Source organism: Hippoglossus stenolepis, chromosome 7, assembly GCF_022539355.2.
Source record: "Hippoglossus stenolepis isolate QCI-W04-F060 chromosome 7, HSTE1.2, whole genome shotgun sequence".
In the NCBI taxonomy this organism is placed as follows: Eukaryota; Metazoa; Chordata; class Actinopteri; order Pleuronectiformes; family Pleuronectidae; genus Hippoglossus; species Hippoglossus stenolepis.
This window is the reverse complement of record NC_061489.1, coordinates 11339133-11445628: the sequence shown is the minus strand read 5'-3', so window position 1 is coordinate 11445628 and position 106496 is coordinate 11339133. Positions and strand designations below refer to the sequence as shown.

The following is a 106496-nucleotide window of genomic DNA, read 5'->3' as shown; positions in this document are numbered from 1 at the left end:
TCCCTGTTTGCATAGGTTGGCGCCATCATACTTCTGATGGGGGCGAGAAATACCTTTTTTAACATTTTTTAACATATATATTATTATGATCATAGAAAATATATAAAAGATATAAATATTAGAGAATTGTATACACCCATACATATAATATATATATATATATATATATATATATAGTCAAATTTTGCAATATGATGTTTCCAACATGCTATGGAGCATAAGTGAGACTGAAAAAGCATTTTATATATGTATATTATATATATGCTAATATATCATCTGAATAATATGTATAATTTAAAGAATAAATTTGTATAGTTTAAGTGTCTCATAATGATAATATATTGTGTAAATAATACATATAATGTAAAGAATAACGTTTTATTATTTAAATGCCTCAATGATAGTATATTGACTAACTGTTGCAGTTTAAATGTATATGTTGCATCACACTTTGCAATTTGATGTTCACAACATGATATAGAGCAGAATTTAGCATTTTATGAACGCGATAAACAACGTGGGGCCTAGTTAAAGTTCCCTGTTTCATTATCTAAATATTTTTATAAGAAAGTTGGGGAGAAGACATCCAGGTCTAAAGACATCATGACGTGCTGCTGCCTTCATGCATGACAACAGACATTGTCAGAATCAATCATATTATTAATAATTAAAACACTTTAAACTGTAATCATTATTTCTATGTTGATTCTTTTTGTTAGATGGATTGCTAGCTCCTGCATAAACAATGATTGCTGTGCCTGTGGAGTAACATGGCTTCTGGAACAGATGTGTTGTTAGACATCAGCACACGCCCTGGTTGACCCATAACCCAACACTGCATGATTACAGTCACTGATTACCCCCCCACCCTTTGCACCCGAGGGGCAGTCTGCCAGGCCCTTGGCTGTCAATAATATGCATGAGCCAATTATACAGTGGCCAACATCAATCACATCTCTCTGCATCCCACCTATAACTTACAAGATATTAAACCGGCCTATAAACGGAGGTTTATATCAAAACCTTTATTTATAGGATACAATGGGGATGGGGGGGGGGGTTGGTGACATCTTCTGTGTTTAAGACCTTTAATAAGCATATTATACATTTTAAGATTATAAAAGAAAGTATAGGTCACACAGTTCAGCTTCAATGATGAAGGAATTTATAATGCTCATAAAGAGATGCAGAATTTCAGTTTATTTCTTTTGTACAAATAACTTGATATGGAGTTTATTTTTCATATTTTGTGAGTGTTTAAATCCCTCCTGGAAGAACCCAGAAGATACACACATCCAAACTTGACAAACACTTGGTGCTGAACAGAAGTGACAAAAATCGGAAGACATCCACGCGCCAGTTGATGCTCCCAGAAAATTATATATTTCATCTCCTGGCTAGGAAACATTTTGAGCACAGGCCGTTCTTCAGACCGTTGTTTGTTATTATCATGATTATTATTCTCGTCCTCTGATTTTCAGATGCCTCCAAATAGCTTGGCAGGTCATCTTTATAAAATCTGAAATTCTTCTGAATCCACCACAGGAAAATGGCAGTGTCATCACCACATGAAGCAAACAAACCGCACTGAGAGAACAGAGACACGGCCTCTGGAGGGAAATAAGAAGAATATTACCTTCGGTCAAATATATCTAGTCTGTAACTCCTCTGACACCATTAATGTCAGTGTAATCTGACCTGTTCAGGTCAAATGCTCGTTATTAATTTGAGGTAGAATGGTCCTTTTCTTATTAAGAACACAAATTCTTCTCCACATTCAACAAGCTGACCAGAGGGGCCTTGGGGAGTCGCTCTGTAACAGCTTGTCTTTATGCTTGCAAAGGGTCAGATGGAACAATGACTCAGAGCAACAGCTTAACTGTGCAGAGTTCCTCCAGCCTTGTACAAGTCCCATTCACCACCCTCCCCCCCGTGCCCATGTCCATCCTCCTCAGGGAGTCTTCAGAGTGTGAACGAAAATCATGTACTAAGAGCACAGTGTGCCAACGGTGAGGTGCTGTCGACCCTGTTTTATTTTACAGAGACAGATTTTGGAAATTGAAAACTCATGTACCATATACACTGGGAAATGAAAAGTCAAAAGAGGGTACGAGGTGAGGGCACTTGGGTGATCACTCTTTCTCTCTCCCATACACAGATGTGCACACACACACACAGACACACACACACGCATTTCAAGGCAAGATTTCTTATTTACTTGCTCCAAATCATATCTGTAAATGCAACCACTCCTGCAAACACACACACACACACACACACACACACACACACACACACACACACACACACACACACGCACACATCCACAGAAATCAGACATGTTTGGGGGACCTATATTTATGATTGTGTACAATTTGGTGCTGATTCAAATAAGTATCCGGATCTAGTGAATTTAAATGTGGTTTCATAAGTGGACTGTTATGCCTTGGCTGAGGTAAGTGCTCCACTGAGTGCCATTTAGGACTTTGCATTGACTTCCAGTCATTGTGTACAGCCAGACCAAAACATTATCCCTAACTGTAACCATGACTAATTCATACCTAACCCTAACTTTAACCGGGATCTAAGAAATTACATTCTGCCAATGAAGACTAGGGTTTGGTCTCTATGAGGATTACTGGTCGTGACAAGTCAGTGTTTACACACACACACACACACACACACACACACACACACACACACAGATGTTGGTGGCAGGCGTGTGTGTCATTCATTAAGAGTATTTTCTATCTACAAATCCAGTCCAGTCCAGTCAGATGTGTGGTGGAGCCGCTTAAGAACCAGTTTGCCCATTCTAGCCAGTGCAATCAATTCCAGACAGCTTTGCTTTCCAACACCAGCAAAGCACTGTAAAATCAATAGAACGCTGTATCTGGAAATCTATTACAATAATAACAACACTGGCTGACTCCAGACTCTCTGCTGACTGTTCCTTCACTGTGCTGAAAACCCGCCCCCCCATCAAGCAGCTGTCGATAAGACGACTGAGAAACAAATATTTTTCTTGTTGTTATTCTCTGGGATTTCTGAGCAATGGAGGCGCTAACATCAGCAGTGTGGGGAATAACGGGGGTCAAAGGAGCATTTTGTGTTTTTGTGTGGGAATGCGTGTCCCTTCAGATCTCTTACAGCAATGCACCTCTGTGACCTTAAAACACAATGCTGTGATTGAATGGTTGTAATTAAAATGTTCCCCTGGTCCGAGCCCCGCAGTGCCCTCGGCTTCAGAGGAAAATAAACACACAAAATCGTGCTGACAGTGTAACAAAGCTCTGTCCAGAGAGTAACCAAATCTCATTATGAATGTAAAAACCAATAAGGTCATAAACGCAATAAAAACACTTGAGTGTCCAGTATAATAATAATCTGCACACATAAGCATTCAGACAACATAACAAACAATAACCTGTCATGCAGGACAGCATGATGGCCCCTGCCGAGCCAGATGAAAAGGGTTGAGTTTATAATCTTGCTGGCTCCTGAGAGACAGCTGAGGATTCAAGGACCCGTCCTTGAAGTGCCAGCACTCTGTCCGGCCCATCCTCAGGTCAGGAAACACATTACAGATCCACGGGCACTATCGTAGGAAGGATGTGGTGCACGCATGCAGCCCGCTGTTCACTGCCTAAGTTCACACCCATGGGCCCGTGCACGGCGAAGCCCTCTGCCGAGCTGCTTGAAGTGGCTGTCATTGCTCAAGTGGGTCTTTTTTCTGCTTTGTTTTGATTGTTGGCCAAAATTTCTCTTCAGTTGTAGGTCATGTTCGCTTTCAATTATGAAGGTCTCCTTGGTCAGAGGAAGGAGCAGCACAGCAGCATGTCTGCATGTAAATTGTTTACCAACTAATCCCCCATGAAGCTAATGCATTAAGTGGTAGGGGGCTGGTCAGTGAACCCTTGCAGAGTTCTTTCATTTTTTAATCTAATACTAACTTTACTCTTCACAAAACAAGTAGTAAACATAGCACTGACATATCGTCACTTTATAAAGTTGAAATAGCGAACATTAGAAATGTTATGGTCATGGGATGAACCCCTTTAGATGAATCATCTCGTTTTCAAGGAGATCCCATAACGTGTTGGCAAACAGTGTATTTACACTTTGAGCACATGCAGAGATATTTTAGCATTCATCACCTCAGTCAAGGAGGTTGTGTTTACCCGTCTGTGGGTTTGTTTGTTTGTTGGATCAGATTTCCGTGTAACTTGACGGAAGAATGGGACATGGACCAAAGAAGAACCCATTGAATTTTGTCAAAGATCCAAACCAAGGGGTGGATCCAGAATTTATTTTTTTCACTAACTTTGAAAGATAAGAGCTTTATTTTGACATTTTCACTAATTTCCAGGCAATCCTTCATGCATCATGATGGGGGAGGGGGCGGATTTGGCATATTTACTGAACTAATATCTATAAGTTTGTACATTTTGTGCAGTTTGTCTGGATTTAAGGGGACTGTTGGGCCTGGGCAGTGGTTTGCACGCTACACAGTTCAAAATTGACTCCTGGACACTGAGGGTGTTTTTGAACACATTATAGTTGGGTTAAGCAGAGAGGATTATGTATTTGGACACAATTGTTTTAATACCAAACCTCTATTCCATTCAGGAGCTTGAGTTAGTTCCGGTCCCGACCAGTGGCAGCAGTGTGTGATATGTGAGCTGTCGGTGCATCCATACCCATATGGGGGTATATAGCCGCTGGGCAGGAAAAGCATGGGTCCCCTCTGGTGCAGTTCATTGTGCCACTTTTCCAGTCAGCAGAGGAGGCAACAGCGTCCGGCTGCGGCGTGCCCCCGAGGCCCATCCCGGCAGTCCAGAGGAGTCGCCACTGTCACTCTGTTTATCTGACCTTTCACCTGACAGCAGGAAACAGGACGTCAGTGCTCTCGTGTGTTTGTGAAGATAACCCGAGAGCCCGCCTATTCTCGCTGTTTGGAGTGTCAGAGATTGCCTGTGTGTTCAAACGCTCCAGTCCAGGTGCAGGGGAGTCAACAACCCTCCGCCTGTCGCTCTTGCCGAATGGCTTTGGATTCCCATCAAGTGCCGCGTTCTCGGTGGCGGGCTCTGCTTTGATGATGCTTAATAACATCCTTGATTATTTCAAGTGAGGTCATGACAGTGTGCAGTGTAACAGCTGCAGAAAAAGAATCCAAGACAGCGTTTATTTAAGAAAGAAGTGATCTGGTTTATTATTTGTATCAGCACATTTTTTTTTTACAATAACCGTTTTGTGTGTTTGATCTTGTACAGGATGAAGCATCTAACCGACATGTCAACAATGCAAAATGTACTGCATGGACTGAATCCCAGTCGTTCTCTCAGCCACCACTAATAAACAATCAAGTGCATGATACCACGTGTTCTAGGCACATGTAAAGTGTATAAATGAACGTGCAATGACAAATCAACAGAAGCTAAATCAGCATAAGAACTCATAAAGTGCTATAATTTAACATCAAGAAACATCTCAAATAAAAACATACCAACGTTTCATTTCAGACTAATGTATAAATCAGGTAAATCTATGTTATTAAACAGAATCTCAAAGTAAAATTCAATATGATTCCGTCATGATGATTTAACTCAAGGTAGATTAAAAAAAACAACAGTTTAGAAGTGAGTCGACAGACAGAGATAATCATTAGATAGATCATCTATGCATGTAGAGCGTATCATTGGTTGAACAGTGTGGAGCCTGAGATTAGATGCATCTCGGCTTCACTACGTTCAACCCGAAATGATGGTGTGCTTTTATGCATTTGTGCTGATCGCGCCAACAGCCTGGGTGAGCCTCTTCAGAATGACTACAGTAGAATGGAATTTTTTTTAAGTGGAGATTTTCATAGCAAGTCATAACAGCAACTAGAACCTTCTTGTGATATGGCACCGTAATGCAAACTATGGCAATAATGTCCTCAAATTGCTGTGAGTGAGAACAGGCTTTGGTCAATAAGTGAATTGACAGCTCTTACCAACTAAAAAGCTTTTAAAAAATGATTGCGGCCATGTTAGCCAGACAGCGCAACAGGCGGGTAGTGGAGGAGTTTGATAGGCTGAGGTTCCAGACTGTTGCCACTGATGCACGGGCTGAAGAAGGGGAACACCTTGCCCCTCGGCCCATTGGCGAACGAGTAGAGCAGGCTCATATCGTCTGCATTGTAGAAGGACACTCTCCTCTCCTCGCAGTCCAAGAAAACGCCGAGCCTCTGAGGGGAGGACCCGAGCTGCAGCCTGGTCCAGGGCTGGGTGCCGGCGGAGTACTGGTTCCTGTTACGCAGCCGCAGAGTCCAGTAGCCGCTTTCTGGACCCAGCTTGATCCGCGAGTGTCTGTCCACGGCCTCCGAGGCCACGCCCAGGTCCCATTTGGGTTTGGAGCCCACTTCTACCTCCCAGTAGTGGCGCCCTGTGTGGAAGCCCTGGGCAGCCAGAATGTTAACGCACTGGAGGAAGCGCTTGCTGTTGTCCGAGTGCCATGTCATGCCGTCGCATTCGACCGCCAAGGTTTTATCCCTGGAGACTCTGACACTCGGGTGCGCTGTGTCAACATCAAACGTCAGCGGGGACGGACCTTAGGGAGAAAATAATTAATTAAACGATAATACTGATGATTTACTCAGTAAAAGAATTCAACAGATTGCAAATTAAATAAATATCCCATCACTGGAACAATGGTGTCATTACTGTGATTGCGTTAGCACTTCAACATCTTAATTACTCCCCTTCATGAGGCAGAACTGGTTCTTGGCTGAAATCTTTTCCCTGTGAAGCACATTAGAGGGGAAATTACCTGGCTTCAAAGACTTGAATATCTTTCTCCATGTGATGTACTGTAAGGGGGCCATGTATTTGTTGCTGAAAGTGTTTATATCGAACTCTGGGGCAGCATCCACCTGTGCATATGGTCTGTGGGGGGAAAAAGGCAAACATACTTTGAGCTCGAACCATTTATTCTCTGCACAAATGCAGTTAGAAATCTAATAAGCACATGACAGGTACAAAGTGCCAAAGGCAATCAGTAGTAACACTAAAATGAACACTTACCTTAGCTGTGGGAGCTACAGCAGGAAATGAAAGAAAAATCGTGTTAAAAAAGACTATAGTTTCAAACAAATCAAATTAGATGCTATTTAGATAAGATGAATTTATGGCTCGACAGCTACTTTGAGAACACAAACGTTAATACACATTTAGACTTTTTGTCCGAACTAAGGCCCTCACCTCGGTCAGTACGATGTTTTCAGTGGAGGCACTAGCCTGCTGCAGCACTCTCATGTTCTCCTCCAGCTCCCTCACGGCCAGTTTGACAGCCTCCAGGTGGCGCTGGACCTTTTCCAGCTCATCCTCCTGCTCCCTCCTCAGCTGCTCCAGCATACACGACTCCTCATCGTCCAGTATCTGATGGAGAGCTCTGAATTCCGCTTTGACACGGACCTGCAGATCTGCTCCAAATCTCTGAAGGGAGGATTCAGTGATGTTAAAGCAAGAATTCATTTTGGCAGCGCTGTAATTTTTCCTCAACCACTTAAGGAGTTAGATAAGATGCCAAGTGGCTTTTTTTTAACAAATCACACCGCGCATTCTCTCGCTATCCACTTCCTATCTGTTTGCTTGTTCGTAAGGAGGGTTCCCAATCATAACAGCAGGAACTGACAATAAATTATACTCTCCAACAGCGAGTCTGCATTAATGCTGATTTACTGACCATGTGCGATGCCTGTGTTATGTTCCTCATGAAACAGGCTCTGTACAAATGTTAGTTCCCTGTGACTACTCGTAAAAACATTTACTCATAACCTGCTCAAACTAAGATGGACATTTAATATTGTCGTACAGACATTAAACAACATTAAGAAGACGTCAAATAAACCCATACTCAAAGGTGGACGATTCAATTTGATTGTATTTAAGCATATATTAACAGAGACTTTTGCAAAAACTGAGTATCTTGTATACATCAGCATTAAAAACAAAAGGCAGCATGGGGATATAATTTATTATTAATATTAAGATTTTAATATTGTTTTTCATTTCATTTCAGAATAACCATGATTATGAAAAGTTACGATTGTGAACGGGAACTGTCGACCTGAGGCTTGCCGCTGCATTTATTTCCTTCACTTTAAAGCAGGAGGCTTCATTCAGGCGCTAGAGCAACTATGAATAAGATTGATGCTCCATCACGGAGGGTTCGGTCTTAGAAACACCCAATTACTCCCACTCGAGTACACTTTTCTAAAGAGGAACAAAAAAGAGACAGTGAAGCAACACATTTCAGCAAAGACATCAAAGTGTCTCACAACGATAGGAAGGATTTCCTGTTCATCATCTCATCACAGCGTGCACGGATAAACTCAAGCTCTTTACCATCCATCTGCCTTAAATACATTAGCTATGGTTTCCTTTCTGTCCCCCGTCCTTGTGCAATTTCATGTACGCAAGTCTCGTCCATTTTTTAAGTAACTTAAAGCAAAAGTAAAGGTACTTGGTTTAATGCAACAGGTTTTTTCTCCCAATGCAAAATTGACGGAAACATTATCATGCAAGGATTCCCTCTGCACAACTGACACTGAAACGAGTCAAATGTGAAGTGTCAATTCCCACATCTGCAAACACAACTAAACATGCAGGACGAGGTATTGCAAACAGCCATTAGACAGGAACATGTGTGTTCTTATCTGTTAAGTGCTGCCATCCCTCCAGCCTCCCCTCCCGGAGGAGTGTTGTACCTTTATTGTTTCCATCTTGTCTTTCTCTCTGTGAATGCTGTTGATGTAGTCCTCCCTCCGCAGGCGGTGGCTCTCCAACGTCTCTCTCAGCTGTTTCTGCACAAGAATTATGTAAAAACAAATCAGAGTGTGGACAGAAACCATGGCAGATTAAATAAATAAATAATAAATATCAGTCAATAACTATAAAACGATGTAGTGTACATAACTATATATCTACACTACCGTTCAAAAGTTTGGGGTCACTTAGAAATTTCCTTGTTTTTCAAAGAAAAGCACTGTTTTTTTCAATGAAGATAACATTAAATTAATCAGAAATACACTCTATACATTGTTAATGTGGTAAATGACTATTCTAGGTGGAAACGTCTGTTTTTTAATGAAATATCTACATAGGTGTATAGAGGCCCATTTCCAGCAACTATCACTCCAGTGTTCTAATGGCACATTGTGTTTGCTAATCGCCTTAGAAGACTAATGGATGATTAGAAAATCCTTGAAAACCCTTGTGCAATTATGTTAGCACAGCTGAAAACTGGTTTGCTGGTGAGAGAAGCTATAGAACTGGCCTTCCTTTGAGCTAGTTGAGTATCTGGAGCATCACATTTGTGGGTTCGATTATACTCTCAAAATGGCCAGAAAAAGAGAACTTTCATGTGAAACTCGCCAGTCTATTCTTGTTCTTAGAAATGAAGGCTATTCCAATGCGAGAAATTGCGAAGAAACTGAAAATTTCCTACAACGGTGTGTACTACTCCCTTCAGAGAACAGCACAAACGGGCTCTAACCAGAGTAGAAAGAGAAGTGGGAGGCCCCGGTGCACAACTCAGCAAGAAGACAAGTATATTAGAGTCTCTAGTTTGAGAAATAGACGCCTCACAGGTCCTCAACTGGCAGCTTCTTTAAATGGTACCAGCAAAACGCCAGTGTCAACGTCTACAGTGAAGAGGCGACTCCGGGATGCTGGCCTTCTAGGCAGAGTGGCAAAGAAAAAGCCATATCTGAGACTGGCCAATAAAGAAAAAAATTGATATGGGCAAAAGAACACAGACATTGGACAGAGGAAGATTGGAAAAAGTGTATGGACAGACGAATCAAAGTTTGAGGTGTTTGGATCACACAGAAGAACATTTGTGAGACGCAGAACAGGTGAAAAGATGCTGGAAGAGTGCCTGACGCCATCTGTCAAGCATGGTGGAGGTAATGTGATGGTCTGGGGCTGCTTTGGTGCTGGTAAAGTGGGAGATTTGTACAAGGTAAAAGGGATTTTAAATAAGGAAGGCTATCACTCCATTTTGCAACGCCATGCCATACCCTGTGGACAGCGCTTGATTGGAGCCAATTTCCTCCTACAACAGGACAATGACCCAAAGCACACCTCCAAATTATGCAAGAACTATTTAGGGAAGAAGCAGGCAGCTGGTATGCTGTCTGTAATGGAGTGGCCAGCGCAGTCACCAGATCTCAACCCCATTGAGCTGTTGTGGGAGCAGCTTGACAGTATGGTACGCAAGAAGTGCCCATCAAGCCAATCCAACTTGTGGGAGGTGCTTCAGGAAGCGTGGGGTGAAATTTCTACAGATTACCTCAACAAATTAACAGCTAGAATGCCAAAGGTCTGCAATGCTGTAATTGCTGCAAATGGAGCATTCTTTGACGAAAGCAAAGTTTGAAGAACAAAATTAATATTTCAAATAAAAATCATTATTTCTAACCTTGTCAATGTCTTGACTATATTTTCTATTCATTTTGCAACTCATTTGATAAATAAAAGTGAGAGTTTTCATGGAAAACACGAAATTGTCTGGGTGACCCCAAACTTTTGAACGGTAGTTTATATAAAACTATAATAATACCTTAACAGAGACATGTATATATTGTATATTATTGTTATGTTGGGTCAGCAGATTCTGAAAAGCAGAGGGGGGAGAGAGAGCGAGATAATGAGAGCGAGAGACTCAGAGGGGCTGAGTGAATCTATGCTTGCAACAGCACATTTTAATTTGGTTCATTATGATTATTATATTGTTAAAGGACTAAATAGATTATCGCAGGACAATCTAGGCAATTGAGGGAAACACTGCACTGCATCGCCGACTATGCTGCTACTGAACAACCAGCAGCTCCAACTTTTGAGGGCCAGTGTGTCAGTGCAGGACCCCAAACATTGAGTTTATTACTAATTAAAATTGTATTTGTGGGTAATTGGTTTTTTTTGTCGGATCAACCTGCACATAACAAGCTATTTCATCAATCAACTCTAGTGGTAAGTTTACAAGCTTGCTGATGAGTTTTTTGCATCTGGAGTTGTCAGTCGCTTTCTGCCGCAGGCTGTGAGAGATGACCAATCAGAGCAGACTAGACTCTGTGGAGGGGAATCTTAAACCCACTAACATGAGGCTTTTGTCTGCAATAGGAATGGATACAATCAGCCTTTACTGCCGGGTCAAATGATTCTGCAGTAGAAACCGTTTTTGATCGGCTCCAGCTACGATTTGGTAGAGATGGAGAGGTGACACCCGGGTAAATATACTTATTTGCATATGTCACGCTGATCGTGATACACCAGGGGAAATAAAACAAAAAAGGCTAACTGCTTTACTAGCTACTAGCTACTGGACAAACATTAGCTCCTTTCCATAGAAGAGTCTCCAGTCCTGTCCTGCAAGTGACACGCTCACAGTTCTCTGTGTTTACTATGTTCAGTGAGTCAGAGAGGTGGAGCAGTCTGTAACCAGATGGGGGTTTGCACGCAAAACAAAAAACTGTGTACAGACAAGCAGTACAATCCTGAACTTTTCTAAATATTACCTGGAGGAGCTGTATGTGTGAAGGAAAATGTCTAAATAAGTTGAACCGCACATTCAACGCACTGTAACCAGCCCCCCCCTCTTAAAAAGTCAGTGTAATGAGCTGAAGTGCAAACAGAAAAAGGGCTATACGATGCAATTACGCCATTAATATGTTACTTATTGTGTTACTGTACCATAACATATACTATATGGTCCAGCCATGTGCTAGGTTTTGACCTGGTCTTGTTTGCCAGAGCCTGTCCAAACATCTGATCATAACCAAAAACCAAACAGGGAACAATAGCTAATCAGGGGTAGGGGCTAATTTAGAGAGATATGGCGAAATCTACAAGGAGTAGACCGAACTTTAAAACAAATAAAAACCCACTGAGGAAAAGGAGGACGAAGCACCTGCCAAAAGAAAGTTCTGTGTGAGATGGAGATTAGGCGATAGCAGAGGTTGTCCACAGTGATGCGGAGGCCGTAGTGAAGAGTATGGCAAAGGCAAAAAAAGACACAACTCATCTGTCATCGGAAATAAAACCATCAAACTGGCAAACATTCATGAAATGGTACAGATCCTGGCCAGATGTCAATAATTTAACATTTTAATTGTATTTTGTTTATCCACATATCCTGTCATACAAAGTAATATAAAGTGAGTATCGAGTGAACTTTGTCCTGAGCAATTCAAGCGAGATAAGTTTTAAGATAAGGGAAATAAACACAGATGTTGACTTGAATAGAAAACTAGAACACCGTATTCAAATCGTAGAACTCAAAGGTTACAGAACACTTATTGATAATTCATTTATTAACCCTGGAAGTTATTTGTTTAAGATTACCACTCCCCAGATGACCAAGAATAAAATGGTGGAAGGAAGCCATGGTTACTTTATGTCGACTTAGAGGGGCGGACTCACCTCCAGGTTCTGGATGTACGTGTCCGAGGTGGTGGCCCTGACCTTCTCCACCATTGCAGTGACCAGGTAGTTGGTCTGAAACTGCCTGCAGGTGAACACCTTGCGGCACTGCGGGCAGGTCACGGGCCCCTGGGTTCCCCTCCAGTACCTGGAGATGCAGGGTCTGCAGAAGTGGTGCATGCAGTCCAACATGACGGGGTCGCGGAACAAGTCGCAGCATATGGCGCAGGTCAGATCCTCTCTCAGGCTGTTTTTAGAGGATGGAGGAGCAGCAGGAGACGCAGCAGCAGTGGCCATGATGAGGGCTCCTTCCCTTTGCAGTGAGTCCACACTGAGGAAATGAAAGTAAAAGCATGGACGAGAAGGAAGAGGAGAGAAACCCACAGTTAAAGGGGAAGCTTATCCAACTACTTTGGATAAGCTGAAATTCAATGAAATCAATACAAAGTTCACATTTGACGTGAACAACTTCTGCTGTTTGTCACATGAGCTGAAGCACTGTGTGAGTCTGGATCCTACAGAGCAGACCTCACCTCTGAAATACGACACACACAAAACATTAACAACAAAAACAACAACAACAGCTCTCCACCTAAACACAAGTCAAGTGTATCCCACAGTTAAGAAGCAGGTGATCCCTCACGGGACTGGGTAAGATCGCTCTGTTTGGACAGGAGGTGGTTTGTTTGGTTTGACGCCTTTTGCGTTTAGCGACGTACAACAGCCTGTAAACAACCTTTTCAAAAACAGTAAACAATCCAAAGTACAATATGAACACTGTGACGAGATTCAGCGCTAAGTTAACGCTTTAATAAACTCACGTTTCGTCAGTAGTTCGGAGAAACGTCTCTTTGAGCTGGACTCTGCTCCTCTGGACTGCTGGGAAGGAACAAGACGTACACACGCACTGCGCATGCGTCCACTGCCGCCCGCTCCTCTGATTGGTCAATGCGTCTCACAGCAAACAGCCGGATGTGCGATGGTTTTATTTGTATTGTTGTTATTATTATTTAGCATTTTCAAACATTATGAAACTTAAATCAGATACTGTATAATAAATAATAAAACATAATAATTTGAACAATAATAAGAATAATAAAACGGGTGCATCTTTACACATAGATAAGCAACAGAAAAGACGGATATGAAACTAAAAGATTGTGAAACATAAGAAAGAAAGAAAACAAGAAAGAAAGAAGAAAATCATAAATAAATAAAATAAATCATAATAAAGTTATTAGGGCTTTTTTTCTGAACCATGTTCTGCTATTAAGTCCATTGCATTTTTCTTTTTCAGGATGATGAAAACATTTCTTCTTCTTCTTCTTCTTCTTCTTCTTCTTCTTCTTCTTCTTCTTCTTCTTCTTCTTCTTCTTCTTCTTCTTCTTATTATTATTATTATTATTATACAATATGGCACTTAAATCAGATACTGTATAATAGATATATTAAATGTGTATAAATAATACAAAATAACAGGTGCATCTATATACACCAATGATAAGCAAGAGAAAAGACAGATATGAAACTATAAATAAATAAAATAAATCATTATAAAGTTAAATTAAAACGACTACAGCTTTCTTTCTCAACCATATTCTGCTATAAAGTTGAGTTATGTCCATCGCATTTTTCTTCTTCCTGAAATCTTTCATGATGAAACACAGTAAATCCAGGTTTCACTCTCATGTGATTATAGGTTTGTGAACATAAGGTTTCCGAAGTATCAGAATGATATTAACCAGAACGTCATCTTTGCAATTATCCACGACAAGTCCATTAATAACGTCCTTATGGGAGAATGATGCAGAAACTTTATCTTCGACAAATTACTCATCTTCTGTTTCATTTTGGGAAGGTGCTGCATTGAAACACATAAACTGCATCTCATCACAATATTACAATTCTGCAGAGCAACATCAATGGCCTCGTGATTGAGCATTTTTCAATTCACTTAATTACGTCTTAACACAAGCAGCCCAGCAGCCAGGATTTTGGGACTGCCAGTACTCCACTTCAATACAGTTGGTTAATATTTAACAGATAACTTTAAGTCTCAGACCCTGAAAAGACTGGAAACAACATTTCCCCTCATGCTGCTGAGATATTGTCTTTCATTAGATCTCCAGGTGCCCATCTTACAAACACATACCTTTAATTGTAACTCACAATTTCTGCAACAAGCTGAGAGAGAAAAATATTATTTATTTATTTAATAATTTATTCTATTTTATTCTATTCTCTGTGACAAGTACATTTTTAAAAAGTTGATAAAGGGACCCTGTACTTCAATGAAGAATTGAGTATTTAAAGTATCTAACTTTAAAGTTGTTATAACCCCCCATTTTAGCACTCTTAATCACCGCAGGAAAGCTATTTAACATTCAGTTCATTCAATTGGACTCCTGTTTATATTTACATATAAATGGACATCAGAGACTTGATGAGAGGCGGAGGATCAGGCCCTAGATCAATTTTTACTTTCCCAGATACCTTGACCTGCATAGAATAAAAGAAAATCACAGCAGGAGGTATAATTGGAGCATCGCAAGCAACAGAATCCAATTTGCAGACTTCACAGACTCTCCTTCCTTTCAACTCAATGTTTTTAATGGTTAAAGGCTTGTCTTTGAATAGGCAGCAGTCTCTACCTGGCAAGTTTGGCCTCATCTGAGGAACACTGAGATCAAAAGGAAAATGGCGGAGTTGTCATTGGGATGTGTGAGTTTGTGCGTCCTCCTCTCCCACGATCAATAATTCCCACAGCCCACGAGAGACAGGCACAACAACCCCAGTGTACACACACCGTCTCTGATCACGTATAGGATCAGTGGCACCAGGGCTCTCAGAGGAGCTGGACTGAGGCAGTGAACAGATTGAGAACAGTGGACTGTGCAGACACGATCTCCAGCCATATGGAGGGGAGTCAGAGCTCACTGTATATAGGTGCATGCAGATATGAGCCCAGGTCTACTGATACTGTGCTCTCGGGACCTGTTGCAGATTTGCAAGTTTGTGGCCATGAGAGAAATCCTTTATCGGTAATGCAAGCGAACTGACAACCTTGACTGCAGAGTGACCCATGCGGGGGGATGATTGAAAGAATAAATTGAGGCGGAGGGGCAGCCTGCCCTGATCAATAAGTGCAATCCCTGCTGTTGAGTCAATCACAGATCATGCATTATAAAACAGAATACCACAAAGAGAATTGGAGGATCTCGTACAGTGTTGCTCCTTCAACAATAAATCTCAGCTGGGACGATGAGAGCCGACTCTCAACAGCTCCAGGGAAATATAGAAACAAGGCTCATGGGAAAAACCTCTTGTGATCAAAACCACAAAACATCCTCGTGGAAGGTAGGAATGGTTTTCAACTCGGCTAACGCTCCTTTGTTTATGTCTACTTTCAAGTGGCATATGTTTCAGGTCCTTTCCTAAATTCTTTATTGGCATTCCTACTTTGTCTCTGGGCCACAGGTCTGATAAGGTGAACTCATTTCAAACAGAGTCATGGGAGCTGCAAGTGTGTGAATCTGTTAGATCCAATTTTATTCAAGGTAAACTTTTTCAAGGTGGGTTGAGTTTTATATTAATTTCTAGCATAGAAAATGTCCTTCACTGTAAAGGCTAGACACTGCAGACGTACATATACACAGCTTTATCAACATACGAAAACAGCTGGGAGACGTATCCTGAAGACTCCAGTTGCTCCAAGCATTTCCATATTATGAGAAGAAAAATGGCTCAAGCCAGTCAAGTATGAATATAAAAATAGAATAATAAATAATCTGTGAATCGGAAGATAGTCTGTATATTGCACTACATTTGTACATTTATATAGTATAAGCTTTGCCTTTATATAGCCCCATATTTTCTACTCAAACGCATTTTTATGTTCATGTAAAAGTGATTTTTATGCTGCCACCCCAAAATTATCACAGGTTCCTCCTGGCCACCCCACTGAAAATTGTCTGGCTCCCCCACTGGTCACCAGTAAATCCTCTTATGTTTAAAGAATAAGAAATATAATCATTTGGGTAAAAGACACTCTCTGAATACTAAAGATGTTTACTGAAATCCATACAATTCAACAACAATTCTTCTTTCCTCATCTTGGCACTAAAAACTGCTTTTGCATGTGTCTATTGCTTCAACTAAAAATAACAATATGCATTCAGCAGGAACTTTAATCTCTTTTAGGAAGTCATGGGAGCTCACAAAAATGAGCTTGTGAGGGATTTATGTGCCCATTGTCTTGGAGGCATATCAGCTAAATCTGACAGCAGGTTTTGTGCGTTAACCAACAATTGCTTGTTGCACAACAATGTGAAATCGTGTCACATGCAGCACAGTGTTGTGCCAGCCCACTCTTTATCTGATTGCAGAAATTAGATTAGTAGAGACAGTGACATGATGGAGTAAAGGAATAAAGCAATCTGATGATGGGTTATTTTACAACCCATGATTGCTCCAAAGTACAGTTGTTCTCATAAAGAAAAAGGGAGAAATAGCAGGGAAGCCTTACAGGAAATACAGTGTACGATAAACACATTTTAAATTATAAAATGTAATAAACTTAATGACGTGTTGAGCACCTGAAATTGCTTCTCATGTGTTTCTTTGCTGAGTAATGGAGTGGAATTGAAATAACCCACATGCATACAAAATGTGGATCCATAGAGCGCATCCATTGCGCACATCTCCCAGCGACAGTCCCTGCCTGGCGCTGGGAGATGTGGACGCTCACAGACTCGCACTGAGTCGTGCAGACCTGCAGCCTCAGGAACGCACGGTCGAGCCACAAGATGCACAGTGTGTGCTGCCACAGCTTGGGAGGAGCTTCGGGATTTTCCCCCCTCAATGTCTCACGCCAGTCTCGAGTGAAGACGCGCATGCAAGAGGAGAAATAGTGGGGAAAAGGTGAGTCCATTAATATGTAGATTCAGACTTTAAGTGCTTATTGCGAGACTAGTTTGGTGACAGAAATGCTAAAAGGTATTCATGGCTCTGTTCCTCTGTGACAGTGTAACCTGTAGTTACTGAAACTACATGTGCGTAATTTGGATACGAGGTAAAAACCATTTGAAAAGGAGCATGGAGCACATTATTTGCCACAGCAGTGTTGGCGTTGGTTTGCGCACCTGTCTACTTGCTTGAATAAGCTTTGAGGGCTCAAGTGGAGATATTTGAATACGCACTTTTCAGTGAGTTAAACAAATGGCGACAAATTACGCACGAACGAAGCATCAATGCGCGTTTGATTGGGAATGAGGCGCCTTATTATAATCTGACGACGGTGCATGGAGCTGATTAGAATCCGGTTTCAGCTTCTTTCGGCTCCAGCAGGTGGATTCCTCATGTGACACAAGCCCGCCTCAAGTGTAGGATTACCATCTCTGATCAGAGGAACCGGGCGCTTTGACAAATTACTGATGCTTTGTAAAGTGCCCATGTCGCCTGCAGTCTGCTGATAAATCCATGCAGCGAGTCCGTGCGTGGCTGCGCGTGCTCTGGAGACAGGAGGGTTACAGGCACTTAAACAAATACATGTTTTTTTTTACTTTATTGACAGTGCAATAATAGTTTGTATGACCTCGTTTTTCAGGGGTCCTGACTTATACTGTAAGTCATTTCAAAGCTCCTGGTGTGTGTGTTTGTTGGTGTGTGTGTGTGTGTGTGTGTGTGTGTGTGTGTGTGTGTGTGTGTGTAAATCTTAAGGAACCCAAAGCCTGAATTAATGTTTTTAATTTCTGAAGAAACGCATCTAAAGAGACACATTATACATATAAACAACACACACACACACACAATTACATATATGCACATATACACTACACACACACAATTACATTTAAGCATATATACACTACACACATAAATATATACACCACACATACACAATGTATACACCACATATACACATACACCACACATTCAAATTATACACCACATACACACCACACACCCATATACTCCACAAATACACACAAATGTGCCATATATACACACATACACGTATACAATACACATACACATATACTACACACATATACACATACACATATACACCACACACATACACACTGGTAGCCTCGACTGTTTGTTGCCTGAATCCACTTACTGGTGCATACAAGACAATAAAGCAACACAGCCATGCCACAAAATAGCATTTACTCCACACTAAATTGAAAACTTCAATATTTTTTTCCATTCTCTTTCATTATAACACATTTTTGAAAAAGCAATTGCAGCAGTAAATGGCAGTCTGCTCGGTGATCTGCAGAGAAACTGTCTACAGGAGCAGACCCAGGGCCACAAAGTGTGTCTGTCACCAAAGCAATGACCTCTCATTAAATTTTCTCCTGATTGTGTCAAAACAGTAGGACATGAGTGTTAGCCAAAAAATGTCCAAATTGGATTTAGGGCCATAGGCACACAAAGAAACTACGACAGTGTCCTGTTTGACATTCCTCTAACTCGTCAACCTTTAACATCAGATGCAGATCATTAGAATCTGCATTTGTTAAAAAGCCATTTGCTGAGTCTAATGTCAATTAATGTAATTAGCATTCATCTGCTCCATTAGAATCTTAACAGTTATTCAAGGGTCAACTTTGACATTAAGTTTTTGTATGCATGACAAGACGCTCTCTCTGTATTCAGCAGGAGCTCTCAGCCTCGCACAGGTAAATTGACAGGAGAGACAAGAAAATGAATAACAGAAACTATACATGGAAAAAAATTACTTTTTAAAAATAGACATTGTTGTGTAACATGGGCCGGCGCGGGTCTCTCTCTCTCTCTCTCTCTCTCTCTGTGTCAGAAATTAGGCTCACGTCACAATATTCCATTTATGAAACGCAGTCTGCAGCTCTAATGATGACGCTTTGAACTGACTCACTCCCCCCAAACACACTTCTTCCTCCATCATTTCCCTTTCGCCTTTGTAATGGCACAGGTGTTCATATTTCTTGGGAACGCTGCTCGCGGTCGCCAAATGAATGCATGTACCTCAGCCCCCGGCGGTGCTCTTTTTAATATGAATAGCTCAGAAAGAAATATGTTCGGTCCTATCAGGATGGTCTGGAACAAGTGTATAGAGCAAAAGCTGGTTTTCTATTGATCATCATCTAACTGAGATGGGTATTTCATTTTCTTCATTGCTTCCTTAATGCCATTTCGTGCTATTGTTGTAATAGGTTTCAACAGGGAACTCTCTTATCTTCCTAACAGCACTGTGTCATTGCTCTCAAGTTAATTACTACATGACTTTAATAACAGTGTGTCCTTTACAATGCAAGCTGCTCTTTCCAGAGGATATGAGGAGAATAATGAAATAGTTGTGTATCACATCTCTTTAGTCCGGTTTCATTAGAAGTCAGATTTAGTCCAAGCTCTTGCAGTTCATCTAGTGCTTGTCAGGGGAAAAAGACCCTGAAAAAACCCCAATATGGTTTTAGGTACTATTCTAATATTGTCTAGTTAGTTTTGAGTGATGGAGGGTATTGTAGGAGAAGGAAGTGCATTCAATAATAACCCTGAGCAGAGGTCAACCACCAGAGAGCCCCAGTGTTTAGTAAAGTATTTGTGCAAACACAGTTGTTAATCTTTGGCAATGGGAAGCCAGTGAGAGATCGTGTCCCTCATGACATGAACTGCACTCATAACTCTGACTGGTTGCCTTTGATACATATTTAAATGTGGGCTGATCATGAAGCACGTGTATTACCCTTCTGGTGAAGACAAGCGACAGATGGCGGTGACATGACAATGCAGATCAGGGGTGTTGGAAATTCGAGAGAGTAGGTGAAAATAAGGGTTCAGTTTGGCCGAGATCCTTCTGTGTGAAGTTTGCCATGTTCTCCATATGTCTGTATGGGATTTCTCCTGGTACTCAGGCTTCCTTTCTCACTCCAAAGCAGATTGGTATTAGGGAGAACCTAAATTGACTGTAGGTGTGAATGTGTGTGTGAATGGTTGTTTATCACTGTATGTTGGCCTTTGCGATCCACTGGTGACCTGTCCAGGATGTACCCTGCTTCTCGCCCGATGTCAGCTGAGATTGGCTCCAGCTCCCCCCACTTGTCCCTCAAAAAGGACAAGTGGTATAGATAAATAATAATAATTAATAAACAGCTTCAAACTTTAATTATTTTTCAAGAATTACTACCTTTTTCTTGTATGAACAAAATTCTTCTTGGCCTGTCTCCAACCGTGATTTTATTTCATGTGCTTTTTCTCTTCAGGAGCCAGCACGGCCTCGATCCAGCATCTTCCACCAAAATGAGCCCCCGAGACTCATCCAACAACACAGAGGACGAAGGGGAAGCTGGTGAGAGCGATGCCTTGATTCTGTTTAACGACAGCATGGGTTTGCACCAACCTGGTTTCCAAACTGACATCACCAAGCACCTTGGGGTTCAGATCCCGTTGATAATGGCGTACTCCCTCATCATTCTGCTGGGGCTGATGGGCAACGCTCTCGTCATCTACATGATCATTCGCTACAGAACCATGCGAACTGTGACCAACTTCTTCATCGCCAACCTGGCCCTGGCCGACCTGTTGGTGGACACTCTGTGCTTGCCCTTCACTCTGGTCTACACTCTGTTAGATGACTGGACGTTTGGGGCCGTGCTGTGCCACATGGTGCCCTTTGCCCAGGCCCTGAGCGTGCACGTGTCCATCCTTACGATGACCGTCATCGCTCTGGAGCGTTACCGCTGTATCGTTTTCCATCTTGGTCGACGCCTCACCTGGCACTCCAGCTTCCTCATCATGGGGATCACCTGGACTACGTCTGCCATCCTGGCAGCGCCCTTGGCCATCTTCAGAGAGTACCGCAAGGAAGAGATACCTTCCATCAACCTGCACATCACTGTCTGCTCGGAGAAGTGGCCCCACGGGACCAGCAGGGGTGGAGTCATTTACAGCCTCTCAATGCTGCTCCTGCAGTACATTATTCCTTTAGCCATCATTAGCTACGCATACATCTGCATCTGGGTCAAGCTGAAGAATCACATCAGCCCATCCAGCCGCAACGACAGCATCAACCGCCGCAAAAAGACCACCAAGATGTTGGCACTTGTAGTGGTGGTGTTTGCTTTCTGCTGGCTGCCGTTCCATGTGTTCCAGCTGGCCAGCGACCTGGACCTGGCACTGCGGTTTGAGGAGTACAAATTGATATACACGGTGTTCCATATCGGGGCAATGTGTTCGACTTTTACCAACCCTGTCCTGTACGGGTGGATGAATAAAAACTACCGGAACGGCTTCCTCATGGTCTTCCGCTGCGAGGATAAACCAGATTCTTTCCACACCGAGGGCTCATTAAGGACCCGCTCCATGCGACGCCTGACTCTGAATGGTCGTAATGGCGGGCACCCTCCCACCGCTGTATGAGATTAACATAACTTTTTTAAAAAGCCTGAAGGATAAGATTGAACACACTGAACACACCTCTGCTTTGTGGCGCATGTGGTTCAGAAGTAGCTTTTTGACTTGAATTAATCAATTTGTTTGTCACTGGAGAGGGCTCAAAGCTTTGTATGTAAATGGCGTTATGTAAGCTCTTGTTTACTTTGTGAATGGTACTTGTGAAAATACATTTGTTGAACCTGTTCAAATATATGTGGAAGATGTTTGCTAAGGTGTTAAGTAACTTGGTACAATGTATAATGTGTTCTGTCGGTTTCCCGTGTCCAATTTATTATGCTGCTTTGCCTTACCTGAGGCTATTGATGTGTTCACACTCACTGAAGGGAAGATGACGACTATGAGAACAAGTTTCATTTTTCACACTTTCCTTTTTTTTTGTCGGCTGCTCAAAACATTTATATGACTGTTTTTCTAATTAATGAATGAATGAAATGAAACTGCTGCATTTTGGATTAACTTCCGTGTAATATTTAATCCTCATCCAAGTTACCAGTGGCTGCTACTGCTGATTTTTCTCGCCAACCAGGAAGTTAATTGTGTTCACATCCAGCTGCTCCTGATCAGACGGAGCAGCAGGAGTCTGTGTCCAGATGAATGGGATTAGAAGCCGCTGAACCGAGAGCAACAAGTTCTTGATGTCTTTATTAGTGAGTGAGGCGGCTGCTTCGAGGATATGTAAAAAAAAAAGAGAGGGGACTTGGAAGAAGTGAAACCTGTTGTTTAGATTTATTTCACTGATAAAGTGTCCTTTGTTGGTGGTCTTTGAATGAGGAAAACGTGACCATTCATTTGACGTTCAGGTGAAGCTCTGTTCCGTGCCTCCATGTGAAATAAACAGACATTGGCTTCAAATGAAGTCCGATTGTGGCATTATGGCATGTGCCAAAATGTGTGAACCACTTTCAGCCTGATACTTACACTACTCAAAACTAATGGGGTAGATAGTTCATGTGCTGCAGTGGGTGTAGCCTGCACACTGAAGGTAATATACACTAAAAAAGGTAATTATGCAGAAAACAGTGACTTTATGTATTTCAATCACATATTAAATTTCCATGTAACTTTATAGGTTCAATCTAAAGGGTCGTATTTACTGAAGTGTTTTCTCTCATGTTAAGTTAGTGTGAAAAGAGTGATTTAATTAAATCAAGTTAAACTCAAATATATACATTAAACCCACAACTTTCACCTTTCACTCTCAAGTGATTTGATTTATTTACACTAACTCAACATGATAGAAAAAACTTCATTAAATGTGACCCTTTACATTGAAATGATGTAATAAAGGTACATGGAAATTGTATATTTAAATAAAACACCTAAAGTCACCATTTTAGGCAGAATTATTTTTGTTGAGTGAAAAATAATGTGACAGCTGGAAAATCCTATAGATTGTCTAAATAGAAGCAATCATAGCATTTTTCGACACAAAGGGGAAGTTAAACTAATTCCTGCACATAAACTTCCACCCAACATCCAATAAAGCATTTAATAAAGCAGACAAATGTTGCCTGCATGCGCGGTGTGATTCATTTTTAAGCAGAGAAAAATAAATAGAAAAATATTACATTGCTGGTTTCTTCTCGACACCCACATTATTGATTTCACGGCTTAGCCTATATTCCCCTGTTTGCTGTGGATTATAATAGAAGCTGCAAGCCTTTTATCGGGACCATACCAGCAGACCACAACATTAAGTTTGGACCCATTAGGCGTTACGGCTGATGTGTGAAGATTGTCGCTGCAGACAAGAGATAGTTTCCGGGCTGATTCTAGCTGTGCAGAATAAATGATCCATCTGTTCTCTCAGCAGTGTGCTTAAGGGGTGCATGCCCAAAAATAGCAAGGCGAGGGCAGATGATTATGCTAATGTGTTAAAGGGAAATATTAGGTTTCCTAGTTGATGTTGTTTTTAATGGAGCCTTACAGATAGAGTCATTATATTGATCTACATTAAAGGACATTTGATCCAAAGTGTATGAAGTGTCCTCTTTGGATAACAGCCGCTCTGATGGACACTGTGTGGCATTTATACAGTCGTGTGGCGCCCCCTAGTGTTGGGACTGAACAGCTGCACCACATACCGGAAGTGTCGTGGAGCGTGACCTTCCCTCTAGATCCAGCCTCGGTGTGACAGGACTTGTGGCCGGGGCAGCGCGGCGAGGTTCGTCCCGACAGCAGCGAGACATGCTGACCCGTATCTCCTGAATGTCGATGTCCCCACACAGGTAAAACCATCTCAGCCGTCCGAGGTTTGACGCCGTTGAATGCCGAGGCGAAGGGAACTTCCGGGTCCTGGCTTTTCATCCATATCTCATGCTAGGCTAGCTCATGCTAACGAGGGGGGGGCTCAGCGGTGCGGACGTGACAGATGGGACAGTGTCGTTATAGCTGACGTAACCTCTTTATATGTGAGTTTTTAGAGTGGTCGTAATGTCGGAACACAGGCTGATCCGAGCCGAGCCAGTAAAACTCAGCGTGGTGTTTTTAATGCGTTCTGCTGTCGAGCAGCGGTTCGCTGGAAAGTTCCAGAAAGTGTCTGTCGATGGCTTTCGCTCATTCTACATGTGTCTGCACATTCATTCAGTCATTGGCACCTTTCTGTGTTGTCACATTTTGTCTACTCAAACTATACGCGGGCTGAAGTAACGTAGTAAACTGATGACCTGTTGTGTTTGCTCTGTATTGACCCAGGCTGCTGCTGCTGCTGCTGCTGCCAGAATAAACAGTGGGAACAATGGTGAAATACTTCAGCTGCGCCGGTTTACTCAAAAGTAGCTGGGACCAAGTGTGTATCGCTTTCTGGCAGCGGTACCCCAACCCCTACAGGTGTGTGTGTGTGTTCTATGTGTTGGGATTTGGACTCAAAATGGTGCACTCACTTATTTCAACTCTATGCTATACATTAGCAAGTACCACTATGGTTCACATGTAAATATTATTACATTTGATTGTCAATAGCTTTTTTTTGTAGTTTACCATTTCACACACTTAAAGGTTCCATGTGTACAATTTGGGAGAAAGGGATCTATTGGCAGATATTGGCAGATATATATATTAATAAGAAAATAATCCTAGTGATGTTTTCTCTTATGTGTGATCATGTAAATTGTACGAATTGTTGTTTTCTATTCCATAGAATTGGCCCTTTATATTTTTGAGCATGGCTAGAAGGTAGCCTGTGACCCAAGCATTTCAAACGACTACTGTATACTTGTTGTGCACATGATGAGTTTTGAATCTTGAATCTTATATTCAAATACTTTATATTTAAATCTGCAGCGAGTCTTCTCTACAGAGGCTGCCTTGTTTTTGTTTTTTTACAGTAGCCCAAACTGGACAAACTTTAAACCTTTTGAGTTTTTATGACAACTGAAGGTACCACAGGTTATCTTTCTTGTTTGGAAAGGAAGTGTGAGGTGAGGGGTGTTCAGCTGTAACACGCAACTTCACCACTAGATGTTAACTGATTATGTGGCACTGTTACAGAGAAAAGTGTCCATCAATGATGGAGTTGAAGGTACATTGGATAGAATGTAGTCACACCTAGTGGTGAAGTTGCATGTTGCAGCTTAATACCCCTCACCTCACCCTCCCCTACCAAACATGAAAGATAACCTGTGGTACCTTCAGTTGTCATAAAAACTCAAAAGGTTTAAAGTTTGAGTCAACATCGGATTTGGGAAATGTGATGTTTTCTTACATTTTCTTGACCAAACTGTTGAGTTGATTAATCAAGTAAATAATCTGCAGAGTAATCAATGAAAATAAATGTTAGTTGCAGCTCTATTGTCTAGTTAGTCAACATCATTTCAGTTTCTTAATGAGAGGGGTCTTTGTTTGTTTATTGGTAATTTGAAATTAAATATCTCCGTTTTTAAGGCTTTTTTCTGACAGTGAAAACTGAACAATGAACCATTTAATTTAGTAATCGACAAAAGAATATAGAATAAAAATAATCGTTAGTTGCAGCCCTACATAGAGTATTGCCTTAATCCATACCATTTCCTTCTCTCCCACAGCAACCATGTTTTGACTGAAGACATAATATTCAGGGAGGTTACTCCATCCAACTGCCTGATTTCCAGACGTCTGTTGACCAAAGTCAGTCGAGCGCCTCGCTGGATGGAGCGGTACCTTCCAAAGCACATGGCCAGCCACGCCTACATCATCGAGGACTCCGTCTTGGACCCTCAAAAAAGGACCATGACCACACTCACATGGAACATCACCCACGCTCGCTTCATGGTAACCTGGTGCTTGAATCTATATGTGCATAGCGTCGCTTAGAGTCGTAACACAGCCTTTACAACGTTTCCCTTGTTTTTTGCCCTCGCCCCAGTCTGTGGAAGAGCGCTGCGAGTATCGAATTAACCCTGACAACAGCAGCTGGACAGAGTTGAAGAGAGAAGCTTGGATCTCCTCCAATGTCTATGGGCTCTCAAGAGCTATTCAGGTCAGTAGAGTAAAGTGGAGCTCAGCACTACGTAACGACACAGATCAGTGGACTCTGACATGAACACTCACCCAGCGATCTGTCATTTATAATCTGTTATATTCTGTGTTAAGATGCAACAGCTCAGTAATCTCTGTGATTTATTTATTGTTGTCCATAAGTAAACATGGGATATGAGTTACAGGTTGCTGACACATTATTCTCTAAGAGCTATTTTCTGTCTTGATTGACTGTTTGTCTTCTCTTTCCAGGAATTTGGCCTCGCAAGGTTCAAGACCAGTGTTACAAAGACCATGAAGGGGTTTGAATATGTACTGGCCAGAATGCAAGGTAACTTCTCATTCAGTTACTAGCTTATTCATCTCTATTGACATTTACATGTATATCTGATGAATTGTGAGTGTGGTGTAACTAGTAACAATAATAATTTGTGCATTGCACTTATTGCTGGAATTTGCTATGAAAGGGAAACAAGGGCTCTGATGGTAGATAAGCTGTAAACATTCAGGAAGCACAAGATGAACTGATGGTTGACATGTTACACATCAGTCAAATCTTAAGTATGAAGAAGTCTATGTTGCTCTCGAGTTCACTCTGTTTAACACAAGAGCTCTTTGTCCTGTGTGTGTGGAAAACTTGGGCAGCAGCTTCTAAACAAGGGTGTGGCAGAAAAAGGAAACTACTGCCGAGATTATGATTTTAAGTTTTGTTTATTTCAGCTTTATCTTTACATTTCCATGTAGTTTTCCAGTATTTGTAGCTAAGCTGCTGAATTCATTCTTGAAAAATTTGCATTTTTAAGCTTAACTAGTGTTCATAATGATAACAATAATCGTAATAATATAATATGAAATTCTCTCATAATAATATAATTATTATGAGAGAATTTAATGTCAAAATATGTCAAATGTGAAACAAACAGCCCCTCTAGAAATTTTGTCCAGGGGTTTTGTACATGTCTGAAAGCAGACTTACACAGACAGCTGAAGAATATCAGGGTATAGCACCTGTATTCCTGAACAACATAAATACATCGATCAGCCAAATTAAGGTCAACATTATATTTCCTCTGTAGGTGAAACTCCATCCAGAACCTTGACAGAAACGGCCACGGAGCGAGCGAGAGAGACAGCACTGGCAGCTAAGGAGAAAGCCAAAGACTTCGCCTCACAGGCCCAGAAGAAACAATATGTGTGAAGATCTACTTGAATCACGGGTCGTGTAGATACTGACACTGGGACAGATTCATCTTTACCCCCCCTCTCATTGTTCAGACAAGCATCAGGGTAAGGCAGACTGATCCCAGTCATGGGTACGATACCTCTATGAGGAAGCATCCAAATGAAAATGGTGGGTGGACCATAAAAGGCCTGAGCTGGGTTCAAGAGCCTGTTGCAGCCTCCCCGTGCGTGCCATGCTGAATCATGCTCTTCCTTTATGATACCAGATCATCTCAGTATTTACCAGAGATAAAGAGCGTAGAAAGGGAGGGCCCAACATGGCAGGAGCTGCCATAAAAAGATAATAGCACTTTGCCAACCCTGACACAGTTCCTCAGACCTTTGTTCAACCTCGGTGCCCATTAACGTTTTACTCTTCCTTTAAAAGTACGTCATGTTGTTTTGTAATAGTTTCACATTATTACCAGCCTCTTGTCTAAGAAGAACACGCCACTGAATATCTGATTCATGCAAATGTTTGTGATTTACTTAAGTTGTTATTGTCTTTTTATTTTAGTTCCGTTCAGCCACCCATCTTAATCATTTTACCAGGTTGAAGTTAATTGACTGAAGAAATGTCCTGTTGTTGGCAACCATAGCTTTATACGAAGAACATAGCACTGATGATATCGTCGTACGATCTGGTTGCCATGGAGAGCAGTGTTTTCAATTCATAATGTGTATACAAAAGGAAACAATGACACCTTGTACACCCAACTGATCTGATGATACAACCCATATAAAAGTATGCTCTTACTGTATCAACTCAATATCGACTTGTCAATAAAAGGACAGTTTATTTGTTATCAGCGTGTTGGAATGACTTTGTACACTTATCTATGTGTAATAACATTCACACTGTAGTTTTTCTTTTTATCATTCTATCATTTTCGGGCTTTGGTCACCAACAACTCCCACATACCTCTACTACCGATTTCAAACATCTAAATGTTCAACTCGTTCATTTTTCCTTTTCCAACTCCTTATACTTTCTAAAATATTCAGCTTTTCCTGTAAATTTTAGGCGTTGGTCACGAACTCCTCCCACATAGTTAATCCAGTTTTAACCACTGAAACGTTCAGCTCGTTCACGACATACAGGCCCTCATTTTTCTTTTTCCAACTCTTCATACTTTAAATATCCAGCTTTTTCTGAAATTTGGGGTTTTTGTCCAAAGTATATGGTCTTACTCTCCAGGGCCACCTCACTTTAAATATATATCTTGTGGAGAACCTTGTGTCCATCTCCAGTACTCTTTAACAGGGCAATCCCCAAAAAGCATAATGGTGGTTTGCATTTTGGTTTCCAGTTTCTCTAGGAAACAGGGATTATTACCATAATAGAAAACCCAACTTTTCCAAGCAAACTGGTACACTTCCATTGATACCTCCATGTAGTTGTTCATTCCTCCTCTGATATTCTTATGCCTCCCTTCTTCCTCCATTTGGTTTCAACAATCAGTTGAACAAGTTTCAAGATTTGACAGACCCTTATACAAACATGAAATAATTTCGCCATCAGTGTCTGAAGTATAAAAACATTCAGTTCATTCAGGACGTGCATGCTTTTTGAAATATTCCACTTGTATGCGCTTTTATTAAAGGTGTCTATGAGAGGCTTTTAGAGTGGTGACATCATGCAAGGACCTTTACAACTCTTGTAAAAAATAACCATAAACAACATAAATATAGAAAATATTTATTCATAAAAATAAAAAGATTACACCAGTACAAAATGCTACATATTATTACTGGGCGGAGAGACTGATGAATTCATACATACTATTAAAAGCTAATAAGGCATCTTGCATATACACAAGTGAAGGGAAGAAAAAGCACCTTCAATTATTAAATATATAGCAATGAATAGAATAGATACTTGTAATCATTACAAGTGGAAACTACCTGCCTGAGTGGTGTACTTGTTGCATGCATAGTCAACATTCTAAATGACAAAATGCACAAGCAGCGAAGTGTACAGTCGTGAAAACAGAAACATCAGTTATTATTAGCAGTGAATCAAACAGTGACTGTCATTAGATGTGTGCAAAGAGCCACCTTAATGCTCACAGTGTCTCTTTCACACAGGGAGTTCTCGCACTTCAACACAGAGTCGTGTAGTAAAAAAATACACCAAATTAAAATTCTGCATGGTTGAGTTAACTGCCGGATATCATTGTGCAAATATGACCAGTCAATGTCTCCCCACTGTTTTCCTGTTGGATATAACCACAATCTTTCTGAGATAAAAACAAGTGCAACGTGTGAACGTTTTGTGCAACAGAAGAAAGAAAAAAACAATACAATGACTGAACGTAACATAGTCGGACAATAATACAAAACATAGCCCAGATTAATGTTTAAGTGCATGCTACCCATGTCTTTACTGAAATATAAACTTAGTGCTAAAGAGAAGCTGTATAGAATACTAGACCAAATCTGATTTAAGGCAGAATTCTGGACAGACATAGTGGAGTTAAGAATAAGTTAAGAGTTTTGAATAAAAAGCCCTTAGCTGGGTTTGGAAAAGCCCTTAAAAAGATGAATAAACTGTTTGAATCCTTGTGGGTAACAAACACCTCATGGCTTTGAAAATCAAAATCAAATGCCATCAGTGGTTGATGCCAAAAAATATACTGTATATGCTCAATGTTACATCCAGCCCAGTGATTTATACTGCTATTCAGTGCAAATGGACATAGCTCATTCATAACCGACATTATTGTTTAGCTTGTAGTCTGACATCATTTGAGGGGGAAAGTTGCTCCTCCTGTTTAAAAAGAAAACAAAAGTGTTCAGCTGTACAGTAACGTCTCTTCCCATCATCCCTCGTCCTCCATTTGCTTGATTTTTGGAATGTTTTCATGTCTTCTCCTCTTCGATCTGGTGACAGCAAGTTAAGCGACAGAAGGTTAACTGCCGTCATAGCCAGGCTTTGTCCATGCTGGAGTAACAGTGGTCTGCGTCAGCCTGTGTAATGCTCAGTCCGTCAGGGTCCACACAGTCAAACACAATGCTCTCCACGTCAACCTCCACGTCCTCTGTAACGGAACAAAACATCGAATCATCAGCGGAAGGAAATATGAAGAAAACCTCCTGTTGTGTGGTACGTAAAACCAGGGCTGGGTCACATGATCAACATCACTAGCTTTCATTTACAACAATATTTTTTTTATATTGATGTCTATCACAACTAGAGCCCAACTGATTTAGTGGTCAGCCAATAAATGACTCAAATAAATGTCTTTGCCATTTTTGGGGTATATATCAGCTGACATCCGTGTCAGTAATTTTTTACTTCCTATCTGTATCAGCCCCAAAAAATCCATATCAGTCGGGCCCTTATCACAATATGGGAAAAGCTGAATAAAACAATCACTTAAATTTATTATGTTCTATTACTACACACAAGTCTTTAGGAGTGTAGAATAAAACATTGAAGCTGTTGATTACATTTTGCTAATGGATTATATATTTCGACAAAAGAAGCTTAGCTTAATACAAATAATATTTTTTGCACAGAATGAGATCTGTGGATTTTCCCCCATCACTGCCATTTGGAGCACATTTTTACGAATGATTACAGTAATCCAAATCTGCCTTAGGGCCACTTGACAATTGTACTCACACAGTCTTAAATCATGGTAAACTATCCTTTAAACTCTCTCTGCTATGACTTGGCATTGTTCGGACCACTTAGCTGAGAGGAGACCCACCTCTGTCGGAGTCCGACCTCTCGGACGACATGGTCGACCCCTGGCTGTTGTTCCTGATCCTCTCCGTGCCCCTCTGCAGCTGCTCCAGCCGCACCCGCAGCTCCCTCTGCTCCCAGCGCAGGCGACCCTTCATCTGCTCCGCACGCTCGTCCTGGTCCTGCAGCTTCTGAAAGGAGGAGGCGGAGAGGAGAGAGAAAGGAGTGAGCTGTGGACCAAACCTTGAGACAAAGCGAAGATGGAACCGGGAGGCCACGAGAACACGGTCACTAAAAGTTATGTTAACATCCTAACCACCTAAAACTGCATATGCGGACAGTGCAGGGCTTCTGTGTGCACCTTTATGTGGAGCTGGGCTCGTCTCAGCAGGTTGAGGGTGGTGTTCCTCACGGAGTCGGACGAGAGGGGGACTTGTTCCTTGAGCTGGTCCAGGCAGTGCTTCAGCTGAGCTCGTCTGCAGAGCACAGCAACAACAAGCAGCGACTCATGAGGTTTGTCCGTGCCAGCAGGGTGTTTCAAGATAAGTGTGACCTTGAAGGTAGGTTATCACAAAAAAAAACAAAAAAAAACATGAGTTACCTGTTTTTTTCCAGCTCATTGTGAACCGACCTGCAGGGACAGACAAGAGGAGACAAGGTGGTTAAGTTGAGAAATATACAGTGTGCAACTCAGCAGTGACAGTCATAGTGTTGGTGTTTGAAAGGGGGCGTTTTTATCAAAGCAGACAGTCAGGCTTTCACAGCCACACCCTCCTGTCAGTTGTGTTATGTCATGTATTCATGTATTCACCTATTGCCACCAGCAGATATCTTCCTGCTCTTCTGTTTGCTCTTCCTATCGGAGTGACCTGGGCTGAGAGGCAGGACTGAGGCATATCCATGTTCTGCTTCTGTGCAGGAAAACACATCCCGTCACAGCTGTGTTAGGAAATAAACACTTCTCAGAAGGTGTGGTCTCTGTTTTTAGCCCACGACGACAGACTACAAGTGTCTGTCTGGGACAAAGTGTTGGTTGGAACATGGGAATAATACCCCCCTTGTTTTCTTTTTTATAATTATATTCTTATTTATAAAATTTTGTTCACAGGTAAACATAACAACAATAATAACACTGCACGTCTCAAAACAAAGTTGCACAGTGCTTCACAAATAACAAAAAACACAAGTAAAAACAAACGTAGAAAGTAAACATAAAAAATGTAATTAAAAAAGGAATAAAAACACTAGACGTGTGACAAAGAATTTAGGCACGACCACCCATAACAATAATAAAAAGTCGAATTAATATTGCACGTTTACTTATTATTACTTTTACTGGTGTTTTCTGACCTGACTGTTTGCTGCTGTAGCACTGCTAATTCCCCCATTGTGGAACTAACCAAGGTTTATTTTGTTATCTTGTGCTAAATATAAACGACATTCAATGATTCGTATGAATGAGCTGCCGTGTTGTGACTGGTGATTTATTATTATTATGTTATAATGATCCTCGTCCTCAGGCTTGAAGTGACTGAAGTGAGATGAGGACAAAGACTTTGTGCCGCTGTCATCAGCATCTTCTGCCGGGCGGTTTGTTTTTGGATTTGGCGCCATCACGCACTGATCCTTCACTTTGATTAAAACACACGGTTCGGTCCATGGAAGAAGCTGAGACGGTGTCTGCGGGACGAGGCGGGTGAACGAAACTGGTCGATCGGTGCATTTGCTGCCTCCCTTTCATTCACGGCTCCGAGCGCTCGGGTTCCTTTTCAAACCGGGAGCAGATTGGCGCCTTCGAGTACAATGATGCCTCGGATATGTAGGTCACTGAGTCAAACTGAGAAGATCGCTTCTAATAAAGTCCCTGCAAAAAAAAAAATAAACAATCTCCCTCCAATCTCGATCCTCTGCTGTGTGTCGTGTCCCCGCGGTGTGTTCTGGTCGCATAGTTTGTGTGTCTCCGTTGTGCATTTTGTTGTTCAACAACAAGCAACTTCCTCCCCCCTTGCAGACTGACAGTTGTCGGTTAAAAACCTACCTCTCTCCCTCCTCTCCAGGAACTCGGCGGCCCGGAGCAGCACCTGGATGTTGCACATGTGTCCTTCCATTGTTGTTGTTGTTGTTTTCGAGGTAAATAAGCAGTAAACCGGGTTAAACAACGTTCCTGCGGCTCTGAAGTCTGCAGCCTGGAGCAGATGAAGCTGTGTCTGTGCTACGTCCACAACCCACACAGCCCAAACACTGATGCTGCGTTCATGTACCCCATCCTAACCTCGGATATTAGACTATCTTCCTCATATTGCCCTTACACGCGAGTATTTGCTCCTAGAAAAAGTGACACACTCTGGTCCGCGTGGGTTTATATGGCAGTAGCCTACTTTTTGTATAAAACGGCAAGTATACAAAAATAACCAATCATCAATCAAGGTGGGCAAAGACCCATTTCTATGTAGCACAACGTCATAAACACTGTCAAAGTAAACGTGTTTCTCAATAACTCCTGACCATGAAGTAGCAGTTGAACATTAGCCAGCTGTCAAATTTACATAAATGTTGATTAGTGTGTGTTGTTCTTATAAATCAATAAATTAAACTAAATTATTAGATTTCCCGTATCTAGTGAATGCACCGAGAAAAGACGTAATACGTCATTGTCAAGCCCCCAGCCCCTCCCCTCCACAGCACCTTTATTTTTCAGACATTTAGTGACACGAGCTTATGTAATTGCCCCCATTAAATCAAAACCTGAAACATATAAGTTAAACCCATTTATGCTCTAACTGACCCTTTTATTCACCCCTGAAAACTCTGGGTTTGTTCAACCTGAGACGACAGAAACTTATTGTGTGAAGTTGACAAGGTTTTTCTTCACTTTGTCTCTTTCTCTTCCTGTTGAGCCAGATGTTTGGTTTCATGTCAGTAATCCAAGCACATTAAAATGCAGAAGTGTACGTTGAAAATTACTTTGTTACCCGTCTTTACATATGCGAGGCCTCTGTCTTTTATTTTTATCAACGTGAGGACAGAAACTGAGATTTCAGAGATCTCTTGCATTCAAGTAGTACACAAAATGGCTCCACCTTTAGAATAACATCTTGGATACACATATTGCACAGTCTTTATTTATGACACACATTCTTACATTACCAGTTCCCCTGCACAGAAACATTTCCCCTGCACGAATATTGTAAATTAAATAAAAACATCTGTGTGCAGACACTGATCTATGAATAATTATTTGTCATGGTGTGGCTGGCGGCACTAATGGGACATTCCTGTCATAGTTATCATAATGTCAGTATCATCCGTTTCATTTAACTGTGCAACACTCATTTGTCTGTTCAATTTCAATATTTTCTGTTTACACTGGAAATATTCTGTTTAGATTGTATATATTATTGCTTTTTTACATATTTCCTTATGTTTGTATTGCTCTCATCTTTATATTTCCTTATGTTTATAGTGCATGTTTACTTCTTTATTATTCTTAATGGATGTTTCTTTTCTTTACTATCCATTTGCAGCTGTCACATGGCAAATTTGACCTGTAGTGGCACTTAATAAAGGTTTGTTTTATATTATCATTTCATAATCATATTGTACATTATATGATATTTCTCAGCAAGGATGATTGTAGTGCGACCTCTAAAAAGTAGGCTAATATGGCTGCATATAGTCTCAACTTGTTTTAAAAGCATTTCAGTGACTGTATTTATATTTACTAAATGTTGAAATACAGTTATTCAATGTAACTATGTATCTGAATGTCCACACTCAGTTTTAACCAACTGCAAATTCCAAAAATTTATGGTAGGCCATTACTGGGATTACCTATCATTGACTATTTTCTACAACTCAAACTTTTAGATTTTTGCTTTTTTATTTAGGATAAATTTCTATTGCAGCTGATTAATCTTTCTCGATCCACTAGATTAAAACACTGGAGTAAAATGAATGTTCTCATGGTGAATCTCTGCATATGAGCTCCACCGATGATGGGTTTGATTGAAATGACTCATATTATCTGATGTCAAACCCAAAACATAAGAATTTCCCACCTCAGGGTTTATAATTGAGAGTTCAAGGGTAAGGTCCATAGGTCGGTAAACCTGCAGTTAAAACAGGACACAGATGTGTAAAAAAAAAAAAAAGATACATCTATAACTCAACTCCAGCCTTCATCTTTCTCATTACCTCTGCCAAGGAGGTTATGTTTTCACCCCTGTCTATTTGTTTGTTGGCTGTTTTGAATGTGTGTTTGTGAACAAGGTTATGCAAAAACTACTGGACAGATTACTGCGAGACCTGGTGAAAGGATGTGGTATTGGTCAGGGAAGGACCCAATCGATTTTGGTGCAGATCTGGATCAGGGCACAGATTCCGTTTTTTCTTTTTTAACATTGTGAGATCGGGTGTTTTTTGTTCGACATTTTCCATTGTTTTTTGAAGGAATAATTGATTGATCTTGATTAAAAAATAAAATTGGCAGATTTAGGGGATTAATATATATGAGTGTGTGTGAAATTTGGTGCAGTTTAAGGAGACTACTGGGCCTTGGCAGAGTCAAGGGCTCTGAGTGCCATTCTAGTTTTATCTATAATATTATTTTTTACATTACAGAATGTATAGAAAGTATTCTTACAGATAAATAATAATATATTTTTTAAATTGTATGTTCAGTACATACTGTAACACGCAGAAAAGGGGGTTTGAATAACTGAGCTGTTATTCTCAGCTGTAAGTTTTCCGACTGAGGCTGTATTCAGAGGAAAGTGGGAGGAGAGGCTTGACCTCACTAAATATGGCGGCATCCGGCTTCACTGTCTGCGCACGGCTTCAGTGGGATTCCCCGGATAGGAGTGAAGCCTCTTTGCCAGCAGTATCTTTAACCTATGAACTCCCGAGTGTGCCAGTACTCCGCCATATTGACTGTTGTCTTGACTGGAGGAGATATAGAACATTTTGAGGTCCGAGAAGAAACGAAAGTGTGCCCCCGAAACCACCGAAACTGGTGCAAACTTGGCCAAAGCGCACCATAAACATCGCGGCAATGGCGAGGAAGAAAAGCAAGCAGCCAGGGGTCGCCCAGAAGGAGCTGGCGCCCGGAGAGCAGACCGCACCGAAGAGCCCCGTCTCTCCCGGCGATGCAGCTGGCGGTGGCGGTGGAGATGCTGGGCTGGATCGGCTGGCCACCACCAGGGCGAACCAGGTAGCTAGCAGCAAGTCAATCGCTGCCTCTGTTTGAAAATAGGCTAGCTAGCCTCTGCGCTAGCAACACTCTGCTAACTCAAGCATCCTCCATTGTGCTTTTATTCCGTGTAGCTAGCTCCTGCAGAGGTGAAGGTACACACACACACACACACACGCTGCTTGGTGGGAGGCTATTTTAGTCCTAACGTAGTAGTGGTGCTGGATGTGGGGGGTGTACGTCGTTCGATATGTAAATAAATAAATAACATGCTCAACTTGGCTAGCAGAATCGCCCACCCAGCCTGCCGGCATTCGGAGGGCAAGTGTGGCTAGCGCTGCAGCCCACCTCCCTTTGCCCGGACAGGTGACATTGTGCCTCGGACAGGTCGTCTGGTTTCCAGCGTTCACAACTCCTCATCCGCCCCAGCTAACGTTAGCCAGCAGGCTAGCCGGGCTACAGCTAGCGTGCTGCAAACGTGCTACACTCGAGCCCATCCGCAGGAACCAGCCAGACGGCGGTGGCTAACAGCTACTAGCCAAACAGCTAAAGGAGATTGCGGGTTCATAACGAGGGTGGCTCACCCCCAGACGTCGTCTGTGTTGTTTATTCTGCTCTGTGAGCTAACCTGCTGTCGCAGTGCTGACAGCAGCTAATGTCAGAAGTTTCAGTGCACGGTAGAATGTAGTTTCTGTGATGCTAGTGATGCTCGGCGGTGGCTGCATCCGAGTGGGTAACATTGGAGAAGTTGAGATGAGGGACTGTTGCAGCCTGGAGCTCAGCTAACCTTACACGTGACCTCTGACCCCTGTAGGGACTCTGCTACTACAGCTTATACCACATGTGTAACATGTCATAACAGCACATGTAACGTTTTCTGAAGAAATGTGTAACTTAGGAAAAACCTGCTGATCCTTATGTGCAATGTATTTATTGCTATATTATAAGTTTGTTTACTGATCCCCACTGGAAAACATCTATCAGTATATTAACAGTTTATTTGGTACATCCAGGTAAAACTAATGGCAGCTAATTTTCCTTTAAATAGTTATACAGAGTTGATAGACCCCATTTTATATTTGCATCACTCTTTGCAGTCTTCTTGCTCGTACATCTAATCTATTACTCACTGTCCATGCACACACACACACATAATCAGGGTCATGGATTTATTGCCAAGTAGGTTTATACAAAGAAGGAATCTTGAGATGCTTGTGCATGAACCCGAATATATAAATAGAAATAGGGGACAGTATAATATGCCAAACACTAGAAAAAGATATATACATTATGAATGTTAGATATTTGCAAATTGAATGTTTTACAGTATGACCATTATTGGCCTCAGAGAGTTCAACCACTGTCACAGTCGAGGATATTTAGGCAGTGCAATGTTGGGGTCCTGGGACGTGTCGATAAGGCCGCTGCATCTGTGACAAAACTGTTCTTGGGGTGTGACGTTTTGGTCCTATTGGTCCGCAGGCTCCTGCCAGAGGGAAGTAACTCAAAGAGTTTGAATATGATAATGATTACACACATAAAAAAATCCCTGTTTTATATTAGAAATGATTCTGAGAGACATCAGGCCTAACAGACCCATACTTTTTCCCTCTAGTGTTAATTAACCTACAAAATTCTGTGTCACACATCTCAGTTTGAGTGGTAATCAGAGTATTTAACCACCTCCTTTTCTCCTCCTAGCCTATGCACACCTGCTGCCTCCTGTGCCACCGTGAATTCAAGGACTGGGGAGCAAGCTCCACGAACGGACTCCCTGGGGGCCACGGGACCAAGTTGGCTGACGCTGTGCCTGCGCTCTCCCAGGCCTTATTGCGGGAGGCGCCAGGGCGTAAGCTTGCAGACGCGGTGCCCTCGCTGTCTCAGTCCCTGCTGGGAGAGGTGCCTCTGTGGATCTGTCAGAGCTGCTGCAAGAGTGTGGAAGAAGAGGAGAGGCGGAGCAGCCAAGAGCATCCGACGCCGGTAAATAAAAGGGGACTGATTTGGGTCACGTCGGGGTCCTTTGCACCACTTCTTTTTTTTACTGCATTTTAGTTCATCTCTGTTTGTGTCTGTCGACTGGCATAATCTCATCTTTATTCATCGTACAGAGCAATGTATTTGCATGTTCTTACTACAAATCTGTCAGTCTGAATGTCACCTTGGATTCAATTAGTTTCAGAACAGCTTGTAGGGCAACAAGAGTTGCCCAAACTTGTTTTCTCTCCCTTGTTTTGCTACCATGATTAGTTCAATTCAATCTAAATTGTATAGCGCCCAAATCATACACATCATACATTATCGCAAGGCACTTTTTTTTTTTTACATAGTAAGGTGTAGACCTTAAAAATTATAAAGGAATTCCACAGTTCCTACAAGTAGGAAACACTTTGGTGACCGTGGAGAGGAGAAGCTCTCATTAACTGTAAGAAACCTCTAGCAGAACCTGACTCAATGTGGGCGACCATCTGCCTCGACTGGTTGGGGCGAGAGGAGAAAGAGAGGAGAGTTGAGTAGAAACGAGGGGAGAGAAGAGATAGGGGGAGAGAGGGGAGACAGACCAGGAGCAGTTGTGTAACCATCATATTAGAAGCTGCTGCTCCTACGTGTGCCAAAATGTAAGTTTGTGTTGATCTCCTGATGATTAACTAATTCAGTGTTTTTTTGTCTTTCAGGTACCATTGTCACACTCTTCCTCCTGTAAGTCCCAGAGCTGTGGGAATGGTTACCCAGAGCAAAGTACTGTAGACTGGGACCCGAGTTCCTTCCTGTCAGCCCACAAACTGTCAGGTCTCTGGAACTCTGCCCACACCAATGGAGGGGAACACTGCAACCACAATACTTCTTCACACTCACAACAAGGTCTGTGATCACAGGGACGACTCCACACAACCTTTAATGACAGGGACAGTTATTCATTTCAGGCTTGTGTTGTGAGTTTCAGTTTAGTGAAATGGACACAAATGTTGTTTAGAACCAGAGCTCCAGGAGTGCTTTGTTAGGGTACTTGCTCAGCAATAAATGTGTGATACATTTCTGGCTTCTTTGTTCATGTGCTGGTCTACGGTGTCTTAGAGGAACAAAGAGGCATCTTGTAAAAGCTTATGATGCTTTGTGTCCTGAGGCGCTTCGAGCTCAGCAATATGAAACGTGCAAAGTTATTTTAAGGTTGTTGTTACAACTTTTGAAGTGCACTCGAATATAAAATGGAGTCGATCTAACTAAATCAGATAGTATGGCTTTGATCAGCAGTTAGGAAATATCCATAACTGATTCTGATAACCTGATCATTTATTTAATTCCATCTTATTATTAAATTCCAACAAAACCAGGAGTCACAGAAACTACCATACTTAACATTTCTTAGATACTTTGAGTTGCAGCTTTTCAATTTAATGACAACTTTACCCTCAAAAACAATCATCTCTCACATACATTTGGTCATTGTGATTTTTTTTCTTACAATATTAAGCATTCATGTAGAAACCAACATCAGTGTAATTGAGTGTTTTATTATGCGTTTTTTAAAAACTAATATACTTGTACACTACAAAGGAGTAACTATAGTGTTAAAAATAGAAAATAGAAAAAAATAGAAACACGGCGCAAACATTTTAATGGTGTGAAATGTTAATTATAGCCAACAATAACAAGTTCACCATTTGATATGTTTTTCTAAAGCACAGACAAGGAAACTGCACCTAGAGGAGAACAGAGAAGATCTTAAAACTAACTTCCTGTTGCTCTCATTCATTTAAAAGCTACAGTTTGGACATTGGTTCAACAATGGTTCTCATGTGCTGAGAAATCATACCTAAGCTGCTCTATAGTTCAGAAATGAAAATGGGAGCTAATCCATTTCCGTGAGTTATATAAGTGATTATCCAGTTAGGATTGTTGTCATACCGACATAATTACTTTGAAAACCACTAATTGAGATGCATTAAGCGTCAAGAATTGTTTTGTGATCGAATCATTGCAAGTTAGATTTAAATTTGATCATGGATTATATTAGCCCGGTTTTCTGAGTACATGGTCATGACATTACATTCTTTTCAAATAACTTATTTCTCTGTCCTTCAACTAGAAGTTTCTAGGAGTCCTAGAAAATGTGTCTAGCTAGAAAATATCTGAAAGATGTATCTCGAGCAGCGAGTTGAATGTGAAAGTGAAACGTGTCTTTCATAGACCAGGGAAATACAGCGTTGCTTTGATTTCTTCCGGATCTTATTCAACCACTTTGGAAACCTACCTGGTGCACAAACTGCACATGTGTGGTTGGATTTTCAGTTTAGCAACTGCACAAATGGGTAATTTTGCTGAATTGTATTTAAACCTTTAGCGATGGCACGTGCACACCTGTGCACATGCACAAACAACTTTAATTAATTTCATTTCAAAGACTTATTTAGGTGGGGACTCAAACAATGGATGTTTAGCTGTGAGTTGTGCTTGTGGAAAACTTTTTTTTAAATTGTCTTGAGTTCGATCTGAACTTAGGAACTTTATGTACTTCATTATATATCATGGTAAATGTTAAAGTGGACATTAATGTAACTTATAGCTGTGTCTACTGATAATGATGGTTGATTTACATGTTAATATCCTTCAGGGTTTCAAATAACCTGCCTCGGAAGAGCGAGGAATTATTTTTACATAATATAAACTACAGTCTACAAAGTCTGCATGCGTTACTCAAGTCTCAGCACCTGGAAAGTTGGATTCATTGGAAACCATTGAAATAGTAAAACTTTCCCAAACATGGGGATTTTTGTGGCATGGCCAGAAAAAAACTATTGTATTGCTCCTCTAAAGCTTAACACAGTTTTATAACACAATTTATTAACAAATTCATTTGCTAGATGAAAATGATGTCTGTAATACAAAAGGAGTATTTTCCTTTTCAGTAATCATAATCATATTGTCTTCATCAGTGCCCTAATACATCCATTGAATCTTCTCCATCTCCAGGTTTAACACTGGGATCAGCCTTTCATGAGAAAAGAGGACTTCATGAAGCGCCTGGGAAATCTGCGAAAACATCAGGGACCAAAGTCTGTCCCTACAGTCACCCGTCATCCCAGAATACCAGTGGATCCTCTGCTGGGAACCCCCTGTCTACCTCAGCAGACCTTTGTAAAACCACTCCTAAGCACTTCAAGACCATGTGCCGGCGTCCAACGCCACCAGGTAATTTCCCCCTGACTCTTAGTGTTCAATTGGGTGATCCTGTGCCAAATCAGCCCACTTCTCAGGCTATTAGTTATTATCATATGCAACCACAACGTAGTTTTGATGCTGGCGAACTGAAGTGAGTGTGGCCCAAAGGTGTGATGATTTAACAAAATAACCCAAAAGGAATTTATTATAACTGGAACCCTGTAGAATCTGCTCAAATTGTTCAACGTAAATACTCATGAATTTACTCTTTAATTTCGATTTTATATGTATATATTTTTTATTGAGTAATTGGTTACCATTACTGTAGTGGAAAGCATAATTTAAAAAAAATATTGGTCACTCAGGTTTTACTAGACTTTGTTGTCGTTGTTTGTTTATCAATAGAAAAGTGGACCAATTTAGTACTACTCATGTCGAGTAGTCTATATAGACTTGTGCAAATAAGAAATCAAATTAGATGAACTGTGTAGAACAAACAATTTGTGAATAGATCATTTTTGAACAAGTCATTTTATTCATATTTTCCATTGTCCAGGTGAAGCCTTCCACCCCAGTGACCACCATCAACACACAGACTTGTCGGTGCCCCCCAACAGTCCCACCGGCCTGTCGTCCCAGCATTCCTCCCTCCTGCCCCCAAAGCCAAACTCTGGGCAGCACGGTCACGTTACCTCGTCGTCTGGCCCCAGTGTAGCCGCCCATGCAGCGCACGCTCCCTTCTCCCCGCTGGTACCGAATCTCCACGGCCCTACAGCCAAACTTAATTCTCCCTGTCCGGACAGCCCAACACCTGTCCACAAGCCCAGCCCGTGCAAAAACTCCCACATTCCCGCTGTGAACACGCAACACAACAAACTGGGCACGTCTTTAATAGGCTGTAACCACCCCTGTAATGGACACAGTCAGGGAACGGTGGCCACTTCCAATGTAGGTCATCTGTCAGCTGGAGCCTGCAGGTGAGGACTGATATCTGGACATTTCTTTTTGGAGGATGTAAAAGACAGCAAGTGGCTTTGTGTTGATTCAGAATACAAAGAACATCTGGGTGTTGATAACATAATGTCAATTCTTTCTTATTTGTAGGGACCAAGCATGTAAGGGGCACAAAATGACTAATGGGACGCTGTGTCATCCTCCGTCTGAGCTGGAGGAAGGGGAAGATGAAGACAGCAGCTCTGAGAGGAGCTCCTGCGCCTCCTCTTCCACCAACCAGAAGGACGGGAAGTACTGCGACTGCTGCTACTGCGAGTTCTTCGGACACAATGCGGTACTTAGAAACCTTTTCTTGTAACGTAGTTTGGAGTGGTAAACAGTTCCCTTTATAAATTCTAATATCAATATTTTAATATATTATTCTGTCACAGCCTCCAGCTGCACCAACGAGCCGAAACTATGCTGAGATCCGAGAGAAACTCCGCTCACGTCTGACCCGACGTAAGGAGGAGGTGCCTCAGCGTCCAGATTCAGACCTGACGGTGCCTGGTGTCATCGACAACAGAGACGTGGACGAGCTGCTAGACTTCATAAACAGTTCCGAGCCCAAACCTGTGAACAGTGCCAAGGCTGCCAAACGGGCTCGACATAAACAAAAGAAGAAGGTATGAAACTCTAGAAACAACTTATGGTAAGATTTAACCAAAGACGGCAACATTCTGCAGTGGTAAGCGTTGCCTAAACACAAGCATCTCTATTCAAACTGGGCCTCAGCTCTGGTTTCACATTAAGAAAGTGAACAGTAAACAGCTACACAGGATCACATGCATGCATTGTCTCCTGTAAATCCCTCATGTGTCTGTAGACAATCTGAATCCTGTTGTCCAAGTGTAAAGGCTTTTAATTCCATAATGTAAATTAATTGAAGCACAACTGCTAAAAATGTCTCCCATGTTTCAATTTAACATTAAGATTACTCTGACTATGTCAACCCTTTGATACACAAGCTATGCAAACCCCTTCTAGTGCACAACTTGGGTCAAACATGACCCGTATTCATTTCCTGTGTTATTTCATGCATGCATGGCAGGGTGTTTCTTTGCTATATTCTTTTATAGCTTATTCTTCCTTCCTAATTTAGAAGAGTCTTCTTTGTTTCGCAAATGAATAGCATTAATGAAGAAGGCTCCTTCAATGAGTCATCAAAGGAGCCTTCTTCATTAAGGAGAGCTGGATTCCAAGTCACACCCACAACTCCAGCTTGATCCTGTGGAACATAGCTGAGGACCAGTCTACTATTCTACTAGGTCCTCAGCATCAGATATTTCAGACTCAGAATCAAGACTAAGAATTGCCTCCTCATTTTCCTCATCCTGTTCCTCATGCCTCTTTATGACCATTTCAACCATAAGTCTGAAATGAGCCATACTAACACTCTGGATAAAGAAAATCAAAAGCATATTTTCAAATGCATATCAATCAGTCTATTAAGTATATACAGTTATATTTCAACTTTTATTTGATTGATCTAGCTATGGTTAGCTAGCCAGAAAAGAAGCTAGCTAGCTAATAGCTAGTTAGTATTGTACATATTTCTCTTTCTCACTAGTAATGGATTGTAAAATAAGACTTGCATGCATCAGATGTGCAAAAGTAGCTGTGTGAGATGAATGGTAGGTGTTCCGTAGTGAATACATACTGTATGGGTCATTTTTTTACCCATGTGTGTAAAAGTGATGACGAAATACGAAATTTCCGTTTGTTTATAAAGTAAGAAAGGAAAATTATGATTTGTGGTAATCGAGAACAAAATATTTAATGAATTCTTAGAATATTAAAGGATAAAATACTTTTATTTCAAACATATAGCAAAGAAACACTCATGCATGAAATAACACAGGAAATAAATACGTGTCATTTTTGACCTATGTTGTGCATAAGAAGGGTAGTGATACAAAAATGATTTCTATTCAAAAAGTAACAAAGGAAAAATTCTGTTTTTGTGATTATCATAAACAAGTTAATTGGGGAATACCTGAAATACTGAATGATGAAATTCATTCACTGCAAAGATATAGAAAATAAAAACTCGCCCAGTCCGTGTCCGCCCTCCCCCGCGGCCGCATAAGGTCCCGAGTTCGCAAGTGCTCGGGCCCGCACTGTGCTGCTTCGAAGCCCTAGTTATGTATTGTCCTGGTAACGTTATATTTTATGTGTGTCTCATGTCTGTACATCATCTGTTTCAGGAAAAAGCTCAGCAGGGCAACATGGGTGCTGCAGGCAGTGACCCTCATTCCGATCCATCTGAGTCTGTTGACGAGCCAATTCCTGATGGTTCTGAAGCCAGCCGGTTGCTGGACTGGCCTCAGCTGGAGCTTGAGCGTGTCAACAGTTTTCTCACCAGTCGGCTGGAAGAGATTAAGAACACCATCAAAGACTCAATCCGGGCCTCGTTTAGCATGTATGACCTCAATCTGGATGTCAATGACTTCCCAAAAAAGGCAGCCACGTTGGAGGGCAACCATTTACTGTCCCATCTCAATGGTTCCTCGGACCTGCAGCAGATAGACCTCGACCTTGCCCCTCTTTCACTGGGATCGTTTAAAAGCCACCTTGATTTGGTTAATGGATGGGAGGACACAAGTGCTGTATCATCTCCTAACAACACCACCACTACAGCGTCGGGAGTCATTGTTGGGTCAAAGGACATCCAGCGGTTGCCCACAACCCCCAGTCTCTCAAAACTCATAAGGGTTCGCTCTCCAGAAAGATGCACGTCTACTGGATCTGACAATTTGCCACAGATGCCAGCCCTAGCAACGGCGAAATCGAAGGAGGACAAGCCTGATCCCAAGAACGCAGCTGTTGGGAACGGTGGTGCGAAGTCGAAGAAGAATAAAAAGCAGCAGCAAAGACAGGAGCAATCTCTGTCTGAGCAAAATTCCAGCAAACCAATAAAAGCGGCCGCCGGGACTGAAACACAGAAACCTAGCGAGTCTAAAGAAATGGCTTTGAATGTCTCAAAAGTCCAGAGCAAACAACTGCAGCACACTGCAGACAACCACAGGAACGGACTTAAGAAGGTCGAGGAGGGCAGATCATCCAAACAGGGAGCAAATGGAGCAAACGGTGGCCTCTCGAATGCACAAAGGGGGAAAGGTGACGCAGAGACTCGGGGAGGTCGAGCTGAGCCGGATGCAGAAAGCAAAGCTCACCCCACGGTTACAGCAAATGGGCAACAGCAGCTGCAGCAGCAATCCAAGGGGAAAAATAAGAAGAACAAGAACAAGGGTGAAAAATCCAGTGCTGTTGGTACGGGAAGATGTTTGTATTTACAATCACAACAATGTGTGTATTGTTGTCGTTTCAAATTTTTTTTAATCTGTCCATTTAATATTTAATCTCTTCTTTTTTTCTTCTTTAGATGATGTATTTCTCCCTAAAGATGTGGATCCAACACAAATGGATGAGATTGATAGGGAAGTGGAATACTTCAAAAGGTAAACTATACAACAGCAATACAACAGTGGGTCAGGAAAAGAATAAGAGCTTAGCTGTTATGTTGATAAATATTAGAAGCATCACTAAATCTGTGTATTCTTTTTTCCTCTTCTTGTTTGTCTGTCTTTGTTCCCTGTAGGTTTTGCCTTGATTCTGCAAAACAAACTCGCCAGAAGGTAGCAGTGAATTGGTCCAACTTCAGCCTCAAAAAGGTTCCTTCCAATGCAGCTCAATAACTTGGATGAGTGCCAGAGATAAAAAAAAAAAAAATTCTCACCACACAGTCTTTCAGTAGAGCGTTATTTGGCCTGAGGCGTTCTCTCATTCCCCGTTTTCTTCTCTTTCTTACTAAGCCAAGGGGCCCAGGTTCAAAATCAAACTCCATTCATTCAGGAGACTGAAACATAACTTGTGGCTAAGAAGCCAGGGATCTGTCTCAAGGCAGTCTCGACCCTCTGCTCTTATTGCAATGTTCACTAAATGAGAGATGCAAAAATGGATAAAAGTCTGACTCCACTGCATCCATGTGCTCACGTATGTAGTATGTAAACAATTATCTTACATGAAAATAAATGTTTTTATTACAAAATCTGAGACATTTTAACGTTGTTAAACTTCTGAAAACCAATCGGTTCGATTTGGTGCTTGGCATTTTGACCTATTACACAAGGCTCTGTAGACACTACAGACTATTTGTCTAATACTGTACAACTGACAAGAAGGAGCACAAAACAACACTTTGACCTTTTTAGGGGGAAAAAAAACACTTCTCTTCTGCAGAGAGCAACCACTGCATTGGTTTTACTCACAGGCGTTAGTGGTTGTTCATGAATTTCAATTGGATTTCTTTGAATTTGATCAAATTGTTGTGGAATCAGTGACAGAAAATTTTACAGACGAGCACTTGATGACCTTCCCTCTACACTGTTCCCTTTTGTACAAACTCCAGAAATGTGGAAAAAACATGAAATGTTTGACAGTTTTCAGTTCACAAACACTAATATAACCTTGTTGAAAAAAATTGCTGTGTAAAACACTTGGCTCACGGGATGCATCTATAAAAAAAAGTATTTAACTCCAATTAGATACCCATGCATGAAGTGTAGAAGAGAAAAATCTAAATCCTGTCCCCTAGTCCTGTAATCGGGCGAAGTTCAATGTGTCGCTGTTGCGTGTTGCTTCAATATCAATCCTCCCTTGGTGTTAATCTTGAGCAAATATCTTTTAGTGATAACCAATATACACTCTGCCATCTGTAGGAGAAAAGTCCTTTACCACGGTTTCCTCACTCTCAACCCCCTATATCCCAGCAGTGACAGGTACACCAGAGTGCAATGTTCATTTTAACGTTGGAACCATCACTCCTTGTTTGACACAGTTAATTTCAATGCTTGTACATACTGAGTGATTATTTTGGGCCCTTTTGAGCCTTTGTCATATGTTTCCTGAGGTTGTGTGTCTACGATATGTTTTCAACCATACTACTCTTTTTTTTTTGTTATTTTCTGTACTGTGACCCTGTTGGCACCCTCCACCTCAGCTAGCCGATCTCAAGTCCACCTCTTGATGATCTTTGAATGACAAATACCCCAGAAGACTTGATGCCTTTGGGAACAAGGGCCTGGGGATTGACACCAGTAACCACGTTTTAGCTGATGGCTTTCACTGAGAGGGATGATTTCTTTCCTGAATCTGTGTTCTGAGATTTTGTTTTCATATAACATCTCTGATGCTTTTCAGGTTATACTCAATTAGAGAAGATTATCTTAATGTTTCGAATGTAGATTTATACTATTCCAATAATAGCCAAGTGTATGTTGGCTTGTTTCTTTTTTTTAAAGTTCACTTTTGATACTGTGAAGAATCTTTCGTTCAGAAAGATTAAAAACAATACAGTTTTGACAAAAAAATTAAGTGTGGTGTTTGTTTTCTAAGTTCATTCTGACTTCAGTGTTGGTTTCCATGACGCTTCATTGCTCCTCCCGTTCCTGCAGCACCAGACTTAATCGCGCTTCGGACGCAGCTTCACGATGAGGTTTGACCCTTCAAGCGCTCCGTACAGCATCAGAGCGGCTTCCGGTGCTGTGTAAACATGTGCATTAGCTTTATTTATTAGACTGCGTTGAGAGTATTCGGTAAATAACTCCCGTGTCTCAGGTAATCAGAGAGTTTAACTGTATTCTGAAAGAAGATGGAAACCGAAAATCGACTCAAAAGGGTGAGTTACGCATGTTCATTCACCTTATTAAGAAGCTACACTAGCTAGCGCTGGCTAAAGCTAGCTAGCTACGCGTTATAGCATTTTGATCTTTTGTACACACAAGATATGTTTTCTATTGTATAATTAATTCAACAAAACATAACTTAAATGACGTTAAACTGACGTGTCTGAGAAATGGGGGAGTTTTAGCTTGGAGCTGTAATTAATGTGTAAAGCTCCGTGATGAGCTCGCCACAGCTACAGGAGAGCATGGAAAACTAGACAACGTTTACCATTAAAATATAACCATTTGTTATATAGGACTCTACGTAAATGTTCTGTTCATAATGTGAATTTACAATTTAAAGGCCGAGCACCTGAAAACAGTGTGATTTACTTTCAATTGTTTCTCATCTGAATCCCAAGTGTTTTGAATCAGAGTTGTATTGATAATCTAAACTCATTGTATAAAGGTTTGTGACCCAAGCCAAGAAAGCTGTTCACATACGAAAACTTACTCTTGTTAGCCTGTGTTGACAAGTGGGGACAGGAAGTCTTCTCTACCATCAGTGACTATTAATTTTAAACAATAAATAATAGATATAAATTTCATCAAAACACTTCTCACTTCCAGTCTAGCCCTTTTAGTTCAAAGTATATCAATGTGGCTTTTTACAATTGCCCTCATCCGTTTGGCTTAAACAATCATCTACACATGGCAACTCACCAGCCTAAATTCAAAAGTCTTGTTATTTTCTAACACATAAAAGTGAAGAGATTTATTTTTCCCATTGACGATCCTTTTACTAAAACGAGCCTAAAATTACGGTCAGCCACAGTTGCACACTAGAGATGGTGGGATGCAGTCCTTCCTGCTGATCAAAAAGTTTACAGGTAGATGATATCAATAATAATCACAATATTTTCATCAATAGCAATATAACAAAAGGTAAATAAAGATCAATTTACTGCTTTTGCGTGGTTCTACCTCAGTTTTGTGAAATGTTTAGCTGTTCATCAAGTGTTTGTCATTCTCTGACCATAAAGAAGAGTTTAAAACCACAATCTTCCCCCAAAAGCGAAAATCAGTCTTAAACATAAAATAAATAACAATTATTGATATTGACTGATTTGAATATCCTTACCTTGATATCATTTTTTGCCATGTTGCCCACTCTTCCAGCAGTTTATATAAAATAAAGCCACTGTGTTTCACATGTCTGCACACCAGCGTATGACTCTGGGTTCCACAGATCAGTCCCATTTAATCAATGTCACCGTATGTTCCTCTTTACCAGCTGGTGCCTGCTCCATGTTTATTGCATGACCAAGTTTTATTTAAAGCACTTTTTGTGCTAAAGAAACCAAAGACTCACCCCCGAGGGGGTGCAACTGATAACGGTGATGTGTTTGTGCAGAGATCCCATGGGGAGGGTGAAAGGTCTGGCTCCGAAGGATCAGAAGATGGTGATTATGTTCCCTACGTTCCAGTCAAAATTAGAAAACATCAAATGGTAAGTTGTTCGGAACTCTCTTATTTGAAACTTCATGAATTAGTTGGGAATGATTTAATCTGTTGTTTGATTGTCGGGACCAAAACTGACTTGTTTTTTATGTGTTTGTCCCACAGCAACAGAAAATGTTACGACTGCGAGGGAAGGCGACGGACGACGACCAAAAGGACAGCGGGGAGGATCAGAGGGATGAGGAGGAGGGTCTTGGTCCTCGCTCTAATGTCAGTCTCCTTGATCAGCATCAGCACCTCAAGGAAAAAGCAGAAGGTATCTAGATCAAACAAGGCACACTCTTTATTTTTAAAGTTGTCTGTTTTGATTTCTTTTCATTTTGTTTACCATGACTGCATTGGTTTTGTGATGTGTATCTACAGCCCGAAAGGAGTCTGCCAAGGAGAAGCAGCTGAAAGAGGAAGAGAAGATTCTTGAGAGCGTTGCAGAGGGCAGAGGTAAACTTATAAGACTGTCATAGTTCCTATGAATCGAATGAACTTTGACAAAACTGTTAATTCAAAATTATTTTAAATCACAAAACTAATTCTGGGGACTTTCAACCCTCCTCCCTCAGCTCTGATGTCTGTGAAGGAAATGGCCAAAGGTATCATATATGATGATCCAATAAAAACAAGGTGAGGTTTTCATTAGGGAATTCAATTAAGTAATATAATATGTTAATGTAAATATGTGTTTTGTGGGGTTTTCTTTATCTTATCATTTTACCTGGTTATTATTTTTTTAGTTGGAAGGCACCGCGCTACATCCTGAATATGCCAGACACCCGACATGAGCGCGTCAGGAAGAAGTTTCACATCCTGGTTGATGGAGACGGAATCCCTGCTCCAATCAAAAGCTTCAGAGAGATGAAGTTACCACCAGGTTACAGCACACTCCTTCTCTCACACATGGAAAGCATGTTTTGTCTTTCTGTATGAGGCCTTTAATGGTGGAACACGACTAACAACTGGTAACAAATCTTTATTTTGTTTGCAGCCGTTCTAAAGGGTTTGAAAAAGAAGGGCATTGTGCATCCCACGCCGATTCAAATCCAAGGAATCCCCACAGTGTAAGTGGATTATATTAAACACTGGAAAACAAACACTGTAAACTTACTATTTGTATGATAAGGTAAAGTACGTGTAACATGTACATGAACTGATCTTGTTTGTCCACAGTCTGTCAGGCCGGGACATGATTGGCATTGCTTTCACTGGATCAGGAAAGACTTTGGTTTTCACTCTGCCCATCATGATGTTTGCACTGGAGCAAGAAAAAAGACTCCCTTTCTTTAAAAGAGAGGGACCTTATGGACTCATCATCTGTCCTTCAGTAAGACAAACCTGTTTCACTGATAACACAGATTCAAATTCATTGTGGAGTCTTGTGTGTGGTCACATAAAAAATCTGTTCAGTTGTGTACACACGTGTAATTTTGAGCCAAGCTTTTGTGGTTTAATAGTGCATGTAAATTTGTATTAATTCACACACGCCTCAGGTTAAAAGAGTGACTTAAGCAGGGCTCTAAGCAGACGGCCATTACTGTGAGCAGCCTTGACTTCTTTTTGCGCCAATGCATATCTGATTTAAACATGTCTCCCGTTTTTCCAGCGAGAGTTGGCGAGGCAGACGCACGGCATCATCGAGTATTACTGTAAACTGCTGGAGGAGGAGGGAGCTCCTCAGCTGCGCACTGCCCTCTGCATCGGAGGAATGTCTGTCAAGGACCAGATGGAGGTCGTAAAACAGTAAGTAAGAGGAGAAGTCTGTGAAATATTTAGTGCTTGTGTTTTATTCAGAATCTGCAGTTAAAAGTAGAGTCAAACAAAAAGAATGATTCATCTGCATTCAAATATTCAGCAAGGGACATTATTAATGAAAGATTCACACTGTCAGTCCTGATGTGTAAGAGATTGTACACAAAACATTTAGCATGGTCACTTTAAGACTCAGGCATTTTTAATACTGTATTTTCCACAGTGTTAGTAGTAATTAGAGCCTTGGGTTGATTGTCCTTCTGAATCTGTGTCTCCTCTTTATTACAGTGGTGTCCACATGATGGTCGCCACCCCCGGCAGACTCATGGACTTGCTGCAGAAGAAGATGGTGAGTCTGGACATCTGCCGCTACTTGGCTCTGGACGAGGCTGACAGGATGATTGACATGGGCTTTGAGGAAGACATCAGGACAATCTTCTCCTATTTCAAGGTGAGGTCCTCCTTTTATGACATTTACTCCCGATGGCAGCATCTAGTTACATCAATGCAGTCGATTTATAAAACCTCACAAAACCAGCCCTGCAGTGCCCAACAGGATAATAATGGTCGTGGAGATCAATTCAAGAAGACTTTTCTGTAGGTAATTGAAAAAAGATCAGCTAGATTTAGACATGGACATAAATTTCTTCTTAGCTGGTTTAAAAAAACCTTGTTTTCATTTTTACTTGATTCTGATGCTTTGAGAGACAGCAAATCACCATCTATACATTTTCATGGTTGACCACCACGTCTGTATTACAGCTGCTGCTGCGTTGTGTCCAGTGATGTTGAAGGTTTTTTTCCAGACGAAAGATTGGTTGAACTTTGAGAGATGTATTCCTAGATCTGTGAGTTAATGAGGCGGAAATAGAACTAAAATGTCTTGTTTTTCTTTTTCAAGGGACAAAGACAGACCCTGCTGTTCAGTGCTACTATGCCCAAAAAGATCCAGAATTTTGCCAAGAGTGCACTCGTCAAACCCATCACCATTAATGTGGGTCGGGCCGGTGCTGCCAGCTTGGATGTTATCCAGGTATGTTCATCTTTCTCTCGAACACTATAGTGCTTTCTCAGTTGGGGGCATTTATTGTATTTAATTTAGAATTAAAACCGATGAGAAAAACTGAATGAACTGGACTTTGTGTTGTGTTTTTTGTGTGTGTGCAGGAAGTGGAATACGTCAAAGAGGAAGCCAAGATGGTGTACCTGCTGGAGTGCCTGCAGAAAACACCCCCTCCTGTAAGTTTTGTTACATGGATACATACCTGAAATATACAAAACTTGTCAAAAGACACTAAAAATGTTGTCTTCGTATGACAGGTGCTGATATTCGCTGAGAAGAAGGCTGATGTAGATGCCATCCATGAGTATCTGCTGCTAAAAGGTGTTGAGGCGGTGGCCATCCATGGAGGAAAAGGTACACAGAACTTTATTCTAATCATTAATATACACAGCTCTCAGAACATCGTAATAGGAGGATTACAGTATCTGTAAGTCGGTCCAACCAAGTGTTACCTCCAGCTTTGATGTAGTTGCTCATCATGACCAAAAGATGGCATCCTGCTTCCAAATGTCTCAATTCTGCCTTATACAGAATAAAAAGAGCTGCAGACACTTCTCTCACATTTTCCATTTATCTTTGTGTGCGGCGATTGTTTTTTCTTTCAGATCAAGAGGAACGAACGAAAGCCATCGAAGCGTTTAAAGAAGGAAAGAAAGACGTCCTAGTTGCCACGGACGTCGCTTCCAAAGGTCTGGATTTCCCAGCTATTCAGCACGTAGTGAACTATGACATGCCTGAAGAGATAGAGAACTATGGTAAGAGGATACATCTATGGCCTGGACTCTTTAAAATCAGTAGAAATGAGCCTTTCATTAAATAGTTTGAGCTGGTTTGATGAAATTCTCTCATTTCAGTCCACAGAATTGGAAGAACTGGACGATCAGGCAAGACGGGTATCGCCACTACATTCATCAATAAAGGCTGTGGTGAGAAAAACTACCAACTAGGACGAAAATCTGAATTATTTCTGTATAGGCGTAGTAATTATCAGAATATTTGCCATGTATTAAAGGCAAATTATATGATGAAAGTGACGTTATTAGTAAGTGTGTTTTTCTATTCCCCATAGATGAGTCTGTGTTGATGGACCTGAAAGCCCTGCTGCTTGAAGCTAAGCAGAAGGTTCCACCTGTTCTCCAGGTTCTCCAGACGGGAGACGAGACCATGCTGGACATCGGAGGTGAGTCTGTCGCACCAAATCCAGTTCTCTTTTTTTTTTTCTCAGGGTCCACAGTGCTCTTCACTATTGGCAAATTATACAGATGTACGATTAGAATGCACAGAAGCAAGCGTGGAGTGTTTTCAGACCATTTCTAATGTACCTGATTTTTGTGTTTTCACAGGAGAGAGGGGTTGTACGTTCTGCGGTGGTCTTGGTCATCGTATCACAGACTGTCCGAAGCTGGAGGCCATGCAGACCAAGCAGGTCACCAACATCGGGCGCAAAGACTACCTGGCTCATAGCTCGATGGACTTCTAAGAGTTCATTTCTCAGAGAGGATACACTGAAAGTGAAATATGTTGTCAGTGAATATAGGAAGGAAGTGGAATTTTATCATCAGCTACCATCGTCTGTTTGATCAAATGATTGGTTCCTTGCAGGTTTTTTTCTCATTTTGTTCTTGTTGTGTAAGTGTAGCCTTTGTACGATACATTTTTGATACTGATAATTGTAAATAAAACCTCTATATAATGTACGTGGTGTTGATCTTTTCTGTTGTCATCTGGAAAAACAGAAAGGTGCACTGCTGGTTTTGTACGGTGAGGAAGTTGCTACAACGAGCAAAACAACGCAAAGGGAAGTGTGACTCAAGAAAACAGCACCCAACCACCTGTGTGTCCTTTCTTTGGCAACACTGAAATTTCAGATGAGTTGACTTTTAGCTGTGGTAGATGTTCTCGAGCAGATAAAAATGAAAGCTGCCTGTGACGTAAAGGAAACTTTCAAGTGGCATAGGAAATTTGAACCTGTTAACCACAGAGCAACGAGTGTTGTGCTGCAGTGTAATATTTGAAGCCTACAAGCATGGATGTCATCTTCAAGGAGGGACTGTTGTACCTACAGGGAGTCAAGTTTGGAAAAGTAAGTTTTAAGGATTTCTTTACTTAGCATATTTGTGAGAAAGAAGATTGTGGTTCATGTTTATTGGTTATTTTTAATTAAGTGTCAACTGAACAACTTGCTTTGTTAAGGTAAAATAAGCAAAGGCTCAGTTGGTGATACGAATATTAGTCAGATGATCAAAGTCTTGATGTGAAGAATCTCTTGTGGAGTGATTGTGCAAAGACAGATGAGTAACTCGGCTCATTAGGCTTTAGTGAATCATGCAGTGCAGTTTAAGAGAGCATTTAGAAGAAGAAAAAACGCAAACGCTCTTTATCCAGTGATATACAATGTTTTATATATATATTTACTTTTTTAAACTGCTTTGTTTTGTTACAAGTTGGTTCTACAAGATGTTTCTACCTGGGTCTTCACTCTAAATGTCAAGTTGAACCATTTGGTAGATTTTTAAGAATGACTGTCTTTGTACCTTCTCTCTTTTTAAATGTTCCATAAGATGCAAGTCAACAATCATGTTCCCTCTATTAAATTGAGATAGGACAACGTCAGTGCCCATTTAGTTACTATTAACCTGTATGAAAATCATAACTGCACATTAACAACCGCTTCTGTGGGACTGAAACAATAATTTGGAACAAATCTAAAATCTAAACTCGACATGATCCCACTGTGACTGTAAATCCACACAGAATCATATACCGTAACAACGTTGCTATTGTAGAACCATACATGCATATGGCTCAACGCTGTGTTTATATTGTCTGTATTATTTCATAAAATAATTGAGATTAGCAGGTAGTTTATTCCAATGTTTCTCATGGACTTTTAATTGATAGTAACTATAGAAGATGTCCTATTTATATATTTTATTTATTGATTGATCAACTTTTCATTTAAACTGAGTTTCAAGCAAGCATTTAGTTTGCATCAGTCACTTATCGATAATGAAATTACATTTGACCTGTGCTCTCTTTACAACAGAGAACATGGCGTAAAATATGGATGGTGCTGTACAAACCCAGTTCCACAGGGGTCGGCCGCTTGGAGCTTTTTACTGTATGGGACAAAAACAATGTGGCTGACCAGAAGAGGGCCAGTCGGCAGAAGACACCAGAGAGAAAAGTGGTGCGTCTGTGTGACTGCCTCAGTGTCACCCCTGCTCCAGACAAGTCTTGCCCCCAAGGGTGCACGGCCTTCTACTTGAAGACCACACAGTGCACCTACACCCTGGCCTCTACGACAAGCCAGGACTGGCTGAGTGCCGTCTGTCTTCTGGCCTTCCAGGTATCATACGTGTCTCCTCTCTACCTGTACAACTTTCCCCCTTATCAGGGTTCGTGTTTTCATTTGGGAAAGGTGGGGATAAACCTTATCCACGGTCAGAGATAGAGAGCACAATGAGGAAGTTGATGTGGTATCTGCAACTTCTGCCACTTCACTTCTCCAATTCTTGTGCTTGCACAAGCTATGCTCCTTCTTGCATCTTACCACTTTGAAGTCATAAAACGGTGATAAGAGGGTGATTTACACTTTGTTCAATATTTACCATGTCCCTGTGTTTACAGAAGGATCCAGAAGAATCAGACAAAAGGGGATTGGAGGGAGGAAATGGCCCCACCATGGAGAACAATGACCTTTACTCATCATGGAAAACCAGTAAGACGGACAGCTGATCGATCAACAAACGATCAAATATAACAGTGAAAAATGTGCTAATGTGATGCTTTAGCTGATTGGAGTTTTTTCTTTTTAATTATTAATATTGGTGCACATTAGAAAATACTAAGATTCAAATTAAAGAACATGATTGAACGTCAGTTAGTCCATCAATTCATTTCTGCAGTTGAGTGATGAGCCAAGAAAAGACAAAATGAATACACATGCTGACCATTATATACAGGATTTTAAAAAGTGCAATAAATATAAGACATGAAAGTTATTAATAAAAACTAATAATATTAACAGATAAAATAACATGGAATATCATTTTAAAAGTAGATGCATTAATTTAAAGTCTATAAACCACAGTTGGAGGACAAATAGGTAGGTTAAAGATGTATACACTTCAGGGTCACTTCACTGACTGTTCCTGCAGCTTTAAGCACATCTTTGTTCATACACTGCATAATGTGACATGTGGTGTAAGACGGAAATAATCATAGAATCAATACAGAAAGTGACGACCAATGCAACGACTTTTTTGTGACTATTTTCACAGGCATGGTTTAAAATAAAACATGCATAACTCTTTTGGCTTTGTACAGAAAAAATAAGGTTTTACCTCCCTCACCACCCACATAGTTTTTGTACAGTCCCTAAAAATAAGTCCCATGGAGCAAGAAACAGACCTGACTATCAGACAGTTTAAAAATGTATTTCCTATTCATATTTTCTATTTCCTATCAGCAAGCCTTGGTTTATACACATGTACAGTCATTCTTTTGGTTTCCTAATAGATTGCACTTGCCCAAGCCGTCCCATTGAGCGATTAGAAGAATACCAGCAACTTTTAACCTGCTGTTCTCTCTCTCTCTCTCTCTCTCTCTCTCTCTCTCTCTCTCTATATATATATATATATATATATATATATATATATATATACTCTATATGTATTGCTGCTCAGAGCTGCTCGTAGGGATCAGTCTGTGCTGCTGTGATGTTTAAGAAATATTTTAATATCATCTCCTCATGTTTAGATCCGACCCTTCCACCGAACCATTACCGAGTGACTGTCCAGAGCACAGAAGCATCCTGGAGGTGCAGACTGGCTGGAGAGTATCTGCTCTCCACAGAAGAAGAAGGTGTGACTCTGCTCGCCTACAACACCGGTCACGTCATCTACCACTGGCCGTACACACTCTTACGCAGATTTGGTCAAGTCGAGGTAAAGGGCAGTTTGAATCCCCCAATAATCAAAACCCACCTTTACAACCCTGTTATACAACATGATAATGTGGTTACTTTACTTGTTTACTTTTTTCACACCAATTTTATTGTTGCTGTCTTGGCTACTAGCTAGTTGGTCTTAGTATTCATTAGTAAGAAAATAATCATTTAGAAATGGTTGTTAAAGCATTTGACCTACACCTGCACAATATTCCACCCAAAGTTACGCTCTTGAGTCAAACAATTATACACTGTTCACAAACACATCTGGTTTATTCAAATACCATCACTATGAGGGACCTGATATTTTACTGAAATTATTGAAATATCTTGAAAGCAACACTTTGACATTTTGGAAAATATGTATTTAGCTTTTTTCCCCTTCTATTTCTCAAACCCCTTCTTTTAAGATGTGTATTAATAGCTGTGTTTACAGGGCGGATTCAGCTTTGATGCCAGCCACCGCTGTCAGTCAGGAAATGGCCTGTTCATCTTCCTGTCCCCTCATGGTCCTGAGATCTTCCAGATCATATTGGAGCGTTGCTCTGTGGAGAGGAGCTCCTCCGCTCAGGCGTTCAACATCAGCAGAAGATGGTCATGTGACCAGTCTCCTTCTACCTATACCTTCCCACCTGCAGCCGCTGGTCCTCCTGTCTACAACCCTGCAGATGTCCCCGTTGACGCAGAGGACGACTCTACCGTCCACTACTCTACCATTAATTACAATGGGCTAAATCTGGTCAAACTCTCTAAAAGCCAGGAGGCTGTTGGAGATGTAGGTGAGGATGAGCTGTGCTACTCCCTGGGCTCCGTAAGCCTAGATGGTGACACGGAGGACAACATTTACTACAACTGGAGGAGATCCACTCCTCCTCTGATCAGAGGGGATCCTGAGACAGATGAGGAGGAGTGCATCTACTCGGACGTGAAAAACGATGACTCTCCCTCAAACTCCCGGCTGCAGCCTTTCTCCTCACCCCTCTGCCAACCTGTTCTCCAGCCTCCTCCCTGCCCCCTTCCCCTGCCTGTTCTCTCCGCCCTCAACCTCAAGCCCAGATACCAGCATCAGCCCACTGTGAGTAATGTCAACCAGGCAGGGTTCAATACTCAGGCACATGAGGTGGACGGCATGAATGAGATGGAGGAGGCCATCAGCTCCTCCGCCCACGCCATCGCCCCCAGTGAGACCCCTGGCAGTTTTAAATACAAACTGGCAGAACTCTTTTCTAAGGACCTGGCAAAGATCCAGCCACCCCTTCCCTCCGGAGTGGGCGGCCCCACATTTTCTCACTAGGCTATTATTTACCAGGCAGATGAGGAGGAGCAATTTCAACCATGATGAATAGTCATGAGGCATATTTTTCTTCAAACATCTTTCAAAATCTCCATCCTGAAACATCATGTGACAATTTTTTGGGCTTGCAGACTTTCATTATGTTTATCTGCAGACTCTGTTGTTTTATTCTGGGGCTTGTTTAGTTTTTTTTGGAAAAACAGGATTTAATTAGTGTTGTTCGTCACTGCTGGAATGTTGGAGACGCTGCGGGTCCCTGTGACATTGCCATTAGTTGATAAGCTGAAAGAACGTCTGATTATTGGACGGTTTAATTATGGGGGGGGGAAAGTGTTTCCTTGTGACTGTCAGTGAGTCACACATCATCTTTTGGGACTTGCTTCCTCTAGATTGTGTTTGTTCTTCTATTTCCTTTTTCTCAAGTGCTGCATATAAATCAAGAGTGTTGCCGCAATATGGAAAGAATAATTGTGTGGAAATTGCTTTTTTGCATTTAGACATTTCACTCTGCTTCTCATGGTAGAGATTTTGAAAAGTAATTTACTCAATGTACAACAATGGGTTGAACATGAAAAACACAAAAACAACTTAAAAGGCACACTGCTTTCGTAACTATATCTTTATTGTAGCAAAAACAATCCTTATTATAAAATACCCCATAGCTAAACATAAATATCAAAATAATTGTTTTTAATTTATACAAATGTCACCAATGACACTGGAAATGTCACCGGCGATGTTCAGAGCATATAAAGTGCATTAAAAGGCCTTTGGAAGTTCATGATGGCCTCAGGAAGTAAAAAATTAAAGATCTTAGAAATGTTTTTGACTGTTACCAGAACTTTTCTTTCATTTGGCTGTGCAACATCTAAGCTATAAATCATGACAGGAGAATATAGTTCTATCATATGATCAACATTTCTACAAGCTGTGATATTTGGTTCCCCTACAGACACTGAGTGTAAGCCGTCGGTGGTTAATGTCTGTCACTGTCTCCCACTCTGACTCTCCTCCATGTCACTGAGGTGTGAGGATTCTCCATCACTGGAAGAGGTTGTGGATTTGTTTGACCCCCGCTCGGAGGGCGCTCCGAGTATGATGAGGTGACCCAGGGAGGCGGTGTGACTCCTCATGGAGGTCTTGTCCGCTGAGCCTTGACACGGACTCATGCACTCCGTCTGAACCACGCCGACCAGGAGATCCGACAGCTCCGTGATGTAGATCTGCGCCAGTTGCAGGGTGTCATACTTGGACAGCTTCCTCTCGTTCTCCAGTGAAGGGATGACGCTCCTCAGCTCGTCGAACGCTTTGTTCAGGCCGTGCATCCTCCTCCTCTCCCTGGCGTTGGCTGCGACGCGCCGGTGCTTCATGGGGCCGCAGTGGGTCATCTGGCCTCCCTCTGCTGCCATCTCACAGTCCGTCTCTGCAGAGGACACGCACTCAGGCTCCTCACTCGATATTGGCCCGAGTCTGTCCAGTGAGATGCCTGCGTCTGGAGCTCCGTGCACGTCCCTCCGCGAGTACGCGCGGACTGCGCTTGAAGCTATCCAACTTTTGGAGTTGATGTGGGCCAGGCTGAAATCCTCGGGGTACTCCGGCCAGCTGGAGCTCTCCGCGTGTGCAGTCATCGCTGTGAAGGGCCCGTGGTCGTGCGCGACAGGGGAAGGTCACACAGGAGAAGACTGGCTGGTGTCCTCGTCTCTGGGGTGGGTGGCACCGCAGCAGCATTTTATACGGCCTCCCCTCAGCCACCTTGGTGTCACTCCCATGCAGCCCGCAGACAGCCTGACAGCCTTGCAGCCTCAGGAGGCAGCAGCCAATCGCACAGTCCCCTCTGACCCTGTCAAAGAACAATTAGACAATGCTCGACTTTTCTTCTCCCATTGTGCTTTGTAACTCAATCACGACCTTGTTATTATCCCCACACAGCGGGGGGCCGCCAGTATTAATCATTTAAGAGCTCGGTTTATAGTTTTCTAAAGCATAAAGATGATCTGAAGAACTTATTCAGTAAAAAAGACTGGGCCGCGTCTTTTGGCTTAACCAGTGCATTTTCCCGAAATAGCCACAATAAAGGTAACAAGTGCGCACGCCAAAAAATGCTTTTACACTTATTAGTACATTTAACAACTTTTAAGAATAGGCTCAAACATGTTGTTCTTATCTATTTTCTTTTTCCACAAAACAATTTTTACGCACACTATCATTCAAGGTTTGAACATCATCATCATCATCATCATCATCGGCATCATGGACCTCCGCCCTGCTCTCATTCCATGGAAAAAGGACATGGCCATGTTTCTCATGAGCTAAGGAGCTGACTTCTTCTTTGGGTCTCACCCTTGAAGGAGTTGGCATGGGCTGGGGTTTGTTCTCAAACAAACAGTAAAAGGTGGAGGATATTCCTCGGATTATTTGCTGAAGAATAATAAAAGGAACAGGTGGGAGACCAGGCTGGAGACACACCTGTCTCTGGCAGAGACACCATAACTGATAACTGTTGTCTGAAGGCAGTTTATGAATCATTTAGAGAGAAGCGAGCTTCAAAACATACACGAGCCACATTGGAAGACGTTCAACTATCCATATCATTACAGTACTATTTAATATATAATTATTTTATTTCTGTGTCGTTTGGCCCATTACTTTTTAGAATTATGACTTCCCTCATGCATCTTCTTCCGGTATGAGGCAGAATATACAAAATGGTATCCAGTTTTACAGAGTACACAATCGGAATATTCCACGTTACATGAATAATATGAATATTAAATCGTTATTATAATATATATGAATTTAATAATAACATTTATTTCTGTTTCATGCCAATGCATTTGGCTAATCCCTTCGTGGGATTATAAAAGAACCCTGATACAAACGCATACATCTCTCAGTATTACAATTACTATAAAATGTGAATATTCATATATACATGAATAATAGAGGTTTTTATTATAATTATGATGATGGTTAGTATTATAAGAAGTAGTAATAGTAACAGTATATGATCATGTGAATCTTTCATTATGATTAGGGTTATTATTAGTAGTAGCGTTGTTGTTGTTAGAGATTAAGCTTTCTTCTCCTTCAAAGTACCGAAATGAACAAAGATAAATGAGACTACAGTTATTAATGGTCACGTGGGCCCCTGGCCTGTGCCTATCAGCTGGTGTCCCCTGGCACCCCACCCAAACTGCGCACCTCTGTCACAAGCAGTGTCAGCCGTGCACGTCTACCATATGCCGCGGCGCACACACACACAAGTGTGCACCGCGGCCGCAGCCCTGACGCCCAGTGACGCTCTGACGCTAATCACTCATTAGATCATCAATTACAGGAGCGGGTCTCCTCAGCACCAGTGGACCTGGCTGAGATCTGATGCTGTTGTGGTAATGGAGACTCGGACAAGTTCTTACATTGCGCACCGTCACCCCCTCCTCCTCCTCTGGTCCAGTCTCCATGTTGTTGCGTGTGTGACAGTCTGATAAAGAAAATCACCGTGACCCGCCCCTCCGCCAGCAGTTTAATGAGGCCTGCTCTTCACTTGAATAAATCGGCACACGCTCTCCGTCCCGGGGTGTCCATTCATTTTCTTTTTCTCTTTTGGGTGGGGGGGCGACATGAATATTTCATTCCTCCAGCACCAGTGCCAGCGCAACAGCCTGCAACCCTGCGTCCACACTTCCCATCTGGTGCGGGGCGTGAGCGGGGGGCGTGGTGAGGAGGTGTGAGGGAACATGTGAGGTCAACCTCCACTGACCTCCTGCAAGAGAGGGAGAGACTGGTGTGTGCACGGTTGTGTCTGCCTGTCACACACACACACACACACAGACAAACTGTCAACTGGCAAGTTATGGCAACTTTCGTTCCTAGTATCCTTGAGGGCCATGAAATCCATTTGTAATGGTGGCCTCCATTACAAATCAAAGAGTTGAGTTAAGTGAATGTAATTATTGCTGGGCAGTGGTGGATGATTTAGTCTGCAGCACGCAATCCTAAAATGCAACAGCTTGCAAGTACAAAAATCTCCATTTCAGCTAAATGTATTGAAGGTATGAAAAGTAAAAATCATTGCACCCCCTGAGCGTTATGGTCCTCGGGTGGATCCTGATGCCTTAATGTGTACAGAGCATTTTAATGTCAGTGCCAATATATTTAACTGCCTTGAAAATTGTTAAATCCTTAAGTTTTGCAAGCTGCACCATTCTATTTACAGCGCTGTTAAATGTGCAATGTAACTTGTAACTACTGACTCACACATAAATAAATCTAGTGGAAAACAAAGTGCAGTATTTCCATCTTAAATGGAGTCGAGGTGCAAGTTGCATGAAATGGAAATGCTCCAGTAAAGGACAAATATGACAGAAATAAATGCTTAAGTGTACTTAAAGTTACCATCCATCACTGTGGAGAACTGATAGAATGTTGCAACAAACAAGAGACGTACTGAACAAGAGGTAACTGCAAAACATCTGAGGAATTTCTGATGGTTTAAGTCTGTGAAGCTTCTAACGCTTCCATATCATGGTATTAATGCTAGCACTTAGAAATATACTGGTATAACTAATTTAACTGGGAACTTTGCAATGTGAAAATATAAACAACAACAATAAGCTTTGCTTGAGTCGATAAGAGAAATTAAATACCTGTCAAGTTACTGCAAATAACAAACATCCACAGGTGGATGCAGGTGTTTTATTAATCTGCAACCAAGCCTCTCAAATAACGTCCCTGTTTTGATTTCTCCAAAACTACAGGCACGGATTTCACCAGCTGCAGATACACCACCACCTCCGTTAGTGACGACAAATCAGCCTCATTGATTTTGCTCAGGCCTAGACAGGAAACCTTCACATGTTTGTGTAGCCAGCAGAATATTTGCTTTGGCCCCTGAGGTATAGGTTTATGCAATTATCTGGAAAATATTTCTGAATAAAACCCAGAACCCAGTCAGAAACTGAGCAAGAGCTGATTTATGGGTTTTGGAACAAGCTCCTGGACTCAGTTTTGGACGACTCTGTATGCGTAATGACCAGAATGTCCTGTGTATTGTCAAATTAAACAAATTTCGTAGGATATATTACTAATATAAACTTCGGTGTGCCCAAAATGCCACTACAATTTTCCTAACTCATTTTATAGCAGATGGTTTCATTACATGTAACATTTACTTGGCAACTGTTTATCTTGACCTACAACTATTCAAAACTTGAACACACAACCAGCAAACCACAGCGCTGACTCCTACTGTACGCGCTGCTGTCACTGCTATTCAACTGTGAATAACCATTTTCATTTGACACCACACACTGTTAGTGGTTTCGATGCCACTTGGTGTCAAATTAATATGGTTCGATGCCTCTAAACCAATCATACTTTTTGTTTGCAGCTGGTCGCCGTAAGAAACACTCATTTTGGCAACGTTTCCCGTTCCATTTTTCCTCATTACGAACAGGCTGATAAAAGAGAGAGAGAGAGAGTCCTTACAATAATAATACATTGTGTCATTGTTCTAATTTCTAGTAAATGAAGCAGACCTAATAGTGAAATTAAACCGTTGCTCCTGCCACTGGGGACGCCTTAAAACCTCCTCACTTTATATCCCTGGGGAGCCACAGTCGGGGAAACCAGGGCCTCGAGCAATCTATAATTAATTCAACGCTATTTTCTGAAGCCTCACTTTGAAGTATTGTGTCTCTGTTTCATTGTCCACCTGTTCAAGACATTGTGACACCTTTCTACGACTATTATACATCCATGCACGCTACATATGGCTGCGACATTAATGCGACATTCATTTATGGGTCTGTATTTTTCATTGGAGGGAGATAAGTAGGCACTAATGGAAAATTAGTAGACTGACAGTGCAGTGACTATAGATAACTTTGGTAATTGGAATCGATTACTTGGAAACTGAACATTGTCCATATTTATATACTGGGACTGTTGATATTATTTAGAATTAGTAGAATAAAGTTCTCTTCAGGAAACTTTCCAGGGAACTAAAGAATATTATGGACACAAATCACAAAGACAATAGAATAACATATATTGCCGTATGTTTTACAGTGCAATGTAATTTTAAATATTAAAATATATATTTTGAACGTATTCCCTGGGTGTCCACCTCCTGAATCATATCTGTCCCACTCTTTTAGACGTTTTGATCCCATATAAAATTGTCTATATAACAAATAAACAGGTACACATGATTTTAACCCTATGACTCTTTGGGTGTCTTCTCCTTCTCCACTGATGCACTGTAGGCCTCAGTGGATCATCTAGTGATCCACTTGTGTTGTAATTAAAGGCTCAGTCATTTCCTAACAAAAGACTGTTTCCTTTCTTTGTCACACCACCGTGCACCAGCAACAGTGAACCCCTTGATGTTGGTAGCAGTCTACTCTGTAATTATCCCCACACACCCCGAGCAATGGAGGTGGTTCTGGAGAGCAAAGAGAGAAATCTTAAAGCCGGGGATTCAGACGCAAATTAGGACAATTAGCGGCCTCATTAAATTGGGAAAAGGGAAGTAATATTCTAGTTAAAGTAATGGTTCATTAAGTCAATGTTATCTGTGCTAACAGGCTAATTGATGAACTCCTAGGGAGGGACAATGAGTGGAGATGACTTCTCTCTTACAGTAGAGCGGCACTGAGCTGGACCCGTTGCTGCGTTTGCAAAGACATAATATATATCTTCAGTCTTGATTGTGTTCATTTAAAACGTTTTTTACTGTGAACATATAATGCCTTTCTATAAGGAAATAGCTGCACAGCACTGTGCTAAAGTGAAGGGAAGTGTCACCAAGCTTGAAATCAAGTGTCAGCCGGGGGCCGTTTTTAAACACATGATGTAAAGGGAAGAGAAGGGGCCCCTGAAGGGTCCACACAGCTGGAAGGGGACAGTCAAGCAGGTCTTTACTCAGTCTGTAGTAAAACCTGCACCACTGATCACAAGTTACTCTAAACTTACCATCTCTAAGAACAAGTCTTACAAAGAGTAGGAAAACATATAATATCCTATGATCAGATGTATGGCTGGAGTCATATCAATGATTACGTACTTAAATCATTATCAAAAGTGAATTGGCCTCTGTAGAAATATATTTTCATTTAGTTAATCAACGTTTTTGGTTTAATTCATATTTTTCAATTAAATTTATACTTTTACTAGAGTAGAGTCAATTAGGCCTTTTCTAATCATACATCAATAATATTTAATACATTTAATGTGTTCTTTTCCCACTCTAGTCTTTAGAGTGGTGGCAAGTATACAAATGTATACAATTTATACCATAATAGCCAATAACAATGTGAATGCATCTCTGTGTGACCTTCCTTTAATACTATATGCTGATAGCTTGTACGTTTTCATTTTAAATACAGGACTGTTATTAACAGAGTAAATGTAAAGTGAGGTATACGTAACTGAAGGATCTGAATACTTCTTCCAGCACACCATGTGGTCTATAGTGTCCCTCTGCACAAACACATTTTCTCCTTTTGTAAAATGAATTTACTGCTCATCAGTGGTGTGGCCTTCACTTAAACCTTCAGAGTGCTTGATCAAGCCTGAAAGAGAAGCGGTTAGTTCTAATGGTCCGTCCTCCTTCATTCATGACGCTCTTTTCGTGTACCAGCGCACCATATGGCAGATATGAAGTGGGCTGTATGGAGCCAGTCCATCAAAGGGAGAGAAAAGGCTTCCATCAGGGCCTCAGAGAACTGTCAGATGAACACTTAGGATTTGTAATGGTTGCTCAAGTAATTGTGTTTCTGATAACATCTTTACATGACGCACAGAAAATCACATCATGTGAACTAAACATGTCTTCATTGCAATTCATTTTTACCACAAAGGAACACATAGTTACTCAGACTTATGGCTGCCTGGTCTTTACTCAACACATAAAAAAATTATATTAAGTTAAAATCATATACAAACCAAATCATCATATACGGATATAAATCTATCAATATTGAATGTGCAATGTAATTTGACAGTCCTGTATTAAATACAACTTTTCTATTTAACTAAGCTATTAGACTTGTGATTAAAGTTGTGTAAATTTTCTTATCTATTGAATCAGCTTATGTTTGCTAGCTTAGCTTAGCTTAGCTTAGCTTAGTTTAGCTTAGTTACTTTACATGGATACAGAAGCAAGAACCCCCTTTGAACAGATAAAACCTAACATTCAAATGTGAATCAAGCAAATAAGCAGAGACAATGCAAATGCAATTAGATAATGTCAGATAGCGACAACATATAGATATTATCAGGCATGTATTGTATTGAATTAACAGTGAAACCAATTAGAAAGCACAGCTTATATTTTACATGTTATAAAAGCTTAAATTTTCAATCAAGAATTACTTCCTCAATACGGATTCACCAATAGTCTAAAAGGACACTATAAATGCAATGTTGATCTCAATATTTAACAGTTAAGCAGTGAGTGGAATCCAATATCCTGGGGGGCTTGGCTCTGCCCCACGTTCACTGTAATATATAATAATAGTGCTTTATGTAAAATACACGCGACGCACATCATTCAAAAATGTTTTTTCCCAAATGTCATTTGATTTATAATAGTTTGGTGTGAAAGTTCTCACATTGAGACAATATTGAAAAGAGAAACGATAAAATGATTTCAAATGCAAAAACTGGACCATTATAATCAATGTTGATCCATTCTTGTGACTGCTGTTAAAATATACATATTTCACTTTCAAACCTATAGCGACTTTTCTTACATTTTATTTAAATTAATAAAACAAGATTCATAACAAACATTGAAAATGTCAAAGGACAAAAGACTTTAGTTTGAGGAAAGTTTGTAAATCATTCCATTTAGAAGGTGCATAGTAACTGAATCCAGTTCTGCCAATATTGGTGTGTACATGAGGGATTTCTAAAGTTAAGTTAAGTTAAGTTAAGAGAGAAGAGAGCTTAGGTAATATGGAAGCTTTAACAAAAGAGCTTTATGTTTGAATAACATGGGATGACTTTCTCCTTTCATTTGTAATGAAGTCCATCCAACAGTGATACAGGGAGAAATTAATGTTTGCAGAATGAACATGTTGAATGAACAACTTTACTGGGATAACAGGGATTTGCAATGTAAAGACTGGATGGTATTCACCCAAAAAAAGAGTCCAGGGTTCAAATATAAACAACACACTTTAATGATAAATAAATTACTTAAATGATAAGAAATAAACAAGAAAAACTCAATTTAAACCATTGAGTGTCTCAGACATGTGCAGAGTAAATGGTAAAAAGCAGCAAAAGTTTGGACAGAATCTAATTAACATACTGATACAAATTAACTTTTGATGGTCCAACGAAAGCAACAGATTACTGGAGGATTTAGCTTCAGGGTGAGTTTAATAGGTTCAATAGGGAAAACACTTTTTCTCTCCGCTGCTTGTTTTATTTATTTCGTGGGATTTGAGAGATACTCATGCTGATTTTGATTTGCTGTAGTTGTGGATGTAAACATGACAATTTAAAAGTCTGTAAACCTTAGGTGGCCGATTGAGTAGTAACAAATACGATATATAAAGGAATGACTATGAACAAATTCTAACTGACCAAACTGACATAAAAAGGCCACATAAATAAACGAAAACCATGTAATATCACCAGATACCACCAGATGGAGACAACACTACATACTTGCTAGTCGTGAGTTACTTGAATATTGAGGGAGGTTTTATTCCTCAAGTAGAAAACTGAGACAAACTAAATATGTCAGACGCCACAAGTAAAATTTTCCTTTAAGAGCTGACAGGTTTATTTATCAGTTATCTACCAGACACAGCTACACAGTTGTCTGAGGTGGGGGAGGGGTAATGTCTGGAGGCTCCACTGATGGTCAACATTCAGAAAGCCATTTACTGTGAGCATGATGTGTATCTTATAATAATAAGATCCTGCTCAGTTCACTGGGGATTACATCCCTCATGATATGGACAATGACAACATGTGATTGTATCCTCGATGCAGCAGCTGCAACTCGGAACCTTCTGCGTTGATACCAGTGTGACACACGGGGACGAATCATGGTCTCACTGGTCATTTCCTGTCATTTCCATTATCAGTGATAAAGTAAACCCGGATAAGAGAGCGTCCTCTCAGCCGGGCCAGTGTCAGGCAGCTGTCAGTAGAGAGCAGTAGCGCTCTGCGTTGGGGAGACGGGCTGCATGAGGAGCAGCATGTGGCCTGTTTAGTCAGATAAGATGAGCAGCACTTTGTCCACTGACCTCTTTGACCTTGCGGGCTGAATTAAACGTGCTGCACAAAGTGAGAGCTGTTAGAATAGATGTTACGAAGCTGTTATCAATGAGCGATCCGCAGGAAACGAATGACCTTCAGCGTCTTCAGTGTCCGTGGAGTCAGTGAACTGCCTTGGAAATCATGGCCTGACTGCTCCTCACATCTTCCTCTTGTCAGCCTCTTTGACTCAGTCTCTCACCCTGTCTATTGTCTGCAAAAAGCTTTTTGAAACTAAGTGAGTTTCCCACGTTTAACTGACAATTGCCATACGGATAAGAGAGTGGGAAGATCCAGGGGATAAAGTACAATATTTAGCCGGGAAAAAAAGGAGACGGATAATTATGTCTGTCATGATCACGGTCAGAGGGTTAGTTCAACAAAATTATTTCATTAGGCGGATAGTGACAGCCACAACCAGCTTCAATTATAATGGTGCCATCCCTGTAATTTGGCAGTAAAGATTGTTCATCAAGCTTCAGTATGGATTTTCTATGGTTGATTAATGTAATTGGATTGAGAACCACTGATGTCTCAGTCTGAACTGACGTCTGAGCTCATGTCAGATTCTGCAGCAAAAGGCTCCAACTTTATACTTGTTTTTTTCAATTATGGCTGTCTGAGTGCCTGTGGTGTGTGTGTGTGTGTGTGTGTGTGTGTGTGGGGACCGGGTATTACTCGTTTTGTGGGGACCTCAATCTGTTTACACAGTTACATTATGGGGACATAATTCACCTTACATTTTAAAGTGAAGACATGTTCTAAGGTTAGTGTTAAAGTTTGGTTTAGGCTTAAGATTAGGTTAAGGTTAGGTTTAGCTAAGTGGCTATGGCTAAGGCTGGAGAAAGTCTCCAGGAAATCAATGAAGTCAATGTAATGACCTCTGAATTCATGGAGACACGTCTGTGTGTGTGCGTACGTGTGTGTGTGTGTGTGCATGGATATGTGTATATGTGTGTGTTTGTGTGTGTGTAACAAAGGCAGAGAGTGAGCGTAAAGGAGCTTTCAGTGTTTACCAGGTGACAATGAGGCAGCGTGTCCAGCGCAGTGAGGGGTCATGTATAAATAACCTTCATTATGAAAAGAGCAATTTTCTGCACCTGCCTGCTAATTGTTCCCATGCCGACACTCTGGATTGGTGTTATCGCTCCTTTTAAATCACTCCCTTTAGTTAGAGAGAGAGGCGTGAGGGTGGGGGATGATGTAAGGGAGGTGGAGGTAGAGAGAGAGAGAGAGAGAGAGGTGAGAGTGGTGAAGCTGAGCTGCATCTTAAAATCGCTGTTACAGTCGTCCAGTGATTTCCGTCCCTAATTTGAGCTGGCGTTGGGGTGCCAAAGGATTAGTAAAGGTGGTTATGGTCCCTGCATGGTACTCCCTGTCCATCCTCGCGGCCCCCTTCTTTGTCGTGCTGCACGTAGATGAAGATAAAATGTTAATGTCATAAATCTTAGGGTTTATCCGGGACGTACATCCCTGGGCCCCGGGGCTAAACTGAATGGAAATCATTAGCACCTCGTCCTTCACTATGATCCGCGGCCTGCGAAGTGCAAGTGAGGGTGTCAGGGGAGGGTGCCATGGGTGAGCGTCTTGGCTCTGGGAAGTAGTGAACAGAGATGGATGAGGCCAGAGAGGCAAAGGTGAGGGGTGAGGAAAAAAGAAAGAAAGTGGAGGAGAGTGATAGAAGCTGAAGTGTGTACTCGAGAGCTGTTGTATAGGATGAGAGGTGTAGAGGAGACATTAAACAAGCATGAACAACCCTCCCTACAGTTTTGAATCGGAGCCAGAATCACATCCAAGCTTGAACAAGATCATTTTCCAGCGCAGTGCGTTGGTCTTTTTCCGCAAACTTGTTGTTTTTATGTTATTTATTCATCATCAAAAGGGAATTTCAGAGTGTCAGGGTCCTGCTGCATTCAAATTTGTGGTACTTAACAAGTCAAATTATGTTTGCATGATTTATTCAGTCGTAGATGGAAGATAAACTGACAGACAGGTAACACTGGTGTGAAGTGCTGACTAACATGCCTGTAAGTGGGATGAACTTGCTGATAGAAATCAAACTGGATTCCCTGGAAATGTAGCTTTTTCTCTCTGTTGCCAAGAGGAGATGAGAAGCTCAGTAAAACTTGTCTTTCTGTTGTGCAGCAAGTTTCTGTCCAAAGGTAAAACTGTTGTTCTACTGTCATACTTTCGTATGGATTTAATCTCTCTAAACAGATCCTGCATGTGAAGATGCCGACTGTCTGGAAGAAAAACACATACAAAAAATATTGCTGTTTGTGTTTTGTGAGGAGAAATGTTTGACTGATGCCATAAAAGAGACTCGTCGGTCTGTAAACAGTGTATGACAAATAGAAGATGGAGTCTTGGCGCGGATATCTGTGGGATGAGATTTATAAGGATTTAACAAATTAAATATAACATGTTACTTGAGATAAATGGTCTTAATTACATTAGGACAGAGTGAGACATTTTGAAAATCCAACATTGGAAATAAGGCAAAACAGTGGTTAGCACTATTAAAAAGGTTCCTGGTTCTAATCCCGATTTGAACCTTTCAGTGTGGAGTTTACATGCTCTCCCCTTGTCTGTGTGGGTTTTCTCCAAGTTCTCCAGCTTCCCCTGAAAGATGTGAAGACTGAGCTTAGGTTGATTGGAGACTACAGACTGACCGTAGGTGTTAATTTGAGAGTTAATTGTCTCTGTACCTAACTGTACATGCACATGCTGCTCGGAAAGTCTCATCTTAGTTGTTCTGACTTTGGTGTGCTCATGTGCTTTGAAGTCGGAAAGTGGAAAACACACGTAAACAACGCTGTGAACAACCTGTGTTGTATTTAAGTGTTTGGAGCGATTAAACAATATCTTGACTCTGTGTCACAATATTTGCATAATAACCAGGAGAAAAGACAAAGGGTCATGGGTGAGTGAAAAATAAATAATGTAAAACGTGCAGATACATTAGAAAAATATCTGAATTGGCTAAAAAGTGTTAGGTACTTGTGAGAGATGGACATAAAGTTTAATATGTGATAAAAGTGTAAAATTTGACAAGTTGTCATTAAAAGCTACTATTTAGAGTGTGAAGGTCAGTTGGTCGGACTTGAGATAGATTCTCATTTTCCCAGTCAGTAACCCATTTTTCCAATTATTCTGACACCTAATGAACGTGCAATTGGCCCTGCGATGCGCTGGCGACCTGTCCAGAATAAACCCCACCCCAATGTCAGCTGGGATTGGCTCAGGCCCCTGCTACCCTGAAAGGATAAGCTGTACAGTCGATGGATGGATATTGAAAATAAAAAAAACTGTGTAACTGTAGCAGTGTATTTGGCACCACAAAGGCTTTCACAGTCCCAATTTTTCATTTTCTTTTTGAGTCTACAATGCGGACTGTTTTATTACTTTCATCCCAAACACATCTATGGCTTTTTATTGTCCCCACAGTGGAAAATTTAGTTTGGATTCTGTTATTAAGTGTGCACCACAAAGAAATAACCAGACCAAGCCTTTCATGAATGATCACAGACCAAACAGAAACCCAAACAGAGCAGGACATGTCACACAAGCTACAATACTTTAGATACAATAAGTGGCCGAGGACATCTGCAGGGCATCAGTAAACCAGAAAGGTGGAAAAGCACAGAGCAGAATCGTGGCTCTTTTGTTTCCTCGCTTGGGGCGAGACTTGTTTTCTCTTACACTCACTCGCTCACTCATTCTCACACGCACAACAAAGCATCCACGATCAAAACCATATATGGATTCTGTTCGATGCTGCATTCTCAGTTCTACTTTGACAACTGTGCAGGGTGAGTGGCATCCCTGCTAAGAATAAAGGATGATAGAATAAAGATCCAGGGAGGTGTTGCTGAAAGGACGCGGGGTGCCCAACACGCCGGGCATCCCAAGGTCAGGAGCAGTGCCCTCTGGCAGGAGGCGCTGTGAGGAATGACAATGTCAGACAGAGACCTCCCTCACCTCCCCGGACCTGTCAATTTGGCTGCGATAATTTATCTCTCTCTCGTTAAATATAAATATTGTAAATCACAGCGTGCTCCTGCACCATTAGGAGGGCTTCATCTGTCAGCCACAGACCCTGGCTAATGGCCCTTTGTAGGCAGAGCACTGGTGGAGGCAGCACATCAGCCCACATACTGGTCGGCCTCATCATTTGTTGTTCACTGAGATGTCCCGCCTCCAACCTGGAGGACCACCACCTCTCCTCTCCCTCAGCTGTAGGCTTACACTGTACAAGACCATCCTTGTAGTTCTCTGCAACAATAAGGTAAACTCCTTCAAATGATACTTGCACTAGTCAAATTCTGTGCCTGCGCAGTTTTACTCCAGCTCTCTCTCGGTTCTGTGGGTGGTGGTGCACAGCCCCGTGCGGTCGATGTCCAACTTCTCAGAGGGATGAGTGGAAGCAAGTTAGGTTAACAAATCTTGACTCAATCTCTTAGCAAATTTGTCAAATAATCATAAACCTTGGTAGATATCTTCAGGCCTTGGTTGGAATTGGCCTACCAAAGCATTTTCATCCTGACCTACAGGGGGCAAAAGAAATACCAAAAATATGTAGCTCAGAACCCAACCGTCCATTTGCCATTGAGGGTCGTGGGGGGTGTGGAGCCAATTCCAGCTGACATTGGGTGAGAAGCAGAGTACATCCTGGACAGGTTATCACCGTATCACAATTAAAGACAAACAACTATTCACACCGAGAGTCAATTTAGAGTCTCCCATTAACCTGAGCTCCACTTTGCATGTCTTTGGTCTGTGGGAGGAAGAAACCCACTCAGGCTTGGCTTCAGATTTTACCGTCTTGCTGTGTGGCTTCAGTATTAACCACTGCACCCACATGCCGCACTAGTGGCCTAATGGTCAAAACCCAATGGGCGGTGCCAACCCAATGAACTACCATATTTATTGGTGCAAGTGGGTGGGGCCTACCACAGCGTCGCTCATCCTGAACAAGCACATTTAGTTTCCTTCACACCAGATGAAGTGGAGACAAATGAATGGATGAAATGCTACGTACATTGTCACCATGAAACAAATGTGTGATCTGTCTTTAAAAACAAGTGAACCTGCTGAAGTTGTTCAGCTTCCACCTGAAACCTCCTCGTGTGTTCTCACCGCCTTTATTCATGCCGATTGAGATTGTGTTGAGTCTAACAAGGTTAGAACCCATGGATCACTACTTGCAGCTATAGTTAGACATGTTGCTCTACATCATTGATATTAATAGCGACATCACACACATACCCATGTGTAATGGGTAATAATATAATAATATATTATGCTCATACAATGTATAATTCTTTATTTATCACCGTCAAGCTATACTCATTTCATTAGTTTGTCAATCAATAGCATTAACCTTTGTTTAAAAGGTAAAACTTTAATACTTTTTAACAATGTAGCACATAGATCAGAATATTTCAGACTGCCTACAGTGCAGGTGTAGCATCTCTCTCGGCACATTTCTATTTAAATATGCATCCCATCTGTACTCATGTTAGTATGTCATTAATTACAGGTTTATTGGACTCTCACTTTATATTAGGTTTGCAGTTCTGTATATTGTAGAGTTGTTATCTGACAAACTCTGGTCCAGGTGTGCTGCAGCTCTTGTCTTGAGGGTTAAGTTGTTAAACCATCTAAAGTGCAACTAAATTACTTTTTACAACCTGGCAACCTAAAGGTTTACCATAAACATGGCTTCTTACAATGTTTTGAACATTAATAAAGTCACATATTATAAACTCTTTATTAAGTGAGGCTGACATGTAACGCTGAGTAAACTGTTTCTCAAAGCTCACATCACCTCTTGCTGCCCCCATTACTCTTACACTAAAAGCTGTGTGTAAACCATTTTTATACATTCATATTCTATACTGCAACATCTTTTCTTTTGTTTTTCTTTTACTTTCACATGTTCTCTTGTCCACCTTGCTTTTGACTATCTGATCCCATCTGCTCCTGCAAGAGGATTTCCCTGGCGTGGGATCAAACCCACACAGACGCGGAGAGAACATGCCGACTTCACACAGAAATGCCCCAGCCGAAGCTGGACTTAAACCAAGAACCTTATTGCCAGTGTGGTGCTAACTAATCCACTGCAACCTCGCTGTATGTTATGAATAAATAATAAATTCAGGATAAATAATGATCAAATTTAACTATGCAACAGTTTATCTGTCCCACCTAAACAAGTATAATCTAGCACATCATGCAATCAGGAGCCTGATGGGAGGAGTTTGGTCGTCATGAGATCCACCTCAGCTGCAGGTGAGTATATAAGCTCTCCCTCTCCCCCATGGCTTCCACAGCATTTGGTTTCTGTTGTCATCGGATTTCTACATTACTGTCCATTTCCTCAACTAAACTAATTTTTAGTTTAAATGTGTGTGAGGCCTTTCCTACTTTGTCCAGCCTTGAGCTGGGCTGTGAGACCTGAGATCTGTTCTGGCATTAAATAGAGTATTTCAAGCCGTTGCGCAGGCAATTCATGGTCAGCATTGACTGAGTAGAGAATGTATTCAATGAGCGCTGCAGTATGTGTGTGTGTGAGTGTGAGTAATGTGTGTGTGTGTGTGTGTCCTTCACTTTTGCAGTAAGCATAGTTTTGTCTCACTGAAATTTCCTTCATGAAAGTCCTTGCTATACTTCAACTATGCAAGCATACAGTTGAGCCTTTAATTACTTATACACAGCTCCATGACCCAGCTCACTGTGATTATTATATCACTGAGCTACTGCTTTCGGCAGAGCACCTCTTTTTTAAAAAAAAAAACAACAACTCCCCTCACTCACCCTTGGACTCAGCATTACATCAACAATACTAAAGTTGTTTGTTTACGCGCTGGTGGGGGGTAAACTCCGCGATAGTCTTTGAATGAGCTGTTAGCGCTGTGCACTGTTGTGCTTGTTAAATGCTTTGTTGGAAGTTTGACACTTCTCAGGCTGCACTCACCGCCGCCAACGGTATCCTTAAGTCATGAGGCTGTTTCATGCTGGGCCCCCTTGGGTGAGGGAGGGATGACAGGATAGCAGAAGAGGCAAACAACTACTGCGGGCATACACACACTCATATGTACAGACACACACACACACACACACACACACACACACACACACACACACACACACACACACACACACACACACACACACACACACACACACACACACACACACACACACATGCACGCACAGAGTCACCTTTAAAGTGTATGAGAGCTCCCTGATGCCAGGGCTGCCATACTGCATGACTAATGCAGCCCGCGAGTCACTGTTTCTCCTCGCCGTGTCCCAAAGAGCTGAATTAATTGGCTGTCATCATGGTAGCTCTCACTCACTCTCTCTACCTCTCTCTCCTACACACACACACACACACACACACACACACACACACTCAAACTGATCAAGATATAAATAAACTGAGTCAACATGACATTTAAGTGACAGGAAACCATAAACACTTTTTGCCCAACATTCAACGAGGCCCCCTGAACATATGGGAAGAATGAAAGTCAGACGTTTTTTTGGAAATCTTCCCATTTACGTCTTGTGTGAGTGTTAGACGAGAGACAATCCACTATCTCCAACATGTGTTCTGCCCGTAGGTTTGCTGCAATACATTTTGCAAGAACTGTAATTGCTGGCAGGATTATGTTCAGTGGTGATGTTTAGTCGAGTGCCGAAAGGGTGTCATTTCTGCACAGCATGCAAGTCGCAACAGTGAATTCATTTTGCAGATCTGAAACCAACCACTGGTTTAATTACAAGCAGAGACAACAGTTTTCTTTGAATCAAAGAAGTGATACAGCAGTCACTAAAGTCTTCAGACATGCACTGTAGTCCGGATATTTTCCAAAGGGGTGAAGAATGCAAATGTCCGAGTTAGATGCTCAGGATTTTTTGCGGAACATTTCCTGCCAGCCCCAGTTCTTGTGAACACTTGCAGGACACATGTCTTGCGTCCTGCATGCTCTACCCAAGCACCACTACTCACCTGAATGTTCCTGTTGATGTGAACCAACACATCTGATCTGGACAATCTCCTGCAGCATTCTTCATATATGAAGGGAAAATGTCTGCACCTAATTTTCTCGACATTTTCTGGAGTTCATGTCTTAAAGCAGCCTAAGAGGTGGATGGCAGCTGTACAAACATCTGATCTGGCAAGATCATGGTTTTTGTTAAGTGCAAGTAAACAGAAGTCAATGAGGAACTTTTTTCTTCATCAAACCAGACCACGATCTCTGTACAACCTTAGCCACACATAACCATGTAAACTGTAATATACTGGACTGTCTGTGAATATTTCACTTTCACATTCAGTATGAACATATTTGCAACTCATTAAGCATGTAAACTAATATATTCTCATTGAATGAATGAATATAAAAGATAATCCAGTTATAAGAACTACAGTAATCACCCCCCAGGTCCCTTTAAACACCCCTGCCCCCACTAAAGCCCTAAAGTTACACCAATAACTCCCCTTAAGTATCTACTTATATTGCGTTTTGTCTTCACTACTCCAAATTACTGTTCCTTTAACCAGTATGTGTGTGTGTGTGTGTATGTATGTATGTATGCAGTAATATTAGACATCATAATCACATAAACTTTATACATTTTACTCACAGAGGATATGCACTCTAATTAGATACAGTGGACGAGATAAACACTTTCTGTATAGCCTCTTTGTGAACGGACCCAATGAAGAGATAACATTTTAAAGACTCTCTCATTTGAACAGCTTTGAATTGTAATGCACTTAAAAGACAAAGAGCTTGGTCTGCGTTTCTATTTGCCTGCGCTGTGAACCATAAACAACATTTGTGTTTCTCAACAGTTTGCTCAGACTGGGAGAATAATGGAGTGTCATTCCGACTGTCTGCCTTTGCATAATGCTGTCTGAGTACTCATGCAGTATAATATCCTGTCTGTCTGAAAAGTGATTTGTTTTAAAGGATTTTTTTCTTTCTTTTTTCCCGAGCGCTGATCATCAGTGTAATACGGGAGCAGCAGAAAACCTACTCGTCAGACGGTGACGGGGATGTGCTGTGATGTGTACATTGTCTCAGATGGAGGGGGCTTTACCTTTTAATGACCTCAGACACGTTTTACTCGTGTGTGTCTGCGGAGAAGGGCTCTTGGTCCTCAGAGCTTTTCCTTTGCACAAGAATCCAGATGTTGTCGTCTGCTCATCTGGGATGAGAGAGCCCTTCAAAAACAACCTTTAAAACGTAGACGAAGCTCTGCTGTGTTGTATCATTTACAACATTTTTGTGAAAAGGCCTTTTATGACCAGCGCTCTGAACCTTTCCTCCCTGGGCTGCAGGAGCTCTAACCGAGTCCTACATTTTGAGTTCAGAACACTCTAAAGCTCTCATGTCAATAACAGCAGCTGTAAATTAGTTGAAAGGTTTTTCATTTAAAGTCATTTTTATACATCAAAAAATCTCTAGAGGCTTTAGGTGTGTGTGATAAAAGTCAATTGTTCTGTAATATAAGAAAAATGGCTGCATATGCTCAAAGTCCCATGAAAGAACCATGGGCCCCCGGGGCTGCAACGGGGTGAGGAACCGTTTTCTTATCAAGAGCCATTTAAATTCTTACAACATCCTACGAGGGCCATAGGCTTACAAAGTTACTGAATACACTAAACATCACTCTAACCTCTCTAATGCCATTACTGGAGCTGCTTTCCTTTAGTGAAGCTGGTCAGTCGGTCACTTTTTAAATGAGCTGCTCAAAGTGGCAGGTTTTCCGAAACAGAGAATCAAACGTCTCCTCAGAACGAAAAGTTTATACAGCTCCAGCAGAGGGAGGTTGTTGTTGCTTTGAGCTCATTGTTGCTATAACTCAGTGATTTCATGTTGAAGGTCTTCAGGCACATCATTAGATGGCTCAGCAAATATGTCCAGTTGCTTTTATTTACTTTTCATGTCCGAAAATATCCCCCAAATGCCTGAAGGAGTCCTGCAAACTCACCAGCGGGCTATTCAGATGTCATAGCAGGCTTTTGGTCTTGCAGAGAATGTTTTGTGTTTGTACACAATGAGCAATTTCTCTGTTGTCATAGACACTGTCAGAGTGAGTCTTATGAAAGCTTAAGAGCATTTGTTCTTTTAACTCATCCAGTTTAGCCGCATGTTTCCAGCTGTAATGACACTTAACATTTGCCTTTTTTCATCACTACAAACTACAAACACTGGTTTATCTGTTACTCCAACAAAATAAATTGTTTGTCCATTTCTCTTGGAAAGTGCAGCATTTCTAATCCACTTTTCTTGACAGTTGCCATGATGTTTGTCATAAACGAAGCGTTTCCTTCACCCTGACTGTGACCTGACAGTCACAGTCAGATGGGACCACCCTGAAGGACATGGTACTCCACTATGTTATGCGATTATCTTTTTATTGCAGAAAAGAATTAATCAGACATATGAAAAAAGTTTTTTCATATATCTGATTTATGAATCGTCTCGTGGGCCATATACCACCTGGAGGTCTTCAACTTTTTGCAAGGCCCTCATCCCCCCCCGTTCTCGTGTTTAGTAATAACGTTTAAAGTTCCCCTCCACTGAAGTTTTTAAACATGTCCAAGTTAACATCCCCCTTGTACGACTTATTTTAAGCAAAATAAGCAGTCAGCACCACCTAACACTGCATTCAACAAAAGACAAACTAACAAAAAAAATATTCTGAACAGATTGTATATAAAGATGGACGAAATAACGACTCCCCAAAACTGAGGATATAGCCTCTTGATAGCCACCTAGTGGCTGGCAGCAGTATAGGTCATAAATCCCGCTTCCTGCATGTAATGGATAAAGGGTGAATCATCTTGATTGACAGCTGAGACTGACTCGTGATTGGTCGAGCGCATGTATCAGCAGGGCTGCACTACCGCAGCTCCATCCCCTGATCGCTACAGCGCAGACTCTGGCCCCAAATGCAGAAGATGGCGCAGATCGTATCTGGGATACTTAAACTACTTTGTAGGAAGAAGTGCAGACGTGTCGTCCATCCTTATATACAGTCTACGATTCAGACAGCCAGGGTTTGTGATGCCATAAACCTGAGAAACCAATCGTCTGGGGCTCTGTGGGCTCCCCAGCAGGAAGGAGTGGAGTTACGTTTTAGTAATTTTAAAGCAATGAGGGGATTTCTTTTTTGCATTACAAATATTTTGAATATATAATTTTGAGGAACAAAGAAGAAGTGTAAGGGGTGTACTAATCTGCTGGAGTCTGACTTTAACTGTAAAAATCGTACTTAAGTTAATGCTTAACTCATGAGGAGTTAATGCTATAAATATTACAAGATGCATCATGAATTCCTTGTTGCTCAACAATAATCAAGACACTATGACTTAATGTGATCAGTTTACACTTAATGGATCATCAGTTAATAATCAGTAATTCACTGTTACTTCATACAATTGTTGATATGCAACCAACTCTGGATTCTTCTTAATATAAAGATTTTTTCTAAGGACCATGGCTTTGTTCAGCCTCTCTGATTAAAATCAGTATCCCTTCATGTTACTATGAGAACAGACAGTGGTATTTGTGTTGCAACGGTGACAACAAACAAAGATGCAGTAAAAACAAAATAATCCAGCAGGTACCAGGTGACAAATTACCGGAGAATGATCAGACATGTTTGAGTTCAACAGAGGTGCCAGAGGCCAAACCAATAAAGTAACGACAGAGTGTAAAAGGTGTCAGGGACTTTGTGACTTAAGGCATCTTTTTTATTCTGCCTGAGCAGGGTTACAGTTGTTTCACAGGTGGCTGACCTGAGAGCTCATAAGGCCTCAGCAGGAACACTTTAGATCAGGGGTGTTTTATGTTTAGTGTGAGGAATCGCCATCCTGTCTCTGGGATGGAGATAAGATGAACCTTGAGAGAGACTCCGCTCTCACTGAGGTAATGACGATCCCGACATGAATTGTAGTGACCTAAACTTCTCATCACTTCCCGCCCATATGGTGTAACACTGAGAAGGTTCTGTTCTACCTCAAGCTTTTTGGTTTGGCTGCCTGCATGTCAGCTCGACCAAGAATCGTCTCTGTCTGTTTCATACTGAACTCTGAGAGATTTTTCCTTCGTCACAAGTGTTCATCATTACTTAACCCTTAAAAGTGCTGGATTCTTTAGGACGTTTTGTTAATGCCTTGTGAATTTGCCTTTATACATAAAATAGAAATGTTCACTATGCCATATTTGATACCTTTTTTTTCAGCACAATATCGCCTATATTACCAGACAAATATTCTTTCACCTGGAAATAGTTTATCAACACATTGGTCCCAGAAATACACAAAAAAACCATAAAATCAGATATAGAAAATAATGTGGTCTTTTATATTGAATTTATACGATGATATCTCTGTTTTTACTTGGCCTATCAACAACAAAAACAAAAACTAGGTCAGAGTTTCAAGTCAGCAATTCTTACTGAAATTCAAAGCACTGCTCCACATGGCTCTGTGTTTACGTCTTGAACCAGCCATGGGATTTGACCACACCAGCGGGATTGGCGGCTCTTTAGGGTTAATCAATACTTCACACATGAGGACATTGTTTATCTTAATTGTGTCCCGCTGAGTAAAGTCACTTTTTAATACTGATTTGAAAATGTTGACAGTGACAATATTAACATGCTGATGTTAATCATGTTTAATATTTACAAGGCTCACCATACAAAAAGTAATCCTGAGTCTAAATGTCAATAGTTGTGAATACCAAATAACAATACATCCAGAGGGGGGGGGGTGTATGGCATCCAATGGTTGTGGAATATAAGTCTGAATAAAAGTTGTCTGCGTAGCCATTAGCACTCCCTAACTTCGCTCAAAACAGGAAGAGACCCTTCAAATGCAAAGATCTTAATCTGAAAGCCTCTAAAGTTTGTTATCACAGTTCAGACATTATTCTATTGCTGGTGAAAAAAATACCCAAAAATAACAGGTACAAATTATGTGTACAAGTGGTGGGAAAGAAACAGCTCACAGAGGAGGCCTTGACACAGTTATTCTTAAAACACCCTAATTTGTATCATCGAGGGCTAAATGCAACACAACAGCTTCACAAGCTATATTCTTCAAAATCCTTTTTAATCAACAGCTCTCGAAAATAAATTAAAAGGTGACATATTTAGTTCATAGTCAGATTCATAATTTGAATTTGGGTTATTTATTGAAAAGGTTTACATGCTCTAATGTTCAGAAAACACATCACTCTCAACTGCTGCAGCTCCTCTTTTCAGCCTCTGTCTGAAACACTTAGGCCTCGTTTTACCTGGGTTTGTTTGTTTGTTGGGGGCGTATCAGACTATCCACTAGATGTGCAATATGCAATATGTGGGGGGTTGTGATGTCACGTGACATCAAGATATCCTGGAAGTATCGTTCCATAGCATGTATCAGTAAGTACTGTCACTTTTACCTTTTGAATTTTTTATTTTGTAGAACTTTTACGTACACAAACTAAGTAAAACACACTATTGGAAAGAAAAAATGAAAAAGTATGCTTTTAAAAAATGAACATTATAACCATCATTAAGGTAGAACTTATGTAGGACTGTTTTATTAGACTGCGTTACTTTCAGCTAGGTAGCTGTTCCTAACAAACTGCAGACTGAGTCTATTTTCTGAGTCATCTCAGTTCCTGTCTTGTTTATGTCTGAGCTGCATTCATACTTGCCAGACACTATTTACTCTGCTTCAAAGGGCACTGTGGAGTCTGGTGCCTTGCCCAAGGACCTTCCTGCTGTGGTGATGGGGTGAGTGGGCTGTAGCTACAGATTTGACTCCAGCTAACCTCCAGTAACTAGCAGGCAGCTGGTGAGCGCTCAGCTCCAACTGGCAGGGATCAAACTGACAACACTGGTAATTGGGTGACCTCTTTACCTCACTGCCAACTCGCCACCTCTCCAGAGTCCAAATGTACTAATCCACCTATTTTTCATCATGATCATGGAAGCAGTTGACACCACTTGGGAAAAATCAAATCATAAAACATAATCTTGTTATTTCGCACTCGGTGACAAATGTAAATCCTCCTTTCCTCCGCCGCACAAACAAAGAAAATCATCCCTCTCCGCTCTGTTCTTCTGACCTAGCAGAAGATTCAAGGTGCCGCGCGGAAGAGGGTGATGTATCGCCGTATCTTTTAGTTGTGAGAGGAGGAGAAATATTATCACATTAACACTCAATTTCCATTTCCTGTGAATAATTTCTTCTGTGTTCCAGTCTCAGGAACATATTTCATCCTTCAGCGCAACTGAAGAAAACTATATAATACCAGTGATGCTGCTTAAATTATGATTTACTGTTGGAATGAAACATGAAACATGTCAGGAATATGCCCTGTGGAGAAGTTCGAACCAACAGTCCTCTGTAATCACACAGCCTGACAAGCAGCTATTTCCATTCTATCATAAGCCACAACACAAACAATGACAACGGCCTAAAGTGTCCTTTAGTATTTGTTTATTCCTCTGCCATATGTGCGGCAGCGGCGCCGCGATGTGAAGGGGCGGTTGTCATCGTGGCTGTTATTCACCGACTAAAACAGATTCCAAGAAATTAATTCAAGGGAAACAGGCTATGGGTGGGTGATAATAGCACCTTTCTACTGACAGGGTTTTCACACGGATCAAAACTTAATGGGCCTCATAATTAACAGTGATGATTCCTCTCCTCTCCTCTCTGCTCAGCCTTTGTTGGGTCAAAACAAAATAGAAGGTTGACATTTCTCAGCTTACTTTCCTATTGATCTTGCTCGTCCTACTGTGAGCGACAGATGAGAAAGGCTAACTAGCTTTGCCTTTGAACCTGTGGACATCCGCAGGCTTGGCCACTCTGCACAGACTGAACCAACGTGAACACGTCTCATTAAATGTGTGTGTGTTTGGCTGCATAGTAAGGACATTAAGCTTGCTACCGTCAGTGAGAAGAAACTTGGGAAATACTTATTGCCTGTTTTGATTTAATGAATTGCTCCCTCAGTGAAGTGTAACACTTGTTACGTGATACTCTTATCAAACTTTTGAGAGACACTTTACAAACAAAATGGAAAATATCTCTCTTCAAAATTGATTTACATGAAATAAAACTCCACTGTAAGTTATGGTCAACATTTTTCCTGCAAAAGCCAATGCGTCACGTTTGCATTCTGTATAGCAGTGTCTTCGTCCGCCGTCATATCCATTGTGAGGTTCAAATTATAACCACCTACACACAAGGGATTGTTATACATGAATGTAATCCAGCATCCCCGTCTTTTAACGTTATCTCCCTGATACCAGCCTCTCTTCTAATGCCGTCTCAGGGCTGTATTAAATTATTGCTAATGCAAACTGAACATTTCCCACTGCACACATTGTTCATATTAAAAGTGCAGGTGGTGAAACACAGGGTGGATTTAATTTTGCAGCAGTCAAATTCAATGTTGTAGTCACTGCAGCTAAAGATAACCATGCTCACACATTAACAATGTATCTACAAAACAAAGACATGGTCTTTTTTTTTGGGGGGGGGGGGGATATCAAATGGAAATCCCATTTTAATTTCAATTTAAAAAGATCCCTGCATTTAAGACTGAAAAGAAAACTTTAAATAGAACAAGTAGCCTTCGATGGGATCTCCACTCCTTTTCTACATCAGTATAAATCATGAAATCCTCCTTCTGATTTCTGCTGGAGGCTAAATGCTAGGCTACATAAGCTGCTATAGAAGAGCACACCTCCATCTCTGACCAAACTGTACCTGTTAGTGGCAAAGTTGCATTGTGGGTAATGTGGGAGCCATGTTTTTAAATTTTTGATCATTGAAGGATATAACAATGTAACAATTCCTCATTGAAATGCCTGGACCTATGTTATATATTTTGTTGACGTGTGTACTTACATTAAAATAAAAATACGAGGAAATCAACAATTTTATTCAAGGTAATGGGACGTTTTGGTTTGTTCGCTTTTTATTTGCGTCATATCTGCATTACCTTTGGCTTTGCTCGTTTCTGCCATAACTTCCCAGGCGAATGAGGTACGACAAAACAAAAACACACTGCTACCCAGTTGGCCAGTCAGCTGGTTTTCCACTGATTGTACTGGTCACTTTATGAATCACGATTATTCATCGTCGTTTGCTGCATAAAACTTAAATACATTACCTCACATGTGAACATGATTTGCACCGGAGCCACGACCGGTAGATTTTTATTGGCAAATCGTGGTGAATAAAATATCTCCCATGATCCCACGCTGCTTCACAACGTCATTAATCCAGGTCTTATGTTATTGTTTTGATTAAGGGGGCCCTAGCGGCTGAAGTTACATATAGTACAATTAAATCCATTGTGTTTTCAGCAGGGAGTGCGATGCTCAATCCGTGTTGAGCTCCGATGATATATTTCTCATCCTCTTCCTTCATGAACCCAAAAAGTGGAAATACTTACCCCGAGAGATAGAAACCCTTTCTTACATTTTTTCCCCCTCGCATATCTTTCTTTTCAGGAATCTTCATGTGTGGGAAAAAAAGGAGACAGGTGTGAAATACAGCTCTTAAATGATAATGATAAAATACTGTGTGTAGCACGCGGTGTGTAATCGCACACAACTGCTCTTTGGTGAGAGGATTGGAACATTCACCTTTTAGAATTAACACCTGAGGAAAGTCGAACCAATTCACAGCAACAAGGTTAAACAGCTTCTATTACAAAGCTCATTGACAAAGGATCATTGCATGTAAACATGATTCAGAACCAGGACACAAGACAGACCAGGATTTTAGTTTATTCAACCTCAGTCTGAATATTGTGAAAAACTGCAGCATTATTGGTTGGCATGGTACGTTATTACAGCTTGTTGCTGGATACAGAAACTGGCAGCTCCTTGATTTCCTCTCTTTTGTTCACTTGTTGTTTGATTTGGGGCGAATCGGCCTGACACGAAGGAGACACATTCGCTCACAAGCCTTCTGAACAGCTGCGGTCCATCTTGTTATTTACCCGAACAGTGCATTAAAATGCCAAGCAAAGGAAATGATAACGAGATTTTGAATCCCGGTTGCTGACCAAAAGTGGGAGGCTGCAACTGCAATTTCCATTTCCATTTCCAGAGACTGAGAGTAAAGCCTTCTCTGCTTTACACTAATATATCAATTGCATCTTTTCTTTTTCTTTTGGTGTGGGCCATCTAAGATATTGTTTTACGGTAATTAGAATTCACACTTGAGCGATTCCTTGTTTTAATTAAATGTATCTCAGGCTGAGCAAGAGTGGCAAAAGTATGTATTTTCAAAGAGAGAGGGCTACTGCAGAAATAAAACAGGATCTCAGGTATTGATTTGTCTGGAAGTGTTGGAGACAACTCTCCTGGCCATCCATCTGAGGTGGCTTTTGACCCAAACGATGACAGGGTGAGAACCTGCACTGGAGACAACAAGCAGCGAGCAGCAAGCATTGAATAATGAGCCGCATGCTGGCTGTCTTTGTGGTCCTGAAATGAGGATTTTGTTTTTCCCACACACAGTCCTGTTTCCCTCTTGTCCCTTTAGATGCGACTCTTAAGAACATTCGTATGAACATAGCACGCCATTCCTTTGTTCCTTTAATAAAAGATGCAACAGCTGCTTCTCAGGGAGTGAATTCTAAATGAGGCTTAGCGTTGCCCTCCACTGTCAGAACCCACTACGACCTGGACATCTCCTGCTTCCTGCCTCCTTCCTCCCTCTGTCATCCTCCACCTCCCTCTCCCTTTACCCCCTTAAGACGAGCCCCTCGTGTTGGGCGTGTTGACAGGGCGTTCTCACTAGAATGCTACCTGGGGGGGGAAGGCGAGATGTCCCGGTCCAGGCTGAGGCATGGCGGCACGTGATGGCACCTCAGCCTCTGCTCTCAACAGAAACCTCTGGAGAGGCTCCTCAAATAATACCTGCACAATTACTGCTGCTGTGTTGATGAGGTGGGATGTGTTCATGCCAGATCACTGGGATTTAGTCTAAGATCCCCTGTGTGCAGGTTTTCCCATCTGATTGCTGCTGTCAGCCCCGATCAGCAAAGATCAGCGCTGGGCGAACGCCAGGGAGTCATGGCGGTGCCCGAATCCCAAGCATGCAACCTCCTGAACCCTGTGGCCGGGGAATTCTTATGCTGAATGAATGATTCATCCACGGTAAAAACTCGTGACTGTCAGAGGAAGATGGAATCTTGTGTTTGCGAGGTTTATCAGCGGGGGGAGATGATTATTGAATGACTGCATGATACATATCTGAACACACAACGTGGAATAGGGAGATGGAGAGCGAGGGAGTTGATCGAGGCAGTGGAGTAGAACAGTGAAGATGTGACAGAATCAGGGGATGTTTGAAAAGGGAGGAAACCAGGATGCCGAGGATATTTAGGCCACACTGAGTTTTTTTTAATTTTTTTTTTTTATCGCTTGCACAATATGTGCCATGTCTGCTACCTCAGATGTCCAGCTGCTGTCGCTCTCCTGGGTAACACAACTGCAATGAAACGACGCTGTGACTCCTTATGCAGAACATGCTATTATTCTCCCAAAGCAACACTCTGATCATTCAGCCTCCCTAACGAGCTGGCTCACAAATCCCCCAGTCTTTGTAGTATTTCCTCGGGTTTTGTTGCAAAGCGGACTGAGGGATTGAAGCAGCTTAACCTTTCACCGGTAATCATAGGCGATTATAAGCATTTGGACGTGCTGTTATTCAGAATTACCGAGAGGGGTGGCCAGTAAGGTGGTAATTATACTACAGAGGGATACCTGACCTGTGCGGTAGATTTTTGGTCCCATGCAGTTTTCAGCTCAATAGGTAAAAGGTTCAGTTGGACTGCAATAAAAGGAATTTCGCTGGGCTTATTTACAACAACCAGGCTCCATTTTCATGTTAATAACACAGGAGCAAAATCAATAAAAAAAAAAACGTTCCCTTTGGAAGTTATATTTTAACAGAAGCACTCGTCCAACTAGGCTGCAGCGTTACTTTTCTCCCTGTTCCAACCGAGCAGATGGATTTTCTAAAAAATTCTCTGAACAGCTTTTCTCTCCATCTTTGTTTCCTTGACAACACATCTAAACAAGGAATGGTCTCCCAGACAACAGGTCTGAGAGTACCGCAAATATCTCAGTGTGTGTGTGAGCAATGAGGTGAGAGGGAAAGATTGTTTCTGTAAAACCTTTTCCTTCTTCTTCTTCTTCTTCTCCTGTTGAATTTTCCTCCTGCGTGACCACGACTGCATGTGTTTATTGATTTATTTACCTCTCCGTACATTACACACACTCACGATGGAGATGTAATAGAATAATATGATTTTCTGTTTAGTCAAGGCTCCGCCCGCTCTGAACCGCTGATCCTGAAGCATTCATGCTGGATCCTTTTCATCGCCACCATACAGCACTCACTGTGTGATACAAATAGTATTTTTGCGAGATTAGGACCGGAATGTGTTACCCTCGCTGAGAACGCTCATCCCTCTCTCAGATCCACTCACGGCTAACAGGGCTGACAATTCATTCCTCCGTCTGTTATTGACCCACGCTCGCTCCTGTAGATGACTGCATCAGCCGACAGGGTCTCTTTGTTTTGCTGGAGATTTCCCCCCCCTCCTGCTCTCTCTAATGTATCTGTAGTTATTACACAGGATTGTTACTATGGCCGACTCAGTGGAGGGGAAAAAAAGCTATTAAAGAGCTGATTGTGAGTGTTGTTTGCGTTGAGGCATCATCTTTCCTCCCGGCAGCCGTGTGTATGAGCAGCTATGAAGCCATCTGCCAGACAGAGAGGTCAATAGAGAGGGTGAATGCCTTTCGCACTTTCATTAAGAGGACATGAGACATAGACGGATCAAGCTCTTAGTGACCTCGGAGCATTAACACTACATATCCCACTGCATAAATACATAACGAAAGAAAGTAGTGGGGATCAGCAAAGAATTCATTAGCTAATTTGATTGATTTATTCACTCGGTAAGAACGATTCTTTTCTCTGCTGAGGCATTACAATGTTGGAGGGAAGATCCTTGCTCTGCAGAGTACAGAGCAGCTGAGCTTCTGTTGTGCTGCCTTCCTGCCGAGCTTCCTCTGTCAGTATGGATTAGAAAGTAGTGAGCTGTGAAAACATCAGAAACTGAGCAGCACCTCCCCATTCCTCTCCCAACTCATGGAGTGTCCGCAGCCATGCGTGCCACAGATAAAACTTGACTTTCGATATTAGTTATACATATTTAATGACGGCCGAGGTTTGCGTTGATATGTCAATTGTGTTTTGAAGGTCTCTGTTAAAATGAACTGTCGGTGCAAAGGCAAATGTTTTAACCTGATTTGTCAATCCTGAAGAAGAGACAGAAAATTTATAGTCAAGAAAAATGTGATGAAGCATTTGCAAATATTGAGGAAGAAAGTTGAATTCGTGATTATCTGACTTTTTATTGATATGCTAAATGTTCAATTGGTATTTTGGTGTTATCTGGTCCAGATGGAACAAGGTGTGCTATGCAATGTGTGTCTTTTATAATTTCATAAGATTATTGTACTGTCAAACTGCAGGCTTCTTGTGAAATGTTGAAACGTTTCAAGCATCTCAAATGCAGTTTAAGAATAGTAAAAGTACAACATTTTAAGGAAAAAAATACTAAATCAAAATACTTAAGAGGAGTAGCAGGTGTTCTGGATTATTTTTAAATAATACATTTATTCTGAAATGAAAATACGGCTTTTCTTGCCACAACAAATAATATTTTATTTTATTGTTTTCATTTTTTTAGCCAAGTAGGCTATATCCTCATATCCTGTAAAAAAAAATATATAAGTCATCTGTACATAAGTCAGACAGTATGTTAAGATGGATGACATGACAGTAAAATAGTGTCTGGATCGCCCCCTGGTAGCTGGCTTCATTTCTAGACAACGGGAGGAAGTGGAGAAGTGTCGTTCATCTTTGTATACACTCTATGGTGCAAGAAGCTTATTACAACCCAAAGTTTTATTCTATGGCGACCTCTAGCGATTGTAGTTATTATGATGGGAATTAAGGTTAGAGACAGGTGACGTAATACCAATAAGTCCATGTTGGGAGAAGGTTGACATTGATTGACTGACAAAACACAGGACGGACACACAGGGGACCATTGTTCATTTCCCATGAGCGTTTTCAAGCCCTACCAGTGTCATTACGGTTCATTACAGTAACCATGGCAACAAAGGCCATCTAACGCTAATGAAGTATTTATTTTGCAACATGATCCAAAACAAATTTTCTTCCTAAACCTTGACAAAAAAGTTCCCCAGCTTTAACTTTGTGTTTATTATTGTTACCATGGTGATAAATGTCTGGTATGCCTGCCGCTGGTAAGCCCCTACGGGTCCTGTTATCGTTACTATGACGATGGAGGTCCTCCATGCCTGCTGCTGATATGAACAAAAAACACTTAGATGTAGGTTGGAGTTTTTAAATTGACAACCTTCAAAACCAGCCAATCCAATCAACCAAAGTGTGTTAATAATATACTTAATGTAATCTAAAAAAAAGTTTAATTGATAATCTCCCTGTCGGTACATTTACAGTAAGATGCTGCCAAATCCACACAGTCTTATTTACCATGGCCATGTTTGCTGCTATGGGGATTAATTTACTGACAGCTCAGTAGTTTTTGGCAGCCGATCACTGATTTGTGTTCTCTTGAGGCATCACCAAGAAGAAAATGGGACCAACGTTCCTCCTCAGTACAACAATAACAACAATGTTAAGGTGAGAAATTTTTTACTATGATAGTTTGCTTCTTATAAATGGAAACAATCTGGCTACTCAATAGGTAAAAACAAAAAAAATCCAACGACCTAATTCATGCTTTCGAATATAGTTAGGATCATCTCAATTTGTAGTTAATGAGGTAAAAGATTTAAAACCCTTGGTATCCGTTTTGTTTTCCACCAGCGGGTTGTTCAGCCCAAGAAACGACTCTAATGTGAAGCAGCTTTGGATCCCACTGGAACCTTCTCACCACAGGAAACCAGAAAATACAGGTGCTGAAAGTGGATGTTTCAGAAAGTTTTATTCATAAGTTTAGAGCCGAGCCCCCACTGAGCACCATGAATTATCAATGTAACACTTTCAAACACTGCCAGCTACCTCCATACAACATGGCGGAATAAAGTCAGTCGTGGAATCTGCGTTACGGCCGACACTCTGGCACAGAAATATCTGTGACCACTACATCTGTCAGTTCAGTTTGCGGTGCATCTGGCCTGTGCTGTACCGGAGCCCGTGCCTCTAAATAAAGACAGACTTTTGCATCCCCAGCGCCCACCGTCTGTTCCACACACACAACACTTCCCCTCGCCGGTGCCAAGCAGCCCAAATTAAATCAGGCTTAAATAAGATATATCTCCGTCTCTGTATGCAAGGGTAGACGGATCCTTGCAGCAGCGCTCTGACATTTCTCTCAGGCCGCGGGACGCCTCTGAAGGATTACCTCAGTGGGAGTGGGCTGCATTAGCTAGCCCATGACGACTCACTCTATTGATAGCCGTGGCAGGTACACCTCAGGAGGGAGCCCTTGTGTGGCCTGTGGAGAGAAAGTGAAATGAGTATAAATTGAGGTTGTCAATTCCAAAGGGGAAAGCCGGTCATCTGTAAAAGAAAAGATGTATGAGCACATTGGGATGGATAATTTCACTCCTCTGCCAAGAGAGGACGTGGAGAAGATGACATTCCCTCCTCTGGCCTGTGACGGGACTTCAGAGTTTCCCCTGGATTTTTCTTCCCGGCACTTCTTATTTCTTATTCACTCTTTGGATTTAATTCACATCGGATTCGAGTCACATGGACACACGCCCTACTATCGACTTGGCGTCTGACTTGCGAGCCGCTGAGCTGTTGTTCCAGCATGTTGGCGAGTGAAGGGAGCGACGACCCAGCTATCAATCAGGAGTGAGACAAAAGCAACACGTTCATCCTCAACAGGCTTGCATGCTATTTGTCAGGCGACGCATCGGATTCCCAAGGTCGCATCAAACTGAAAGCTCCGCCAAAGCAAACGTTGACCACCTTTTGATGCAGCTTTTACAAATTTGTTTAATGAGAAATTGATTTTCACTCCTTCTCCCTCTCTGACTCTCTCCCTCTCCATTTTCTTGGATGAAGCAGGCTGTCCCTCAGGAATGGGAACAGCAGGCGGTTCAGCTCCAGAGAAGCAACAATCAGACGGGGAAGCGGAGCCGCTCACCCCGAGAACAGGCCGTAAGAAGCAGCTCACTGGGCGGAATGACTCACAGACGTGCCTTTCAGACGCATGTGATGACGGCCGCAGTCTGCCTCGTTCACAGCCTCCAACGGACAGACCCCTCTGATGCTAATGGGCTGCAGCCAAATGTTGTGGAAAAAGATGGAGTCCAGTCCACTTGAATGAAACAGTAGGAGAGGCGGAAAACATGCTTCGGAGTATCAGTGATCAGAGGAATCAGATACATCACGTCTGCTGCTTTTAAGTTTGGCTGCGTGGACGAAGGAAGTATGAATAAAACATGCGGCTGGTCTGGAGCAACATGGCTGCCAACCAAACAGGAGGTTTGGAATTTCTAAGCAAAACATTTATTCATAGCCGGTGCGGTGAATACAAATATAGTTTAAAGGAGGAGAGCGTCTCTGACAGGAATAGTGAAATACAATTGATGGATCGCAACATTATTGATCGGTTAAACACAGGGATTTTTCTGCCATTGACTGAAATGCATATAAATCTTGGTCATCATTTCTATTCTGCCGGCTAACAGCCAATATGGAAAAAATGCCAACCTGCAAGGACGTCGTCTCGGCTAAAGAATGTGTTTGGCCTTCTTACCCTTTCATAATAACTCACAAAAGATGGTCAAGTCTTTGGAAATGGGTTAATGAAATCTCAGACTTTACCCAGCTGAGAAAGAAGCTATTGATCCCGCTGTGGGGGAGGAAATCCTATATCGCCATGCCAGTTCAGATTAATCACTGGACGTGCTGTATGACATCGCTTTGCATAACGACAATGATCACACCCCGTCTGAGAAAACTTTGGAATAACGATGAGCGGAATGATTACTCAAAGTCAGGAAACAACAAATATCGATAAAAACATGTTAACTGGTCTCTGTGAAGAAGAGAAATCTAATCACATTATTCCAAGAGTATCTCGCCTCTATTCCATCTCACCATTGAATAATGGCCAATCGGTGTCGATGGTGTCTGGAACAATGTGTAATATGTTCCAGCGGATGCAGCGAGGGGCTTGATTATTTTCATTCGGAGAAAATGACCCTTTTCCCTCTGTGACAAACATCTCTGATTGACCCGCCGGCTCGGCTGGGTCAGCCGGCAAATCAATGGCTTGCAACATTGATGCTAGAAAATTTGCCGGATATTGCTTGGACCAAAGGAATGAGGGGTGGGAAAGAAATAAGTCCTTTTTGTTTCAACGAGGTCCCTGAACGGTCGTGATTGACACGTCTTTGGATGTGAACCACTCGAGGTGTAGATGTGTCAGCGGTTATCCACGCTAAGCCCTGGCAGAATATGCTGGGGGACTGGAGCAACTAGAAGTCCAGCTGGGGTGGATGTCTTTCACTGTGACATTGTAGACTGTGACAGGCTCCTGTTCTCCCACAGACAGCGAGAATTTATGGAAATGGGGGCGAAGTGTTGAGATGGATGGGAGATGATCATTGTCTGTTCCATGCAGCAATCAGGTAAAACCCTGCAGGGCTGAATTTAAAGGAAATGGGCACTATAAATCTTGGGGTTTTCCTGGGCCGCCTAATGAAAACTAATAGTCAGACTGTGAAAGGAGCGATCCATCCTGCTGGTTTCCCCGCCCAACAAAGCGTTACTTCCCTGTTGGTGCCGAGCTGTAAAGTGTTTACATGCAAGTTCCTCTGGGGGGAAGTCATGTTAAAAGTAAACAAGCTCAAAACGAAGCTTCTTTAACTATTAATGTCACCTAAATATAGACTTAGATAACAGGCTGTGTTAATTATGAGGTTTATTATCTACTTATCATATTGTGGAGAGGCTGCCTGAGAAGTGAAAAATAATCATTTTAACTGCTTTGTCCTAAAGTAGTTTTAAACATGGACAACATTGTTTTTCTTGTTATTTCACCAGAAATTGGAAAATTGACGTATTTCCCCACAAATGCATTATCTCAGTGTAAGTGCCTGTACGTGCTGTATGTGTACACGTTGAATGTTTGTGTGTGCTCCTTTGTGCTCGGTAATAACATGTTATTACAGAGCTGGAATTGGGGCCCATCCTACTTCGAACCACAGGGACAGAGTGGAAGAGAGAGAAGGCGGTGTGGGGGGAGTGGGAGACGAGGATGCTGTTGGTGATCTCAGCCCGCAGATAGGCCCCGCGGAGACGCTCCCAAATAGAATGTGACTTTGATTTCTCACCTCATTTCACTCTCAGCTGTCGGATAGGTTTCTGCTCAGATGACATCTCCTTCACAACGATGCGCAAAAATGTGGAACGCCTCAGAAATGAGGCAGCTGCTGCCCGACATGCCAGCCAGCCTCCGTGACATTATCACCTCCACTGCTCTTCGGTGACTCAACAGCACTGACAACAACAATTACAACAACAGAACTTAAGCCGGCACCATGCACATGATGCGCCGCACCTTTCGACGCCTCCTTTCCCCCACTGTACCCCCATCTCTGCATCTTTGTCTGTTTCTCTGTCTCCCCCCCCTGAGCAGCCGTGACCCATTTTACCTCTGAAGCATCTTGGTTTTACCTGTGCAGACGTGTTGATGTACAGCTGTCTACTCCTCGGGGTCTCACACTGGCGCTCCGTTAGCACTGCAGCAACTTCTCCAAAAATAGGAGGAAAATCGTTGACATCACAGCAGGAATTTTTACCTCAGCCAAGGAGGTTATGATTTTGTCGGCGTTTGTTTGTTATTGAGCAGGAAAATGCAAAAATGACTCAATCGATTTCCATGTCATTCTGTGGAGGGGTGGGACATGACCCAAGGAAGAGGCAATTACATTTTGGTGCAGATCCGGATCAGGGGGCGGATCCAGGAACTTTTTTTCACTCTCTTTAACATTGCGAAAAAGGTGGCTTTCAACATTTTTATTGATTTCTCAGAGAATAACTCAAAAGGATTTAGGGGACTGATATTTATGAGGTCCAGATCTAAATAAAAATCCAAATCTTGTGAATCTAAACATGGTTTCATGAGGGGACTGTCGGGCCTTGGCGGAGGTAAGCAGTCTACTGAGTGCCACTTTAGCTGGATATGTTTTAAATATGAAACCTACATTAAGCTGCTACATTGTAATATGAAGCCTTTTGTAATAGTAAATAACTAATGTAATAATTCAGTTGTTGACAAGTAATTTCCAAAAGCTTCATAAACCACTGATAAAGAAAAAGATTGGGTTGCCAGGTTGGAAAGATCATATACACTTTTATTTTGTAATCCTGCAGTTAAATCATCAAATCATAATCTCATTATTTGCTAATTGAAAGCTCTGAATGTTTTGTGGGAGTTTTCGTTTATGGGTTGAGAAATATGTTCCACTAATTAAATAAATAATGAAGAAAATTAGATGAAAAATGCATCGTCATAAATCTAATCTCACAAAAAGGTTGATGTTTCAGAGATACACTGTTTTCACAAGACAGTGATGAAATGCTGCAAATCCACAAATAAATGCTCATGAGTTTCTCACTTTATGATAAATCATCAAGCTTACAGCTATAAATGTTAATAAGATGATAATTTATGAATTCTGGTCCAAATTTGTTTCCTAAAAAAACCCAGACCCACAGAGTGAAAGGGAGTGTTCACAACCGAAACGTTGTGTTATTAAGATGAGTAATAAGTAGAAGACTGATCTATAAAGATTATTTTAGTTGCGACTTCAGACGATGCATCGCATTCGTTACAACTTCCAAACAGTCTATAAAAGTTGCCTTATTAGTCCCTGCATGCTGCTCACTTTGACGTCAAAGTGCTGTGTCCACGTAACGTATAAACCTAATGTAACAGGGAACGCAGGATCCTTCCCTGTGTTATAGGTGTATAATTCACATCAAAATGTGTTTACAGTCTCTCAGATGGTGTCAGCTGAAGGTGTCCCTGGTGGAAAATGATGAAAAACAACAGCAACAAATGGCTATTTCCAGCTAAGCCCAAACCTCCTGTGCAGTCTGACCACATACAATAAACAAGATTTGTGTCTCGCTCCGTAACTTCATCCTGTCCCGCTCCCGACCGTGTTCTCATCCCAAGGGTGGGGGGGGGGAGGGAGGTGGAACAGGATTGGGGGGGTGTAATCCAAAGTCACGGGCAGGCTGACCGTTGCAGATGACAGACTTGCTCCAGCTGCAGTGGCCGGCCATAGATTTTTGAAGCCTTTGGGGACAGCTCTGCAACAGTATCTTCTGGAGTCGTCCAGGGAGAGTGTATCTGGTTCATATCTGTGATCAGCCAACTCGCTCTGTGTAAGAGACACCGGCAGACTGCCTCTGTCCTTGTGAGGGATTATTAGGGAAATGGAGAAAGTGAAACAATCTGCCCGTGGCTGCCGGACCGGGTCATTTTCAAACCTGTTAGCAGTCGCCCCCATGGTGTCATGAGGCCTCCATACCACCTGCTTGGCTTGTATTTTGACCAGATCTGCTCCACTTGGCGATGAATACAATCTCGATGAGACAGCTGGGTACTGGTAACTACTCTCCAATGTTTCATCAACAGGGATTCATGTGTTATTCATTTGCCTGGGCTGCTGGCCGGTGGCCACGTAATGACTGTTGATCACTGCAGTTGTATACTGCATTGAGATTTTTGCCCTGGTAAATTCCGCTGTTCATTATTCCTCAGACGTCCCCGAGCGAGGCACAGAGCTGCGGTTTAAACCATATGAATAACCTAATCAAGTCGACGTCCTCAGGAACTAGCTGGCTTATAATCAAATTATAATCAAATTCTCATGGAGTTTAAAAAGCATCATAAAACTCTGTTCAATAATTCACAGAGCAAATATGATCTTACCAGGCATTGTTTATAAATTCGCCAGCCTGCCACCCATCAGTGCGCTCCTTTTGTCCCAGAGCGACTCGGACTGGGCCTCCTGCTGCAGAAGTCGGAGAGAGGGGCTGGCAGCCACAGTATTAAAAAGGGTAAAAGGCCACTTGCTGGTTTCCGCAATATAAGTGTAAATATGGGCACCTTAGAACAGCTGGGTTATGAATTATGGAGGCAGATTGCCCTTGGTATTCATGGGAGGGGGGGACGTACTGCCACTCAAAAACAGAGAGAGAAAGTTCAGAACCCCCTCGCTGTACTTCTCTTTTCCTCTCCGCTTATTTGCACACGTGGCCGTCAGACTCTGGATGCTGCGGGCCGCTGGATGAATTCACTCGTCTCTTTCATCCCACCCTTTTTTCCTTAAGAGATCTAAAATGCCGCTGGAGAGGGATCTGTTGTTGCTTGTGACAATAAATAAACAGAGGATGCGTCGCCTCCGCTGGTGACTTTAGAAAGAGAGAGGTCAGCCGCTCGAGGGTGTGAGACAAACGCAGAGGGGTAAATTTGCAATGACAAAGCTGATCATCTCACAAGCGGAAAAAAAAATAAATCCCTGTAGAAAACTGCCATCAAACTAAGAGGCTCTCAAGAACAGATTTTCCTCATGTTTCTTCTTTTTTATCTCTGATTATTTATGTCGGCTTCTCTGACGGTGGAGAAGCAGACAGGAAACAAGTGGTAGAGAGAGAAGGAGTATGACATGCAACAAAGGTCCATGACCGGAATCAAAATGTGGACATTGTGGCTATGTGGCATGTGCTGTAACCGCTGATCCACCGGAGCACTCTGCACTCTTGTCTCTTAAAGCATTCCCAAATTGTCCATATTGATTTTTTTCCCCATTAACCGATTACTGTCTCAGTTTTGAATTACCGCTCGCGCTCTGCTGGGTGAGCTGCCTCCAGCCAGTGGGGTCAGCGGTCTCATTAGACAGTAGTTAGTGACACTCTGTGATAAGTTGCCGTTGACAGTGCACCCTCAGACTCCTTTAACTATCAGGGAATGTTTAGGTGGGTTTGAACAACGTGAGAAACCTAATGTATCATGCTCTCACCGTGCACAAGTATCTGTCGCCCTCCTCTCAAAAACACATCACTACAGGATGTATCCGAGCTTGAAAATCATCCACGGTGGAAGATCACACACTTTACACACAAAAAATCGTTGACTTGGTGAGTAAAGCCAATACATTGGAAGGGGAAAAAAACACCAGCTCGGATACTCTCAGTGCTACATGACCGAAGTGTTGTAATTTACTTTTGTGGTGCACCACTTCCCCTCAGCCTGCCTCGTTTACTTCTGCCTCTACAGTGACTTCTGGCCGAGAAGAGGCAGCTACTTCTTTATTTTCTGCCGTGTTCAGCCATCAAACGATGGAGAAACCTCAAGTTGTGTCACTTTCCGTATTGCCACAGATATGTAACGAACACATTGTCAAAAGCTCTTCGTGCTGCAGTTGTTCAGGGTAGATTTAATCTTCAATATGAAAACGACTGCTAATATATTTATACACACAATGTGTAACTTCGGACACTAGGGGTCTCTCAATCAAAACAATAACAAAAGACCTATAACGTCGTGAAGCAGCGTGGGATTATGAAAATCTGCCTTTCGCAAATAGTTTTATCCATTTAAGGCAGCAAACTAATATAAATAATCGTGATCAATTATGAGTGACCAATACAAACAGGGGAAGGAAAAAACAGCCGACTGGCTAACGGGCTAACTGGCTAGCAGGGTGTATTTCCTTCGTCATGCATCGTTTGCCCTGAAAGTTACAACAGAGACGGGTAAAGCGGATATGATGCAATTAAAGGTGACCAATATGAAACGTCCAGTTACGTTGACTAAAACTGGGTATTTCTCTGCGTTTGAACATTGTTGAAACATTTTGGATCATGTAAGTACACAAGTCAATAACATAGGTCGAGACATTGTAATGACGAATTGTTACGTATTGCATCTTTAAATCATGTTTCAATTGTAGGTTTGTGGGATTTGTTCTGTTTTCGGAGGCGTGGCGATTGTATTTATCCTTGAAATCAGAAAGCTATGCGGGTGCTTTTTGGTAACATCACATACAGCCCTACATTTTGATGTTATGGCTGATTGGTGTATATTGTGTGATTAAAAAAAATGTTAATCATTGCCAGGTGTAGAATTTTCCTATAGGGATCAATTATCGTGGAGGGAAAAAATGGATGACATTAACATTTTATTGAGGTTCTTATGACACTGACTCAAGGGTGCAATTTCCTCTCTGAGGGGATGAAGCATACACAGCATCAGCCTCACACTTCAAAATCCTGCTTTACTGTTTCAGTTTGATTGATTTGCTCGTAACAAATATCTCTAAACGAAATGAGATGAGACGAGAGAAGCAGTGAGGACTTAATCCACCTCAGACTGCCAACCCAGCCTCGTTGGAGCCATATGAAGAGAAAGATTACAGATTACAGAGAAAGCTTACATCAGTGTGTTTTTTTTTATTATCTAAAAAAGATAATGTTTTCTAGTTGCAAGCTCTGTCGCCTCACAGTTAAAGAAGGTTCCTGGTTCGTATCCCATTTCCGCTGGGTTCTTGTCATGTGGAGTTTGCATGATCTCGCTTGCGTGGGTTCTCTCCAGGTTCTCCGGATTCTTCCCACAGTCCAAAGACATGCAGACTGTAAATGTGAATATGACATTGAATGGTTGTTTGTCTCTACGCTGACGACCTGTCCAGGGTGTGCCCTGCCGCTCGCCCAATGCCAGCTGGGATTGGCTCCCAGAGGATAAGCTGTGCAGGTAATGGATGGAATAATGTTTTCTATGGTTTTGGATAATACTCTCCTTGCCACACAATTAAAGATAATGCTCTTTGTAGAAACATACCAACACAACAACATTTTTCATGATAAACAGATAAATATAGGGTTTGTTGCCTTAGTAATGAAGCAAATTACAAAACATTTCTATTTGTTGTAAATATTATAAATACCGGTCCGACGCCTGTCAGATTTCATATAAACACCGTTAAGGTTGGCTATTTTTATTTTCCTAAAGGAGGCTGTTTACCATCAAGCTTTCTAAGATGAAATAAATGCATCCAGGTATTGTGAGTACAGCTTTCCATTCTCCTGTTTTTATCGTCACAAAACAACCACTTTAATCACAATCTGTTATTTGCCAGATTGATATAAGTGCTAACAAATACAGAATAATAGCATTCACCGTTTTTTCCTTTTTGAAGATATTCGTTGTGTCCCTCCCATACTTCAGAAACAAAACCCCTGCTCTTATATATATTCATCACATCCACTTAACTTCACTGTGTGTGTCCATAAGTGAGTTTTGTGTAAACATCCAGTGAGGCGGAAGAAAACAGACATTAATTTCTAATTTCCCCTTCTGGCATAAACACCTGAACCAAAACACAATGGTTAAGTAAGTTTCTGCAATTTGAATGTTGATATCTTAATGACTGCGGCCTCATCGCGCATTCATCAACAAAATGAAACATAATTTAAGTCCAATTACTTCTTGAATGTCACGGTGCTTAGCAGGTGCTTTGTTTCCTCCAAGGTAGATGAATTGCTTCTGTTCATAATTTTATCCATAAAAATGAACACTTAAAGAAAAATACAAGTCTACAAGGGCAAAGTAAGTTCCGAGTGCATTTTGTGCAGCGACTACATTTGCTGCCTCTGTAAGCTGCGGCTGCCGACATCATTTGTACGAGGAGCAGAAGATGTGACATCCCTCTGCGGCTGACACGTTGGAATACAGTGTCGAGCGAATTAACAGAGAAATCATGCATGAGTGGGCTTGCTTACCAATCTGCTCTGTGTATTAGCCATAACATCCATATATTAAAGCTTGCTGAGCCTAATGAACATCCTGCTCTTATTGATGATCCCATTGTTGTGCGGAGGAATTTACATAATCACTACTTTAGTCAGATTAAATTTAGCTCCATTAAAACGTACCTCTGCTCCTCTTCACTTGAGCTGAGATGGTATATGGTGTCTCACATACAGTGAGTGTTTCTATTTTTAGATCAGTAGAAAACCAACACAAATGTCTTTAAATCTGTGTTTTTAACAAATCATACACAGAGTACAAAGCGTAATTTTACTTTTTTTTGCTTTTGTTTTTACCACTTTCTGCGGCCCTGTGTTGCATGATCATTATAACTCACAATATTTTCTGCTGAGACAGGGACTTGCAGAGAGTGTTTTTATGATCCGGGGGGGGGAGGTGGAGCGGGGGATGAGGAGGAAGGAAGCAGAGAGAGATAATAGTTTGAAGGCTGTGTCAGTGGTAAGCAGGCTTCAGAAAAACATCAGGGCAGCGATCAGAGATAAAAACAGGTATAGCACCCTATCATGTCCTCACAGCAACCCTGCTTTGATGTTTTAAAAAATCCATTGATGTCTCCAACAGCACCTCTCTCCTTCCACCTGACTTTATTTTGTTACTAACTTTGTTAGAAATAAGCAAGAAATCATTGATTGGATGATATTTGATCATTTCATTGAGTTTATTGCCGTTAAAAACACAAGTGCAGTGGCTGAACTAAACCTGTCTGTATGTTTGGCCTGTAGTGATGCTTGTTGCGAGCTTTCTTTCCTGAAACTGTAAAAACTGTGACCTGCAGTAATTGGGCAGCAGCGAGTAAAGACCTGCTGCAGGACTCGGCCCCAGAATCCTGAAGCTGCACAAAGAGCTGCTCAGCTGTTTATGGTTCAGTGGAGGTCAACTCAGTATGTAGAACCCCGAACTGGAGAATCAGTTTATGTTACAATTGCTGACAACTTCACTTACGCTGATGAGTGCCAGTCACTGCTGCTACAGAGCACTGGTCGCCTGTTTATTCGGATTTTATTATTATGGAACTTATCATTTGTCCAGATCACATCAAATTCACTGCACGTCCCTGGGATCAGAACAATACACATGGCAAGTATCAAGCCGATAGGATTAACAGTTCTCCAGATATGCGAGCCACAATAAGACAGACAGATATTTCTGGTATTAGATACAAATATGGGAGGGAGAAGCTCTTGATGCATGCAGCATTGCTATGGTTTACTTGTGGCCCAGCTCCAGCTCTAACAGGAGAAGACCATTGCCATCATTCCACACGGTATGTGGGCTGGATAAGGATATGAAATGTGGGCCAGACTAAAACACAGTGAGGCCCAGATTGGGGCCTGTTCTAGTTTATGTGGCAGCTTCTCGGTTGACATCCGGTAATGCTGAGGCTTACTTGTGGCCTAGATCTGGCAAACAGGTATGGACCACCCAGGACCCATCGTTTTACACTGTATGTGGGCCCGATGAAAGCGTTTGGTGTGGGTCAAATCTGGGCCAAAACTATTTTGCTCTGCAGGAATTGAAAAAAATCCAGACAGGTTCACAATCAAGCAGAGGGGTTGTGAGAGCTCAACACACTGCGACATAAGAAAACACATTCAAATAGACAAAACACGAGCGGATGAGAATACATTTGTCACTAATTTGACAACACATGCGCAGCATATAAAGAAATGCTGGACATAAATAAAACATGGGCAAATTAAGAAACATCTGACAACACAATGTGCACCATGGAAAATCACACTGACAACACAGACAATACAACCAGACACAGAAATGCACAGCAAGCACAGACAACACAAAATGAAAAAATATCACTCTGACTCACTGCAAATGGAGAGAAAAAGACAGACACACAAATACAGCTCACTGCAGTTCACAGTGTGTTGACAGTGCTGGAGAATGACTGAGTTAGATTTACTTCACTTTTAACATGCTGATTGCATGGTTGCCGATAACCGCTATGCACACTTTGAGAAAACCATGGTGACAAGTCAATACTCAGAAGTGTTCTTTTGACCTTTTTGTTTCCACTGGAAACTTTTTATTGATTTGGTTTTCTTCTATATGTTCTCAGCATTTGGCTCTATTTTCTGTAATCGACTGTTGCCTATATTTCTATGTATGTTGCAGAATATGCATTCTTCATATAAGAGAATATATTAAACATGGCAAATGCAGTTATATTGAAAAGATGACAAATGTTCAAAACACAGCGTGTGAGAAACATGAAGAACTTTTGTCGTGGGATAAACTCTCTGATGCTACTGTCACTGAACTCAGTCCAGCTCTGCAAGTTGTCAGACAGGGTCAGGAAAACAAGCACATTGTCATAAAGCCATACCTGCTCCACAATACACACACACACGCACGCACGCACACACACACACACACACACACGCACACACACACACACACACACACACACACACACACACACACACACACACAGCAGAACGGAGAGCCATTTGCCAGTTCTTGATAAATTTGTTTGTCCGTTTACTTAAACGCATGAGGAATTCAATTAATTTCATAAAGTGGAACAATACTGGACCTAATCAAAATAAATGAATCCACAAAACCACATCATTGCTATTTATTACAAAAACACATTTCTCCAATTCAGCGTTATGCTTTCCAATATCCATGGGCTGACCGGTTACTCCCAGTTAATTAAAAGACATACCCTGCTATGCTCAATGTAGCCCTCCAATTGGCTGAGACGTAGCACAGCCAAGCTGCTCTTACAGCAAGTTAAACAGGCATGACACAAATCTGGCTGCACTTAATTCCTTACATAACTGAGTAAGTTCACTTTTATTAATCTAAAACAGATATCAAATACACTTATACAGCAACAGAAAAACGTCACGACTATACGAATACAAAATACGAATATTACTTACATCACTTGATGTAATTTTTCCTCACTACATCTCAGGGTTAAGAACAGAGGATGTCCCACCCTGTTCTGCCCTATGAGACAAATCTTGATTCGTGAATTGATTGATTTACCGATTGATAAAGTCCTCAAGTACTCAAAAATAAAAGTAAAAGTAAAAGTCAGATAGGGATCCATCCAGCTTTATTATGTTTCTATCCTGATGGATTATGTTATTATAACTGGTAGGAGTCTTAATAGTAGTAGTAGTAACAATATTTTAAATTTTATTCATACGGCACTTTTTAAAACACAATTACACAATGCTTCACAATAAGCAAAACAAATTTATAAAATGAAGATTGTTGAAAAAGAACAGCTCAAATAGAGTTTAAGGAAAAACTTACTGATAGAAGTACGTTTTAACTGACTCAGTCAAATTTCAATGGGCAAGTATTTCCAGAGCAGCAGTAGTAGTAGTGGTAGTGGCAGTAGTAGTGGTAGTAGTGGTAGTAGTGGTAGTACTGGTAGTCTTTGTAGTAGAAGAAGCTGTAGGAAGTGTGTGATGTGGCATCCGATGTGTTAAACCCAAGAAGCAGCCGTGCTCCACAGTTACAGACTGACATCGACTTGTTTTGCCTTCGTCTTTCCTGTGCTATAGACCCGCTGAGACTCACTCTGCTGTGCCATCAGTAACCTATACAGCACCGCATGTCAACTCACAAGTGACTGCCACAAATATCAGACAACCCGGATGAGACACTTTATCACATTTCATTGCTTTTCAAACGTATTCCAAGACAAGGACAATGTGATTTATTATTTATACTCCCAAAGCCACCTTATCCATCTCTGTCAAAGGGCCGTCTAAAAATAAACAATTCATTTAGGACTTCTAAACACATATAATGGATGCTTTGTGCCTTATTCAGTCTGACATTGTCATCTGAGACATAATGTGCCTTGAAGTGCAGTACATGTATATTATTTAACCATACACTAAACCAGATCTATTAGAATTGATTGAGAGCTGCAGATCTATTTCCTTTCTCCCTTGAAAATAAAATGCCCATTATTGCATAAAAGTTTTATTTTGTTACTGTTTGAAAAGGAAAATGTAAAAACCAGAGAGAATTCCGTCCCCTGATGTTTGGATCAGATGCAGGCTTGAACTGTGCGTGTTTTCTGTTCCTTAATTTAAAGCAATTACAGGTCTCAGAAGGCGATGGGAGTCTGGGTTACAGGACAAGGTTACCTTGCCAGGCTGCTTATCATGGAGAAAGTGGCCTGCTAGGACAAAGCAATTCAGAATTTTATTATCATTCAAATTAGAACATATAGAGGGGCTCCTATCCGATTGGTGAAATAATGGGAGTCATTTATCTAGGTCTCACCGACCTTTCATTTCCCATTCATGTCTTATTAGTGCAGCATACATCATCATCCTGCCATAATTAAAAAGAGAAAATCAAATTGATTGTAAGGGGGAGAAAAAGGTGCATGCAAGTAGAGATTGAATAGAGCTGTGTTCTTTGTAGCCTCCCTCTGTCACAGGCGTGACACTGGCCTTTTCGCTGCTGATGCTCTTTTGTTGTTTGGCTTCTCGGTCACACAGAAGCGCAGGAGGAACACTCACGAGACGTCATCGGCGTTTATCAGCTCTGGGCTAGCCACTGCCATAATCAGAACAAAAGCATATTAGAGCGCCAGTGATTAATGCACCATGAGACTGGAGAAAAGGTTTCTCACGCATTATAAGTCTTCATAATGGATAAAGAAAAAATTAAATTAGAGTGGCATTAGTTGATGACTTTAAGGTGGGATTGATATAATATGTAAAAGGGAAAGTGGGTATTTATGCAGAAAGGAACTCTTGCTTTCATGGCTATGTGAGAAAGCCATGTTACAAAATGACAGGCGGTAGATATTAGTCTAAATTGGATGTGATGGTATGATGAAGCCTGGGATGTCACTGAGAGTTTCATAGGAGACCAAAAGACACAGGTGTGATTACTCATCAAAACCCAGACAAATTGAATGTGGGAGGATGCTGTTATCGCTACAATCATGTTTGCAGACGCCCACGATGCATTCAACATCACCCAATCCAGATAGGAACCGAAAGGAAAGTAGTTAACTACTTACCACACTGCGGTTCAATGAGCATAACTCAATAGTGTCTCCTCTCGTCTGCATCTGAAGCTTTGCAATTCACCAGGGGTCCGCATTGGAGAAGATAAATGGGACGAGAGTTACCCTCAAAGTGGCCCTAATGAGAAATCTGTGGGAGATGCTCATATTTTATCTGCAAAATAGAACAAAACATTTCTCCCCAAAGCCCTCTTTAATGCTAATTGAATAGTAATGCAATGCCTCAGGCATCTTGTTGTCAGCTCATTTGGGCAGTGATTTGTCTCAATCCGTCATAGGATTCTCACTTTTGGCACACTCTCAATGAACTGCTCAATGTGCCATTGAAATTCAATTTCATAAATCCCTGTGCTGTACAGCAG

General features: G+C 41.5%; 8 protein-coding genes across 10 annotated transcripts; 5 read left to right on the top strand and 3 right to left on the bottom strand.

The window, feature by feature from the left end:
• Positions 1–5183: 5183 nt before the first annotated feature.
• Positions 5184–13402, bottom strand: trim105 (tripartite motif containing 105). Its single transcript, XM_035161984.2, has 7 exons — positions 13286–13402; positions 12465–12795; positions 8750–8845; positions 7242–7475; positions 7065–7078; positions 6811–6926; positions 5184–6591 (listed from the first exon to the last, which is right to left on the bottom strand). The coding sequence occupies exons 2-7, from the start codon at positions 12759–12761 to the stop codon at positions 6032–6034; spliced, it is 1317 nt and encodes a 438-aa protein (XP_035017875.1). The 5' UTR covers positions 12762–12795; positions 13286–13402; the 3' UTR covers positions 5184–6031.
• A 3821-nt stretch (positions 13403–17223) lies between these two features.
• On the top strand, positions 17224–23403 carry npy7r (neuropeptide Y receptor Y7). The gene is made up of 2 exons (XM_035161623.2): positions 17224–17384; positions 20711–23403. Exon 2 carries the CDS (start codon positions 20748–20750, stop codon positions 21864–21866), a length of 1119 nt encoding a protein of 372 aa, XP_035017514.1. The 5' UTR covers positions 17224–17384; positions 20711–20747; the 3' UTR covers positions 21867–23403.
• Positions 23404–23974: 571 nt separating this feature from the next.
• prelid1a (PRELI domain containing 1a) lies at positions 23975–28384 on the top strand. Of its 3 annotated transcripts, none has more exons than XM_035161625.2 (6): positions 23975–24130; positions 24597–24731; positions 25925–26150; positions 26245–26358; positions 26610–26688; positions 27434–28384. In XM_035161625.2, exons 2-6 carry the CDS (start codon positions 24640–24642, stop codon positions 27553–27555), a joined length of 633 nt encoding a protein of 210 aa, XP_035017516.1. In that variant the 5' UTR covers positions 23975–24130; positions 24597–24639; the 3' UTR covers positions 27556–28384. The 3 variants fall into 3 exon arrangements, with proteins under 3 accessions (XP_035017516.1, XP_035017519.1, XP_047196539.1); XM_047340583.1 differs by having other exon boundaries at positions 24012–24130; positions 24603–24731; XM_035161628.1 differs by lacking the exon at positions 24597–24731 and having other exon boundaries at positions 24008–24130.
• Positions 28385–29261: 877 nt separating this feature from the next.
• On the bottom strand, positions 29262–33508 carry mxd3 (MAX dimerization protein 3). Its single transcript, XM_035161630.1, has 6 exons — positions 33308–33508; positions 32081–32180; positions 31871–31900; positions 31631–31745; positions 31295–31460; positions 29262–30619 (listed from the first exon to the last, which is right to left on the bottom strand). Exons 1-6 carry the CDS (start codon positions 33375–33377, stop codon positions 30501–30503), a joined length of 600 nt encoding a protein of 199 aa, XP_035017521.1. The 5' UTR covers positions 33378–33508; the 3' UTR covers positions 29262–30500.
• A 2662-nt stretch (positions 33509–36170) lies between these two features.
• fam193b (family with sequence similarity 193 member B) lies at positions 36171–47979 on the top strand. The gene is made up of 10 exons (XM_035161467.2): positions 36171–36478; positions 38159–38437; positions 39130–39316; positions 41426–41644; positions 42171–42591; positions 42719–42902; positions 43000–43233; positions 44815–45880; positions 45993–46068; positions 46209–47979. Exons 1-10 carry the CDS (start codon positions 36320–36322, stop codon positions 46303–46305), a joined length of 2922 nt encoding a protein of 973 aa, XP_035017358.1. The 5' UTR covers positions 36171–36319; the 3' UTR covers positions 46306–47979.
• Positions 47980–48085: 106 nt separating this feature from the next.
• Positions 48086–54294, top strand: LOC118112281 (probable ATP-dependent RNA helicase DDX41). Its single transcript, XM_035161468.2, has 17 exons — positions 48086–48287; positions 49688–49783; positions 49900–50050; positions 50158–50232; positions 50352–50412; positions 50523–50659; positions 50774–50846; positions 50956–51109; positions 51389–51525; positions 51823–51985; positions 52436–52567; positions 52702–52773; positions 52855–52951; positions 53203–53352; positions 53452–53523; positions 53667–53777; positions 53941–54294. The coding sequence occupies exons 1-17, from the start codon at positions 48261–48263 to the stop codon at positions 54075–54077; spliced, it is 1845 nt and encodes a 614-aa protein (XP_035017359.1). The 5' UTR covers positions 48086–48260; the 3' UTR covers positions 54078–54294.
• Positions 54295–54420: 126 nt separating this feature from the next.
• Positions 54421–59666, top strand: dok3 (docking protein 3). Its single transcript, XM_035161469.2, has 5 exons — positions 54421–54680; positions 55644–55946; positions 56228–56318; positions 57359–57546; positions 57985–59666. The coding sequence occupies exons 1-5, from the start codon at positions 54624–54626 to the stop codon at positions 58840–58842; spliced, it is 1497 nt and encodes a 498-aa protein (XP_035017360.2). The 5' UTR covers positions 54421–54623; the 3' UTR covers positions 58843–59666.
• A 123-nt stretch (positions 59667–59789) lies between these two features.
• On the bottom strand, positions 59790–60490 carry atoh1b (atonal bHLH transcription factor 1b). The gene has a single exon (XM_035161860.1). It carries the CDS (start codon positions 60468–60470, stop codon positions 59829–59831), a length of 642 nt encoding a protein of 213 aa, XP_035017751.1. The 5' UTR covers positions 60471–60490; the 3' UTR covers positions 59790–59828.
• Between the last annotated feature and the right edge of the window lie 46006 nt (positions 60491–106496).

Bases quoted from the DNA above. Each gene is read 5' to 3' on its own strand.
- fam193b (XM_035161467.2), top strand. From the start codon at position 36,320: ATGGCGAGGAAGAAAAGCAAGCAGCCAGGGGTCGCCCAGAAGGAGCTG. The intron at 39,317-41,425 runs GTCTGTGATCAC...CTCCATCTCCAG, and splicing joins TTCTTCACACTCACAACAAG to GTTTAACACTGGGATCAGCC. The intron at 46,069-46,208 runs GTAAACTATACA...TGTTCCCTGTAG, and splicing joins GAAGTGGAATACTTCAAAAG to GTTTTGCCTTGATTCTGCAA.
- LOC118112281 (XM_035161468.2), top strand. From the start codon at position 48,261: ATGGAAACCGAAAATCGACTCAAAAGG. The intron at 52,952-53,202 runs GTACACAGAACT...TTTTTCTTTCAG, and splicing joins GGCCATCCATGGAGGAAAAG to ATCAAGAGGAACGAACGAAA. The intron at 53,524-53,666 runs GTGAGAAAAACT...TATTCCCCATAG, and splicing joins ATTCATCAATAAAGGCTGTG to ATGAGTCTGTGTTGATGGAC.
- dok3 (XM_035161469.2), top strand. From the start codon at position 54,624: ATGGATGTCATCTTCAAGGAGGGACTGTTGTACCTACAGGGAGTCAAG. The intron at 55,947-56,227 runs GTATCATACGTG...CTGTGTTTACAG, and splicing joins TCTGTCTTCTGGCCTTCCAG to AAGGATCCAGAAGAATCAGA. The intron at 57,547-57,984 runs GTAAAGGGCAGT...CTGTGTTTACAG, and splicing joins GCAGATTTGGTCAAGTCGAG to GGCGGATTCAGCTTTGATGC.
- trim105 (XM_035161984.2), bottom strand. From the start codon at position 12,761: ATGGCCACTGCTGCTGCGTCTCCTGCTGCTCCTCCATCCTCTAAAAAC. The intron at 7,476-8,749 runs GTACAACACTCC...TCCTCCCTTCAG, and splicing joins ACAAGATGGAAACAATAAAG to AGATTTGGAGCAGATCTGCA. The intron at 6,592-6,810 runs GTAATTTCCCCT...TTTCTCCCTAAG, and splicing joins ATTCAAGTCTTTGAAGCCAG to GTCCGTCCCCGCTGACGTTT.
- prelid1a (XM_035161625.2), top strand. From the start codon at position 24,640: ATGGTGAAATACTTCAGCTGCGCCGGTTTACTCAAAAGTAGCTGGGAC. The intron at 26,151-26,244 runs GTAACCTGGTGC...CCCTCGCCCCAG, and splicing joins TCACCCACGCTCGCTTCATG to TCTGTGGAAGAGCGCTGCGA. The intron at 26,359-26,609 runs GTCAGTAGAGTA...TTCTCTTTCCAG, and splicing joins GGCTCTCAAGAGCTATTCAG to GAATTTGGCCTCGCAAGGTT.
- atoh1b (XM_035161860.1), bottom strand. From the start codon at position 60,470: ATGACTGCACACGCGGAGAGCTCCAGCTGGCCGGAGTACCCCGAGGAT.
- npy7r (XM_035161623.2), top strand. From the start codon at position 20,748: ATGAGCCCCCGAGACTCATCCAACAACACAGAGGACGAAGGGGAAGCT.
- mxd3 (XM_035161630.1), bottom strand. From the start codon at position 33,377: ATGGAAGGACACATGTGCAACATCCAGGTGCTGCTCCGGGCCGCCGAG. The intron at 31,461-31,630 runs GTGCACACAGAA...TCCTCCTTTCAG, and splicing joins GAGCCCAGCTCCACATAAAG to AAGCTGCAGGACCAGGACGA. The intron at 30,620-31,294 runs GTGGGTCTCCTC...GTTCCGTTACAG, and splicing joins GAGGTCGGACTCCGACAGAG to AGGACGTGGAGGTTGACGTG.